General features: G+C 49.2%; 13 protein-coding genes and 1 pseudogene across 13 annotated transcripts; 12 read left to right on the top strand and 2 right to left on the bottom strand.

The window, feature by feature from the left end:
- Positions 1–51519: 51519 nt before the first annotated feature.
- Positions 51520–52570, bottom strand: LOC142302243 (high mobility group protein B1 pseudogene; annotated as a pseudogene).
- Positions 52571–53070: 500 nt separating this feature from the next.
- LOC142302242 (histone H1.5-like) lies at positions 53071–53676 on the top strand. The gene has a single exon (XM_075343320.1). The coding sequence runs from the start codon at positions 53071–53073 to the stop codon at positions 53674–53676; it is 606 nt and encodes a 201-aa protein (XP_075199435.1).
- Positions 53677–56987: 3311 nt separating this feature from the next.
- Positions 56988–57398, top strand: LOC142302241 (histone H3). The gene has a single exon (XM_075343319.1). It carries the CDS (start codon positions 56988–56990, stop codon positions 57396–57398), a length of 411 nt encoding a protein of 136 aa, XP_075199434.1.
- A 1425-nt stretch (positions 57399–58823) lies between these two features.
- LOC142301018 (histone H2B 1.1) lies at positions 58824–59204 on the top strand. Its single transcript, XM_075342039.1, has one exon. It carries the CDS (start codon positions 58824–58826, stop codon positions 59202–59204), a length of 381 nt encoding a protein of 126 aa, XP_075198154.1.
- Positions 59205–60325: 1121 nt separating this feature from the next.
- On the top strand, positions 60326–60686 carry LOC142301020 (histone H4). Its single transcript, XM_075342040.1, has one exon. The coding sequence runs from the start codon at positions 60335–60337 to the stop codon at positions 60644–60646; it is 312 nt and encodes a 103-aa protein (XP_075198155.1). The 5' UTR covers positions 60326–60334; the 3' UTR covers positions 60647–60686.
- Positions 60687–72785: 12099 nt separating this feature from the next.
- Positions 72786–73097, top strand: LOC142301021 (histone H4-like). The gene has a single exon (XM_075342041.1). It carries the CDS (start codon positions 72786–72788, stop codon positions 73095–73097), a length of 312 nt encoding a protein of 103 aa, XP_075198156.1.
- A 6673-nt stretch (positions 73098–79770) lies between these two features.
- Positions 79771–80415, top strand: LOC142301017 (histone H1.11R-like). The gene has a single exon (XM_075342038.1). It carries the CDS (start codon positions 79771–79773, stop codon positions 80413–80415), a length of 645 nt encoding a protein of 214 aa, XP_075198153.1.
- A 1256-nt stretch (positions 80416–81671) lies between these two features.
- Positions 81672–82082, top strand: LOC142302240 (histone H3). Its single transcript, XM_075343318.1, has one exon. The coding sequence runs from the start codon at positions 81672–81674 to the stop codon at positions 82080–82082; it is 411 nt and encodes a 136-aa protein (XP_075199433.1).
- A 1179-nt stretch (positions 82083–83261) lies between these two features.
- LOC142301016 (histone H2B 1.1) lies at positions 83262–83665 on the top strand. Its single transcript, XM_075342037.1, has one exon. The coding sequence runs from the start codon at positions 83285–83287 to the stop codon at positions 83663–83665; it is 381 nt and encodes a 126-aa protein (XP_075198152.1). The 5' UTR covers positions 83262–83284.
- A 21033-nt stretch (positions 83666–104698) lies between these two features.
- Positions 104699–105085, bottom strand: LOC142301015 (histone H2A type 1-like). Its single transcript, XM_075342036.1, has one exon. The coding sequence runs from the start codon at positions 105083–105085 to the stop codon at positions 104699–104701; it is 387 nt and encodes a 128-aa protein (XP_075198151.1).
- Positions 105086–107449: 2364 nt separating this feature from the next.
- On the top strand, positions 107450–107784 carry LOC142301014 (histone H4). Its single transcript, XM_075342035.1, has one exon. The coding sequence runs from the start codon at positions 107450–107452 to the stop codon at positions 107759–107761; it is 312 nt and encodes a 103-aa protein (XP_075198150.1). The 3' UTR covers positions 107762–107784.
- Positions 107785–113798: 6014 nt separating this feature from the next.
- On the top strand, positions 113799–114443 carry LOC142301013 (histone H1.01-like). The gene has a single exon (XM_075342034.1). The coding sequence runs from the start codon at positions 113799–113801 to the stop codon at positions 114441–114443; it is 645 nt and encodes a 214-aa protein (XP_075198149.1).
- Positions 114444–115470: 1027 nt separating this feature from the next.
- Positions 115471–115893, top strand: LOC142302238 (histone H3-like; the record flags this gene model as incomplete). The annotated part of the gene is made up of 1 exon (XM_075343317.1): positions 115471–115893. A coding segment is annotated over one exon (423 nt), but the record flags the coding sequence as incomplete, so codon positions are not given.
- A 1319-nt stretch (positions 115894–117212) lies between these two features.
- Positions 117213–117671, top strand: LOC142301012 (histone H2B 1.1). Its single transcript, XM_075342033.1, has one exon. The coding sequence runs from the start codon at positions 117213–117215 to the stop codon at positions 117591–117593; it is 381 nt and encodes a 126-aa protein (XP_075198148.1). The 3' UTR covers positions 117594–117671.
- The last annotated feature ends 25634 nt before the right edge of the window (positions 117672–143305 follow it).

Raw genomic sequence — 143305 nt, 5'->3', positions numbered from 1 at the left:
TGAAGCGTATCGCCACCTGCGCAATGTTGACTTGTACCAGGCACTTGACTCCAATCCCATAAACATGTTTCTGACTAAATTGTCGGCTATAATAGAACATGCCTTAACGGCCGGTACCATCTCCAAGAAAATTCATGACTGGCTCCTTCCAAAGTCACCAGTGATGCCCACCTTCTACCTGTTGCCAAAAATACACAACACTTGGGTTCCTCCAGGACGTCCGATTGTCTCTGGTAACGGAGGGTTATGTTATATGGTGTGCAAATTTATTAATTACGATCTGCAGCCGCTAGTAGAGACCTTGCCCTCCCAAGTCAGAGACACCTCGGACGTCTTGCGATGGTTGAATGGTATAACGGTTGAGGGTGATGCGTTACTGGTGACAATGGATGTTGAGACCCTGTATACTAACATTTGTCATGAACACGGCCTTCGGGCCGTGTCTTATTTCTTGGAGATGAGTAACTGGGATTCTTCACTGCGGCTTTTGATTTTAGAGTTGTTGGAGTTTATTTTGACACACATCTTCACCTTCAATGGGCGGTTCTTCAGCGGCGCGGCACTGCGATGGAGGCGGCATGCGTGCTGGCTTACGCTAACCTCTTCCTGGGCTACTAGGAAAGGGAGGTGTTTGGCGGCAGGGTGTGTGCAAGCTCCCATGCGCAGTGCTGGCTCCGCTGTATTGATGACATTTTTGTTATCTGGGGCGAGACCGCCGTGGAGCTTGAGGACATTGTACGTCACCTAAACTCCAATGACTATAATATTTTTTGGACGTATCGTTTTGACGCAGTAAGAATCGATTTTTTGGACTTGACTATATCCGTGGAAAACGGGGGTCGTCTAACTACCGACATTTTCAGGAAACCCTCGTCGGTGAATGCGTTATTACATGCCTCTTCTGGCCACCCTAAATCGACCTTTAATGCTGTCCCTACTGGACAGTTTATCCACCTTAAGCGGATCTGTTCAGAGGGACAGGTTTTTGAGGAGCGGGCCAAGGAGATGCGTGTACGCTTCACTAAAAGGGGATATAGTCAAGGGTCCATTAAAAAGGCATACCATCGAGCCAAACAGACCCCCCGTGATCGTCTACTGATGAGATATAATCCAGAAAAGACTCTGTCTGATGAGCCCAAGATTAAGATTTATTTCAACATTAAACCAACAATGGGGCTGTATCAGACAGATCTTGACTAGGCATTGGGCGGTCTTACAGACCGAACCCTCCTTGAAAAAGATGCTACCCCCCGCCCGTTAATGACTGCGTGACATGGGAAGAACCTCAGGGATACATTGGTGCACAGTCACTATGCCCCCTTCTCTGGATTACCATTTGACACAGGACGCCCTAAATGGGTCTGTTTTTCCTGCAGCTCCTTTGTTGCGTGCCGCCATAACAACATTATTAGAGCCACCTCATTTGATCCCTCGGACGGGTCCAGGAGTTTCCAGATTAGGCACTATATCTCCTGCAGCACCACGGGCGTGATATATTACGCCACGTGTGGCTATGGGTTGATATTTGTAAGTCTGACAAGTCGTAAGCTCTGGACCCGCACAAGCGAATATGTAAGAGACATCATGGCCTCTAAAAAGGCGAAACCGGAGGAAATTAGTACACTTAAAACTCTTCCATGCCACTTTTGGCTGAAGCACGAGTCAGACCCCTCGAGCCTTAAAGTAAGAGGGATCGATCGGGTTTGCCTTGGCTTGAGAGGGGGGGATATCCAGAAGGCACTGGCATGAACTGAGTACCGGTGGATCTCCCTCCTAGATACTGTGGTACCTAACTGGCTGAATGAGAGACAAAGTTTTGCTTCTTTTTTATGACCCGTATTCCTCCCGTTTCGACCAGGTATTAATTTGGCGTGCGGGGCAATTGATGCCCTGTGTGTCTTTGACCTTATCCTCTTTTCCCATGTAGAATCACCTTCGCCTCACCCTTCTGTTCAGCAGATAGGGAAAGTGGCTTTCTCACTTAAAGAGATCAAATAGATATTGATCCAACCCTGTGCTCTTATCACTTTTATCATGTTTTTAACATTTTTTTTTTGCACTTTTTATTAGAGAGTCTTCCCCTTCTTCCTGGAAACCTTTCATGCGCTGATGTGACTGCCCCACCATGCTGCAATATGGCTATATGGATCAGTAGGCATTGCAGCTATAAGTCCCCTTACAACTGACAGCCAGACTGGTTTGTCAGGTCTCCATAAGGAGAATAGTCTTCCCCCGTGGTCCCCACATAGCTTCTGATAAGCCAGATCCGATACTCACACTTTGCACTGACGAGGGGCAATCACCCCAAAACACCGTGTCTGCAAATTGGGATTCTGATCTGGCATATATCCTAGGTCATATGAAAAGGTTTGTTAAAAGGCCAATTTTGACTTTTAGGATTGCTACTTCCAATAGGTGGTGTGAGGAAATAGGGATATATTCTGATCTATTCAGCCATATTCCTATAGCCGCCATCTTGTCAAGGTACGACCATATCTCGTTGTGTGTGACTGGGCCTTAAGGCCTAAGGAGGCTTCAATCAGTATGCTAATTAACTTGAGGAAATTGTCTGTTAGCCAGTGGTTGTGACACAAGGCAAACGCCTTTGAAATGGAAATTAGATGACCTGGTTAGGCCTGAGAACAGTAAGGGAAAGGAAGACCCAGCAAATGTGAAACTCAAGGTGTCAAAATCCAATTAGGATAGCTCTTGAACCAGCACACCCCCTTCGGAGTGAATTGCCCTGCACAGGAGGTGGGAGGGGAGCCCCTGGTTTATAACCTAACTTCAAACGTCTCCTCCAGATGATTCGGAACCATCAGAAGAGTTCCGATATTGGAGGGTACATCGCCCACACAAACAAGGCAGGCATATTTTCATATTCCTGAGGGCCAGACGCACGTAACACATATTTCGGCAAAACTGTATGATGTGCGTAGCCCTCCATAATTAATAACTGGCCACAGGAAGCTCGCAGAACTCTCATATTCCCTATCAAAATGGAGATAAATTCACAATGACAAAAATGAGGGTCATATCGTCCATGTGAGTAGCTCAGGGACCGAGTTATGCTGGGAAATATAACGTTAGATTATTCTCAGCCAGCAGCAGGGGGAAGGAATTCCCAGCCAGGATGATGTCACGAAGGGGGCTATTAGAGCCCGAGACAGGTCAGATAAAAGTTAGGTGCAGGGGTCTGCGCATTGTTCTTCTTCGGGTGGTCTCGTGTGGTGCACGTGGAGGAAGATCCAGTAGCCACACAGCGCCCCCCTGTGTCCGCTAGGGAATAAGGTAATTGATACAACTGATATCTGCTTGTGATCCACATCTTATCTATAAATGTACTCTGACATATCTATATATATTCTGTAAATTCCATTCTGTATATATTGTATCTAGTGTGCCCTTATGACGATTAAAAATATATAATTTAATCTTGGGCTGTTCTGTTACCTCGATCCTGAATTCCACGTCTGCGGGCTCGGTTTAATAGTTATCGTAATCAATTGGTGGCAGCAAATTTATGCCAAGGATCATTGTGGGGCAACCAGTGAGATCAGGGGAGGTTTAGATATATTCCGCTCGCAGGAGTCGCGGGAATATATACCTTAACTCTCACTGGGAACCCTTCAATCATGGGCATGGTAGAATAGCGGTCTCCTGGCTTATTGTCGGTCAATTTTATAATTGGCCTGACTGTAAGAGGGGCGCTAGAGAGCGAGTCACGTGCTCTGTCGGTCGGGTGGAAAGGGGGGGCGTAACTTCCTCTTCCTACCCCTTTTCCTGACAGGTGGCGCTAGAGTTTGTCTCCTTTCCTGGAGAGACAATATGTGGATCAGCCAAGGGATCATATATCTACACCAGTACTGCAAGATGTTGCCCTTATTGGAAGTTAATGCATTTAATTAAATGAGTGTAATATGTATGCCTTGGATTTCACTTCCCTATATGGAGCGCTGTTGTGCATTTTGTTTCCCCATGCCATGTGCACGGAGATGTAAAACTAATGTTGCCCCTAGCGCTGACAGTCTCCAACATGGTGACAGTGGTGCGCACTTCCGGCTCCGTGGTTAGCGCATGCGCGGACGGCTAGGTCTCCTACTCTGTGCTCCATGGGCAAATGACGTCACTGGGAGTTTTCTCCTTAGCATATGGAGCGGCGGAGAGTCCGCGCCGCCCGTAGCATCACACCTGAGGACCCTGAGTGCGCCAGGTGCACTGCATCGGTGGATATATATATATATATATATATATATATATATATATATATATATTCGGTGAGCAGTTCTTCCTCCAGCGGCGCGGCACTGCGATGGGGGCGGCTTGCGCACCGTCGTACGCAAACCTCTTCCTAGGTTACTGGGAGAGGGAGGTTTTCGGCGACGGCGTGCCGGCTAGCTCTCATGTGCAGTGCTGGCTCCGCTTCATTGATGACATCTTTGTCATCTGGGGGGGGACCGCCCCGGAGCTTGAGGGCTTTGTGCGCCACTTGAACTCCAACCCATATAACATCTATCTCACCTGTCAGGCTGATCCGACTAGGGTCGATTTTTTGGATATTGGTATTTCTATCAATGATCAGGGTCTTTTGACTACTGATATTTATCGTAAACCCTCCTCTGTGAATGCCCTGTTACATGTATCTTCCAGCCATCCACAGCCCACCATTAATGCTATTCCTACTTGGCAATTTATCCGCCTTAAACGGATTTGCTCAGAGATGGACACATTTGAGGGTCGGGCTGATGAGATGCGTGACAGGTTCAGGGAAAGGGGTTATAGTACCAGATCCATAAAAAAAGGCCTATAGTTGTGCTAAAGCGGCTTCGAGAGACCAACTCCTTTTGCGTTTTAACCCTAATAAGACAAAGCTTGCTGAGCCTAAGGTTCGCTTTATTTCCTCGTTCAATCGCCAATGGGACCACAACCGTGGCATATTGACTAAGCACTGGCCTGTTTTACAAACAGAACCTGTGCTGAAAGATATGCTTCCTGACCGACCCCTCATGACGGCACGTCGGGCCCGGAGTCTATGTGATATGTTGGTCCACAGTCATTATGTGGCACAAAAGAAACCATCATTTATGACGGGACGTTCCATCTGTGGATCATATCCATGTGGCTCATGCCTTGCTTGTCGTCATGGTAACATCATCAGGGCAACATCCTTCGCCTCCTCCGACGGTTCCAAAACTTTTGAGATCCGACAATATATTTCTTGCAGCAGCACGGGCGTAATTTATTACGCCACGTGTGCCTGCGACTTAATATATGTCGGACTCACTAGCCGCGAATTACGGGTCCGGACGAGGGAACACACTAGGGATATCATCGCTGCTAAGCAAGCGAAACCCGAGGATATTTATACCCTTAAGACCATCCCCCGTCATTTTAAATTATATCACGGGTCGGACCCCTCAAGTTTTAAGGTGAGGGGGATTGACCGTGTGCACCTTGGACTGAGGGGTGGTAATATCCATAAGGCGTTGGCACGGGCGGAATGTCGATGGATTTTTCTCCTCGACACAGTGGTTCCCCGGGGATTGAACGAGAGGCAGACCTTTACCTCTTATTTATAAATCAGTGCATCTCTTCTGCGGTTGATTTCTACCCCTTATTGGTTGTTTTTTTCTTTGGCTGCAGGATCCCTGTATTGAATCTGCCTTTTATATAATGGTTTTTATTGATTTTTAACTGGACCTCTTTGTGTCCCTTTTCTCCACAGTTTTTTCACTTTTGTGCCTCTGTCGGAAATTTCCTATGTCACTATCTTGGTTGTTCTGCTGCATTGGAATAGGAGCTGGGAAGGAACATAACATACAGCAACCATCCATATATGATCACCAACTGGATTCAGTTTAATTGATTACTGTGTTGTTATACTTGACATTGTTTTATTGCATAAATATTGTAATACTCCTCAATGTACATCATTCTGGATGTTACCGTGATGTTATTATATGTATTCTTTCCCTCCTACAGTGCTCTGTACTTGTTGTAAATCATAATACGATTTGCCCTTTCTTCTGCCAGAAGTAGACATGGCATTTGCAGTCGTACTTCCTGATTGCGGTTCTGCGCATGCGCAGTGTGTGCGGCTCTCCTTGAAGCGTCTCCTGGGTAATACTGACGTCACCAAGGGGGTTTGCCCTAGCCCAGGTGACGCTGGAGTAGCCGCCCACGCTAGCTCGGCGCGTCCCAGCACTTTGGAACCGCGACAGGTGCTGCAAATGATGTGATATGCACTGGTGTATAAAACTTACCATTTTCCTTCTTTGTCCACGGTCCCCCGAGGAAGTCATCACGAAACACGTGTTGGGACTGTTCCCCATGTGTGTCTGCATGTGAGTGTCTATTTATGGTAAGCTCCCTGTTGGGCTATGTGCTGTGGCAATGTGCTTGTGGTTCTCTTATTGACTATAACCTTGCTTTAACATATTGAACCTTTGTCTTGCTAATTGTAAAACCACTTACACTGGCCCTACCAGGGAGCAAATATGCCTTTTTGCCTACCTCTTTATGTCCATGCAGCCCCACATGGGGATTTTTGTTTGCTACTCTGTGTCACTTAACCTTTCTACCTTCTACGATTTTTTTATATCCCATGTAATATTTATATGCCTGACCCAATAAAATAAAAAAGTTTTTTATGTGCAACTATGTGCTTCTGTATTGGTGGTTCTTGGGCCATGGGATATGGTATAATATGAGGCAAATCTAAAGACTTCATTTTCTGCTTTTCTGGATATATATATACCCTCACTTTCTGCTCAGTTTTCATGGTCCCCCGACGAAGCAACACGCGAAACACGTGTTGGGACTTGTCCCCCCACTTGTCTACATGTATTACTCTATTTGGTAAGCAGTTTGTACACTACCTATCTTTTGTACCTATTTGCCACTGTGTGTTTGTCCTATTTGGTAATGACTTGCTGTTTTGATTGTGCAGTATCTTACTAACACGGCAGCAGCAGGTTACTCAGTTAATTTTTTCTGGGAACACACCTATCCTTTGTATAGCGGCATTTAGATGGTTCAAATGATTGTGCTTTATATGTATAATGTGTGGGGGTCTTCTTTCATCCTCCTGTGTCTATGTGAACTTGGTTTTTATATCTATGTAAAATTTATGTCCCCTGTATTTGCTCAAAGAATTTTTGTACTAATAAAATGTTATTTTATATATATTTTGTTGCTATATTTAACTGAGCCAATTAAGATGTGTTTAAAGGGGTATCTATTTGGCAAAGTGAAAGACTTTCTTTATCCTTTGGTGTTCATTCATGCTTTATGAAGTCTTTGCCCTATAACTACATTATGAGATCTAGTTTTGTCTCTCAATTGTGTTTAATATTGATAATTGTAGTAGTCTTTTCAAAGGCCTCGACATACTTACTGACGGTCCAAGATTTACAGTGTTGAATTCCCGTGGGTTGTGATGTCACAAATCTGGCTGCACCCTGGCAAACTGTTGTTTTTTGCAAACACAGGTCTTTTGTCTTCAATGCTTTCAAGCCGTAAAACTCTTTGGCAGCACTTACCTTGCTTAAACAAAAAGAGTAAGGGCAGTGTGTGGAATCAATGCTATGCACTGGGCCGGTCGGAGATGAGGTCAAGCCTGTCGAGTAGAATCCGGAGGTGATAGAAGTGTGACACCTGTATTAGGAGCTATCTATAGAGTTCCACCCACATTCACATCTACAGATGCTGTTACTTTGGTTGAACTGCAGGAAACTACAATTCCCAAGGTACCTTGAAAATCTGGGGGAGGTGGAAACAGGACTGGGGGGTGGAGGGAGGTTCAGCCATCTTGGCAAGCTGAAGCTACCACTCCTTGTGAGAGGAGACTGAGTTCTACATCTCCAGGACATACTACAAATAGGAACTGCCGTCCTCCGGGACTCTCACTCAGACGAAGGATTTTGCCTGACATTCCCATTCGTTCCAAACAGTTGGATCCTGAAACTCCAGTGTGGAATAGTCTGAGAGAACAGACCGGCTGCAGTCAGAACTGAGTAGGACATTGCAGGCACTTGCAGTTCTACAAACTTCAACACTACCTCATGAAATGGGGTAAAAATGCTAAAGTGAGTGAAAAAATGCTAAATAGAAAAAAAAACAAACTTTTTTTGGATAAAACCCAAAACTTTGTTTATTTTAATCCACATATATTGTATCTATTCATTAAATAGAGGAGCATATCACAGAGGGACCGGAGATATGCCCAAATGAAAAAAGCTCAAAGGTATCCTATTTCATAGTTTTTAAGAGCTAAAAGAATATGTTCCAATGATGAGAATTTTCAGGTCCAATATATGTAGATTGCTCGAAGATTTGAAGAACGAGGCTATAGTCGTAGAAGTATAAGAAATGGTTACAGGAAGGCTCAAAAAGCCAGTAGAGATGATCTTCTTCTTGGAGCAAAATCTAGATGCAATAATTAGTCTTCAAACATGATAGCACAAGAACCATTCATTCACTCACCAAATAAAACTGACACTGGACACAGATATTGATTTGGTAAATATTGGCCGTGCTGCTTTATTAAGAGTAACCTAAATAAATCACCATATAATTCAAAATTTTATAATTTACAACTCCAAAAACATACAACATTCCAAAACTAAACCAAATCCACTCAGACATCTGAGCGATTTTCCCCCTCTAATAAGCAGCACGACGGAAAAACATCACAACATTTTATTACTTTATAAACAAAAAAGAGGGAGGGAGGGTGGGGAAGATTCTTCCTTCTCATCAGCTGGAATGACCAGCTGAGGGGAAACCAGGGGTTTATATAGCTACATTTCGCCTCAGCAACATAACTATAACCAACCATAACTATCAAAATAGGCGCGCAGACAGCTGATTGGTCCCCTAACAGCTGCTCGCGTTACTAGGCAGAAAAACCCTAACACCAGAGCTGTTAACTCATTCCTTGCTAACTGTATCATGAAATCAGGCTCTGTGCCATCATGAAATCCCTAAGCTATGCGCTAACGGGATTAATCATGATAGCACAAGAACCATTCATTCACTCACCAAATAAAACTGACACTGGACACAGATATTGATTTGGTAAATATTGGCCGTGCTGCTTTATTAAGAGTAACCTAAATAAATCACCATATAATTCAAAATTTTATAATTTACAACTCCAAAAACATACAACATTCCAAAACTAAACCAAATCCACTCAGACATCTGAGCGATTTTCCCCCACTAGGACACTAATGACCATTAGTGACCCCCCATACCACCGCACAGCCATTTCTCCACAATACCTTGCAAACCCAGATTAAAAATATCCATACCTATATCGGACAGGTGTACTCCGTCGTCTCTATAAAACCCACATAAAAAACCTTCCAAATCAATATGACGAAATGAAAAATCTCCCGTAACTCTAAGAAATTTTTCCATCACCCGATTAACCCTTTTTCTGATTTTTTCAAAAAACAAAAACCCAGTTGAAGTCCAAGCGATCCTAGGAATAATTTCCGAAAAAACAAAATTTGTCTCAGGCAAAAAATTTTTAATAAAAATAATATCTCGCTGCATCTGTGAAATAAGGTCCAGTGTTTTTACCTTACCAATATCGTTCCCACCTAAATGACATATAATTAAATCCGGAACGGGTGTAGAATACATCCTTCTCTTCAATTCAACGACTAACTGATCCCATTTCATTCCTCTGTGACCGAACCAATGAATAATAACATGTTCAGAGGAGAATGTCAAATTTTCACTATAAATGCGCATTGCGGCCCGCTTCTGGGCCCAATATATGTATGAATGCCCAACAATCCAAACGATCATGGGTTCTGAAAATTCAAGCAGTAATTAATTAAGTAAAAGCTCAGGACGAACATAAATCTTATATCGACCTGAATTCCATCTACCCAACTGCATTATTTTCCTTCCACTCAAACCCAATGAAGCGGCCGCAGTGGCCGCCCCAATCCGGAATGAATGAGAAGAAATTTTGCAATGACCCAAACCTAAATGAACTAAGCATTGTCTTAACAAAGAACCGAACTGAAAAATTGTAGCAGGTAAACCAGATAAATGAACAAAAAATGAACCTTGAACCGCAGGGCGCAAAGAAACCCAGCGCTGTAAATTCTGAACTGGACACACAGGGGAATCTTTTACACTGCATAGCTTAATCCAATGCCCCCTACCTTCCTGATCTGTTTTTGAAACAGCAATAAAAATTAAGCAATATGATTCAAATACTCTGATATCCTGAAACCTCAAACCACCAATTCTATTCTTACTAGGAGACATCAATTCACTGACCCTTAAAGCCGCAAAGAAAGCCAAAACAAACGCCGATCGGAATAGACTTGCTTCAAAAGCATCCTTACAAATAACCCCTAAAGCATGCCATAGCATTACCAACATATCAAAAGATATTGGACGTCTATCATCCGGACGATTATTAACCCTTTTCAAACCTTTGAGGATTTGCTTAACTGGAAAGAAGGAAGTCAAAGCCTCATTACCATATAACTTAAGAAAGAAAGAAATACCAGCCAGTGCCTTATGCAGCGCCGAATAACTAATATCCTTAGCTAACTCAAATTGTATATATTCCAACGCTGTTGCAGCTTCTGCCACATAACAATCAAAACCTTTTACTCTACAAAATTCTAACCATCTCTCCCAAGCCACCACATAAGCTTTCCAAGTACTAACAGCAATCGAATTCTTGATAAAATGCGGAATTAAATCCAAAGAATGTCCCATACTTCCTCTGGACAATGCCGTCTCACGATTCCTTCCACCTGAGACGCATTTCTGTCTTCCAATAGCTGCAAAAAAGAACAAGCAGATCCAGGGCTGTCATACACCAAGGACGCCTTCAACCAGATGTTGAACCTAAAGCAAAGTAAAACTATCTGCCTCAACACTTTCGCAGCCCAGATACATTTAGAGGATAAAGTATTAATGCAGAAAACAACCCCTTTATTAGCAAACTGAAACGCAATACGCCTATTCGCCAAATCCTCGCCCCATAAAAACAAAATCACAAAGACAGAGAATAGCTCAACCACTATTTCCCTTGCGTTCAACCCTAGCTGACACCATTTTGACGGCCATGGTTCTGCACACCAGCTTCCCATATAGCTAACCAAAAACCCATAAACCCTGTCAACATAAATTTTCACCTGCAATTCCTCAGCTGAGCAAAAAACTTCCTGGAAACAAGTAATACCATTAAATTCCACCAAAAATCTGCGCCATACTAACAAATCAGCTCTCATGTCCGCTGATACCCTAATGTGTGCATTAGCTGACTTCAAACCGATGATACTATCATACAACCTCCTGCAGAAAACCCGACCCATAGGGATGATCCTTAAAGCAAAATTCAAGGAGCCTAACAAAGACTGCATCTCCTTCACTGTCACCTTCTTCTTAAACACAACTGACTCAACCAGCCCCTGTAATTTAGCCAATTTACTGACCGGTAACTGACACTGCATGGCTACCGAATCAATAGAAATCCCTAAAAACTCCAAACTACGACAAGGGTGAACTGTCTTATCATCAGCTATTGGAACACCGAAAAACTCCATGAATAATAAAAACCTTTCCAACAAGACAAAACAAACATCTGAACTCCCTGAACCAACAAACAAAAAGTCGTCAAGATAATGCAAGATTCCGCCATTAGGCACAGAATCACGCACAACCCACTCTAAAAAAGAAGAAAAACATTCAAAATAAAAACATGACAAGGAAAAACCCATGGGTAGGCACCTATCGAAATAAAATTCACCCCTGAAACAAAAACCCAAGGAATTAAAACCGCTCGGATGAACGGGTAATAAACGAAACGCAGATTTTATGTCCGATTTTGCTAACAACGCTCCTTGTCCAAACTTTCTTAAAAGATCCACCGCCATATCAAACGTAGCATAGTGAACCGAAGCCGCAGCCTTGTCCACCTCGTCATTCAAAGATTGACCTTTAGGGTAAGACAAATGATGTATTACCCTAAAGGAACCAACATCTTTTTTAGGGACAATTCCTAACGGTGATATCCGAAAGCCTGGAAACGGAGGGGCAGCAAATGGACCTGCAAGCCTACCCAGGCTAATCTCTTTTTTGATGTGATCAAACAAAAAACCATCTTGAGATCTAGCCGAAATTAAATTAGGAATAATACTACAACCTATGCCCTTAAAACTGGGGACAGGAAAACCAAACTGAAAACCCTTACTAACTATGTTGGCTTTCTCCCTGTCGGGGTAGCGTTTTAACCATGGGAGCATTCTTTCCCATATCACTGGGGTCCGAGCTTTTAAGAAAAAACTCACGAGAATTATTAGCAGGTTGCTGACTCACTTGCAAACCCCGTTTAAAACATTTGAACAGAGGGTGGGAACCCCCACACCCTGAGCATTCATGTTTAAATCTGCAATTTGTCAACCATTTGCACGCTGATTCATTAAAGGCAAAACAAAAGCCTTTCTTCACAGGCGTATTAGCATTTTGTCTGACAAATCCAGATCTCTGAGGTAACATGAGGTTAAGCCAAAGCCCAACATCCTTATTACCCCATCGCATATTAGAATGCACTGCCATCTTCTGACGAAATGATTCATCATAAGACAACCAAGCAGTACCTCCAAAATTGCGGTAAGCCTCCAGCACTGAATCCACATGCTGAAAGAGCCCACTACAATTATCCTTATCCTTTTCACCCAAAACCGCAGCATAAATCGCAAAGGCCTGCAACCAATTGTGAAACGACTTAATCACCTTCTTCTTATCATCGCTTTCACCCTTGGTGTCAAGGCCTGAGCGATACTGCTCCTTACTAGGTAATAAAGAAAACAAATCTATATACTCCTTATTCCAAATCTTTTCTTTAACACTAACTGATAGGTGAAAGCCCAAAGGAGAGGGCTGACATATAATGGCTTCCTTAAAAAATGCTTGAGGAATACCATTATATCTAGGAGCTGTACCACTAGTGTGTGCACTAACATTTGTAGAACTACCCTCCCTATGTAGTAGCTCTGACACTATAATGCTAACTACCTCCCTCAAGGAATCCACATTGTGTACTAACTCACTATTACAATTACTTATAAATGATTTCTCACCGCTCCTGAAGCGTTCCTCAGTAACGAGCGGCGCCTCCATCCGATCCGCAATGTCGCCCTCCGCTCCTGCCGCCTGGTCCGCCGATCCTGTTGCCTCGCCGCTTTCCGATTCCCCCGACGACCAAGCTTGCAGGACCGCCGCCGCACCATGATAGCTCTTTTGCGGTAGCGGCGGCGGCACCCTGCTACTCGGCCGCCGGTCACCGGACACAGCTGAAATTGAACTTCCCGCTTCCAGCTGTAAACCGGAAGCTCCGCCCACCTCAGCATCACTTCCGGTCGCGACCTCCTGACGCGGCTGATGACATCCACGCGATGTCCGGGAACGGCTTCTTCTGGCGGCGACCCTCTCCAGCTCCGACACCGCCGCTGCAGCCTTCTTCGTTCCGCGACCCGAAGACCGGCCGCCCGACTTCCGACCGGCTCCAGATCTTCCAGCGACCGCCGGCGGTGAGTATGTTTCTCTAAATCTTCTGCTCCTCTTCGCTCTTTGCTCTCCCTCAGCGCCGGCGACACCTGGGCTGACATCCCGCTGCACCACCGATGATCCCGCCGCAGTTGAAACAGCGGCGGCCGCCGCACCAGCTCCGGCCAGGCACATCTTCATCCACTCCGCGCCGTCGGCTTCGCCCGCTCTCTTCAGCACTTGCTGGAGCAGCTCTTCCATCCTGAAGATTCTTCCTTCTCATCAGCTGGAATGACCAGCTGAGGGGAAACCAGGGGTTTATATAGCTACATTTCGCCTCAGCAACATAACTATAACCAACCATAACTATCAAAATAGGCGCGCAGACAGCTGATTGGTCCCCTAACAGCTGCTCGCGTTACTAGGCAGAAAAACCCTAACACCAGAGCTGTTAACTCATTCCTTGCTAACTGTATCATGAAATCAGGCTCTGTGCCATCATGAAATCCCTAAGCTATGCGCTAACGGGATTAAACATTACCAGAGTCATTAGAACTTATAATTCCCAATGGAAATAATTAAAACTAGATAGATAGAGAAGCACTGGGATATACTATTGACAGACCCCATTCTTAAGAGTTATTTGTCAGCAAAACCCTCTATTGTAGCTAAACGTTCATGCAATTTACGAGACATGCTTGTCCATAGTCATTATGGAGGCATACGGCCATCAAGGGAATCTATCCCTTCACTCTGGGGATTTTTCCCATATGTGTACAAAGTTGGGTCAAACAGGTCCCGGGAATATTATAGTTTAAAAGGATAAACAGAGTATTCCCAATATAAACAATTTATTATTATAAAATACACACCACAGTGTTAATCAAGCCTTAAGACCTAGGGGTCATATACACATAAAATGTCAATGACATAGACACAAAGAAAATCAGCGGTGGTTCACAATCATCGCTTTGGAGCATAGGACTTAACTTGTAGGCTGTATTTGTTCATCAAAGTTTTAATCGTGACAGTCCATACAGTCCAGATAATAATGCTCTTCAGATGTCCTTATAATAGGAGTGAACCATCAGCCTTGATAGAAATCCACTTCAGTTGCTCCACCTCGACGCGTTTCCCCACACATAGAGTGCGGTTCATCAGGAGGCTATGAGGCAAATATACCATATCACCATGGAGATACATACAGTTGCACAGTTTGAAGACACAATAGCATGCAAGGATAAAGTGAGAACACATATGCAGAGAGTACTTGCCCAGAATGATATGAGAATCAGGTGTGCAGGTCCATGGCGTCAGAAACAGGATCAACGTGGTTCAGTTCAATACTGTGTAGATGACCACCACAGTCCAAGTGATCGCCATGGATCTGCACCACCATATGCGGTATATATATACCATCTATCATTCGGTACACCTGAGGCCAATAGGGCGGATGCTAACAGAGCACCCTATGCGCATGCCCGATGTAGCGCGCGGCCAGCGCGCGCTCCAGATGGAAGCCTGTAAGGATCAAATCACTTACAGGCCGTCTCCCTTGCAGCTCCTGACTGCGCATGCCCAGTATCACACGCGCGCTTCGCGCGCGCTACACATGAGACCAGCACGTCAGACCTACTGGCATACAGGAAGGGGCTACCGCGCATGCGCGCGGTCTCCATAGATACAATCCTAGGCGTCATCGGGGTAAATAGCCACATGACCCGATGAAAAGGAGTATGGGCGCGCATGCGTGGTGCCGTTATTTTTACTTAGATAGATAATGCACCCACTGATACTATCGCTAACGCAGTGGTGCGATATAGCTCAATTAAGCACCATAATACCACGGGACATAATCCAAAATAACAATATGACATATAGTTAATACATCCTTTGATTTAGGTTAGATAAATGTAATATTTAAAGCAGATAAAGGCTCAAAGCGCATGATAAAATATACATAATGCAGTCTTTGATTTAGATTAGACATTATACAGTATTAAGACAATAAGCACAGCATGCATCATATTCACCACAGGAATCCCAGGGGCAAGTACATTCCACAGACAATATTAATGATAATCATATCCATCAATATAGATACATCCCCTTACGTAAAAGGGGATAATCTTTCAGAGTAGGGCATAATGGATTTTTTAAAAACAGTATATACCCTGTCTATACTAAGTGGGGAGAAAGCAGTTGAAAGAAAGCTGTTCATTAAGCCCCCTTGGTGTAAGGGAGCCCAGTCTGAATATCCATGCTGACTCCCTCTGTAGAAGAAGCCTGTCAAAGTCTCCACCTCTAGGGCTAGGTTTTACCAGCTCAATCACAGAAAAACGAACATGAGTTAAATCACCACAGTGGATTGTATTAATATGGCGGGAAATAGGTGTATCGCGTTTATTCCGAATGTCAGAAAGATGTTCCCCCACCCTCCTCCGGAGTTCTCTACGCGTCTTGCCAACATAGTCCATAGGACATGTGCAAGATGCCCTATAGACAACTCCGGAGGTCCTACAATTGCTGAAATCGCGCAGATAAAACATTCTCCCGGTAGCCGCACTCTTAAATCCCTTACATTGTTCCATTGACCCACAAAACTTACAGTTACCACAGCGAAACATACCAATAATTTTTCTGTCCAACCAAGTTCCTCAGACGTCCCCCTTTCCAATTATGATTATGCGGTTCTCTCCAAGGGTCTGGGATTTATTCCCTCAAACCGTTATGACTGCTTTAGCTGGGTTAAAGACCTGGAGTTATTTGGGAGAAAGCTGAAGTGGAAACTTTTCTTTGAACATAACACACGGGATCAGTGTAGGACTTTGGGAATTCAAGAGGAGGACTTTGAATGTTATCAGTCCCTCACTGATCTCCTTAAAGATAATGCTAAGGGAAGGGGAGACGGTCCCTTCACCTGCCTGAAGAGGCCGAGTAAAAAATCTCCACCGGTCAGTAACTGTACCAGTGTTGACATTTTTCTTAAACTTGTACAGGATGACTTGATGAAAATCCCTCAATCATCCCCTGGTTTCCATTCTAATCTAACAGAAGGGGAATCTTTGGCACTCGATCGGTTATCAAAGAATGATGGTTTGATTATAAAAAAGTCCGACAAGGGCGGGAATCTTGTGGTCCTAAGTCATTCAAAATATCTTGACATGTGTTACTCTCTATTGAAGGACAGGGGGACGTATGAAAGGCTACCCAGCGACCCCACAAGGACCTATGGGTGGGGGAACATCTTTCTGACATTCGGAATAAACGCGATACACCTATTTCCCGCCATATTAATACAATCCACTGTGGTGATTTAACTCATGTTCGTTTTTCTGTGATTGAGCTGGTAAAACCTAGCCCTAGAGGTGGAGACTTTGACAGGCTTCTTCTACAGAGGGAGTCAGCATGGATATTCAGACTGGGCTCCCTTACACCAAGGGGGCTTAATGAACAGCTTTCTTTCAACTGCTTTCTCCCCACTTAGTATAGACAGGGTATATACTGTTTTTAAAAAATCCATTATGCCCTACTCTGGAAGATTATCCCCTTTTACGTAAGGGGATGTATCTATATTGATGGATATGATTATCATTAATATTGTCTGTGGAATGTACTTGCCCCTGGGATTCCTGTGGTGAATATGATGCATGCTGTGCTTATTGTCTTAATACTGTATAATGTCTAATCTAAATCAAAGACTGCATTATGTATATTTTATCATGCGCTTTGAGCCTTTATCTGCTTTAAATATTACATTTATCTAACCTAAATCAAAGGATGTATTAACTATATGTCATATTGTTATTTTGGATTATGTCCCGTGGTATTATGGTGCTTAATTGAGCTATATCGCACCACTGCGTTAGCGATAGTATCAGTGGGTGCATTATCTATCTAAGTAAAAATAACGGCACCACGCATGCGCGCCCATACTCCTTTTCATCGGGTCATGTGGCTATTTACCCCGATGACGCCTAGGATTGTATCTATGGAGACCGCGCGCATGCGCGGTAGCCCCTTCCTGTATGCCAGTAGGTCTGACGTGCTGGTCTCATGTGTAGCGCGCGCGAAGCGCGCGTGTGATACTGGGCATGCGCAGTCAGGAGCTGCAAGGGAGACGGCCTGTAAGTGATTTGATCCTTACAGGCTTCCATCTGGAGCGCGCGCTGGCCGCGCGCTACATCGGGCATGCGCATAGGGTGCTCTGTTAGCATCCGCCCTATTGGCCTCAGGTGTACCGAATGATAGATGGTATATATATACCGCATATGGTGGTGCAGATCCATGGCGATCACTTGGACTGTGGTGGTCATCTACACAGTATTGAACTGAACCACGTTGATCCTGTTTCTGACGCCATGGACCTGCACACCTGATTCTCATATCATTCTGGGCAAGTACTCTCTGCATATGTGTTCTCACTTTATCCTTGCATGCTATTGTGTCTTCAAACTGTGCAACTGTATGTATCTCCATGGTGATATGGTATATTTGCCTCATAGCCTCCTGATGAACCGCACTCTATGTGTGGGGAAACGCGTCGAGGTGGAGCAACTGAAGTGGATTTCTATCAAGGCTGATGGTTCACTCCTATTATAAGGACATCTGAAGAGCATTATTATCTGGACTGTATGGACTGTCACGATTAAAACTTTGATGAACAAATACAGCCTACAAGTTAAGTCCTATGCTCCAAAGCGATGATTGTGAACCACCGCTGATTTTCTTTGTGTCTATGTCATTGACATTTTATGTGTATATGACCCCTAGGTCTTAAGGCTTGATTAACACTGTGGTGTGTATTTTATAATAATAAATTGTTTATATTGGGAATACTCTGTTTATCCTTTTGATTTTTCCCATATGGCCTTTGTAAGGCATGTGGCAATTGCACCAAGACCAAAAAATTCAAGAATCATGACGGATCTAGAACTTTCGATATCCGCAAAACCCTCACTTGTTCATCTGTTGGAATCATATATGTAGCTGAGCGCCCTTGTGCCAAAATATATGTAGCTCTCACTACACATGAGATGAAAGTGAGAGTATTAGAACATCTTAAGGATATTCGGAATGCCAAAACTATTGATGACTTGACATCATGGGAAAGTTTACCTAAACACTTTAAAACCTACCATCAATGCAATCCAAGAGGTTTAAAATTCAGGGCGATCCATCAGGTAAGCTTGGGCCAGAGAGGGGACAATTTGGGTAATGCATTGGCTAAAGTGGAATGCAAATGGAGAGTAATGGTTTTTGGTCCTTTCTAAATGATTAGATTTGGGTCTTGCACAATTTCTATAAGATATAGAACTAATTCCAGAAGTAGGCACTGCTTTTTCTAACAATAATCTTTTAATTGGTCTATTCTTAATATGTTTCAAAGAGTCATTTCAGGATGAGGTTTTTTATGGGTGGGTTTTTTTTTAGCTGTTGTTTTTAAGTTGCTAATGTATACAATTTTAATTTCAGACATTTCTATATGCGTTTCCTGCTGAAGCCCGGGCTATTGAAAATGGGTGTTATAGTTCAAAAATCCGTGTTGATTTGATGGACGTTTTTTATTCTTAAGAGGTCTTTTTATATCCATGACCTTGAAGACTATATGAAGAATAGGCATTAATAAGTTATACCTTAATTATGAATGCGCCTGATTGAATGTATTTCATTGCCATTTATTTATTGTGTTTATTTATATGCACGTATATTTGGCAATAACAAAATATATATATTTATATATAGTTTGATATCTCATAATTGTATGATGAATTCTTTACACCGGGCTACATTATGTAATAAGATTGACTATCTCGGTTATACTATACACGTGACAAAATGGATCATAGTACCAATAAAACTATTTAATTGAATTTAATATATCTATTTAGAGAAAAAACGTTTGAATATAAATTTTGATTATTTGATATAACATTCCGCTTGATATAGTTAGCATATCACGATGGTCGATTTGAAGTATAGAAGGTTTATTTGGGATTAATTGTAGTGTTTTTTTTCTAGTGCGTATATTAAATACTTAGTTTTGATAGCCCATATATACCAACAACAGGCGATGCGCATGCACCGATTCGCACTCTTTGATTTTCTGGCCACGTGCATTATGAGTCTGCATGCGTTTCACCCCTGTGGTTCAGCGCGCGCAGCCAGGTAGTCTTTTGAAAGAGGTAGGCAGTGATGACGTCATGCGCTACAGAGAAGCCTGATACACTTACGGTATTTATCTATTGGTCTATTTTGAGAACGGCCTTATTTTCTTGGTAGCAGGATAGTATATTGCAGACAGCGTCCTGCCACCCTGACACATCTCCTTTTGAAGAAGCGTTGCGAAACATACGTCGGGGTGGAGGGACGGTCAGCCGTAAGCCAAGGTATAGGTATCACACAAATAAATTCTCAAAAGTATTCGGCTAAAATATTATATACTTTATTACGCCAAGGTATAGTACCTTTTCGGATTTAGTTGTCCATTTAATTTTTATGAATTTTAGCTTGACAGGCACTTGTTTGTGCCAGAGCAGTAAAGCAGCAGGCCATATCTTATTTGTTTAATAGTATGGCTGTTGTCGGCATAGCGAACATTACTAACTGATGTAATTGACCCATGTGCGATTGACCCGTGTGCGCAGCTAGATGAAAGGTAATTTAACTTTGATACTCAACTACGCCGGCCACCTATAGAGCATATGTGGTATTATGCCTGTAAATTTTTTACATCTACACATGTTGCTATTTGGTTTATTTAAAACTTATTAATATTAAAATATATTGGTGGTGGCGGTAGTAGTAGGCAATATCGTACCTATATCTTGCGATCAGAGGCGGCATAGTTATTAACATTCTAGACAATTGACTGATTCCGGTATTTTTTTGGGGGGAAGACATAGTTACACTTTGTAATTGATTTTGATGTTCTATGGTGGACTATAAAATATTGTGTTTCTTATACTTATCCCTAAATGCCGGGTATCATCATAATTGTCTAGTAATGGGTATACCGGCAATTAAGTCTACATAGCTAGTATGCCATTAATTTGAATCATCCCTGCAGCTGCAAATTTTCTCTGCAAACATTTAGTTAGCTAGCTGTGTGCGGTATTATATTTACAATTTAGTCTATACATATTTGTCTGCCATTGTGCTTTGCCACTTTTTATAGCCTCATAATTATTGTGTTAACATCTTAATTTTTTTTATGCCATTAATCAGCCTCAATAACGGGCAGTTGCAATAGACGCTAAGCACTTTGATTAAGTGTAATATCCGTACCGCTTTACAATTTTTCTATATATTTTTCTACGTAGTCAGATATAATATACAAATTTTGACATATGGGAATATTTGATTGATGTTTATGCTCATGGTAGAAATTAATGGACAACTATGAAATAGCATACCTTTGAGTTTTTGTCATTTCGGCATATCTCCGGTCCCTCTGTGCTGTGCTCCTCTGTTTATTTTAATCCACATATATTGTATCTATTCATTAAATAAAATTGTGGGTTTTATGCAATAAAATGTTTATTGTTTTTTCTATTTAGCATGTTTTCACTCTTGTTACCTCATGACCATTTCATGGGATAGTGTTGAAGTTAATGGTTCTGAGTGATGCTCATGAATAAATTGTGGACAATTTTGTGTTAACTTGCAGTTATACCAGGGGTGGGGAACCTCCGGCCCGCGGGCCGTATGCGGCCCGCCATGACATTTAATGCGGCCCCCGGGCACATTCCAGGCTACCCCAGTGCTCGAGCGGCACTCGCGCTTTTACCAGCCGCCGGCCCTTTAAAATCCCAGTGCGTTCTGGGTAGATGCTAGAATGTACGGGCTATTTCCAGATCCTGATTGCAGCCCATACTAGAATGTACGGGCTCTTTTCGGGACCTGACTATAGCCCGTACATTCTAGACTGAACCCGGGACTGTGCTTGAGTGCTGAGGGTTTACCTTGAGGGCGGGGTAAGCAGCGTGCTGAGCTGCTCCAGTCACAGCAGAAGTGGTGCAGCAGATGCCTCCCTGCTGTACATGCCTCCCGGACCTGTGCTGTGTGACTCCTCCTCCCCTTGTACTGTCAGTATGCAACCCATTGCTGCCCCCCCCCATCCAGTGCTGTGTACCCCCTGATACTGTGTGTAGCCCCAAGTGCTGTGTACCCCCTGATACTGTGTGTAGCCCCAAGTGCTGTGTACCCCCTCAGTGCTGTGTACCCCCTAGTACTGTGTGTTGCCCCAAGTGCTGTGTACCCCCTAGTACTGTGTGTAACCCCTCAGTGTTGTGTAATCTGTGCAGCCTTCTAGTGCTGTCAGTGCTGCTACGTAGTGCTCTCCCTGCTGCCTCCTAATGCTCTCCGTGCTGCCTTCTAGTGCTGTCACTGTCCGTGCTCTTTGTGCTGCCACCTAGTGCTCTTTGTGCTGCCACCTAGAGCTCTCTGTGCTGTCACCTAGTGCTCTTTGTGCTGCCACCTAGAGCTCTCTGTGCTGCCACCTAGAGCTCTCTGTGCTGCCACCTAGAGCTATTTGTGCTGCCACCTAGAGCTCTCTGTGCTGCCAACTAGCGCTGTCTGTGCTGCCAACTAGCGCTGTCTGTGCTGCCAACTGGTGATCTCTGTGCTGCCAGCTAGTGCTCTCTGTGCTGCCAGCTAGTGCTGTCCGTTGTGCTGCCTAGTGCTGTCCGTTGTGCCGCCTAGTGCTGTCCGTTGTGCCGCCTAGTGCTGTTCGTGCTGCCACCTAGTGCTGTCTGTGCCCGCCACTAGTGCTGTCCATGCTCAGCATCTCCTGTGATGTATACACCCCTCCTGTGATCTATATGCTCCTCCTGTGATGTATACGCCCCAGCCTCTTCTGGGATTTGTATGCCCCAGCTTCTCCTGTGATGTGTATGCCCCAGCCTCTCCAGACCAAGACAAACCTGGAAAAGCAGTTGTGAGAAACAAAATGATCAAAATCACTGAACATCACAGCTGCTCCAGCCACCACATTAGGGGTGAGTTAATTAATTGTTTGACCAAATATAGCTGGGTAGTTTTCAAGTTGATAATTGGGTGCGGCCCCCGGAGGTTGGTAGAAAATTCCAAATGGCCCCCGGCAGAAAAAAGGTTCCCCACCCCTGAGTTATACAGTCTGAGAAGGGTGCTGGAGCAAATTACAAGGGCATTGCTGGGACTTGTAGTTGTACTGGAGAAGTGTACTGGAGCTATTCATAAGGGAGTGTACCTGGGACTTGTAGTTCTACAGTCTGAGAAGTGTGCTGAAGCTAATTACAAAGCCGTGCTAAAGGGGACTTTTGATTGCACTAATTGGGAGTTTGTATAGGACCAGCTGTGGGAGAATATTGCCTTCATTATCTTAAGTGCACCAATGTACAGCAAGTGCGCCAACATCCGCGGCAACTTGGGCCCCAAATTGAGACTGTGTCATTTGTGAGGCTGCAGCTGTTAGTTGGTAAATTGTAAGTAGTCAGCAGAGCGTGTGGTGTAGGTTAAAGAGGAAGCATTACCCCTAACTGTCACGAACCACCGGGGGGGTCACTCAGAAATCCCCCGCGCTGGCTACCAGTACGTCACAATCGGGGGGTAACAAGTGGGGGTCACCCCTCCTTTATACCTCCCGACCGACAGACAGAGCACGTGACGCGCTCTCTAGCGCCCCTCTTATAGTCAGGCCAATTATGGAATTGCCCGACAATAAGCAAGGAGGCCGCTATACTACGTATGCCGATTATTGAAGGGTCCCCAGTGAGAGTAGGGTATATATTCCCCCGACCTCCGCGGGCGGAATATATAAAACCTCCCCGAATCTCACTGGCCTCCCCACAATAATCCTTGGCACAACTCGCTGCCACCAACCGCTTCACGGTAACTATTAGCCGAACACACAGACGTGGGATTCAAGATCGAGATAACAGAACAGCCCAAGATTAATTATATAATTTAATCAGCCTAAAGCACACTAGAAACTACAATATATACAATAGGGAATCTACAGAATATACATATGTCAGAGTACAGTTACAGATAAAGCATGGTTTACAAACAGGTATGCAATTCAATCAGTTACCTTGTGCGTCTGGCCACAGGGGGGCGCTGTAGACCAGGTTTCTAGGAACTCCCACAGATGTTTCCTGCACGTGACCCCCAGCGAAAGAACACTGGAAAATGGCCGAAGTAGGGTTATCAACCTGGGCAAATCCAGGTCCCCTCCTACCTTAGTGACCTCAGAGGGAGCACTGCTCCACCCCTGGCTGGAGTTATGGACAAAATCCACAACATGGAATATGGCCATAACTTGGCCTGGGAGCGTCGTAGGCGGACGCCAACGCTCTCATTGTGACAGCTATGAATTTAGCTACAGAATGAGAGGACTCATGACTTGTCTACTAGTTCCCCATTGGCTGATATCACGCCTGGGGTATTTCCCCAGGTCCTGCTCCCATAAAAAGGGTGTGCCAGCATCGTCCGCATGCGGAGACACCATTTTTATGGTTGCCATATTTATCGGAAATATGGCTTGCGAGATATGAACCATTTTTTACTGGAGTTGTTCTGTCTGGATACTTCCATAGCCTTGCTAATTAGATAGCAGCCCCTACTACAGGGTCACGGCAGGGAGTCATCCTGTGTCCATTGTTCCCACATCACCTAATCTCCATATCACAGGAGATGGCTGGGATGTGACACCTTCACAGATGCTGGACATCTGAGAACAAGAAGGGAGGGGGCACTGCCAGGGAGTGATGAGAGCGATTATGACTTCCAGTCATAATTCCTCTTCATATCCCAGGATTTGCCTCACACCTCCCCCCCTTTTGAGGGCGCTAGGGGGCAGCACACTCCGGTGTTCCCCCGTGCGCCCGTCCGCGACCTCTCCTTGTCGGGACAGCCCGTCTGCGTTACCGTGGTCACGGCCCCTTTTGTGGCGAATGGTGAAGTTGTATTGCTGGAGCGCAAGGCTCCATCGCAACAATCGCCCATTCGTCCCAGAGACGGTGTGCAACCAGCTGAGGGGATTGTGGTCCGTCTCCACGATGAAGTGGCGCCCGTATAGATAGGGTTGCAGACGCTGCAGGGCCCACACTATGGCCAGGCACTCCTTCTCCATCGTGGAATAGGCCACTTCCCTTGGTAACAGCTTCCTGCTCAGGTACAAGACTGGGTGCTCTTGGCTCGCAGAGTCCACCTGGCTGAGCAGCGCACCGAGGCCGAAGTCACTGGCGTCGGTCTGTACTACAAACGGCCGCGTGAAGTCGGCTGCCTGTAGCACGGGCGGGCTGGACCGGGCGTCCTTTAGGGCCTGGAAGGCTGTCTCGCAGTCCATTGTCCAATCGACTGCAGAGGGCAGCTTCTTCTTGGTGAGGTCCGTCAAGGGCTTTGCCAGGCTACTATAGCGTGGAACAAACCTCCTATAGTACCCGGCGGTCCCCAAGAAGGACATCACCTGCTTCTTGGTCCTGGGGGTGGGCCAGGATGCGATGGCCTCCACTTTCTCAGGCTCGGGCTTCAGTGTTCTCCCGCCTACCCGGTGACCGAGGTACTGGACCTCGCTCATGGCCAGCTGACACTTTCCCGGCTTGATGGTCAAACCTGCCCGGTGGACCCGCCTGAGCACCTGTGCTAGATGCTCTAGGTGATCTTCCCAGGTGGGACTGAAGACGGCAATGTCATCCAGGTACGCGGCCGCGTACCCTTCAAGTCCCTTGAGCAGGGTGTTGACCATCCGCTGGAAAGTGGCAGGGGCATTCCTCATCCCGAATGGCATCACAGTGGACTCGTACAGTCCAAATGGGGTAATAAAGGCAGAGCGTTCCCTGGCCTTGCGAGTCAGGGGGATCTGCCAATATCCCCGGCTCAGATCCATGATGGTCAGGTACTGAGCCCCGGCCAACTGATCGAGCAGGTCATCGATGCGTGGCATTGGGTACGCATCGGCGACCGTGACAGCATTGAGCCCCCTGTAGTCCACGCAGAACCGCGTGGTTCGGTCCTTCTTAGGGACGAGGACTACAGGCGAGGCCCAAGCGCTGTTGGATGCCTGGATCACCCCCAGCTTCAGCATCTCGTCAATCTCCTGGCGCATGTGTTGCTGCACCTCCAGGGAGACCCGATATGCTGAACGCCGGATCGGGGGATGATCCCCAGTGTCCACGTGATGGACAGCCAAGTCAGTCCTTCCGGGCTGGTTGGTAAACAACCCCCGGAAGGGGAGGAGGGTGGCCCACAGCTGGGACCGTTGGTCCTCCAAGAGCTGGTGGCCAACCTCCACATCCTCAATGGATCCGCCGGCCCTAACCTGGGCTAGCATATCCAAGAGGGTTTCCGCTTCTCCCTCCTCGGGCAGGTTGCACACGGGGAGCGCACACGCCTCCCGCTCATGATGTGCCTTCATCATGTTCACATGGAAGGGCTTCCGCCTTCCACGGGCAGGGTCCAGGGTGACCAGGTACGTCACAGGGTTGAGCTGCTGGTACACGAGGTATGGGCCTTCCCAGGCTGCCTGAAGCTTGTCCTGTGGTACGGGGACCAGTACCCACACCTTTTGACCCACTTGGTAGGTCCTCTCACAAGCGTTCTGGTCGTACCAACGCTTCTGATCGGCCTGGGCTTGAGCCATATTGTCGTGTACCAGTTGCGTCAAGGCCTGCATTTTGTCCCGGAAGCGCACGACATACTCGATAACCGACACTCCAGGGGTGGCCAAATCCCCTTCCCAAGCCTCTTTCACCAGAGCCAGGGGGCCCCGCACACGTCGCCCGTACAGGAGCTCAAACGGTGAGAATCCTGTTGAGGCCTGTGGAACCTCCCGGTAAGCAAATAACAGGTGTGGGAGATACCGCTCCCAGTCACGCCCATGGGAGTCGACCAACATCTTAAGCATCTGCTTTAAGGTGCCATTAAACCGCTCGCACAGGCCATTAGTCTGTGGATGGTACGGGCTGGCCACCAGATGTCGCACCTGGACTTGCTTACAGAGGGCCTCCATCAGCTGGGACATGAATTGGGTCCCCCAGTCAGTGAGCATTTCCTGGGGAAAACCCACTCGGGAGAAAATCTCCAGCAATGCGGTGGCCACCTTGTCAGCCCGAATGGACGACAAGGCCACTGCTTCCGGGTACCGGGTGGCATAGTCCACTACCGTCAGTATGAAGCGTTTCCCGGAGCTGCTGGGGATGGCCAGCGGGCCGACCAGATCCACAGCCACCCTCCTGAAAGGCTCATCGATGATTGGCAGAGATACCAGTGGGGCTTTGGGGTGTGGCCCCGCCTTCCCCACTCTCTGACAGGTTTCACACGAACGGCAGTAGGCAACCACATCGGCCCCCATTTTTGGCCAGTAGAAATGCTGGTTTAACCTGGCCTTGGTCTTAGCGATCCCTAGGTGTCCGGCCATCGGAATCTCATGTGCGATCCGCAACAACTCCGTCCGGAACGGATAGGGTACCACTAACTGTCGGTCCCTGGGCCACGCCTCCGGTGAACCCTGCTGGACCGTGACCCGGTACAGCCGTCCTTGGTCCCAGACCACTCGCTCCGGGTCCGAGTCCGAGGGAGGCTGTGCCGCCTGCTCCTTTAGAGCTTTCAGGCTGTCGTCAGCTTCTAACGCTGCCTGAAACCCCTGACTAGATGTGGCCAGAATCGACGAGACTGTCACATCTTCGGTCAGTACCCCGGGACCTGTGTCCTGGCCTCCACCTGACTCGGCTGCCACTTGGTCAGAAGGGGAAGAGCTATCGGACCTCCGGGAGGCCCCTTGGCTTCCAGCACTCCCACTGCGGGTGACAGCGGCCACAGCCGCTGCGACCGTGGGTCGTGCCTGCTCCTCCTCCGTTCCTGACCAAGTCGCCGGTTCAGGCAGACCGACCTGGCTTCCTGACACCCCGGTTGTGGGGGAACCATGCACCGAGATCTTACCTGGGAGCACTTCCGCTCCTGGACCGGCCCCAATCTCACCTGCCTGTTCCCCTCCTGCAGCAACAGAACCCCGCTGTGAAATCTCTGGGGACCCCACATTTGCTGTGGTAGCCCCCACCCCACACACTGGTCCTCCCCCTGCAGCACCCTGCTCTCTGCTTATCCCTGCAGAGGGCAGCAGATCCCAGCTCACAGGCTGATTACTTGTAGAGGCATTGTCACACCTTTCTCTGACCCCCTCCCCTGTCACAGCTGCAGCTGTGTGTGTGTCTATGGTGTCTATGCAAGCAGAAATATCAGAGTTCACTCCCTCCTCCCTTACATCATTCATAGATAACACATTAACATTGTCCGGAGGCATGTCAGTACTGGCTGAAGGTTCAGCCCTTGGTTGGGGCCCAAACTGGGAGGTTATCTGCCCCAAATCTGTCCCAAGTAGCACGTTTGCGGGGATCCGATCAGTTACCCCCACCTCCCTCACCCCTCGCCCTGCGCCCCAGTCCACATAAATGTCAGCAACAGGCAGCGCCGGGTTAATGCCTCCAATCCCGGAGACAGCGAGGGTTTTTCCAGGGATCAAGTCTTGGGGGGACACCATCTCCGGCCGCACCAGAGTCACCTCCGAGGCGCTGTCTCGCAGTCCCATGGTCACAGACCGGCCGACGGTGACAGGTTGGAAGCTGTCCAGGGACCTACCACCACCCCCACCCACACAATACACCTTGGGCGGCCCTTGGGACGGGGACGGAGCCGGGGCCTTGGGACGCTGAGGGCACATGGCCTTGAAGTGTCCAGGTAGGTTGCACTGGTGGCACCGTCTTGGTTCTGCCACGGGCCTGGAGAGGGGAGTTGAGGGGGACACCCCCTGCAGTCTAGGGGCAGGTGGGGCAGTCGCAGAGTTCGTCTTACCCCCTCTCCAGGTGCTGCTGGTGGCTGCTCTCCTGGCCTCAGGAGCCCGATTGTTGGTGTAGTCATCGGCCAGGGCAGCTGTAGCCGTGGACCCCTTTGGCTTCTGGTCTCGGATGAACTGGCGGAGATCCTCAGGGCAGTTCCACAAGAGTTGCTCCGTGATGAACAAGTCCAGGATCTCCGGTCCGGTGGAAAGCTGCAGGCCTTGGGTCCAGTGGTCGGCAGCTCGGGCAAGTGCCCACCGGTGGTCAGCCCAGGAGTCCTTTGGTCCCTTCTGTAGGCTCCGGAACTTCTTGCGGTAGGACTCTGGAGTGAGGTTGTACTGTTGGATCAGGGCCCGCTTGATGGTGTCGTAGCCCTGATCTGCCTCAGCAGGCAAGTCCCCAAGGATATCCAGGGCCTTACCCCTTAAACGGGGGGTCAGGTATTTGGCCCACTGGTCCTTGTCCAGATGGTGCTGCAGGCAAGTCCGTTCAAAAGCAGTCAAGAAAGAGTCCAAGTCTCCATCCTTCTCCAGCACTGGGAAGTCCTCAACACGGACCTTTGGAAGTTTGGTGTCTTGAAGGTCACGTGTGGCTGATGAGGGCCGGAGCTGAGCTAGCTGCAGCTGGTAGTCACGCTCTGCCTGGCGCTCTTCACGTGCTGCTTGCCGCTCCGCAGCCTCACGCACTGCTTGCCGCTCCGCAGCCTCAGCGTCACGCGCTGCCTGTCGCTCACGCTCGGCCATGAGTATCTCGTAGGTATCCCGGTCTCCAGCCTGGAGAAGGGCCATAGCCATTTGAAGAAGGCTATCCGAGCCTCCCAGGCTCGGTGGAATGGCACGTGGTGATCTGTGGCCCGCTGCGGAGCCTGGTGCTTCACTGTCCATTGCAGAGCGGAGGGCTGGCATCTGGCTCGTTGAGGACCCTTGGGTGAGCTGCTCCTCATCTTGTCCATAATTGCCAGGTTGGGCGCTGTCCTCTGCAGAACGGTTTTCTGGCGTCGAGCTCCTGGAGGGCTCGTGGACAACCTCCTCATCGTCTCTGGCCTGAGCATCGGCCATTCCTTTGGCTTTGCTCCTGGTGCTCTCAGCCATTGTTGCAGACTTTGGTCACTGACACAGAACTGACACCTGATGCCTCCACACACCTTACAGTATCTGCACTCTGACACTCTAGTGTTGGTCTGGTCTGAAGACCCCAGCAGCCACAGCTGCTGCAGGCAGTCTTTAGTGTCTGGGAGTATGGGTCTCACACTCACACACACTATTATCTCGATCCCACCGCTTGCCACCAATATGTCACGAACCACCGGGGGGGTCACTCAGAAATCCCCCGCGCTGGCTACCAGTACGTCACAATCGGGGGGTAACAAGTGGGGGTCACCCCTCCTTTATACCTCCCGACCGACAGACAGAGCACGTGACGCGCTCTCTAGCGCCCCTCTTATAGTCAGGCCAATTATGGAATTGCCCGACAATAAGCAAGGAGGCCGCTATACTACTTATGCCGATTATTGAAGGGTCCCCAGTGAGAGTAGGGTATATATTCCCCCGACCTCCGCGGGCGGAATATATAAAACCTCCCCGAATCTCACTGGCCTCCCCACAATAATCCTTGGCACAACTCGCTGCCACCAACCGCTTCACGGTAACTATTAGCCGAACACACAGACGTGGGATTCAAGATCGAGATAACAGAACAGCCCAAGATTAATTATATAATTTAATCAGCCTAAAGCACACTAGAAACTACAATATATACAATAGGGAATCTACAGAATATACATATGTCAGAGTACAGTTACAGATAAAGCATGGTTTACAAACAGGTATGCAATTCAATCAGTTACCTTGTGCGTCTGGCCACAGGGGGGCGCTGTAGACCAGGTTTCTAGGAACTCCCACAGATGTTTCCTGCACGTGACCCCCAGCGAAAGAACACTGGAAAATGGCCGAAGTAGGGTTATCAACCTGGGCAAATCCAGGTCCCCTCCTACCTTAGTGACCTCAGAGGGAGCACTGCTCCACCCCTGGCTGGAGTTATGGACAAAATCCACAACATGGAATATGGCCATAACTTGGCCTGGGAGCGTCGTAGGCGGACGCCAACGCTCTCATTGTGACAGCTATGAATTTAGCTACAGAATGAGAGGACTCATGACTTGTCTACTAGTTCCCCATTGGCTGATATCACGCCTGGGGTATTTCCCCAGGTCCTGCTCCCATAAAAAGGGTGTGCCAGCATCGTCCGCATGCGGAGACACCATTTTTATGGTTGCCATATTTATCGGAAATATGGCTTGCGAGATATGAACCATTTTTTACTGGAGTCGTTCTGTCTGGATACTTCCATAGCCTTGCTAATTAGATAGCAGCCCCTACTACAGGGTCACGGCAGGGAGTCATCCTGTGTCCATTGTTCCCACATCACCTAATCTCCATATCACAGGAGATGGCTGGGATGTGACACCTTCACAGATGCTGGACATCTGAGAACAAGAAGGGAGGGGGCACTGCCAGGGAGTGATGAGAGCGATTATGACTTCCAGTCATAATTCCTCTTCATATCCCAGGATTTGCCTCACACTAACCTTCAGGTCTATTGCAAAGAGCCCCTCCTGCATTTTTTTAGAATTGTAGAATACTGCATAACATTACCTGTTGTTCACTGTTACTTGCTTTTCCCGTGCAATTGCAAGTTTGCATCCTCCTGCAAATAAACATGTTAAGATTTCTAACCTCAGTTATTGTGAGTGTGTACGGAGCGTGGGCAGGGGTTTCCCGAGTCGACCCCTAGCAGAAGACAAAGACCCTTCTACATTCCTCTAAAGCTCCTAGCAAGATTCGGGTGGAGGCACTGTGTCATATAAAGGTGAGAACTACTGAAAACCCTGTCCCAGTGGCAGATTAAAGGGGTGTTACAACTGAATACCTAATGCAAGGTCTGTAAAATTCGTCTGCCTTCTTCCGACGCGCGTTTCGTCGTCTGACTTCCTCAGGGAGAGATAGTGTAAGAATCAGGGCTGTGGAGTCGGTAAGCCAAACCTTCCACTCCGACTCCTCAGTTTCCCTTGCTCCGACTCCGACTCCACGACTCCGACTCCTACATATATTGCTTATAGTTAGGTGAAAAATTTATTGTAGTACATGAACATGTGTATGTGACAATCAGACATTTTAATAATTTTTATGATACAAAAATCAAGATATTTGGATAGAACATAAAATATATTTATTGGATACAACTTTAGAACAGAAAAAGCTGTAATAAATTGTAAATATGTAATGCACTAGATAATATACAGTAGATTACATATATATCTTGTGTGTGTGTATATATATACTGTGTGTGTGTATATATATATATATATATGTGTATATATATATATATATATATATATATATATATATATATATATATATGTATATATATATTACATATTTAAAATTTATTAGTTTTTTGTGTTCTAAAGGTGTATCCAATAAATATATTTTGTTCTCTCCAAATATCTTGATTATTGTATCATAAAAATGATTAAATGTCTGATGTTCACATTGTACTACAATACATTTTTCACTTAAATATAAGCATTATACTAAATGTTATTATTTAGTATGTTTTTGTTGACAACTGTTTTTTGCCACTTACATAGTGTTACATAGTGTTATATATAACACACAATATATATGTATATATATAACACTATGTAACACACTATGTAAGTGGCGAAAAACAGTTTTCAACAAAAACATAGTAAATAACATTTGTGCAGTCTATGAATTTGTTGTAAGGAATAGAATTGCCTCCATCAGATCCTCCTTCGCAGATGACCTCAAATCTGACCTAATAATTTTAAGGCTAGAGAACAACCTCTCTACAGTAACTTGGGTTGGAGGCAAAGCCGTAACCACATGGGCAACATCTCTAACAATTTCCGGGTATAAAGGAATTGCCTCATGCACAGTCAGTTTTGATGAACGGTTGAATTTTTCTATTTCTTTGAGAGCAAGTGAATAATTTTACTGATTTTAGTTCAAGCAATCTCTCAGTCATTAACCCCTTCACGACCGCGGGCAGTAAAATTACGTCCTATTTTAACGTGACTTAACGACCAGGGACGTAATTTTACTGCCTAAACTTCATTTGATTGCCGTGGCCATAGCAACGGCTTTCAAATGCTGTCCCCTGCTGTTTCTTACAGCAGGGGACCTTTGCTTGACCCCAGGGGGGGTGGCATCGCCACCCCCTATCGACGATCGATGTGATTGGCTGTTCAAATCGGAACCGCCAACCACATCGATCGCACTAATTTCGGCAAAAATAATGCCCGAATTAGTGCGATCCTGTGAGATCCAGCTATGAGATGCCGCAGCTGCTGCAGCATATCATAGGTGGACCTCAAACATGCCGCCCCCAGCCCCTGCAGCACTGATTGGAGCGATCGTGCTATGACGCGCAATCGCTCCAATCAGTGTGCAGTGGGGCGGTCTGATCTGCCGGTGGCCGCCCTCCCCAGGCCTGTACTGCTCTGGGGACCCTCCCCCAACATGGCTGCAGCGTGGAGTGGCTGGTACTTTTGGTACCACGCCACCGCAGCTGCCGCCGCAGACGCCCCCTCTGCTGTCACCGCGCCAGCTCCAAAGGTAAGTATTGCGCTCCGGCGATGGCCCCTGCGCGCTCCCGTGAAGGCCCCTGCGCGCTCCCGTGAAGGCCCCTGCCCGTGCCCCCCCAGATCTGCCCCCCTACGCCCCGATCTGCCCCCCTACGCCCCGATCTGCCCCCCGGCATCCCGATCTGCTCCCCACGCGCTCTGCCTGCCTCCTCTGTCATCTGCTTCCAAGGTTCCTTCCTTCTGCTTTTGCTTCTCCGCCCCCTCTGCTCTCCCTCTAACCCCCCCCATCTGCCCCCCCTCTGCCCCCCCTCTCCCCATCCCCCCCTGCCCCCCCCCCCCCGACGTCCTCTTACCTGCCTTCACGGGTCGTCCGAGGTCTTCACTGGCCCGATCACATCTGCCTCCATCGCTGGGTCCTTCTGCTGATCTGTCCAACGTCCTGCCTGCTGCTGGTGTAAAGCTGTCTATCTCACTGCCTTCTTGTTCCTCTGCAACTCTTCTGGTCAGTGATCCTCTTGGTACTGTGAGTATAACTTTTTTTTTTTTTTTTTTCTTGTATCCTGTCCATTTTTACACTTCATCTGTCCGTGCGTCCCGCCAAGCGCTGATCAGGGATGCAGATAACGGATCTGCATCCGTGGTCAGTTTTTGGCATGACTTTTTTCCGTATTCGCGACGCTTTTTGTATCGCGTCCGTCCGTGCGTCCCGCCGAGCGCTGATCAGGGATGCAGATAACGGATCGGCATCCCTGCTCAATTTTTGGCGTGACTTTTTTCCGTATTCGCGACGCTTTTTGTATCGCGTCCGACCGTGCGTCCCGCCGAGCGCTGATCAGGGATGCAGATAACGGATCGGCATCCCTGCTCAATTTTTGGCGTGACTTTTTTCCGTATTCGCGACGCTTTTTGTATCGCATCCGTCCGTGCGTCCCGCCGAGCGCTGATCAGGGATGCAGATAACGGATCTGCATCCGTGGTCAGTTTTTGGCATGACTTTTTTCCGTATTCGCGACGCTTTTTGTATCGCGTCCGTCCGTGCGTCCCGCCGAGCGCTGATCAGGGATGCAGATAACGGATCGGCATCCCTGCTCAATTTTTGGCGTGACTTTTTTCCGTATTCGCGACGCTTTTTGTATCGCGTCCGACCGTGCGTCCCGCCGAGCGCTGATCAGGGATGCAGATAACGGATCGGCATCCCTGCTCAATTTTTGGCGTGACTTTTTTCCGTATTCGCGACGCTTTTTGTATCGCATCCGTCCGTGCGTCCCGCCGAGCGCTGATCAGGGATGCAGATAACGGATCGGCATCCCTGCTCAATTTTTGGCGTGACTTTTTTCCGTATTCGCGACAATTTTTGTATGGCATCCGTCTGTGCGTCCCGCCGAGCGCTGATCAGGGATGCACATAGCGGATCGGCATCCATGGTCAATTTTTGGCGTGACTTTTTTTTTCCGTATCCCCGACGCTTTTTTTATCGCATCCGACCGTGCGTCCTGCAGCGGCCGATCAGTGCACTGCGTCTGTGCGTTTGAAAAGTCAAATGGCGCTCCTTCTCTTCTGAGCCCCGCCGTGCGCCCAAACAATTACTTTCCACCACATATGAGGTATCTGCGTACTCAGGAGAAAATGCACAATACATTTTATGGTGCATTTTTTCCTGTTACCCTTGTGAAAAAAAAAGCTACCTAATTGAAGCAACCGTTTTGTGGTAAAAAAAATTTTTTTTCTTTTCACGGCTCAACGCTATAAACTTCTGTGAAGCCCCCAGGTGTTCAAAGTGCTCATCAAACATCTAGAAAAAATATTTGAGGGCTCTAGTTTCCAAAATGGGGTCACTTGTGGGGGAGCTCCATTGTTTAGGCACCTCAGGGGGTCTTCAAACCTGACATGGCGTCCGCTCATGAGTGCAGCTAATTTTGCATTTAAATGGCGCTCCTTGCCTTCCGAGCACTGCCGTGTGTCCAAACATTTGATTTCCACCACATATGAGGTATCTGCGTACTCAGGAGAAAATGGACAATACATTTTATGTTGCATTTTTTCCCAATACCCTTGTGAAAAAAAAAGCTACCTAGTTGAAGCAACAGTTTTGTGGTAAAAAAAAAAAATTTTCTTTTCACGGCTCAACGTTATGAACTTCTGTGAAGCCCCCAGGTGTTCAAAGTGCTCATCAAACATCTAGAAAAAATATTTGAGGGCTCTAGTTTCCAAAATGGGGTCACTTGTGGGGGAGCTCCATTGTTTAGGCACCTCAGGGGGTCTTCAAACCCGACATGGCGTCCGCTAATTAGTGCAGCTAATTTTGCATTTAAATGGCGCTCCTTGCCTTCCGAGCACTGCCGTGTGTCCAAACAATTACTTTCCACCACATATGAGGTATCTGCGTACTCAGGAGAAAATGGACAATACATTTTATGTTGCATTTTTTCCCGATACCCTTGTGAAAAAAAAAGCTACCTAGTTGAAGCAACAGTTTTGTGGTAAAAAAAAAAATTTTTTCTTTTCACGGCTCAACGTTATAAACTTCTGTGAAGCCCCCAGGTGTTCAAAGTGCTCATCAAACATCTAGAAAAAATATTTGAGGGCTCTAGTTTCCAAAATGGGGTCACTTGTGGGGGAGCTCCATTGTTTAGGCACCTCAGGGGGTCTTCAAACCCGACATGGCGTCCGCTAATTAGTGCAGCTAATTTTGCGTTCAAAAATTCAAATGGCGCTCCTTGCATTCCGAGCACTGCCGTGTGTCCAAACATTTGATTTCCACCACATATGAGGTATCTGCGTACTCAGGAGAAAATGGACAATATATTTTATGTTGCATTTTTTCCCAATACCCTTGTGAAAAAAAAAGCTACCTAGTTGAAGCAACAGTTTTGTGGTAAAAAAAAAATTTTTTCTTTTCACGGCTCAACGTTATAAACTTCTGTGAAGCCCCCAGGTGTTCAAAGTGCTCATCAAACATCTAGAAAAAATATTTGAGGGCTCTAGTTTCCAAAATGGGGTCACTTGTGGGGGAGCTCCATTGTTTAGGCACCTCAGGGGGTCTTCAAACCCGACATGGCGTCCGCTAATGAGTGCAGCTAATTTTGCGTTCAAAAATTCAAATGGCGCTCCTTCCCTTCCGAGCTCCGCTGTGCACCCAAACAATTGATTTTTACCACATATGGGGTATCGGCGTACTCAGGAGAAAATGCACAATAAATTGTAGGGTGCACTTTCTCTTTTCTCCCTTGTGAAAATGAAAATTTTATGGCTAAAGTAACATTTTTGTGTTAAAAAGTAAAATTTTCATTTTTTCCTTCCACATTGCTTTGGTTCCTGTGAAGCACCTAAAGGGTTAATAAACTTTTTGGATGTGGTTTTGAGCAGAGTGAGGGGTGCAGTTTTTAGAATGGGGTCACTTTTGGGTATTTTCTGTCACCTCGGCCTCTCAAAGTCACCTCAAATGTGATGTGGTCCCTAAAAAAAATTATTTTCTAAATTTTGTTGGAAAAATGAGAAATTGCTGATGAACTTTGACCCCTTCTAACTTCCTAACGAAAAAAAAATTTGTTTCGAAAATTGCGCTGATGTAAAGTAGACAAGTGGGAAATGTTATTTAGTAACTATTTTGTGTGACATATTTCTCAGATTTATGGGCATACATTTTCAAAGTTTGAAAATTGCGAAATTTTCAAAATTTTCGCCAAATTTCCTAAATTTTCACAAATAAACGCAAAAAATATCGGCCTAAATTTACCACTGACATGAAGTACAATATGTCACGAAAAAACAATCTCAGAATTGCCAGGATCCGTTGAAGAGTCCCAGAGTTATAACCTGTCAAAGTGACACTGGTCAGAATTGCAAAAAATGGCCCGGTCATTAGGGTGTTTTAGTGGCCGGGGGTGAAGGGGTTAAATAAGTGCTGCCTCACCGACTGGCTTGATCAACAATTGCCCCTTTCCCAGCATGTCTCTTCAAAATTAAATCAATTTTAGGGGTTCTGGCGGCAATAACCAACTTCCTCATTTTTCCAATTAGATTTCCAGCATGTCCGCCCAGTTTCACACATCCGGCTTTTCGACGGTTTGGCAGATGTGGCGCACGCCAGTACAGTACGATACAGTACAGTGGCAGCGCCGCAACTTCTGGGTCACATGCTCCGGTCACATGACAGCATGTGACCGGCGTTTGTCGCGCTGCCATTGTACTGTATACATTGTACTGATGTGCGCCACATCCGCCAAACCGGCGAAAAGCCGGATGTGGGAAACCGGGGTCCCTCTTGCAGACTATCCCTTATTGCCGGCTGCAGCGTGTGCACAACACAGCGCATGTGATGAATAGGAAAGTGTTTTGAAGCAGCTTCAACAAGATCATCTAATTCTGAAGTATCATTTTGCTGTTCTTCTGTTGTAATATCTGTTTGTTCTTCAGTTACATGAGCAGCGCTGCGGCTCCATCTCACACATACTGAATCCTAAATGTTCTTCTAGCTGTTGTTCATTACTCTCATTCATCAGTGTAATTGTACTTATCAAGTTTGAAGCATTGTCCTTTACAATAGCAAGAACCTGCTCTTTTTTTAGTTAGTAATCTTGCAGAACTTTTTCCACTAATGCGGGCTTTACACGAGACGACGGATCGTGCGATGCATCGTCGGGGTCACGGTTTTCGCAACGCACATCCGGCATCGTTCACGACATCGTCTCGTGTGACACCTCTGAGTGACGCAGTATCGATCACAAATCGTGAGTCGTGTACTCGTCGCTTGGTTTTAAAATATTGTTTATTTTACATGGCGCTGGCTGTTCATCGTTCCCGAGGTAGCACACGTCGCTCCGTGTGACACCACGGGAACGATGAACAGCAGCTTACCTGCGTCCCGCGGCACCCGCCGGCAATGCGGAAGGAAGGAGGTGGGCGGGATGTTTACCTCCTGCTCATCTCTGCCCCTCCGCTTCTATTGGCCGGCGGCTGTGTGACGTTGCTGTGACGCCGAACTTCCCTCCCCCTTCAGGAAGTGGACGTTCGCCGCTCGCAGCGAGGTCGCACAGCAGGTAAGTACGTGTGACGGCGCTTTAACGACTTTGTGCGACACGGGCAGCGATTTGCCCGTGACGCACAAATGACGGGGGCGGGTACGATCGATCGTGAAATCGCACGATAGATCGTACCGTGTAAAGCCCACATAAGGCCTGGAGACACTGGCCGGTGTGATGAGCTTTGTATCTGTTACTGCCAGTGTCTTGCTAACAATTTCTTTATTGTTACAAACATATCAAACATTGATGGCAAAATAATTCAGTGAAATGCAGTGACTCTGGCATCCAGCAAAGGCAATGGGTGAGAAGATAGGACATTCAGACACAGCGTTCTGTGAGGATCCTCACAAAGAATGAGCAGTCAGTTTGTGGTGTTTTTCTAATCTGCTTTTGCTATTGAAAGCATTATTTATGAGCTCAAAACCTTTCAGGTGATGCAGTTTTTTTTAAAGGGAACCTGTCATCAGAAATTTAGCTATAAAGCTAAAAGTTCCCCCCTCTGCAGCTCGTGGGCTGCATTCTAGGAAGCTTCCTATAGTTTTTGTGGCCCCTTTTATTCCAAAATAAATACTTTACAAACTTGTACCTTTTCGTATGCAAATTTCTTAAATCTTCCATGGGGGCGGGCTGCCTGATGTACGTTGCTGTCCTCCTGCCGATTTACGCCGCCCCCGAACGCTGAATTTCAAACCTCAGGACGCCGCCCCTGGGCGCCCGTGGTCCCGCGCATGCGCTGTGCTACTGTAGCGGTGCCGTGCACTGTGTGCACGTGTGACCGCTAGTGACACTTTGCGCGGGCACGAGGTTATGGGCGGCGCTGTGAGTGTCATCAGCAAGTGCCGCCCATAACCTCGTGACCGCACTTTCCCCTCTTCATCCAGCGTTCTGCGCAAACGCTCGCTGGCCAGATGACCGGACGTCACCTCCTTCCCATCCTGCTCAGCAGCAGGAAATAGATGGGAGGAGCAGACGGAGCAGTCGGTGCCCGCGCAAAAGCGTCACCAGTGGTCACACGTGCACGCAGTGCACGGCACCGCTACAGTAGCTCAGCGCATGCGCGGGACCACGGGCGCCCAGAAGCGGCGTCCTGAGGTTTGAAATTCAGTGTTCGGGGGCGGCGTAAATCGGCAGGAGGACAGCAACGTACATCAGGCAGCCCGCCCTACATGGAAGATTTAAGAACTTTGCATACGAAAAGGTACAAGTTTGTAAAGTATTTATTTTGGAATAAAAAGGGCCACAAAAACTATAGGAAGCTTCCTAGAATGCAGCCCACGAGCTGCAGAGGGGGGAACTTTTAGCTTTATAGCTAAATTTCTGATGACAGGTTTACTTTAAAAAAAGCTGATCTGCTTATGCAGCTAAAAAACGTATCCTCAAAAAATGCAGCAAAAACTGTGTGTGAATGTAGCCTTAGATCAGGAATAGAACAGCTATTTATAGGACATTTCATAACTTTCCCAAATTCCTATGAAAAAATATTCAGCACATTCTGCATTGAACTCCTGTACCCAATTTATTATATATTTCAGGAGTCGGAGTCGGTGCATTTTATACCAACTCCACCAAAATGAGCTCCGACTCCGACTCCACAGCCCTGGTAAGAATGATATATACGTCATATATGGAGACAATACAGCGCTATATGGGAATATACAGCAGTGTATGGTGTTTGCTGGAATGAAGGTTGTGACTATTTAACATCATCGCTGTATTTTGAATGGAATCAGAGGTCATTATAAAGTAACTAACAGCTCCAGGGATGTAACTCCTTTACATTGCCTTAAACGGACGTATATGGTGGTATACAGGACTGTATTGTGGGTGATCAGGTGATCAAGGACGCTGCGACATCCGAAACGCGTCTTTTTGTATGGTTGACACCGCGCCATATTGAAGGCTATTTTAATGGAAATCCAATAAAAGAAAGAATATTTTTTTATTATCTGGACTGGATGCTGGAGATTTTCTTCACTACCGTAGGATCTAGGATTGGCCTCCCTTCCGTGCACTGTCCGTGAGTTTCTCCACTGGGTGAGCTGGTATTCCTGTGTTTATGAGCAAACTAAAGATGTATACAGCACTTTATGGGGCAGAGCAATATAGGAAGTATAGTGCACAATATGGATGAAGATTATACAGCACAATATGGCGGTATGCAACAGTATTTGGAGATATACAGCATTATATGGGGACTATACAATACTATATGGGGATATAGATCAATATGTTGTATGTATATGGCTCTTTAAGCAGGTATACAGCACCATATGGAACTTGATGACACTATATGGGATTTATATAACAGTATATGGAGATATTCAGAATAAAATTGGAATATACAGCACTATATGGGGTTTACTTATTGAATGTTGTATCTGTACATCACATAATCACGGTAGAAGCGAGAGAAAAAGCGGACAATGAGCGGGAAATTCAAAATAACTAACAGTTCTGCACTCAGCCAATCAGCAGAGGAGGGGCGGAGCTCATATTTTAAAGTGCCGCCCCGGAAACGCATCATCTCTCCTGTTCTCTTTCTGGTCCTCTCTCGCTCTATATAAGGCTACTTTCACACTTGTGAGCGCTCTCTCATGCCGGAGGCCGGGCACTCAGCTGAGCGCTCTCAGATGCCGGCGGCCGGGCGCTCAGCTGAGCGCTCTCACATGCCGGCGGCCGGTGTTACGGGGGGACCGGCAGATTAGGACCAGGGGGTATATATCCCAATCGCCAGTCGGGGCCCACCGTGCTCCAGATGGTAATGGAGCTGCTGGCACCCAGTGGGTTAGGCGGAGACTATAGAGCTGGCTGGCTCTGAGATAACCCAGGGAACCGGTCACGTGTGTAGTGACACGTCAGACCGGACGACAACCCAGTTAGCGTTTCGGTGGAGCGGACGCTACTCCGACCACGTGTATAGGAAACACGTCAGGCCGGATGGTAACCAGTTAGCGTTGACCGAGAAGACCGCTGCGACAGCGCCCTGTCAGCCATGTATGTAAGACACGTCAGGCCGAGCGGTCTTCCGATTAGCGTTTCTGGTCATTACTCGACTGGCCACATGTGTGAAGGACACTTTAGACCAGGTAGTCACACCAGTACCATTTGACTGGGAAGCCAAGGAGGGAAATAGGGTTCACACACCCAATCCAGGAACACCCTGTTAACTTCACAGGGGTTCTGGGATACGCTGTCCGTTCGCGTAGAGGGCACAACCGGACAGGTGGTGCAGCAGGTACGCTGTCCGTGTGCGCAGAGGGCCCTCGCGGACAGGTGACGCAGCAGGTATGCTGTCCGTGTGCGTAGAAGACACAACCAGACAAGTAACGCCGCAGCCCTGTTAACACCACTGGACTGCTATAGCACAACTGGAATGGCAGCAAGGAAGCACAGCGCCTGACCCTGATGTGCTGAGCCACGAATCTTGGCGTGACAGGCACCGTTCGCCTAGCCCTACCTACCGCTTCCAACAAAGCTTATGCCACCATGAATTCTAAGTGAAGACTGCACACCTCCATGTTGTCTCCAGCCCCTTTTATAACTTGGGTCCACCCCAAACCCAGGGTGGAACCACCAAGGTCCAACTGCAGAGTGCCATGTCATCAGCGACGTCACCAGCGGCCTATCCGGAACCGCCACGTCATTCATGACCTCATGGCAGCCACGCCCCAATCACTTCACCAGTCATTGTCTGACAACCAATGGTGAGGTGCCAGATCATAGGGGCGGGCCTTTGCGAGCCAGTCCGGAGTTGCCACGTCATCAGGATGAGGCGCCCTGGACTAGCCAGGTCGTCACAGGTAAGACACCAACACACCCCACATCCCAAGACAGGTCCATTAGCCAGACACAAACCCTTGTTGCCTCCCTCCAGGGGCTGATGTCCACACCAGGTGGGGTGGAACCAAGCGGTTGGACCCACCCACTGAGGAGTTCACAGTCCTGCAGGCAGGAACAGTAGAAAGAACAGTTCAAGAGTTGAAAGTGAGAGGAGCTACTGAGGTGTCTGGGTCAGAACCCAGGCACTGACCGCAAGATTGGCAGACGGTGGTGGCCGTCTGCAGGAGAGGTGGACCGTCGTGACACCATAGGACCGGGGTCGGGCGGTGGCCCGCCGGTACCGAACCGTGGAACGAAGTGAAGCCAGCACACACAGGCAGTGCCATCGGTCCCCGACTAGGCTTGGAGTCGCTGAAATTAGTCAAAACCCGATAGTGACCGGAACCCCAAGGGTCCCCTAACTACCAAAGTCCCGTTAGAAGGCAACCGTCCGCACCGTGAGGATAAACAGCTACCGCCAGAGGCTAATCCGAGGGGCCAGCGCCTGCGGGCAAACGGGCTCCTTTGGCACCAACAAGCCAGGAAGCGGACCACCGCTGGGAATCCAGCGTGGTCGAACAGTAGAACAGGGTGCAGGGAAAGACAGCCGCCATCACCTGTCCGGGGAGAGGAACACTGCAGACGGCTGCGGGACCCGTCCATCCAGCCGCTTGGTTTACCGGAGACTCTGTCGTGACTGCCTGAGTGAGTACACCAGTGCCATCCGGCACCGCGCCGCCCCTGCAACCCTGCACCCCAGTCATCCTGCCTCCCCGACACCACACCGGGCCCCGGGACCACCAACCCCCTACCCACGGAGGGGGGAAATAACACCTCGGCTGCTCCCTACCATCGCTCCCGGGATCCCCGTCACCAGCAGCGGTGGTGCCCACCTTCACCACACACCGTGGGTGGCATCACGGACTCAAATCCCCAAACAAACTACCCCTTTTCACTCACGGGCGAGGAGGGACACTCGAGTCCCCGGATCTGGCCCACCGCTTGAGCCATCGAGCAGCAGCATCAGCGCCGGACCCGAGCATGAGGGAGCGTAGCGCCCTGCCGCCCGTGACAACTTGGCGTCACAAACAGGATCTTACCGTTCTACCGGCTGATAGAAGTGCGCCTTGTAGCCCCACCGGCGGTGTCCGGCCGAAAAATTTCAGAATCCGCCATCTTGGGTGCGAAGGTTTTCCCGCTCGAGCGTCTTCCCGAGCAGTGGAGGCGCGAAACCCTGTGTGGTCTGTACAGCGCTATATAGAGGCGGCTGTGCTCCTGTGTGGTCTGTACAGCGCTATATAGAGGCGGCTGTGCTCCTGTGTGGTCTGTACAGCTCTATATAGAGGCGGCTGTGCTCTGTACAGCGCTATATAGAGGCGGCTGTGCTCTGTACAGCGCTATATAGAGGCGGCCGTGCTCTGTACAGCGCTATATAGAGGCGGCTGTGCTCCTGTGTGGTCTGTACAGCTCTATATAGAGGCGGCCGTGCTCTGTACAGCGCTATATAGAGGCGGCTGTGCTCCTGTGTGGTCTTTACAGCTCTATATAGAGGCGGCTGTGCTTCTGTGTGGTCTGTACAGCGCTATATAGAGGCGGCTGTGCTCCTGTGTGGTCTGTACAGCGCTATATAGAGGCGGCTGTGCTTCTGTGTGCTCTGTACAGCGCTATATAGAGGCGGCCGTGCTCCTGTGTGCTCTGTACAGCTCTATATAGAGACGGCTGTGCTCCTGTGTGGTCTGTACAGCGCTATATAGAGGCGGCTGTGCTCTTGTGTGGTCTGTACAGCGCTATATAGAGGCGGCTGTGCTCCTGTGTGGTCTGTACAGCGCTATATAGAGGCGGCTGTGCTCCTGTGTGGTCTGTACAGCGCTATATAGAGGCGGCTGTGCTTCTGTGTGGTCTGTACAGCGCTATATAGAGGCGGCTGTGCTCCTGTGTGGTCTGTACAGCGCTATATAGAGGCGGCTGTGCTCCTGTGTGGTCTGCAGAGCGCTATATAGAGGCGGCTGTGCTCCTGTGTGCTCTGTACAGCGCTATATAGAGGCGGCTGTGCTCCTGTGTGGTCTGTACAGCGCTATATAGAGGCGGCTGTGCTCCTGTGTGGTCTGTACAGCTCTATATAGAGGCGGCCGTGCTATGTACAGCTCTATATAGAGGCGGCCGTGCTCTGTACAGCGCTATATAGAGGCGGCCGTGCTCTGTACAGCGCTATATAGAGGCGGCTGTGCTCCTGTGTGCTCTGTACAGCGCTATATAGAGGCGGCCGTGCTCTGTACAGCGCTATATAGAGGCGGCTGGTCTCCTGTGTGGTCTGTACAGCGCTATATAGAGGTGGCTGTGCTCCTGTGTGGTCTGTACAGCTCTATATAGAGGCGGCCGTGCTCTGTGTGGTCTGTACAGCTCTATATAGAGGCGGCTGTGCTTCTGTGTGGTCTGTACAGCTCTATACAGAGGCGGCTGTGCTCCTGTGTGGTCTGTACAGCGCTATATAGAGGCGGCCGTGCTCTGTGTGGTCTGTACAGCTCTATACAGAGGCGGCTGTGCTCCTGTGTGGTCTGTACAGCGCTATATAGAGGCGGCTGTGCTCCTGTGTGCTCTGTACAGCTCTATACAGAGGCGGCTGTGCTCCTGTGTGCTCTGTACAGCTCTATATAGAGGCGGCTGTGCTTCTGTGTGGTCTGTACAGCGCTATATAGAGGCGGCTGTGCTCTGTACAGCGCTATATAGAGGCGGCCGTGCTCTGTACAGCGCTATATAGAGGCGGCTGTGCTCCTGTGTGGTCTGTACAGCGCTATATAGAGGCGGCTGTGCTCCTGTGTGGTCTGTACAGCGCTATATAGAGGCGGCTGTGCTCCTGTGTGCTCTGTACAGCTCTATACAGAGGCGGCTGTGCTCCTGTGTGCTCTGTACAGCTCTATATAGAGGCGGCTGTGCTTCTGTGTGGTCTGTACAGCGCTATATAGAGGCGGCTGTGCTCTGTACAGCGCTATATAGAGGCGGCCGTGCTCTGTACAGCGCTATATAGAGGCGGCTGTGCTCCTGTGTGCTCTGTACAGCGCTATATAGAGGCGGCCGTGCTCTGTACAGCGCTATATAGAGGCGGCTGTGCTCCTGTGTGGTCTGTACAGCGCTATATAGAGGTGGCTGTGCTCCTGTGTGGTCTGTACAGCTCTATATAGAGGCGGCTGTGCTCTGTACAGCGCTATATAGAGGCGGCTGTGCTCCTGTGTGCTCTGTACAGCGCTATATAGAGGCGGCTGTGCTCTGTGTGGTCTGTACAGCTCTATATAGAGGCGGCTGTGCTCTGTGTGGTCTGTACAGCGCTACATAGAGGCGGTTGTGCTCCTGTGTGGTCTGTACAGCGCTGTATAGAGGCGGCTGTACTCTGTGTGGTCTGTACAGCGCTATATAGAGGCGGCTGTGCTCCTGTGTGGTCTGTACAGCTCTATACAGAGGCGGCTGTGCTCCTGTGTGGTCTGTACAGCGCTATATAGAGGCGGCTGTGCTCTGTGTGGTCTGTACAGCGCTATATAGAGGCGGCTGTGCTCCTGTGTGGTCTGTACAGCGCTATATAGAGGCGGCTGTGCTCCAGTGTGGTCTGTACAGCGCTATATAGAGGCGGCTGTGCTCTGTGTGGTCTGTACAGCGCTATATAGAGGCGGCTGTGCTCCTGTGTGGTCTGTACAGCGCTATATAGAGGCGGCTGTGCTCCTGTGTGGTCTGTACAGCGCTATATAGAGGCGGCTGTGCTTCTGTGTGGTCTGTACAGCGCTATATAGATGCGGCTGTGCTTCTGTGTGGTCTGTACAGCTCTATATAGAGGCGGCTGTGCTCCTGTGTGGTCTGTACAGCGCTATATAGAACTCGGCTGTGCTCCTGTGTGGTCTGTACAGCGCTATATAGAGGCGGCTGTCCTCCTGTGTGGTCTGTACAGCGCTATATAGAGGCGGCTGTGCTCCTGTGTGGTCTGCAGAGCGCTATATAGAGGCGGCTGTGCTCCTGTGTGCTCTGTACAGCGCTATATAGAGGCGGCTGTGCTCCTGTGTGGTCTGTACAGCGCTATATAGAGGCGGCTGTGCTCCTGTGTGGTCTGTACAGCTCTATATAGAGGCGGCCGTGCTCTGTACAGCGCTATATAGAGGCGGCCGTGCTCTGTACAGCGCTATATAGAGGCGGCTGTGCTCCTGTGTGCTCTGTACAGCGCTATATAGAGGCGGCCGTGCTCCTGTGTGGTCTGTACAGCGCTATATAGAGGTGGCTGTGCTCCTGTGTGGTCTGTACAGCTCTATATAGAGGCGGCTGTGCTCTGTACAGCGCTATATAGAGGCGGCCGTGCTCTGTGTGGTCTGTACAGCTCTATACAGAGGCGGCTGTGCTCCTGTGTGGTCTGTACAGCGCTATATAGAGGCGGCTGTGCTCCTGTGTGGTCTGTACAGCGCTATATAGAGGCGGCTGTGCTCCTGTGTGCTCTGTACAGCTCTATATAGAGGCGGCTGTGCTTCTGTGTGGTCTGTACAGCGCTATATAGAGGCGGCTGTGCTCTGTACAGCGCTATATAGAGGCGGCCGTGCTCCTGTGTAGCCTGTAGAGCTCTATATAGAGGCGGCCGTGCTATGTACAGCTCTATATAGAGGCGGCCGTGCTCTGTACAGCGCTATATAGAGGCGGCCGTGCTCTGTACAGCGCTATATAGAGGCGGCTGTGCTCCTGTGTGCTCTGTACAGCGCTATATAGAGGCGGCCGTGCTCTGTACAGCGCTATATAGAGGCGGCTGTGCTCCTGTGTGGTCTGTACAGCGCTATATAGAGGTGGCTGTGCTCCTGTGTGGTCTGTACAGATCTATATAGAGGCGGCTGTGCTCTGTGTGGTATGTACAGATCTATATAGAGGCGGCTGTGCTCTGTGTGGTCTGTACAGCTCTATATAGAGGCGGCTGTGCTTCTGTGTGCTCTGTACAGCTCTATATAGAGGCGGCTGTGCTCCTGTGTGGTCTGTACAGCGCTATATAGAGGCGGCTGTGCTCCTGTGTGGTCTGTACAGCTCTATATAGAGGCGGCTGTGCTCCTGTGTGGTCTGTACAGCGCTATATAGAGGCGGCTGTGCTCCTGTGTGGTCTGTACAGCTCTATATAGAGGCGGCTGTGCTCCTGTGTGCTCTGTACAGCGCTATATAGAGGCGGCTGTGCTCCTGTGTGGTCTGTACAGCGCTGTATAGAGGCGGCTGTACTCTGTGTGGTCTGTACAGCGCTATATAGAGGCGGCTGTGCTCCTGTGTGGTCTGTACAGCTCTATACAGAGGCGGCTGTGCTCCTGTGTGGTCTGTACAGCGCTATATAGAGGCGGCTGTGCTCTGTGTGGTCTGTACAGCGCTATATAGAGGCGGCTGTGCTCCTGTGTGGTCTGTACAGCGCTATATAGAGGCGGCTGTGCTCCTGTGTGGTCTGTACAGCGCTATATAGAGGCGGCTGTGCTTCTGTGTGGTCTGTACAGCGCTATATAGATGCAGCTGTGCTTCTGTGTGGTCTGTACAGCTCTATATAGAGGCGGCTGTGCTCCTGTGTGGTCTGTACAGCGCTATATAGAGGCGGCTGTGCTCCTGTGTGGTCTGTACAGCGCTATATAGAGGCGGCTGTCCTCCTGTGTTGTCTGTACAGCGCTATATAGAGGCGGCTGTGCTCCTGTGTGGTCTGTACAGCGCTATATAGAGGCGGCTGTGCTTCTGTGTGGTCTGTACAGCTCTATATAGAGGCGGCTGTGCTCCTGTGTGGTCTGTACAGCGCTATATAGAGGCGGCTGTGCTCCTGTGTGGTCTGTACAGCGCTATATAGAGGCGGCTGTGCTCCTGTGTGGTCTGTACAGCGCTATATAGAGGCTGCTGTGCTTCTGTGTGGTCTGTACAGCTCTATATAGAGGCGGCTGTGCTCCTGTGTGGTCTGTACAGCGCTATATAGAGGCGGCTGTGCTCCTGTGTGGTCTGTACAGCGCTATATAGAGGCGGCTGTGCTCCTGTGTGGTCTGCAGAGCGCTATATAGAGGCGGCTGTGCTCCTGTGTGCTCTGTACAGCGCTATATAGAGGCGGCTGTGCTCCTGTGTGGTCTGTACAGCGCTATATAGAGGCGGCCGTGCTCCTGTGTGGTCTGTACAGCGCTATATAGAGGCGGCTGTGCTCCTGTGTGGTCTGTACAGCGCTATATAGAGGCGGCTGTCCTCCTGTGTGGTCTGTACAGCGCTATATAGAGGCGGCTGTGCTCCTGTGTGGTCTGTACAGCGCTATATAGAGGCGGCTGTGCTCCTGTGTGGTCTGTACAGCTCTATATAGAGGCGGCTGTGCTCCTGTGTGGTCTGTACAGCGCTATATAGAGGCGGCTGTGCTCCTGTGTGCTCTGTACAGCGCTATATAGAGGCGGCTGTGCTCCTGTGTGGTCTGTACAGCGCTATATAGAGGCGGCTGTGCTCCTGTGTGGTCTGTACAGCGCTATATAGAGGCTGCTGTGCTTCTGTGTGGTCTGTACAGCTCTATATAGAGGCGGCTGTGCTCCTGTGTGGTCTGTACAGCGCTATATAGAGGCGGCTGTGCTCCTGTGTGGTCTGTACAGCGCTATATAGAGGCGGCTGTGCTCCTGTGTGGTCTGCAGAGCGCTATATAGAGGCGGCTGTGCTCCTGTGTGCTCTGTACAGCGCTATATAGAGGCGGCTGTGCTCCTGTGTGGTCTGTACAGCGCTATATAGAGGCGGCCGTGCTCCTGTGTGGTCTGTACAGCGCTATATAGAGGCGGCTGTGCTCCTGTGTGGTCTGTACAGCTCTATATAGAGGCGGCCGTGCTATGTACAGCTCTATATAGAGGCGGCCGTGCTCTGTACAGCGCTATATAGAGGCGGCCGTGCTCTGTACAGCGCTATATAGAGGCGGCTGTGCTCCTGTGTGCTCTGTACAGCGCTATATAGAGGCGGCCGTGCTCTGTACAGCGCTATATAGAGGCGGCTGTGCTCCTGTGTGGTCTGTACAGCGCTATATAGAGGTGGCTGTGCTCCTGTGTGGTCTGTACAGCTCTATATAGAGGCGGCCGTGCTCCTGTGTGGTCTGTACAGCGCTTTATAGAGGCGGCTGTGCTCCTGTGTGGTCTGTACAGCGCTATATAGAGGCGGCTGTGCTCCTGTGTGGTCTGTACAGCGCTATATAGAGGCGGCCGTGCTCTGTGTGGTCTGTACAGCTCTATACAGAGGCGGCTGTGCTCCTGTGTGGTCTGTACAGCGCTATATAGAGGCGGCCGTGCTCTGTACAGCTCTATACAGAGGCGGCTGTGCTCCTTTGTGCTCTGTACAGCTCTATATAGAGGCTGCTGTGCTCCTGTGTAGCCTGTAGAGCTCTATACAGAGGCGGCTGTGCTCCTGTGTGGTCTGTACAGCGCTATATAGAGGCGGCTGTGCTCCTGTGTGCTCTGTACAGCGCTATATAGAGGCGGCCGTGCTCCTGTGTAGCCTGTAGAGCTCTATATAGAGGCGGCCGTGCTCTGTACAGCGCTATATAGAGGCGGCTGTGCTCCTGTGTGCTCTGTACAGCGCTATATAGAGGCGGCCGTGCTCTGTACAGCGCTATATAGAGGCGGCTGTGCTCCTGTGTGGTCTGTACAGCGCTATATAGAGGCGGCTGTGCTCCTGTGTGGTCTGTACAGCGCTATATAGAGGCGGCTGTGCTCCTGTGTGGTCTGTACAGCGCTATATAGAGGCGGCTGTGCTCCTGTGTGGTCTGTACAGCGCTATATAGAGGCGGCCGTGCTCTGTGTGGTCTGTACAGCTCTATACAGAGGCGGCTGTGCTCCTGTGTGGTCTGTACAGCGCTATATAGAGGCGGCCGTGCTCTGTACAGCTCTATACAGAGGCGGCTGTGCTCCTTTGTGCTCTGTACAGCTCTATATAGAGGCGGCTGTGCTCTGTGTAGCCTGTAGAGCTCTATACAGAGGCGGCTGTGCTCCTGTGTGGTCTGTACAGCGCTATATAGAGGCGGCTGTGCTCCTGTGTGCTCTGTACAGCGCTATATAGAGGCGGCTGTGCTCCTGTGTAGCCTGTAGAGCTCTATACAGAGGCGGCTGTGCTCCTGTGTGGTCTGTACAGCGCTATATAGAGGCGGCTGTGCTCCTGTGTGCTCTGTACAGCGCTATATAGAGGCGGCCGTGCTCCTGTGTAGCCTGTAGAGCTCTATATAGAGGCGGCCGTGCTCTGTACAGCGCTATATAGAGGCGGCCATGCTCTGTACAGCGCTATATAGAGGCGGCTGTGCTCCTGTGTGCTCTGTACAGCGCTATATAGAGGCGGCCGTGCTCTGTACAGCGCTATATAGAGGCGGCTGTGCTCCTGTGTGGTCTGTACAGCGCTATATAGAGGCGGCTGTGCTCCTGTGTGGTCTGTACAGCGCTATATAGAGGCGGCTGTGCTCCTGTGTGGTCTGTACAGCGCTTTATAGAGGCGCGATACTTGGTTCGATATGGGGTATAACACTGGAGAAACAGGGATGATATATTGCCCCTCACCTATAGAAGTGAATGGGCTTTGTGTTATACGATTTAGGCCGGTCTCTTGTGAATTTATAGTAAATGCTGATGTTAGTGACTGCTGGTGATAAATATAATGTAATTATTATCGTCACTTACTGCTGCAGATTCTTACATTGCACTGCATGGGGTCTGTGTCCGCATAAGTAATGACTGGGAGCGACATCCATTGCCTATTGGTCGCTGGTGCTGCTTTTAGCAGCGTTATTGGCTGTGTTCGGCCGTGGTTACTGTTTCCCCGTTGCTCCGCTTTGGTAGCCAGCAGTGTCCGTCATGTCATGGATCGGAGGCTGATTGGTGGACTGAAGGGAGGAAGCAGGAGCCGCTCCCCGCTGTAGCGATCATGCCCTGTAATATTGTTACCTGCATCATATGTAACATCATGTAACTAGACAAGCTGCCACATACCCCTGATGAATCTGGGCAGCAATCAACAATTCAGATAAAACGCGTAGAGCGCGTACAGGATAGAGAGCACAGGCACTAGAGATACAATGATCTACCGCTCAGTACATTGCACAGGGCTTATTAGCAGTAGAGCTGCGGGGAATTGTCACCGTTCATCTCCCAGCAGGTCCACGTGGTCTGATATCACTGCCTGAGTTTAGTAGAAATGTTCACTCTTGTGGCTGGAGAGAATGGGATGTATAGCCTGTTTTTTTGCGACTGGTATCATTAGTCTACTCAGTCACTGACTAGAATGGTGTAATAATCACTTGAGCATGTCATAGATAAGATAATTGACTAACCATTGTTCCCGCTCAGATCTTTTGATCTATCAGCATTATATGATCTGTTCAATTATCACTCTCCTATAATAGAGGAATCAGCGCCTTATGCATTCAGTCTGCTCTAGTGGTAAATAATGGCAGATAATAAAGCCTTTGCATTATGTATAGTGGATGAGTAGATTATATTTAGGCAGCAGTTTGCACTTCACATTTTTTTATCTTAGTGATTTCCATAATTGGACATAATAGGAATTTATTTTAAATGATCAAATAAAGGTTAATTTTTAACTCCAAAATAATAATAAATATAATAATAATAATAATAATAATAAATCTGTGAAATAATTAAATTATTTTTGGAGGACACATTTATTAAACGTTCAGTGAATGGGAAGTACAGGGGGTTAAAGATATATAGACAAATGAAAACAGACTGAGGGAGATTGCTCATTCATCCTCTTCTTCGTCTTCATCATCCTCTCTCTTGCACTTTTCAGGCTCAGCAGGGACTTCTTTTGCTCTATCTAGTTTGCCTTTGTACAGATACAGCGCCATATCCTTGCACGTCTTCAGTTTGGATGTTTTCTTCTCTTAAGGCTCCTTGTTCTCTGATAAAATGTTATTCCACATCTCTCCTAATTTCTTTGCCTCGTCCCCAATGGTCAGACCTGGCTGCTGCCCTCTGATTTCAGGACGGAAGTTGGAGCAAAACAAAAAGAAAACAGAGGGAGCATTTGGGTCATTTTTCTTTACTGTTTCTCCTCTGGTGGCATGTAAGCTTTCATTTCACTTTCATAACGACATTTTCCCTGCTTTGGAGCAGACAAAGTTTTCCCCTGTTCCCAGCACTGACTGGAGAATTTTACATGTTCAGACTTGCATCTGGATGATTTTCCTTCTGCTCTTCTCTGCAAGTCTGTACAAAGTAGACATAGGAGGACACTATATTGTAAACACTGCTGTATATACTGTACACTCTGCAATATTATTATGGACACTTACAAGGCTATTAATCAGTGCTGAATATATTGTACATACTTCTGTATACATTATACACTGTATACATTGCACACCATGTTCAGTTATATACACTACACAGTACTGTACATATTGTATACACTGTATACCTTAATCTATTATTATGGACACTTATAATGCTGTTGATTGGTGGTGATTGTGCAGCATGTACAGCGGTGCTCTGTGTGTGGATTCTGCATTTTGTGTCTCCGCTTCTTTTGAAGCCATCGCCCGATCACAGCTCTTCCCTCCATTACAGGACTCAGAGATTAAAGCTTCACAGAGGATAAGACACAATCTTGTGCCGGAGATCGCACTCATCCTCCTCCGGGTGTGATCCACTAATGTGGGACGTGTCCTCCCCCCAATACTCTGCACACACGGGATAGATTTATATTCCAGCTCCGGGAGGTGCAGGCAGCGGAGGCCATCGCCTGTGTTACCCTTCTGGGCTGTCAGCAGCTCCAGGTCGCCCCCACATCGTACAATCCGCTTTCTGCACGATATATATTGTAGTGAAGATCCCTGTGGTGGTGACAAGAGCCGGGAATAGGAGGACGAGCTCCCGCAGCAGGTTTATCTTCCCGGACACTCAGTGATGAGCAGATCGGGAGGACGGCGGCGCTGATCCCGGGATCCTCTCCGCTCTTTCCCGGCATCTCTGGCAGTGACGGCCACACACGCTCCGCGGAGATGATGGCGGAGGAGAAGTGATGGCGGAAGCCCCTCACCCGTCCGGCTGTAGCCGATAATATAGAGCTTTTATCCCGGGCAGGGAAGCACAAGGGGAGAGCGGAGCTTCACTGGGCTCAGCCGGGAGAAGGCGGGGCCTGTGCTGAGTGTCAGCCAATAGAAGCTCAGAACGGTGCAGCTCAGCAGCCAATCAGTGCGCAGTAAGACTGTATATATAACAGGCGCCTCCAGCTCTGGCCTCAGTATTTTCCTCTCAGGAGATTTTTGTGCTTATTTCCCGCTCACACGATGGCAGAGACCGCACCGGCCGCCGCTCCTCCTCCCGCCGAACCGGCCGCCAAATCTAAGAAGGCGCCGAAGAAATCCGGGGCCGCCAAGAAAAGCAGCAAATCCTCCGGTCCCAGCGCCTCCGAGCTGCTCATGAAAGCCGTGTCCGCCTCCAAGGAGCGCAGTGGGGTGTCTCTGGCCGCCCTGAAGAAGCTTCTGTCTGCCGGAGGATACGATGTGGAGAGGAATAACAGCCGCCTGAAGCTGGCCATCAAGGCTCTGGTCAACAAGGGCTCCCTGCTCCAGGTGAAGGGCAGCGGCGCCTCCGGGTCCTTCAAGCTGAACAAGAAGCAGGAGACGAAGGACAAAGCGGCCAAGAAGAAGCCAGCAGCTGCGGCCAAGCCTAAGAAGCCGGCAGCCAAGAAAGCGGCCAAATCTCCGAAGAAGCCCAAGAAGGTTCCGGCCGCGGCCAAGAAAAGCCCGAAAAAGACCAAGAAGCCCGCAGCACCCGCCAAGAAAGCGGCAAAGAGCCCCAAGAAGCCGAAGACTGCTCCAAAGCCCAAGAAGGTGACGAAGAGTCCGGCTAAGAAGGCGACTAAAGCCAAGAAGCCCGCGGCCAAGAAATAAGCGGGAGCCGGTCTGTCCTCCTACCACAAAGGCTCTTCTCAGAGCCACCACCTTGTCCTGCAGAGCTGTATGATCAGTGCCACCACCTTGTCCTGCAGAGCTGTATGATCAGTGCCACCACCTTGTCCTGCAGAGCTGTATGATCAGTGCCACCACCTTGTCCTGCAGAGCTGTACGATCAGTGCCACCACCTTGTCCTGCAGAGCTGTACGATCAGTGTCACCACCTTGTCCTGCAGAGCTGTATGATCAGTGTCACCACCTTGTCCTGCAGAGCTGTATGATCAGTGTCACCACCTTGTCCTGCAGAGCTGTATGATCAGAGCCACCACCTTGTCCTGCAGAACTGTATGATCAGTGCCACCACCTTGTCCTGCAGAGCTGTATGATCAGTGCCACCACCTTGTCCTGCAGAGCTGTATGATCAGTGTCACCACCTTGTCCTGCAGAGCTGTACGATCAGTGTCACCACCTTGTTCTGCAGAGCTGTATGATCAGTGCCACCACCTTGTCCTGCAGAGCTGTATGATCAGAGCCACCACCTTGTCCTGCAGAACTGTATGATCAGTGTCACCACCTTGTCCTGCAGAGCTGTATGATCAGTGTCATTCTTGTCCTGCAGAGCTGTATGATCAGAGCCACCACCTTGTCCTGCAGAGCTGTATGATCAGTGTCACTACCTTGTCCTGCAGAGCTGTATGATCAGTGTCACCACCTTGTCCTGCAGAACTGTATAATCAGTGCCGCCACCTTGTCCTGCAGAGCTGTATGATCAGTGCCACACCTTGTCCTGCAGAGCTGTATGATCAGTGCCACCACCTTGTCCTGCAGAGCTGTATGATCAGTGTCACCACCTTGTTCTGCAGAGCTGTACGATCAGTGTCACCACCTTGTTCTGCAGAGCTGTATGATCAGTGCCACCACCTTGTCCTGCAGAGCTGTATGATCAGAGCCACCACCTTGTCCTGCAGAGCTGTATGATCAGTGCCACCACCTTGTCCTGCAGAACTGTATGATCAGTGTCACCACCTTGTCCTGCAGAGCTGTATGATCAGTGTCATTCTTGTCCTGCAGAGCTGTATGATCAGAGCCACCACCTTGTCCTGCAGAGCTGTATGATCAGTGTCACCACCTTGTCCTGCAGAGCTGTATGATCAGTGTCACCACCTTGTCCTGCAGAACTGTATAATCAGTGCCGCCACCTTGTCCTGCAGAGCTGTATGATCAGTGCCACCACCTTGTCCTGCAGAGCTGTATGATCAGTGCCACCACCTTGTCCTGCAGAGCTGTATGATCAGTGCCACCACCTTGTCCTGCAGAGCTGTATGATCAGAGCCACCACCTTGTCCTGCAGAGCTGTATGATCAGTGTCACCACCTTATCCTGCAGAGCTGTATGATCAGTGTCACCACCTTATCCTGCAGAGCTGTGTGATCAGTGTCACCACCTTATCCCGCAGAGCTGTATGATCAGTGCCACCACCTTGTCCTGCAGAGCTGTATGATCAGTGTCACCAGCTTGTCCTGCAGAGCTGTATGATCAGTCACCACCTTGTCCTGCAGAGCTGTATGATCAGTGCCACCACCTTGTCCTGCAGAGCTGTATGATCAGTGCCACCACCTTGTCCTGCAGAGCTGTATGATCAGTGTCACCACCTTGTTCTGCAGAGCTGTACGATCAGTGCCACCACCTTGTCCTGCAGAGCTGTATGATCAGTGTCACCAGCTTGTCCTGCAGAGCTGTATGATCAGTCACCACCTTGTCCTGCAGAGCTGTATGATCAGTGCCACCACCTTGTCCTGCAGAGCTGTATGATCAGTGCCACCACCTTGTCCTGCAGAGCTGTATGATCAGTGCCACCACCTTGTCCTGCAGAGCTGTATGATCAGAGCCACCACCTTGTCCTGCAGAGCTGTATGATCAGTGTCACCACCTTATCCTGCAGAGCTGTATGATCAGTGTCACCACCTTATCCTGCAGAGCTGTGTGATCAGTGTCACCACCTTATCCCGCAGAGCTGTATGATCAGTGCCACCACCTTGTCCTGCAGAGCTGTATGATCAGTCACCACCTTGTCCTGCAGAGCTGTATGATCAGTGTCACCACCTTATCCTGCAGAGCTGTATGATCAGTGCCACCACCTTATCCTGCAGAGCTGTATGATCAGTGTCACCACCTTATCCTGCAGAGCTGTGTGATCAGTGTCACCACCTTATCCCGCAGAGCTGTATGATCAGTGCCACCACCTTGTCCTGCAGAGCTGTATGATCAGTGTCACCACCTTGTCCTGCAGAGCTGTATGATCAGTGTCACCACCTTGTCCTGCAGAGCTGTATGATCAGTGTCACCACCTTGTCCTGCAGAGCTGTATGATCAGTGCCACCACCTTGTCCTGCAGAGCTGTATGATCAGTGACACCACCTTGTCCTGCAGAGCTGTATGATCAGTGCCACCACCTTGTCCTGCAGAGCTGTATGATCAGTGACACCACCTTGTCCTGCAGAGCTGTATGATTAGTGCCACCACCTTGTCCTGCAGAGCTGTATGATCAGTGCCACCACCTTGTCCTGCAGAGCTGTATGATCAGTGCCACCACCTTGTCCTGCAGAGCTGTATGATTAGTGCCATTCTTGTCCTGCAGAGCTGTATGATCAGTGTCACCACCTTGTCCTGCAGAGCTGTATGATTAGTGCCATTCTTGTCCTGCAGAGCTGTATGATCAGTGTCACCACCTTGTCCTGCAGAGCTGTATGATTAGTGCCATTCTTGTCCTGCAGAGCTGTGTGATCAGTGCTACTTCTTGTCCCCCTATGATCAGTGTTGTATTTCTCGCTATGTAGATCTCCGCGGTGATCTCGTGTACAGGGGACAGTAGATGGTTGTTGCCGGGGGATGTAGTGATTATGCGGGAGCTGCACTGTACAGCGCTGTGTGCGGGGAGATGGAGCTGCAGTTACATCCTGAGCCGCGAGTAGCCGGGATGTGACATCTGTGTATGAGCGGCGGTAAATGTGAGCTGCTGAGCGCATCATGGGAGGTGACAGGTGCAGGAGTGCTGAGGGGGAGGGACACAGGCAGGGTTACAACAGGGGCGGGGTTACCGAGGGCTATTCTGAAGGGCGGAGCTTCTTCTGAAGAATGATTAGTCAGAGACATAGGATAATTATTGGCTGTATAACTTTCTTTTGTGTGACGTAACCAATAGGTTGTAGGGGGCGTGTTTCTCACAGACCAATGAGGACGCGCACAGGAGGATAAATACTCTGCTCCCGGTACGGCTCTCATCATATCTGTTCTCCTTTGCACAGAATTATGGCCAGAACTAAGCAGACCGCCCGTAAATCCACCGGAGGGAAAGCTCCCCGCAAGCAGCTGGCCACTAAGGCCGCCAGGAAGAGCGCTCCCGCCACCGGCGGAGTGAAGAAGCCGCATCGCTACCGGCCGGGGACAGTCGCTCTCCGGGAGATCCGCCGCTACCAGAAATCCACCGAGCTGCTGATCCGGAAGCTTCCCTTCCAGCGCCTGGTGAGAGAGATCGCCCAGGACTTCAAGACCGATCTGCGCTTCCAGAGCTCGGCCGTCATGGCCCTGCAGGAGGCCAGCGAGGCTTATCTGGTGGGGCTGTTCGAGGACACCAACCTGTGCGCCATCCACGCCAAGAGGGTCACCATCATGCCCAAAGACATCCAGCTGGCCCGCCGCATCCGCGGGGAGAGGGCGTAGATCTGTCCCGCACCCCCGAGCACAACACAAAGGCTCTTTTCAGAGCCACCAAATCCTCCCTCAGACGAGCTGATTCCCGGCCTCTGATTCTGCCTCAAGCGCGGTCTCTGCTGAGTTTCCTGTTGCTTATTTTCTCTGCTCTGTCAGCACAAGCCGCAGTGTCCGCCTGGATCTGGATTATCGCACCGGTGGTTTTTTTTTACTATCTGTCCTCTTACTTGGAGCGGCTCATTGTGTGGCGCCCCCTTATTGTGAGGGGTGTTGGAGCTTTATTTCATGCCCATAGGCTCCATTGTTCTTATCCTCTAGATCGATCTATTGTTACACTGGTTCTTCTCAGGCGCCACTGATCCTGGAGACGCTACAATTCCTGCTGTGTCGGGTGCAGTGATCGGATTGTGTGACGCTGGAGCAGGAGATGCTGTGGTTACTTCTTGCGGCTCCGGTCCCGTCAGGATCACAGCGATCAGTGACGGACGGAGGAAGGTTCCGCTGCTATGTTCATGCGCCTTGTGATGCGGTTATTGGGATCCGGTGTCTGATGTCGCCGGTGTCTGATGTCGGGGGCTGTGAGATCTGAAGATGTCGCAGGGGGATCCTCACTCCAGGGCGCTGTTCTGTTTGGAGAATATCTGCAGGTTGTGCGGAGATTGTATCGGGCTGTGATTTCGCTCTGCTCAAATAGTGCCGTGTTTGTAATTAGTTAAGACTCGTGAGAAAGATAAAGAACAAACTTCATCCTCTGCAGATCGCACAGATCTGTGTCGGGTGCTGGAAATCTGCGGATTGTAGAAATCTCAGCAGAACGTCCCCCCTGAGGCCGCGTGTTACACGATGGAGACAAAGAGCGGGAGGAGCTATCGGGCACTGAGCGGGAACTTCAAAATTCGGTTTTCAGCCAATCATCACTTTGCAGCAAGTTTCTTGCCCCGCCCACAGGCTGCTCCGAGTTACATGCACCACGTGGTCTGTCTTATTAACCCTTCAGTGCCCGGTGTTTCTCGCCATCGTTTTCAGTTACCACAATCATTTCCTATTTCCTCAGAAGTGAGAACTGATCCGAGACTCCGCTCCTGCAGTCACTGCTTCCCCCATGTTATACGGGGCATTACCGGTCACTGCAGAGCGGGGGCAGAGTGACGGGGCCCCGGGTGCACAGCGCCGTGTAGACTGCGGGGTTTATAGCACTGTATGGAGATCTGTAGTATGGGGGAGATACAGAGGAGAAAAGCTGCTGATATGATGGCAGAGAGAAGGCAACCAATGAGCTGCAGGGGGCGGAGTTGGTTCCGTTTCCCTTAGTCACCCAGTAGAACAGCGATGTGCCAGCAGTGTGATTTGCATGGCCGGGCTATAAATACGGCCGCTCTGGGAGGAGCAGGATCATTATTCTCTCTCCAGTGACGAGATCTCTCTGCTCTCATCATGCCTGATCCCGCCAAGTCCGCCCCAGCGCCCAAGAAGGGCTCCAAGAAAGCCGTGACCAAGACTCAGAAGAAGGACGGCAAGAAGCGGAGGAAGAGCCGGAAGGAGAGCTATGCCATCTACGTGTACAAGGTGCTGAAGCAGGTGCACCCCGACACCGGCATCTCCTCCAAGGCCATGGGCATCATGAACTGCTTCGTCGGTGACATCTTCGAGCGCATCGCAGGGGAAGCCTCCCGCCTGGCGCACTACAACAAGCGCCACACCATCACCTCCCGGGAGATCCAGACCGCCGTGCGCCTGCTGCTGCCCGGAGAGCTGGCCAAGCACGCCGTGTCCGAGGGCACCAAGGCCGTCACCAAGTACACCAGCGCCAAGTGATCACCACCGCTGCTCCGCACCACAAAGGCTCTTCTAAGAGCCGCCACATTGTCTAATCTGAGCTTTATACTGGATGGTCTCTGTTTCTGGCTGTGGCAATGATTGGAGCAGATCCTCTGCGCTGCGATGGTCGCTACAGATGAGGTTTGTGGCTGGAGGATTTCGGTGAGGATCGTGTATATGGGGGGATGGAGCTGCCCGGGGATAGTGTTACTGCCGGCACTAAATGCAAGCAATTGTCACTAACAGCTCATGTTGATTTCACTAGCTAAGGGTATATATTTAGCAGTATTTAAGTGTGTACAGGGAATATACAGCACGATATGATCGGATGCATCGTTGTATGGAGACTACAGCGCTATATGGGAATATACAGCAGTGTATGGTGTTTGCTGGATTGAAGGTTGTGACTAACATCATCGCTGTATTTTGAATGGAGTCAGAGGTCATTATAAATAGTCACTTACTGAGCTCAAGGGATCTCATTCATTTACATTGCATCAAACATAAGTATATGGTGGTATACAGGACTGTATTGTGGGTTTACAGCAATATATGGAGATGTACAGAGCTATATGAGGTTCAGTTTATTATATTGGGTATACAGCCCTGTATGGGACAACACAATAAAGGAAGCATAGTGCAATAAGTGGATGACGATCATACAGTACAATATGGCGGTATACAGCATCATATGGGACTATACACTACTATATGGGGTATAGATCAATATGTTGTATCTATATGGCACTTTATACAGGTATACAGCAGCATATGGGAGTGCACACCACTAATATGTGGCTTTATGGGGTTTACAAAACAGTATATGAAGATATTCAGAATGATATTGGAATATACAGCACTATATGGGGTTTACTGGAGTGAAGGTTATGTCTATACTTAACATAATCGCGGTAGAAGCGGGAAAATAACCGGACAATGAGCGGGAAATTCAAAATCCCTAACTGTTCTGCGCTCAGCCAATCAGCAGAGGAGGAGCGAAACCGATAAATAGATTCCCCGCCCCGGGAACGCTTCTTGTCTCTTGTTCTCTTCCTGGTCCTCCCTCGCTCTATATAAAGGAGGACTGTGCGCTCGTCAGTCATAGGTTTCTGCTGAGTACGTGGAAGATGTCTGGACGCGGCAAAGGAGGGAAAGGTCTGGGGAAGGGCGGCGCCAAGCGGCACAGGAAGGTTCTCCGGGACAACATCCAGGGCATCACCAAGCCCGCCATCCGCCGTCTCGCCCGCAGAGGAGGCGTCAAGCGCATCTCTGGCCTCATCTATGAGGAGACTCGCGGTGTCCTGAAAGTCTTCCTGGAGAACGTGATCCGTGACGCCGTCACCTACACCGAGCACGCCAAGAGGAAGACCGTCACCGCCATGGACGTGGTGTACGCGCTCAAGCGCCAGGGCCGCACTCTCTACGGCTTCGGGGGTTAATACTTCTGCTCATAAAAAAACCCAAATAAATAAACCACAAAGGCTCTTCTCAGAGTCACCCACATCTTCCGAGAAGAAGCTACAGCTCCTGCTGCGGGGGAAGGGGGGAGCGATTATCTAATGTATATAGAGTGAATTCCGCACTATATGGCGGTATACTGCATTGTTTGAGTGGTGTATTTGAAGGGTTATTGCACTGTATATAGAATACAGCATACGAGTATTACACAGCGCTATATGGAGGGTGTACGAGACTATTTGGTTGGAAAGCAACATTGTGCATATAAAGCTCTATATGGGGATTAACCCCTTCACCCCCGGCCACTAAAACACCCTAATGACCGGGCCATTTTTTGCAATTCTGACCAGTGTCACTTTGACAGGTTATAACTCTGGAACGCTTCAACGGATCCCGGCGATTCTGAGATTGTTTTTTCGTGACATATTGTACTTCATGTCAGTGGTAAATTTAGGCCGATATTTTTTGCGTTTATTTGTGAAAATTTAGGAAATTTGGCGAAAATTTTGAAAATTTCGCAATTTTCAAACTTTGAAAATTTATGCCCATAAATCTGAGAAATATGTCACACAAAATAGTTACTAAATAACATTTCCCACTTGTGTACTTTACATCAGCGCAATTTTCGAAACAAATTTTTTTCCGTTAGGAAGTTAGAAGGGGTCAAAGGTCATCAGCAAATTCTCATTTTTCCAACAAAATTTACAAAATAATTTTTTTTAGGGACCACATCACATTTGAGGTGACTTTGAGAGGCCGAGGTGACAGAAAATACCCAAAAGTGACCCCATTCTAAAAACTACACCCCTCACTCTGCTCAAAACCACATCCAATAAGTTTATTAACCCTTTAGGTGCTTCACAGGAACCAAAGAAATGTGGAAGGAAAAAATGAAAATTTTACTTTTTAACACAAAAATGTTACTTTAGCCATAAAATTTTCATTTTTACAAGGGAGAAAAGAGAAAGTACACAATACAATTTATTGTGCATGTTCTCCTGAGTACGCTGATACCCCATATGTGGTAAAAATCAATTGTTTGGGCGCACGGCAGAGCTCGGAAGGGAAGGAGCGCCATTTGAATTTTTGAACGCAAAATTAACTGCACTCATTAGCGGACGCCATGTCGGGTTTGAAGACCCCCTGAGGTGCCTAACCAATGGAGCTCCCCCACAAGTGACCCCATTTTGGAAACTAGAGCCCTCAAATAATTTTTCTAGATGTTTGGTGAGCACTTTGAACCCCTGGGGGCTTCACAGAAGTTTATAGCGTTCAGCCGTGAAAAGAAAAATTTTTTTTTACCACAAAACGGTTGCTTCAACTAGGTAGCTTTTTTTTTCACAAGGGTAACAGGAAAAAATGCACCATAAAATGTATTGTGCATTTTCTCCTGAATACGCAGATACCTCATATGTGGTGGAAATCAAATCTTTGGACACACGGCAGTGCTCGGAAGGCAAGGAGCGCCATTTGAATTTTTGAGTGCAAAATTAGCTGCACTCATTAGCGGACGCCATGTGGGGTATGAAGACCCCCTGAGGTGCCTAAACAATGGAGCTCCCCCACAAGTGACCCCATTTTGGAAACTAGAGCCCTCAAATAATTTTTCTAGATGTTTGGTGAGCACTTTGAACACCTGGGGGCTTCACAGAAGTTTATAGCGTTGAGCCGTGAAAAGAAAAAAAAATTTTTTTACCACAAAACGTTTGCTTCAACTAGGTAGCTTTTTTTTCACAAGGCTATCAGGAAAAAATGCACCATAAAATGTATTGTGCATTTTCTCCTGAGTACACAGATACCTCATATGTGGTGGAAAGTAATTGTTTGGGCGCATGGCGGGGTTCAGAAGAGAAGGAGCGCCATTTGACAGCAAAATTGGTTGGAATCATTAGCGGACGCCATGTCACGTTTGGAGACCCCCTATGGTGCCTAAACAGTGGAGCTCCCCCACAAGTGACACCATTTTGGAAACTAGAGCCCTCAAATAATTTTTCTAGATGTTTGGTGAGCACTTTGAACACCTGGGGGCTTCACAGAAGTTTATAGCGTTGAGCCTTGAAAAGAATTTTTTTTTTTTTTACCACAAAACGGTTGCTTCAACTAGGTAGCTTTTTTTTTCACAAGGGTAACAGGAAAAAATGCACCATAAAACGTATTGTGCAATTTCTCCTGAGTACGCAGATACCTCATATGTGGTGGAAAGTAATTGTTTGAGCGCATGGCGGGGCTCAGAAGAGAAGGAGCGCCATTTGACTTTTCAAACGCACAGACGCGGTGCACTGATCGGCCGCTGCAGGACGCATGGTCGGATGCGATAAAAAAAAGCGTCGGGGATACGTAAAAAAGTCACGCCAAAAATTGACCATGGATGCCGATCCGTTATCTGCATCCCTGATCAGCGCTTGGCGGGACGCACGGACGGATGCGATACAAAAAGCGTCGGGGATACGGAAAAAAGTCACGCCAAAAATTGACCATGGATGCCGATCCGTTATCTGCATCCCTGATCAGCGCTTGGCGGGACGCACGGATGGATGCGATACAAAAAGCGTCGGGGATACGGAAAAAAAAGTCACGCCAAAAATTGAGCAGGGATGCCGATCCGTTATCTGCATCCCTGATCAGCGCTTGGCGGGACGCACGGACGGATGAGGTGTAAAAATGGACAGGGGATACGGAAAAAAAAAAAAAAAGTTATACTCACAGTACCCAGAGGACTAGCAGGAGGATCACTGACCAGAAGAGCTGCAGAGCAACAGATGGCAGAGAGATGGACAGCTTTACAGGAGCAGCAGGCAGATCAGCAGAATGCCCAGGAAGGACCCAGCGATGGACGCAGATGTGATCAGGCCGGTGAAGACAGGTAAGAGGACGTCGGGGGAGAGCAGAGGGGGAGAGGGGGGGGTGAGAGCAGAGGGGGGGTTGAGAGCAGAGGGGGGGTTGAGAGCAGAGGGGGTTGAGAGCAGAGGGGGAGGGGGGAGAGCAGAGGGGGAGACCGGAGAGGGAGCTGCAGAAGCAGAATCAGAATAAAGATAATGGGGGAGGCAGTCAGATCGCGGGGGGAGCAGATCGGGATGTCGGGGGGAGGGGGGTTGGGGGGAGCAGATCGCGGGGGGGGCACGGCAGGGGCTATCACGGCAGCGCGCAGGGGCACCACGGGAGCGCGCACGGGCTGCAAAGTGAGCACAGTACTCACGTGCAGCAGCAGTAGCGGTGACCTTAGCGGCGGCGGCGGCAGCAGCAGCGGTGGCGTGGTACCACAAGTACCAGCCACTGCACGCTGCAGCCATGTTGGGGGAGGGCTCGCAGGCCAGCACAGGCCTGGGGAGGGCGACCACCGGCAGATCAGACCGCCCCACTGCACACTGATTGGAGCGATTGCGCGTCATAGCACGATCGCTCCAATCAGTGCTGCAGGGGCTGGGGGCGGCATGTTTGAGGTCCACCTATGATATGCTGCAGCAGCTGCGGCATCTCATAGCTGGATCTCACAGGATCGCACTAATTCGGGCATTATTTTTGCCGAAATTAGTGCGATCGATGTGGTTGGCGGTTCAGATTTGAACAGCCAATCACATCGATCGTCGATAGGGGGTGGCGATGCCGCCCCCCCTGGGGTCAAGCAAAGGTCCCCTGCTGTAAGAAACAGCAGGGGACATCATTTGAAAGCCGTTGCTATGGCCACGGCAATCAAATGAAGTTTAGGCCGTAAAATTACGTCCCTTTTCGTTAAGTCACGTTAAAATAGGACGTAATTTTACGGCCCACGGTCGTGAAGGGGTTAAAAGGCTGAAGGGTGTGCAGTGCTCTATGGGGGCATGCAACAATGTGGGACTTCATAGCAGTGTATGGGGGTATAAGGCTCGATAATTGAAGCTCTATATTAGGGTTACACGTAGCTATAGAGCGTACAGCACTGTAGATATATAGCAATGTAGAGAGCATATAAGAGTTTACAGCACTATATGGAGAGATACCGCCCTATATGGGGAGTAAACTGCACTAACTACCAGTATATGGAGTAGTGATGGGTAGTTCGTGAGTGAGTAGTTCAAAATGAACTAATCTTCAGAGTGACCTAGTTCATCTATCACCTCCTGACAGAGATTAGTTCATTATGAACTAAACAGGAGTGGGAGGAGACAGTGATCCCTCTACAGCTCCAGGGGGCTCCTGATCTCACACTGGCTGTTTATAGTGTAACGAGGCGAGCAGCTCTGGCTAGTTTCACACTTGCGCTATTTTGACGCAAACGGAATCCGTCACTAATGTAGTACAGTTCATTTATTTACAGTGGACGTGCGTTACTATGGCGCGTGTGTGTCATGCAGTACCCGCTTGTGTCCACACGATGTCGCGCTTCCACTGTAAATAAATGAACTGTACTACATTAATGACGGATTCCGTTTGCGTCAAAATAGCGCAAGTGTGAGTGGGCCCACTGACTGTTTTGTGATTGAAAAGGACATGGAGACTGACATTGCACAGGATGGTGCTGCCACCTTGTGGACAAGTGCTGAAATTGCTTGAGAAGCGAATACTGTAAAATCTGATCCCCTCCCACAGGGAGTGGTTGTACAGAAAAAGTGCGGGAAAGAAGGTCACTGAGCTTCTGGAGTTGGACCTGAACAGATCTGCCTCGGACTGCCCTCATCGCTGAAGTGTGAGGGGTTGCCAGAACTGCTGCAGACGTGATACTGGACTCAAGGGACCTCTGGACCGTCTCCTTCCTCCGTACCAAGAGACTGTAAGCTAGTCCTCTGTTGAGAGGGCTGAAGATCTTCCCATCTCTCTCCCTTGGAGTCGCCGCTGTTTACCCGGAGTCCAGGCCTGCTACGTGGGAGCCCTCCCTCCTTGTGTTTTGGACTGGTAATATAACCCATAGGGCAAGTCAGGGACAGAATTCTTGTTTATCATTGCTGGTTTTTTTGTGTTCTGCGCCGTGTGTCCGAAGTTAGAGACCCGGATAGCAAACTCTGGTTATGTGTGCTGCTAAGCCAGCTGCGTGTGTCATTGAGATGTTTACCAGTAAAGAAATGTACCCTTGCATAAAATCTGAGCGTGGGGATTTTGTTGGCGCAGATTATGGGAACTCAGCCGCGGTCAGACCTGCGGCCACTTCATCTGGCGTAGTCGGCAGGATCTGTGACCAGCAAAATCCCCTCCCGGTGGTAGCTTATTGTCAGACAGCTCCTCCGGCGTCTATTGTAAATCAAGTGAGGAAGTTTAATGGACGGAATTACCCTGTACCTGAATGGGCGGAACAACTTAGGATAGTGGGGGAAATGTATAATGCTGACCCTAAGACCTTAGCGGAAATGGCTATGCTGATGTTAGAGGGGGAGGCATGGACGACAGTCAGACTGGAGACGGTTAGGGGCCAGCGTACATTAGATGACTTGGTGCGGGTGCTAGAGAACACCTATGGGCCGACCAGATACCTGGGAACACTGCGCTACATGTTCTTCCAGCGTACACAGCTCAAGTGGGAGGACATTCCCCGAAATGCGAACGCCCTCCAAGTACTGCTGGAACAAGCCTGCAAAAATGGAGAAAATCTAGCTGATACATCCTCCCGCGACCTGGTGCTGAGGGACCAATTCGTAATAGGACTGAGAGATCCGTATCTCAACCGCTCATTGCAGGACTTACTCCGGATGAATCCAGCCCTTACGTTTGCTGAGGTTAAACAAGAAGCCATAGAACGTTCTAGGGGACCTGTTACAGGAACAGAGACTTATACCGCTACTTGCAGATCCATGTACAGTACAAATACTCCGAACAGCGACACGGAGGAACTGAAGCAGATGGTGGCGGACTTACAGAAGCAGGTGCTGCAGCTCGCACTAGACCGACAAGCAGATGGGCAAGTGAGACGGCAAACTAGCCGGCCTATGGGAAAGTGCTGGACATGTGGTGACCCCCGTCACAGAGCAAACCGTTGCCCCCAGAACTCCTTCCAACCCGACCCGCAGCCGTTCCATCGAATGGACTCTCAAACACCCCAGCAAGCGGAGTTTCACTCGAAACAGCGGGTGGAGCCCCAGGCCTATTCACTAGAACCGCCAAGCCGTGCCTCTCAACAGCAGCCACCTTTAAACTAGACACCCCGGCTGAGGAGGCTCACTCGACCGGGAAGGCCAAAGAAAAAAGGAGCCAACAAAGGAGCAAGCTTGCATCAAACAGCCCTACACTAAAAGTAATGCTAGAGGGGGTTGCCGTGCAAAGACTAATGGATACTGGATCCCAGGTGTCCACCATCTCAGAGCAGTTTTACGAGAAATATCTACAACCACGGGCTGCCTATGACCCGAATAACGTCATCAAGATCAAAGCGGCCAATAATCTACCCATTCCAGTAACGGGAGTAGCTTGGATGAACACCGAAATGTGTGGACAGGACCTCGGGAAGAGGGGGATAATCGTGGTCAAAGAAGGCTTCGGTTCGGAAACGCCCATGATTATTGGAATGAACATCCTGAAAGACCTGGACCTGGTATTGTTTACCAAGCGGGCACCCAAGTACTGGCAGGAAGTTACCACACACGGGGCCACCCGCCGAGCATTCCGAAGAGTGGTTCGGGCCTACAGCAAATGGCAGAGGAACAACGGCCCATAGCCACTATTACCATGCATCGCCACACTAGGATCACCTTACCGGCTGAAAAGGAGACAATTATCTCGCTACCCCTTAGCACCACAAGACCGCTTGAAGGCGTGGAGGTACTGATTGAGGCGCAAACCCCGAGGGAGGGAAAACTGAACCCATTAGTCACTCACACTCTGGCTGTCGTGAGGAGGGGAAGGATCCCTGTCCGTCTGAGCAATACGGCTAGTGTAGGCGTCGACCTAGAAGCGGGGACGCAGCTCGCCAGAGTCTACGCCCTACCTACAGAGGTGAATCCCAAGGGCCCCCTCCAGTTTGCCCCATCGACAGAGGGAGACTGGACAGTGACTGTCTCCACCATGGCCACCGCCACAGATGACAATGAAGCTGGAAAGGAGCTGCTAGAGAAGTGTCAGCTGGATACATCCCAATACTCTAAGCAGGAAGTTTCCCAGGTGGAAAAACTACTACAGGAACACCAGGCGTCCTTTGCCCGGCATGACACCGACTTTGGATGCACCACCAGTATCCAACACGAGATCCCTACAGGTAACCCTAATCCTATCCGTGAGAGATACCGGCAGATACCACCCCAGCGATACCAAGAAGTGAAAAGCTTCCTGAACTCCATGCCGGAGTGGTACGAGAGAGCCAGAGCCCCTGGGCTTCACCGGTGGTAATAGTTAAAAAGAAAGACGGATCCCTGAGGTTCTGTGTGGACTACCGCCGCCTGAATGCTTGCACCGCCCGGGACTCATACCCTTTGCCGAGGATCGAAGAATCCCTGACGGCTCTGAAGAAAGCCAAGTACTTTTCCTCCCTGGATCTGGCCAGCGGAAAGGACAGAGAAAAGACCGCTTTCATCCTATCCATGGGCCTGTACGAGTTTGACAGGATGCCCTTCGGCCTGAACAACGCGCCGGGAGACTTTCCAGAGGCTGATGGAGCGCTGCTTGGGAGACTTCAATTTCGAATTCACCCTCATCTACCTTGATGACATTGTGGTCTATTCAGCCACGTTCAAAGAACATCTACAGAAGCTGGGCCGCGTGTTCGTTCCATATTCTTCGTTCCAGAGGTTAAGGGAACATGGCTTGAAGTTGAAACCCAGCAAGTGCTGTCTTCTACAGCAGGAGATCGATTACCTGGGCCACAGGATCTCGACCGAAGGTGTGCAACCATCGACGAAGAAAATAGCCGCCGTACGGGACTGGCTCCAACCCACAACTGTCAAGGAGGTCAGGGCATTCCTGGGACTGGAAGGCTACTACTGCCGGTTTGTCAAGAACTTCGCCCGGCTTGCCACACCACTGCACGACCTGCTTCGAGGAACAACCAACAGTCCCAGAGGACACCTCATCAATTGGGGACCTACCCAAGAAGAGTCCTTCCAAGCTCTAAAAGGTGCCTTGACGTCTCCCCCCCCCCCCCGTAGTGCTGTATATCCTCCATATACTGCTGTATAAGCTGGTGTAGCGCTGTATATCCTCCATATACTGCTGTATAGGCTGCTGTAGTACTGTATATCCTCCATATACTGCTGTATAGGGGGCTGTAGTGCTGCATATCCTCCAAAAACTGCTGTATAGGCTGCTGTAGTCCTGCATATCCCCCATATACTGCTGTATAGGCTGCTGTAGCGCTGAATATCCTCCATATACTGCTGTATAGGCTGCTGTAGCGCTGAATATCCTCCATATACTGCTGTATAGGCTGCTGTAGCGCTGTATATCCTCCATATACTGCTGTATAGGCTGCTGTAGCGCTGAATATCCTCCATATACTGCTGTATAGGCTGCTGTAATGCTGTATATCCTCCATATACTGCTGTATAGGCTGCTGTAGCGCTGTATATCCTCCATATACTGCTGTATAGGCTGCTGTAGCGCTGTATATCCTCCATATACTGCTGTATAGGCTGCTGTAGTGGTGAATATACTGCTGTATAGGCTGCTGTAGTGCTGTATATCCCCCTATACTTCCTATAGAGCTGTATGGGTCCATATGCTGCTGTTAGTGATGGGGGATTTTCTTGTTTTGCTGCACAGACTCCATATAACGCTGAATAGAACACACTGCTCTCACACTGTTTTGTGTATTTTTTTACATTGCCCCTCCACTATTTTCCATGTATGATCTTTATTCCTTGAATGATGATTGTGTGATGTTACCACCGGGGGGTTTCCCATTTCCATACTGTGTTTATACTTTGGATTAACACATGTTATTTAATAATTATTATTTATTATTTTTTCAATTTATCTTTATACTATGTAGGAGACTATATGGGTGATTCAACCTCCCAGTGTTTGTTTTGTGGTATAAGCGCAGCATATGAATGGAGTGATATACCTTTCGATTTACGCTATTCAATGGAATGTACTAGCATCTCAATCCATGTCATATAGGCACTATTTTGTGCGCATGCGTTTGTCACACACAACACTTACTCTATCTGCCGCCGCTTCCTATCACGGGATCGCGCATATCATTGCTGCGGTCCCGCGGCCGGAAGTGACGACAGACACCGCACGGCCGTGCATGTGGTGCCTCCGGATGCCATACATTCTTTAAAAAGGCACCTTATTCCACACATACTTACGTTTCCCTTGATAAAGACGGCGAAACGCGTGTTGGGAAGCCCCCCAGTGGTCCCCTGCTTGTAAGTAAACCTACTGATCGATACATGATGCATTTATATGAATCAAACATTCCATAGAAGGCATAGAAAAAAATGAGAACCTGGTGGAGGAGCCACCCCAGGTTCACAGCAGCTCAAAGAGCATTTCAAAAAAAGGGAGAACACGAGCAAAATTGCTGAAAACAGTTCATAAGTTTTATTGCATAGAAATTTCAAAGTGCAAGTGCAAAAAAAAATAACATAATATACATTTGAGGGAGGAGGGGAGAAACAGATGGTAAAAAACAGAACATTGGCCTGGTGCGGACAACAGGAAATTGGCAGCATTCACAAATAGATTATATTAATATAGCCTAAATCACTGGCAAATAAGCAAAAAGATGGGTAAAGAATGTTATATCTCTGATAGGGATACAATGTCTCTAAATCACCGGCATGTAAGCATCAAATCTCGAATAAGAGACATGGGCATTCTGACCATAATAGGGAAAAGACTTAATCCCGAGTCTGCATTGGCCAGATGCAGACAAAGAGGAAAAGAAAAATTCACCAAAAAACGGTACAGATCCCAGGCTTATATAAATAATTCCCCCATGATGAAGCGGCAAGCGACTTTCTCTTAAAGCCGCGAAACGTACGTCGGGCCTCCTCTCACCATCGGACCCAGGTATAATGCGTTCCTCTACTAGGGCTTAATTCATTAACCCCCGCCACTAAAACACCCTAATGACCGGGCCATTTTTTGCAATTCTGACCAGTGTCACTTTGACAGGCTATAACTCTGGAACGCTTCAACGGATCCTGGCTATTCTGACATTGTTTTTTCGTGACATATTGTACTTCATGTCAGTTGTAAATTTAGGCCGATACTTTTTGTGTTTATTTGTGAAAATTTAGGAAATTGTGCGAAAATTTGGAAAATTTCGCAATTTTCAAACTTTGAAAATTTATGCCCATAAATCTGAGAGATATGCCACACAAAATAGTTACTAAATAACATTTCCCACTTGTCTACTTTACATCAGCGCAATTTTCGAAAGAATTTTTTTTTTCGTTAGGAAGTTAGAAGGGGTCAAAGGTCATCAGCAAATTCTAATTTTTCCAACAAAATTTACAAAATATTTTTTTTAGGGACCACATCACATTTGAAGTGACTTTTAGAGGCCGAGGTGGCAGAAAATACCCAAAAGTGACCCCATTCTAAAAACTGCACCCCTCACTCTGCTCAAAACCACATCCAAGAAGTTTATTAACCCTTTAGGTGCTTCACAGGAACCAAAGCAATGTGGAAGGAAAAAATGAAAATTTTACTTTATAACACAAAAATGTTACTTTAGCCATAAAATTTTCATTTTTACAAGGGAGAAAAGAGAAAGTGCACCCTACAATTTATTGTGCATGTTCTCCTGAGTACGCTGATACCCCATATGGGGTAAAAATCAATTGTTTGGGTGCACGGCATAGGTCGAAAGGCAAGGAGCGCCATTTGAATTTTTGAACACAAAATTAGCTGCACTCATTAGCGGACGCCATGTCGGGTTTGAAGACCCCCTGAGGTGCCTAAACAATGGAGCTCCCCCACAAGTGACCCCATTTTGGAAACTAGAGCCCTCAAATATTTTTTCTAGATGTTTGATGAGCACTTTGAACACCTGGGGGCTTCACAGAAGTTTATAACGTTGAGCAAAGAAAAGAAAAAAAAATGTTTTTTACCACAAAACTGTTGCTTTAAATAGGTAGCTTTTTTTTTTCTTCACAAGGGTATCGGGAAAAAATGCACCATAAAACATATTGTCCATTTTCTCCTGAGTACGCAGATACCTCATATGTGGTGGAAAGTAATTGTTGGGCGCATGGCGGGGCTCAGAAGAGAAGGGCACCATTTGACAGCAAAATTGATTGGAATCATTAGCGGACGCCATGTCACGTTTTTAGACACCCCCCTCCCCCCCCCATGGTGCCTAAACAGTGGAGCTCCCCCACAAATTACCCCATTTTGGAACTAGACCCCTCAAGGAATTTATCTAGATGTTTAGTGAGCCCCTTGTACCCCCAGGGGCTCCACTGAAAGTTGATAACGTTGAACCGTGAAAATTATTTATTTTTTTTTAATTTTTTTTTTAAATTTTTGCAGCAACAAGGTAGCTTTTTTTTTTTTCTTTTTACAACGGTATCAGGAAAAAATGCACCATAAAACGTATTGTGCAATTTTTCCCGAGTACGCAGATACCTCACATGTGGTGGAAATCAATTGTAACATGTAACTTGCGGAGAAGCCTGTGCACACGACCGACCGGGAACTGCAGTCCTGCCCGGGATGAGCGGGTCTTGGCCTTAGCACGAGTCTTCCCGCCTTGTTTACCGCGTCCAGCCATCGCTGCTTTGAAATATTGGCAGATATAGAAGTAAATGACGAGTGTGCCGGCTCCGGCGTATTTTATAAGCTGCTGCTCCGCCCTCCTCTTCTGTCATTGGCTGAATCTGAAGTCAGAAATGGAAATGAGACTCGTGGATCCACCAATGAGCTGCAGGGGGCGGTAATCATGACGTTAACACTGGTCACATGCCTCTGTCACCCAATAGAACAGCGATGTGACAGCAGTGCTCATTTGCATGGCCGGGCTATAATAATATAATAATAATAATAACTATAATATAATAATTATAAATAACCGGACAATGAGCGGGAAATTCAAAATCTCCAACAGTTCTGCGCTCAGCCAATCAGCAGAGGAGGGGCGGAGCAAAACAAGTAACATTTTCCGCCCCGTATTCGCGTCATCTCCCCTGTTTTCTTTCTGGTCCTCTCTCGCTGGATATAACCGAGGACTGTGCGCTCCTCAGTCATAGTTTTCTGCTGACTACGTGGAAGATGTCTGGACGCGGCAAAGGAGGGAAAGGTCTGGGGAAGGGCGGCGCCAAGCGGCACAGGAAGGGTCTCCGGGACAACATCCAGGGCATCACCAAGCCCGCCATCGGCCGTCTCGCCCGCAGAGGAGGCGTCAAGCGCATCTCCGGCCTCATCTATGAGGAGACTCGCGGCGTCCTGAAAGTCTTCCTGGAGAACGTGATCCGTGACGCCGTCACCTACACCGAGCACGCCAAGAGGAAGACCGTCACCGCCATGGACGTGGTGTACGCGCTCAAGCGCCAGGGCCGCACACTCTACGGCTTCGGGGGTTAATACTTCTGCTCCAAACCTAAAACAAAAACACAAAGGCTCTTCTCAGAGCCGCCCACATCTTCCAAGGAGAGGCTACAGCTCCTGCTGCGGGGGGAGGGGCGGGAGGTCGGCGCTGCACTCGATCATTACATCTGTTCTTTGGGCGTCTGGGATAACCGCCGTCACTGATCACTAAAGGGTTAAAAAAGCTGCTGGGAATAAACCTGTGGCTGAGGACTGAGTATGAATTCCCGCACAATGGCTGCTAATTTCTCCTTTGCGTGTGGCTGGGGGTGAATGTCTGATGTATATAGAGTATATTCAGCACTATGTGGCGGTATAATGTATTTTTTATGGGTATCCAGTGTTGTGTGGTGGGTGAACATTGTATTGTTTGGATGTTTACTGCATTTTGTGTGGGATACGCATACAAGTTTTACACAGCACTATATGAAGGGTATACAAGACTAGAAAGCACATGTTGCATATAAAGCTCTATATGGCAGTAAGGATGAAAGATATTCAGCGCCATGTGGTGACATAAAACATTATGGCGTTTATAGCAGTGTATGTTGGTATACAGCTCGAGTAAGGGCGTTATATGGAGATTGGTGGCTCAGTGGTGAGCACTGCAGTCTTGTGGTGCCTTAGTGGTTAGCACTGCAGTGTTGTGGTGGCTCGGTGGTTAGCACTGCAGTCTTGTGGTGCCTCAGTGGTTAGCACTGCAGTGTTGTGGTGGCTCGGTGGTTAGCACTGCAGTCTTGTGGTGCCTCAGTGGTTAGCACTGCAGTGTTGTGGTGGCTCGGTGGTTAGCACCGTAGTCTTGCAGCTCTGAGTTCCTGTTTTCAAATCCCACAAAGGACAACATCTGCATGGAGTGTGTAATTTTCCCCGTGTTTCTGTGCGTTTCCTCGGTTCTTCCCACACTACAATAACTGATGGGGAATTTAGATTGAGCCCCACTAGTGGCAGTGATGGTCACATCTCTAAATCTTTGACACTAAAAGCGCTATATAAGGCCTCCGACACACATCCATGCCGTCGGTACGTGTTTGGTACGTTTTTGCACGTATCGGTGGCATGGAGACACGTACATTAATGTTACCCTATGGTAACAGCCGCACACACACGTAAAACCACACAGAACGTGTGTCCGTGTCGTTTGTATGTGTGTGCATTTTTACACACTCTCAACATGTCCGTTTTTCTTCGGCATCACGCAGGCACGGACCGCTAAAGTGAATGGGTCCGTGTCTGCACGTATGTGACACGTAGCATGTCCGTGTTCTACCCGTCCGTGTGCGTTTTTTTTGGTGAATTCTGGATGCGATGTCGGTCAATCTCCCTCTGTCGGTCGGTTTCTTTCGCTGTCAGATGGTCACTCTGTCTTTCCCTCTCTGTCCGTCGGTCGGTCTCTCCCCCTCTCGCATACTCACGGATCCCCGATCAGGGGCGCGGCGCTGCACAGCTGTGAAAAACCTCCAGTGGCTTTTTCTTTTTTGAAAATGCCGGCCGCTCATTATTCAATCTCGTATTCACTGCTTCCTCAGCCCAGGCGCCTATGATTGATTGTAGTCGGACACGCCCCCAAGCTGAGTGACCGCTGTCTCACTGCAACCAATCACAGTCGCCGGCGGATCTATATTATGCAGTAAAATAAATACGTAAATGAACAAAATTGACGTGCGGTCCCCCCCAAATTTGATACGTCAGGGTAAAGCCACACGGCGTAAGGCTGGTATTCTCAGGATGGGGGGGCACCACGTTATGGGGAGCCACCCAGCCAAACAAGAACAGCCAGCAGCCGCCCAGAATTGCCGCATCCATTAGATGCGACATTTCCGGGACTCTACCCAGCTCATCCCTAAGTGGCCTGGTGCGGTGGCAATCGAGGTAATAATGGGTTAATCATGGCAGGTGTCTCCCCGAGATACCTTCCATGATTAACCTGTAAGTTAAAGAAAATAAACACACACATCAAAAAAATCCTTTATTTGGAATAATACACAAAAACAAACACCCTCTTTCACCACTTTATTAAGCCACAAATACCCATCCAGGTCCGGCGTAATCCACGGAAGTCCCACGACGCTCTTAGCTCTGCTACATGAAGGCGACAGGAGCGGCCACATAACATGACCGCTCTCAGTCAGCTCCAGCAGCAACTGAGGTGAGCAGCGCGATCAGCGATGACGTCACTCAGGTCACTTGCGGCCACCACTGGATCCTCCAACTGTGAGAGCAAATCGCCAAAGTGACAGAAGTGAGCTGAGCGATCTGCAAAAAAAGTCACAGGTGAGTTGCGTCTCAGGTGGAGGACTCCAGCTAGCTGCAAGTAACCTGAGTGACGGCAGCGATAATCACGCCGCTAACTTAAGTCACTCAGGGGTTTATCGGTCACCGGTGAGTCCTTCACAGGTGACCACTAATCAGGACGCTACACACAGACAGAGCCCTGGTATGACAATGAAGTCGGGTAAAGTTCATCCGAGTTCATTCTCATCGCATGTCTCTGTCTGTGTCGGCTGTCAGCGGGTATGTAGCAACGACATTTTGCCACACACACGGATCATTTCAAACGGACACCACACGGACATTACATGTACGTATCTCACACATACATGGACATTCCACACGCACACACGGCGAGCATACGCCATCACACGGATGTCACACGTACTGGAGAAACGCCCATAAAAAACGGAACACGCACCCGAAAAACGGAACTTAAGACACTTTTTTTATGCGGAAATGTGGCAGAGGCCTAAGTGACTAAAATATGCTGCATAATGGATTTACAGCACTTTGTAGAAATACAGCAGAGTACAGCGGCTACACAGGGGGCGAGGAACACAAGAGTGTATACAGCACAGAATATAAGGAGCACCAGAGAGTAATCTGCGCCATCTGGAGAGTATATTGTGCTGTATACCTGTACATTGTATTCCACAGCATTGAGTGGGGACATGCGCAGACATCACTAAGTGACACCATCAGGTACAGGAGGAGCGAGGATCCTATAAGGAGATGGGGTCACAATAGACAGAACGTGCTGTATAATGAGGGTCCGGCCATCATTGTCATAAACATCCTCCTTCCACCCAGTAGCTCCTGATAAGAGCAATTAAATCCAGGCTGATGACGGCTCCTGCAGCATTATAAGATAATTCCTATAAAATAGGAGGACGTGGAGACATGAAAAGAAAAGAGCAGAATGTGAGGAAAGATTAGAGGGAACAGAGAAGAGTGTCAGTAAAGTGATGAGATAGGCCGAATCATATGGGGGTAGATATTGAACTGATCGTCCAGCATAGTGCATTCCAGAAAACTGGCTCATCACAAGAGAAGTCCTGAAGACAGAGGTTCACATTATGGAGGATGGGAGTCTCACATCAGACGTCTGTGTCTGGCAATCTGGCAGGCAGGTCACCGGAGCTCACACTCAGGGCTCCTCACTGCCCTCAAAGCTGAAACCTCTGCCGGATTTCCGTGCGGCCGTGTCACGTAATCCGGCAGTCTGGCAGCGGGTGTCAATACATGGAGGACTTTATGCCATTTTTTCAATTATTTATTTGCTTTTACTCTCCAGTTCGGGGACCCAGACATCTCGTGTTAGGGCAGCAACCATAGAAGCCGGCACAGAGGGAGATCTAATGCGCGGACCTGGAAGCAGTGAGACAGCCACTGGAGTCTCAGTAAGGCCAGAGCCACACGTGATAATGACTCGGAGGCTCGGCATCACCCGGCACGGCCGCACACTCTCCGGACAGGAGCGGTCGGCTTTATGTGTTTCTATGTTGCTCAGATGCTCCTGTCCAGAGAGTGTGTGGCCGTGCCGGGTGATGCCGATGCGAGACTCGCCGTTATTAATGTCATCTGTGAATGTATTGCTGTAAAGAAAATATATGTAATAATTGTAATATAATCCTATACATGGCTATTATGCTCTGCTGCATAATCCCTGCGAGTCTGAGCATTGCATTTGCTGAGTAGAGCTGTTCTGTGTCTGATATTGGGATAATCGGGATTGCTGCGATGGCGGCTGCAGTGTAGATACAATAATGCCGCTATGTATCAGCTCTGTGTTTAGCTCCTCATTGTCATCTGCCTTGCTTGTATTGCAGGTAATTCATCTGATCTAATGTTACAGCTAATAATAAACACATCATTATCCCCGCGACTGATATATCGCCGTTCACCTATAGAAGTGAATGGGCTTTATGTTATACAGATTTAGGCCGGTCTCTTATGAATTTATAGTAAATGCTGATGTTACTGACTGCTGGTGATAAATATAATATAATTATTATCGTCACTTACTGCTGCGGATTCTTACATTGCACTACATGGCGTCTGTGTCTGCATAAGTGATGATTGGGACCGACATCCATTGCCTATTGGTCGCTGGTGCTGCTTTGAGCAGCGCTATTGGCTGTGTTCGGCCGTGGTTACTGTTTCCCCGTTGCTCCGCTTTGATAGGCATCAGTGTCCGTCATCTCATGGATCGGAAGCTGATTGCAGGACTGAAGGGAGGAAGCAGGAGTCGCTCCCCGCTGTAGCGATCATGTCGCCTACTATTGTTACATGCATCATATGTAACATCATGTAACTAGACAAGCTGCCACATACCCCTGATGAATCTGTGCAGGAATCAGAAATTCAGATAAAACGCGTAGGGCGCGTACACGATAGAGAGCACAAGCACTAGCGATACAATGATCTACCGCTCAGTTTTATTAATCTACTCAGTCACTGACTTTAATGTTGTAATGGTCACTTGAGAATTTAATACATAATATAATTGACTATGTCTGATAGGGTTGCCATTAGTGAAAAATTATAATAATAATTTGTCCCCTCTCAGACCTATTGATCTATCAGCATTATATGATCTGTTCAGTGACTTGTCTCCTATAATAGAGGAATCAACGCCATATGCATTCAGTCTGCTCTGTAAATAATGGCAGAAGGAATGCTTGCTAAAAAGCCCATGTAATATGTATTGTGGATGGGTAGATCATATTTAGGCAGCAGTTTGCACCTTACTTTTTTCATATTCGTGATTTCCATAATTGAACATTATATGAATGGATTTTAAATGATCAAATAAAGGTCAATTTTTATCTCCAAATTAAGGAAAACTGTGAAATGTTTTTTTAAGACATCTATTACACGTTTAGTGAAAGGGACGTACAGAGGGGTTAAATGCTAAATACACAAATAATTACAGGCTAGTGGAGATTGCTCATTCATCATCTTTTTCCTCTTATTCTTCATCATCCTCCTCTCTTGAACTTTTCAGGCTCAGCAGGGACCTTTTTTGGCTCTAATTCGCCTTTGTACAGATACAGCGCCATGTCCTTGTACGTCTTCAGTTTGGATGTTTCTTCTCGTAAGGCGCCTTGTTTCCTGATGAAATGCAATTCCACATCTCTCCTAATTTCTTTGCAGCGTCCCCAATGGTCAGACCTGGCTGCTGCCCCCTTATTTCAGGATGGAACTTTTCCTTCTCTGTAGCAGACATTGTCTTCCCCTGTTCCCAGCACTTACTGGAGAATAATGCAAAGTTCACAGACGCATCAGGATGATTTTCCTTCTGCTCTTCTCTGCAAGTGTGTACAAAGTAGACATAGGAGGACTCTATATTGTATACTCTGCTGTATATATTGTACACAGTGCTAAATATACTGTACATACTTCTGTATACACTATATACTGTACTCTGTGCTCTATTATTATGGATACTTATAAAAGCCTGTTGTGCTGTGCAGTATATACAACGGCGCTCTGTGTGTGGATTCTGTATATTGTGTCTCCGCTTTTTCCTCCGTATTTCACCTTTTGCACAATAGTTGGTGTCAGATGCGTGAATTAATATTTCTGTGATCACACGGATTTTTTCTGCTTTCTGATGAGGGAGTGAGTCGCATTGTGAAGCCATCGCCCGATCACAGCTCTTCCCTCCATTACAGGCCTCAGAGATAAAAGCTTCACAGAGGATAAGACACAATCTTGTGCCGGAGATCGCACTCATCCTCCTCCGGGTGTGATCCACTAATGTGGGACGTGTCCTCCCCCCAATACTCTGCACACACGGGATAGATTTATATTCCAGCTCCGGGAGGTGCAGGCAGCGGAGGCCATCGCCTGTGTTACCCTTCTGGGCTGTCAGCAGCTCCAGGTCGCCCCCACATCGTACAATCCGCTTCCTGCACGATGGATATTGTAGTGAAGATCCCTGTGGTGGTGACAAGAGCCGGGAATAGGAGGACGAGCTCCCGCAGCAGGTTTATCTTCCCGGACACTCAGTGATGAGCAGATCGGGAGGACGGCGGCGCTGATCCCGGGATCCTCTGCGCTCTTTCCCGGCATCTCTGGCAGTGACGGCCACACACGCTCCGCGGAGATGATGGCGGAGGACAAGTGATGGCGGAAGCTCCTCACCCGTCCGGCTGTAGCCGATAATATAGAGCTTTTATCCCGGGCAGGGAAGCACAAGGAGAGAGCGGAGCTTCACTGGGCTCAGCCGGGAGAAGGCGGGGCCTGTGCTGAGTGGCAGCCAATAGAAGCTCAAGACGGTGCAGCTCAGCAGCCAATCAGTGCGCAGTAAGACTGTATATATAACAGGCGCCTCCCGCTCCGGCCTCAGTATTTTCCTCTCAGGAGATTTTTGTGCTTATTTCCCGCTCACACGATGGCAGAGACCGCACCGGCCGCCGCTCCTCCTCCCGCCGAACCGGCCGCCAAATCTAAGAAGGCGCCGAAGAAATCCGGGGCCGCCAAGAAAAGCAGCAAATCCTCCGGTCCCAGCGCCTCCGAGCTGATCATGAAAGCCGTGTCCGCCTCCAAGGAGCGCAGTGGGGTGTCTCTGGCCGCCCTGAAGAAGCTTCTGTCTGCCGGAGGATACGATGTGGAGAGGAATAACAGCCGCCTGAAGCTGGCCATCAAGGCTCTGGTCAACAAGGGCTCCCTGCTCCAGGTGAAGGGCAGCGGCGCCTCCGGGTCCTTCAAGCTGAACAAGAAGCAGGAGACGAAGGACAAAGCGGCCAAGAAGAAGCCAGCAGCTGCGGCCAAGCCTAAGAAGCCGGCAGCCAAGAAAGCGGCCAAATCTCCGAAGAAGCCCAAGAAGGCTCCGGCCGCGGCCAAGAAAAGCCCGAAAAAGGCCAAGAAGCCCGCAGCAGCCGCCAAGAAAGCGGCAAAGAGCCCCAAGAAGCCGAAGGCCGCTCCAAAGCCCAGGAAGGTGACGAAGAGTCCGGCTAAGAAGGCGGCAAAACCCAAAGCTGCCAAGAGTCCGGCTAAGAAGGCGACTAAAGCCAAGAAGCCCGCGGCCAAGAAATAAGCGGGAGCCGCTCTGTCCTCCTACCACAAAGGCTCTTCTCAGAGCCACCACCTTGTCCTGCAGAGCTGTATGATCAGTGTCACCACCTTGTCCTGCAGAGCTGTATGATCAGTGTCACCACCTTGTCCTGCAGAGCTGTATGATCAGTGTCACCACCTTGTCCTGCAGAGCTGTATGATCAGTGCCACCACCTTGTCCTGCAGAGCTGTATGATCAGTGCCACCACCTTGTCCTGCAGAGCTGTATGATCAGTGCCACCACCTTGTCCTGCAGAGCTGTATGATCAGTGCCACCACCTTGTCCTGCAGAGCTGTATGATCAGTGTCACACCTTGTCCTGCAGAGCTGTATGATCAGTGTCACGACCTTGTCCTGCAGAGCTGTATGATCAGAGCCACCACCTAATCCTGCAGAACTGTATGATCAGTGTCACCACCTTGTCCTGCAGAGCTGTATGATCAGTGCCACCACCTTGTCCTGCATAGCTGTATGATCAGTGTCACCACCTTGTCCTGCAGAGCTGTATGATCAGTGTCACCACCTTGTCCTGCAGAGCTGTATGATCAGTGTCACCACCTTGTCCTGCAGAGCTGTATGATCAGTGCCACCACCTTGTCCTGCATAGCTGTATGATCAGTGTCACCACTTTGTCCTGCAGAGCTGTATGATCAGTGCCACCACCTTGTCCTGCAGAGCTGTATGATCAGTGCCACCACCTTGTCCTGCAGAGCTGTTTCTGTGCCACCACCTTGTCCTGCAGAGCTGTTTCTGTGCCACCACCTTGTCCTGCAGAGCTGTTTCTGTGCCACCACCTTGCCCCCTCTGTATGATCAGTGTCACAACCTTGTCCCCTGTGCATACACTTTATCGCTTCCCTTTGATCAGTGCTTGTCTATTGATTCGCGCGGTGATGTCATATACAAGGGGCGGTAGATGCCGGGAGCAGTTCTCGGGGATGTAGTGATAATGCGGGAGCTGCACTGTTCAGCGCTGTGTGCGGGGAGATGGAGCTGCAGTTACATCGATGTCGTTTGCTCCAAATCTGCGTGTAGCCTGGAGGGGATAAGAGCGGGGTTAGTGGGGGGTGGAGCTTCTAAAAATGATTGGTCACAGACATTGGATGATTTTCTTTTGTGGTAGTAGTCAATAGCGTGCAGGGGGCGTGTTTCTCACAGACCAATGAGGACGCGCATAGGAGGATAAATACTCTGCTCCCGCCGCTCCTCTCATCACTCCTGTTCTCTTCAATATAGAGCTATGGCCAGAACTAAGCAGACCGCCCGTAAATCCACCGGAGGGAAAGCTCCCCGCAAGCAGCTGGCCACTAAGGCCGCCAGGAAGAGCGCTCCCGCCACCGGCGGAGTGAAGAAGCCGCATCGGTACCGGCCGGGGACAGTCGCTCTCCGGGAGATCCGCCGCTACCAGAAATCCACCGAGCTGCTGATCCGGAAGCTTCCCTTCCAGCGCCTGGTGAGAGAGATCGCCCAGGACTTCAAGACCGATCTGCGCTTCCAGAGCTCGGCCGTCATGGCCCTGCAGGAGGCCAGCGAGGCTTATCTGGTGGGGCTGTTCGAGGACACCAACCTGTGCGCCATCCACGCCAAGAGGGTCACCATCATGCCCAAAGACATCCAGCTGGCCCGCCGCATCCGCGGGGAGAGGGCGTAGATCTGTCCCGCACCCCCGAGCACAACACAAAGGCTCTTTTCAGAGCCACCACATCCTCCCTCAGACGAGCTGATTCCTGGCCTCTGATTCTCCTCATTCCCCGCAGTGTCCGGGGCGCGGTCTCTACATGTGACGGGCGGCGCTGCGGAGGCTCCTCTTCTGTTCATACTTTCCGCAGCTCTGCCTGTATCTGTAGTATCGCGCCCGCGGTTTATTTCAGTTTCTCCTCGTATTGAGAGCGGCTCATTGTGCGGTGTCTCCGGGGTCTGATTGCGACTCCGGATCTCATTCACTCAGGAGTGATCTCGGGCTTTCTGAATGGAGCTTTCTGCACTAAACTGACCCCCTCGAACCCCCCCCCCCCCCGACTTTATTATCCCTCTTGTCCTCCAGATGTCAGAAGCTGTGGGATCTGGAGATCTCGCAGGGGATCCCCTCTCTCACTCCAGGTCGTATTCTGTCTGGAGAATATCTGCAGGTTGGGCGCAGATTGTATCGGGCTGTGATACGGTTATTGGGATGCTGTGTCTGATGTCGGAAGCTGTGGGATCTGGAGATCTCGCAGGGGGATCCTCTCACTCCAGGTCGCTTTTCTGTCCGGAGAATGTCTGCAGATTGTATCGGGCTGTGATGTCGCTCTGCACATTCTTATAGTGACGCGTTTGTTATTAGTTCAGATTCTTAGACTCGTTTTTAATGAGGAGATGAATAAAAACCAACTTCAGCGTCTGCAGATCTGTGTCGGATTGTAGAGATCTCAGCAGAACGTCCGCCCTGAGGCCGCGTGTTACACGACGGAGACAAAGAGCGGGAGGAGCTATCAGCCACTGAGCGGGAAGTTCAAATTAGGGATTCAGCCAATCAGCACTCTGCATAAAAACTATGGCCCCGCCCACAAGCCCCTCACGTTACAGGCACCACGTGGTTTCTGTGCTGGAGCTTCCCCGCAGGCATCGGGGCGGACCGCACAGAGGACTGCGGCTGATGACTCTTCAGCTCCGCCTTTTCCTCTAATTCTCGTTTTCCAATCTCCGTTGTTGTTTTTGCAGCTTCTAACGTGAAATATCTGAATGTAGAAGTAAAAGTCGCTGTCAGGAGAGTGAACCGCGGCCGCTCAGCACCGAGACTCCGCTCCTGCAGTCACTGCTTCCTCCATGTTATTGTTATTCTCTCTCCAGTGAAGAGATCTTTCTGCTCTCATCATGCCTGATCCCGCCAAGTCCGCCCCAGCGCCCAAGAAGGGCTCCAAGAAAGCCGTGACCAAGACTCAGAAGAAGGACGGCAAGAAGCGGAGGAAGAGCCGGAAGGAGAGCTATGCCATCTACGTGTACAAGGTGCTGAAGCAGGTGCACCCCGACACCGGCATCTCCTCCAAGGCCATGGGCATCATGAACTGCTTCGTCGGTGACATCTTCGAGCGCATCGCAGGGGAAGCCTCCCGCCTGGCGCACTACAACAAGCGCCACACCATCACCTCCCGGGAGATCCAGACCGCCGTGCGCCTGCTGCTGCCCGGAGAGCTGGCCAAGCACGCCGTGTCCGAGGGCACCAAGGCCGTCACCAAGTACACCAGCGCCAAGTGATCCCCACCGCTGCTCCGCACCACAAAGGCTCTTCTAAGAGCCACCACATGGTCTACAGCAGGGCTTTATACTGCGCTGCATGGGGTATTGCGGTCTCCAGTGCGCTCCTATCTGTGGCTCCTGTAACCGCTTTTCTCAATAGGTTTTATTGCAGTCGGAGCCGCCGCTGAGAGGACGGAGCACAATATGGAGGGAGTGAAGTATGAATACACTAGTATGGGGATGTTCCCGGATGTGGGTGAATGTCAGTTTCTTATACAGCTCTATGTGGTGAGTGCAGAGCAGTGTATGGTGGTGGTAGATGCAGGATGTACAGCACTATATGGCAGTGGTTTTTGGGAAGCACGTTGTGGGAAGTATAGAGCACTATAAAAGGCTAAACATTAAAATACGGTGGTGTACAGCACTATATGGGGGTTATATAGCGGTATATGGAGATATTCAGCACGATATTGGAGTACACAGCAGTATATGGAGATTTGTCTATTAAACAGCGAGAAAAAATAACCGGGAAATTCAAAATCACCAAATGTTCTGCGCTCAGCCAATCAGCAAAAGAGGGGCGGAGCTGAAAATGGAAAGTAACTTATATCCCCGCCCCCTGCGTCACCTCCTGTTCTTCTCCAGTGCCGCTCTATATACGGGCATTGTGCATCAGTCTCTATAGTGGAAATAGATTGTTTCTGACTATGTTAAGATGAGCGGCGCTGCGCTCGATCACTGCAGTCTGTGCTGCTCTAGGGTCAGCTGGGAATATCGCGGGCACAAAGGTGTTAACACTGAGCGCTTGTGGGTGGAGCCAGGGCCGTACTGAGTGCTGATTGGCTGAGCGCTGAATGTGAAATTCCCGCACAATGGCTGAGTTTCACGCGCTCTTTGTTCCCTGTGATCCGCGGTTTCAGGCGGGAGCGGCTGCTGCGGGTGACGTCACATGCGCTGTTAGAGGTGTCCGGCCCCTTCTGTGTCCAGTTAGTGCAGTGTAACCCTTGTAGTGCTGGAGACACGTTATCCATACTGCTATACACCCCCATATAGTGCAGTAACCTCCCCTCATGGTGCTGGATATCGCCATACACTGCTGTGTGCACCGCCTTATTGTGCTGTATAGTTTCCATCCACAAAGTTCTGTTCTTGCAGCATCTGGAGACATTTCGAGCACTAAAGGGTTAACACACTGTTCCTGTAGGCGGAGCTAAATTCATACTCTACTGATTGACTGAGCCTGTAACGGGGTGCCGGGGGTGCCTCGGGGGTTGTAGTCGTGGCCCCTTCCTGTATCAGGCTAACCCCCAGCGCAGCCGTCACTTTTGGGACAGGGGATTGTTTCGTGGGGCAGAGTGTGGATGAAGAGAGCACGCTGACGGACATTACATTCCTCCCCTCTTTTTGCCTTAGCCTCCCGGCAAGATTCGCATCTGAAAAACAAAATCTTAACCAGCAGGGCAATCTCTTATTAAAACTTTTAAACCTTCATGTAAAACACAATCAACAGCCGCACAAGTCAAGTGCCCGGAGTGCCTCCCAGGGAGCTCCCGGTCTTTGCAGCAGGTTTGCCCGGAGGCCTTCAACAGGCGCTCCCGGTCTTGGCTGGTCTTCTGCCCGGAGACTTTCACAGCACTCCCGGTCTTTGTAGGCAGGGAGCACAGACAATAAAAGTCTCCGTCAACATCACAGAGGGAGTCCTTGCACAGTCCGGCATCAGGCTTCTTCCGGGCTCGGTAACTTGAACGTTGTTACAACTATAAATCTTCACCGGTTCTTTCAACAATACCGGTTCTTAGCACAGATATGTCCACCACTTCCTGTCGCTATGATTCACACGGGGTGGTAAGCTCGTAGCCATTTGGCCCGCTGGGCCCTCACGTAATCGGAGAGGGACTGGCCTGGCAAGTGGCGCAGCCTCCGGAACGGTTCATAGTTAACCGGTGTCTCCGATTCCTCTGTCTCCGGTTTTGGCCCCTCGACTCCCGGCGGAGGTGACGGGGTAGCTGGACGGGACGGCTGTGGGCTCCCAACAACGACCACCGGGTGCGTCACCATACTCTGGCGAATCGCCAATACCGCCGGCGTTCCCTTTTCCGGCTCAGCTACCGGTTCTGTAATCACTCCTGGCGACACCGCCAGCGTATTTCTTGGCCAACAAGTCTCAGCCAGTACCGGTCTCTGCTGCATACGTCTCCGGCACTGACATTCCTCCCACTCGATCTCTTGTTGCCACTGTGCGGCCTCCTGGGCAGTGGGCATCCGGGTCACTCCCACGGCAAATAGGCCCCGGCATCCTACTTCTCTCCGGAACTTCACTTTCTCCCCCGGGTACAGTGTATGGAGTCGTTGAGGTAACCCTTCAATGTCCGGATTCACCCGGTTATAAAAAAAATGATCACCGGTCTCATCGTCTTCTATGAACCCGTATCCCTCGCTCTGGTTGAACTTGACCACGGTGCCAAGGCTACACTGCCGATCAAATTCTTCACTAAGGGGACCGGCCATCATCTCCCGGGCCACGGTCTCGGCCAGCAGCCTTTCTCGCACTGGGTCTACCTCTGTTACGGGGGGACCAGCAGATTAGGACCAGGGGGTATATATCCTAATCGCCAGTCGGGGCCCACCATGCTCCAGATGAGAAAGGAGCTGCTGGCACCTGAGGGTTAGGCGGAGACTATAGAGCTGGATGGCTCTGAGATAACCCAGGAACTCCGGGAACCGGTCACGTGTGTTGGGACACGTCAGACCGGACGACAACCCGAATAGCGTTTTGGTGCACCTAGCGCTACACCAACCACGTGTGCAGGAAACACGTCAGGCCGGGTGGTAACCAGGTAGCGTTGACCGGAAGACCGCCACAAAAGCGCCCTGTCGGCCACGTGTGTAGGACACGTCAGGCCGAGCGGTCCTCCGATTAGCGTTTCTGGCCACCTCTCGACTGGCCACGTGTGTGTAGGACACGTCAGGCCAGATGGGTACACCAGTAGCGTTGACCGGGAAGCCGAGGAGGATAAGAAACACCCTGTTAACTCCACAGGGGTCCTGGGGTACGCTGTCCGTGCACGTAGGGGGCACAACCGGACAGGTGGTGCAGCAGGTGCGTTGTCAGTGTGCGTAGGGGGCACAATCGGACAGGTGGCGCAGCAGGTGCGTTGTCCGTGTGCGTAGGGGACACAATCGGACAGGTGGCGCAGCAGGTGCGTTGTCCGTGTGCGTAGAGAGCACAATCGGAAAGGAAGCACAGCAGCCGCAGCCCAGTTAACGCCACTGGGCTGCTATAGCAAGACTGGAACGGCAGGAGGGAAGCACGGCGCCTGACCCTGATGTGCCGAGCCACGAATCTTGGCGTGACAGGCACCGTTCGCCTAACCCTACCTACCGCTTCCCAACATAGGCTTATGCCGCAATAAGGCTCTAACATGGAGGTGTGCTCTGACTGAGCAAAAGTGAAGACTGCACACCTCCATGTTGTCTCCAGCCCCTTTTATAACCTGGGTCCACCCCAAACCCAGGGTGGAACCACCAAGGTCCAATAGCAGAGTGCCATGTCATCAGTGACGTCACATGTGACCTATCCGGAACCGCCACGTCGTTGATGACCTCATGGCAGCCACGCCCCAAACACTTCACCAGTCATCGTCAGACGACCAATACTGAGGTGCCAGATCATAGGGGCGGGCCTCTGCGAGCCAGTCCGGAGTTGCCACGTCATCAGGACACCTGACACCCTCTGCCCTATCAGGGTCTGCCACCTCACGGACATGCTCAGTGAGGTCCTTACCGGACATAGCCTCTGATGCACTAAGTGCCTGAGCCATAGGCTTAGAAAGCAGACTATCAGTTTGAGCATGCTCAGTAGGCACATCCCAGAACTTAGACACAGCATGAAGTCCAAGTACCTGTGCAAATAGGCTGTTAGGGTTAATTGTGGGAGCATGCTCAGTAGCCTGAACTGAGGACTTAGTCTCAGACATAACACAAACAGGCTGAGCATGCTCACTAGGCAAAACACCGGGCTTAAACTCTGGCTGGGGTAAATCGGCGCACGCATGCGCACTAGCCGCCTCTCCACACTTAGACGTGGTGGAAGGAACAGCCAACTGGACGACCCGAGGCACGGCCAAGAACGGCAGCCGGCGCCTGGACGCAACAGGAACTGCAGCAGTCTGCTTGCGGCTATGGCGGCGCCGGTTCGTAACAGTACCCCCCCTCTAGCGGCCCTCCCACTCGAATGGTCTATAGTCACCACAGATACCACTGAGCGACTGGTGGAAGATGGAGACATGCAGTGGGAGATACAAGACTCGCTCCACCGCGTAATCACCCCCAGACGACCAGTCGATATGTGGGGAATGCCGCTTCAACCAAGGAATACCCAGCAGAATATCATCTGCACCCTTAGGGAGAACCAGAAATTAAATGGTCTCCCTATGCCCAGATGACATGGCAAGGGTAATGGGCACTGTCCGCTGGTGAATTACCTTGGGCAACAAGGACCCATCCACCACACGGACTCTCACTGGCCTTGGCATTTGCACCAGCGGGATGGCATGCCGCCGGGCAAAAGAGGAGGAGATGAACCTATCCCCAGCACCTGTGTCCACACTTGCCCTTGTGGACCATGTTGACCCCTTAAAGGAAATGGACGCGGGAAACGTCACCCTAATGGATGACGCAGAGTCCAGTCTACCTCCAGCTATGGTCACCAATCGTGGTCGCTTATCCTGACGCTTTGGGCAACGGTTGGCATAATGACCATACTGCCCACAAGCGAAACAGGAAATGCCCTTGCGACTCGAAGACCTAGCAACACCAACCCTAGAGATGTCCATAGGGACAGAGATGTCCTCTAAGGGAGGTGCAGTAGGAGAGACCACTACAGTGGCTGAATGACCCTCTGACCTGCGCTCCAGCTGACGTTCGGAGGTCCGCAGGTCAATGCGGGTAGCCAGAGTCATGAGGCCCTCAAGGGTAGTTGGTACCTCACGTGACGCAAATGCGTCCTTCACGTGCGAGGCTAATCCCCTCCAAAACAGTGGAATGAGAGTCCTCTCTGACCACCCCAGTTCTGCAGCAAGTGTCCGGAAACTCACAGCATATTGACTTGAGGAGGTACGCCCCTGCTCCAAAGTCAGTAGCTGTAGGGCCGAGTCGTGACTGACCTGAGGCCCCAGGAACACTTGTCGCAAGGACTCCAACAACTCCTTAGATTCCTGTACTACGGGGTCATTCCTCTCCCACAATGGTGTAGCCCACTCCAGTGCTCTATCAGAGAGCAAGGAGATGATAAACCCCACCTTCGACCTCTCTGTAGGAAACCGTGCAGCCAACAGCTCTAGATGGACTGAGCACTGGTTCACGAATCCCCTACATGCCTTGCTGTTCCCCGTAAACTTGTTGGGCAGCGAGAGGTGAGGGAGGGTTGGAGTAGGCTTGGTAACTGACACCATTGCAGCCGCTTGAGCCACCACATCATCCATATCAGCAGCAAGAGCAGACTTCTCCAGAGACCTCACTCTGGCATCAAGCTGCAGCATGAACTGACGTAGCTGCTCCATCTCCGCCATGCCAGCCAGACCCTGGCGCAGTCTAAGGGTATGTGCGCACGTTGCTTTTTACCTGCTTTTTACCTGCTTTTTTGCTGCTTTTTCTTCTGCGCTGTTTAATGCCAAAATGGATGTGTTCTTCTATTCAAGCAAAGTCTATGGGAATTTGGGTTTCTTGTTCACACTATGTTGTTCAAAATGCTGCCTTTTTGTGGCAGAACTTTGGTCAAAAACTCAGCTTTGCAGTGCAAAACCCAAAAGGCAAAAACAATTGACATGTTGCTTCTTTGAAAAGCTGAGTTTTTGACCAAAGTTCTGCCTCAAAAAGGCAGCATTTTGAACAACATAGTGTGAACAAGAAACCCAAATTCCCATAGACTTTGCTTGAATAGAAGAACACATCCATTTTGGCATTAAACAGCGCAGAAGAAAAAGCAGCAAAAAAGCAGGTAAAAAGCAGGTAAAAAGCAACGTGCGCACATACCCTTACTGTTACGGGGGGACTGGCAGATTAGGACCAGGGGGTATATATCCTAATCGCCAGTCGGGGCCCACCGTGCTCCAGATGACAAAGGAGCTGCTGGCACCTGAGGGTTAGGCGGAGACTATAGAGCTGGATGGCTCTGAGATAACCCAGGAACTCCGGGAACCGGTCACGTGTGTTGGGACACGTCAGACCGGACGACAACCCGATTAGCGTTTTGGTGCACCTAGCGCTACACCAACCACGTGTGCAGGAAACACATCAGGCCGGGTGGTAACCAGGTAGCGTTGAACGGAAGACCGCCACAAAAGCGCCCTGTCGGCCACGTGTGTAGGACACGTCAGGCCGAGCGGTCCTCCGATTAGCGTTTCTAGCCACCTCTCGACTGGCCACGTGTGTGTAGGACACGTCAGGCCAGATGGGTACACCAGTAGCGTTGACTGGGAAGCCGAGGAGGATAAGGAACACCCTGTTAACTCCACAGGGGTCCTGGGGTACGCTGTCCGTGCACGTAGGGGGCACAACCGGACAGGTGGCGCAGCAGGTGCGTTGTCCGTGTGCATAGGGGGCACAATCGGACAGGTGGCGCAGCAGGTGCGTTGTCCGTGTGCGTAGGGGACACAATCGGACAGGTGGCGCAGCAGGTGCGTTGTCCGTGTGCGTAGGGAGCACAATCGGAAAGGAAGCACAGCAGCCGCAGCCCAGTTAACGCCACTGGGCTGCTATAGCAAGACTGGAACGGCAGGAGGGAAGCACGGCGCCTGACCCTGATGTGCCGAGCCACGAATCTTGGTGTGACAGGCACCGTTCGCCTAACCCTACCTACCGCTTCCCAACATAGGCTTATGCCGCAATGAGGCTCTAACATGTAGGTGTGCTCTGACTGAGCAAAAGTGAAGACTGCGCACCTCCATGTTGTCTCCAGCCCCTTTTATAACCTGGGTCCGCCCCAAACCCAGGGTGGAACCACCAAGGTCCAATAGCAGAGTGCCATGTCATCAGTGACCTCACATGCGACCTATCCGGAACCGCCACGTCATTGATGACCTCATGGCAGCCACGCCCCAAACACTTCACCAGTCATCGTCTGACGACCAATACTGAGGTGCCAGATCATAGGGGCGGGCCTCTGCGAGCCAGTCCGGAGTTGCCACGTCATCAGGACACCTGACACCCTCTGCCCTATCAGGGCCTGCCACCTCATGGACATGCTCAGTGAGGTCCTTACCGGACCTAGCCTCTGATGCACTAAGTGCCTGAGCATGCTCAGTAGCCTGAGCCATAGGCTTAGAAAGCAGACTATCAGTTTGAGCATGCTCAGTAGGCAAATCCCAGAACTTAGACACAGCATGAAGTCCAAGTACCTGTGCAAAGAGGCTGTTAGGGTTAATTGTGGGAGCATGCTCAGTAGCCTGAACTGAGGACTTAGTCTCAGACATAACACAAACAGGCTGAACATGCTCACTAGGCAAAACACCGGGCTTAAACTCTGGCTGGGATAAATCCGCGCACGCATGCGCACTAGCCGCCTCTCCACACTTAGACATGGTGGAAGGAACAGCCAACTGGACGACCCGAGGCACGGCCAAGAACGGCAGCCGCCGCCTGGGCGCAACAGGAACCGCAGCAGGCTGCTTGCGGCTATGGCGGCGCCGGTTCGTAACAACCTCAGGCGGCGGGGACTGTCGTCGGGTTAGGGGCGCCGGCTTCACCGGCTCCCAGAAAAATCCCCACTCGTCTTCTTCAAACTCCAGGACATGTTGCTCTCCCGGGGCCAGAACTTCTGTGGGGACTGGAGGTCCTACCTTGACCGGCGTCACCACCTCCGGACTCTGGAGGGGTATTCCCATTGTCTCGCTTTTCGGCTGCAGTTGCGTCTTGTAGGTGGCCCGGACTTCAGTGGATGTTTCACCGGTCACGGCATCCCACGAAGTGACCCATGTAACTTTTGCGGGCCGCTCTGGACCTCCTGGCACAGCCGGTAGCTTAATGGTAAGTGCCTCCTTGGCTACACTCTGCCTCGGGCGTCCTCTTCCCAGGCTGGTTGCCACCAGTGCGCCCGCTGCAGCTCGCTGCTTTGTCTGGGTCTCCATCTCACTTAGTCAGTTGCTGAGTTGGCGTCTCTTGCAGCTCTTCCTGTAATGGCGCCGGGAACGGTGGAGATGCTGGGGAAGATGGAGGCGGGCCTTCTTTTCCCGCTCTTGCGTACACTCCACCCCCAGTCTCGCACACCAAATCGACCCAGCATAGGCGACACTTCTTTTTTTCTGTAACGCCGCCCTCTTCACATGTCTTCAGCAGCATCTTGGGGCCAGCACCTCCCCTCTTTGGGCGGCGCACTCTGTACTTCTTTTTCTTCGCCGGCCAGCTCAGGGTTCTTCGCTTGGCGCCAATTCTTTGCGTGCTCGCTGTATTCGTGAAGACGGCGGCCATCTTAGCGCCATCTTGTGCCTGGTCCAACGCCTTAGGCACCACTTGGTCTTCTAATAATGAATGAACGAAAAAAGTCTTCAGCTCACCTGCTGCCCGGACTGCTCAGCCTTGCGGGTGCCAGGATCCCACGGTCTATCCTGACCGGTAGCAGAGATGTGGGAAGGAGAGGGAGAGGGAGTGATCCAGCACAATTCCTCCTTAGTTTAAAACATTTAGGATCTTTATTGAAACTTCTTTAAAAACATGGTGAAGACCGAAAATAAACTTGCATAGTAAAGGCGCAATTCATGAGGGCTTTACGCGTTTCGGACTGAAAATAAAACCAACTAGTCCTTAGTCATAAGTGTCTCATGAATCCAAAGAAGCTACTGAAATAGACTTACTCATTAAGTGAGGAAAAGGGAGGGGTGGAAAAATGTGTGGAAAAGTGTGTTAATTACCACAGGAAAAAGAAAAAAAAAAAAAAAAAAAAAAAAAAGGGGAGAGAAAAATATGAAGAAAGTTGGAGAAGGAAAGGCAGATAAATAACAGGAAATTCTTAAGCTCTATACGATTGAAACTGCTGTTCCAGGTTATAATAAACATATAAACGATGAATCACACTATATTCAGTAAATACATATTCAATTAATTATAAACGCAAAAAACCCCTAAAAATCCAGACAACTAATTAGAAAACCGTGCAAATAAATACAATAGTGTATAAACTTATACAGGGAGAATGTATGATATATAGAATGAAAAATGCCAAATCTTTGGCTAGTGTTATGCAGGGAGGTGGGGTGGGAGAAGGAAGGGGGGGGGGGGGGACGGATGGGATGGGGGAGGGGGGGGGGGAGGAAGGGGGGGGGGAGAAGTCGAGGGATAATTCCATAATTACGGAATTATGAATTCGCCAGCTGAACCCTGGATATCGTTCATTTTATTATTTCTACTTATTTTTTATTCTTTATTTTTTATTTTTTATAATTTATTTGATCATTGGCTGCAAATTAACACATCTCTATGTGGATAACATTCATAGGGGATGTACAAGGTTGGAGGTTAAAAGCCCGAATTATTTCCCATTTATTATATTAAGGCTGTATTTTGGCATAAGGTTAGTATATTGGGGATCGCGATGATGGATATAATTAAATTATTCTCCTGCCTATTAGATATAGATTAAATATTATAATCTTTTCGTGAATATATTTTTTATTTTTTATTTTTTATTGTTGTCCCTCACATCCATAGCACTGATTCTATAACCGTCGATTTTGTAATGGTTACTCCCAAATTAGATATCAAGAGATGGATGAATGAATGAGAGGCTGACTGTTTGTTTTGTTTGTTTTTTGTTTTTTGTTTTTTTTTGTTGTTGTTTGTTTTTTTTTTTGTTTTGTTTTGTTTTGTTTTTGTTTTTTTTTTTTTTTTGTTTTTTTTTCTTTTTTCTCGTCAGCCTCTCATTCATTCATCCATCTCTTGATATCTAATTTGGGAGTAACCATTACAAAATCGACGGTTATAGAATCAGTGCTATGGATGTGAGGGACAACAATAAAAAATAAAAAATATATTCACGAAAAGATTATAATATTTAATCTATATCTAATAGGCAGGAGAATAATTTAATTATATCCATCATCGCGATCCCCAATATACTAACCTTATGCCAAAATACAGCCTTAATATAATAAATGGGAAATAATTCGGGCTTTTAACCTCCAACCTTGTACATCCCCTATGAATGTTATCCACATAGAGATGTGTTAATTTGCAGCCAATGATCAAATAAATTATAAAAAATAAAAAATAAAGAATAAAAAATAAGTAGAAATAATAAAATGAACGATATCCAGGGTTCAGCTGGCGAATTCATAATTCCGTAATTATGGAATTATCCCTCGCCTTCTCCCCCCCCCCCCCTTCCTCCCCCCCCCCCCCCCTCCCCCATCCCATCCGCCCCCCCCCCCCCCCCCTTCCTTCTCCCACCCCACCTCCCTGCATAACACTAGCCAAAGATTTGGCATTTTTCATTCTATATATCATACATTCTCCCTGTATAAGTTTATACACTATTGTATTTATTTGCACGGTTTTCTAATTAGTTGTCTGGATTTTTAGGGTTTTTTTTGCGTTTATAATTGAATATGTATTTACTGAATATAGTGTGATTCATCGTTTATATGTTTATTATAACCTGGAACAGCAGTTTCAATCGTATAGAGCTTAAGAATTTCCTGTTATTTATCTGCCTTTCCTTCTCCAACTTTCTTCATATTTTTCTCTCCCCTTTTTTTTTTTTTTTTTTTTTTTTTTTTTTTTTTTTTCTTTTTCCTGTGGTAATTAACACACTTTTCCACACATTTTTCCACCCCTCCCTTTTCCTCACTTAATGAGTAAGTCTATTTCAGTAGCTTCTTTGGATTCATGAGACACTTATGACTAAGGACTAGTTGGTTTTATTTTCAGTCCGAAACGCGTAAAGCCCTCATGAATTGCGCCTTTACTATGCAAGTTTATTTTCGGTCTTCACCATGTTTTTAAAGAAGTTTCAATAAAGATCCTAAATGTTTTAAACTAAGGAGGAATTGTGCTGGATCACTCCCTCTCCCTCTCCTTCCCACATCACCACTTGGTCTTCACCTTCAGGGATCGGGTCCCCCCGCAGATAGTCCGAATCCTGCCGACTACGTAACACCCCACATGTAACGGGGTTCCGGGGGTGCCTCGGGGGTTGTAGTCGTGGCCCCTTCCTGTATCAGGCTAACCCCCAGCGCAGCCGTCACTTTTGGGACAGGGGATTGTTTCGTGGGGCAGAGTGTGGATGAAGAGAGCACGCTGACGGACGCAGGAAGATTCTGCAGGCGGAGATCAGTTGAACCAAACGGCATTTTATTGCACATAGTTTCACAACAGGCTCAATGCACGAATCTTGTAACAAGCAATCACAATTCCTGCCAGGGAAAAACTGTTCCTGTCTTCTCTTCTCAGGGAACCTTGCCCGGCTACTCTAGTTTTCTTCACCTGGGCTCCCGCTCCGGCTACCGCAGATTTGACCCACACAACTCTGTTTCACCGACTAGGACACTTTCTTCTCCTTTCTTTTGCTAGCTATATAGCGGTTATATAGTGGTATATGGAGATATTCAGCACAATATTGGAGTACACAGCAGTATATGGAGATTTGTCTATTAAACAACGAGAAAAAATAACCGGGAAATTCAAAATCACCAAATGTACTGCGCTCAGCCAATCAGCAAAAGAGGGGCGGAGCTGAAAATGGAAAGTAACTTATATCCCCGCCCTATGCGTCATCTCCTGTTCTTCTCCAGTGCCGCTCTATATACGGGGGATTGTGCATCAGTCTCTATAGTGGTAATAGATTGTTTCTGACTATGTTAAGATGAGCGGCGCTGCGCTCGATCACTGCAGTCTGTGCTGCTCTAGGGTCAGCTGGGAATATTGCGGGCACAAAGGTGTTAACACTGAGCGCTTGTGGGTGTAGCCAGGGCCGTACTGAGTGCTGATTGGCTGAGCGCTGAATGTGAAATTCCCGCGCAATGGCAGAGTTTCACGCGCTCTTTGTTCCCTGTGATCCGCGGTTTCAGGCGGGAGCGGCTCTGCTGCGGGTGACGTCACATGCGCTGTTAGAGGTGTCCGGCCCCTTCTGTGTCCAGTTAGTGCAGTGTAACCCTTGTAGTGCTGGAGACACGTTATCCATACTGCTATACACCCCCATATAGTGCAGTAACCTCCCCTCATGGTGCTGGATATCGCCATACACTGCTGTGTGCACCGCCTTATTGTGCTGTATAGTTTCCATCCACAAAGTTCTGTTCTTGCAGCATCTGGAGACATTTTGAGCACTAAAGGGTTAACACACTGTTCCTGTAGGCGGAGCTAAATTCATACTCTACTGATTGACTGAGCCTGTAACGGGGTGCCGGGGGTGCCTCGGGGGTTGTAGTCGTGGCCCCTTCCTGTATCAGGCTAACCCCCAGCGCAGCTGTCACTTTTGGGACAGGGGATTGTTTCGTGGGGCAGAGTGTGGATGAAGAGAGCACGCTGACGGACATTACATTCCTCCCCTCTTTTTGCCTTAGCCTCCCGGCAAGATTCGCATCTGAAAAACAAAATCTTAACCAGCAGGGCAATCGCTTATTAAAACTTTAAAACCTTCATGTAAAACACAATCAACAGCCGCACAAGTCAAGTGCCCGGAGTGCCTCCCAGGGAGCTGCCGGTCTTTGCAGCAGGTTTGCGATCTGCCCCCCGCCATCCCGATCTGCCCCCCCCGACATCCCGATCTGCCCCCCCACATCCCGATCTGCCCTCCGACATCCCGATCTGCCCCCCCCCGACATCCCGATCTGCCCCCAGACATCCGATCTGCCCCCAGACATCCCGATCTGCCCCCAGACATCCCGATCTGCCCCCAGACATCCCGGTCTGCCCCCAGACATCCTGGTCTGCCCCCAGACATCCCGGTCTGCCCCCCGACATCCCGGTCTGCCCCCCGACATCCCAGTCTGCCCCCCGACATCCCAATCTGCCGGCCTCCCCCGTGATCTCTATTCTGCAGCTCCTCCGGTATCTCCCTCCTCTGCTCTCCCCCTCTGCTCTCCCCCTCCCCCTCTGCTGTCCCCGTCCCCCTCTGCTGTCCCCCCGACGTCCTCTTACCTGTCTTCACCGGCCGATCACATCTGCCTCCATCGCTGGGTCCTTCTTCCTGGGTCTTATGCTGAGCTGTCCAACTTCCTGCCTGCTGGCTGCTGCTGTAAAGCTGTTCCTTGCCTTCTGTTCCTCCTGCTAATCCTCTGGGTACTGTGAGTATAACTTTTTTTTTTTTTTCTTTTTTTTCCTCTATCCCCTTTCTATTTTTACACCTCGTGTGTCCCGCCGAGCGCTGATCAGGGATGCAGATAACGTATCTGCATCCGTGGTCAGTTTTCGGCGGGACTTTTTTTCCCGTATTCCCGACCCTTTTTGTATCGCATCTGTTCGTGCGTCCCGCCGAGCGCTGATCAGGGATCCACATAGCGGATCGGCATCCCTGCTCAATTTTTGGCTTGACAAAAAGCATCGGGGATACAGAAAAAAAAGTCACGCCAAAAATTGAGCAGGGATGCCGATCCGTTATGTGCATCCCTGATCAGCGCTCGGCGGGACGCACGGACTGATGCGATACAAAAAGCGTCGGGGATACGGAAAAAAAAGTATCGCATCTGTCCGTGCGTCCCGCTGAGCGCGGATCAACATCCCTGCTCAATTTTTGGCGTGACTTTTTTTTTTTTCCGTATCCCCAGCGCTTTTTGTATCTCATCCGACCGTGCCTCCTGCAGCGGCCGATCAGTGCACTGCGTCTGTGCGTTTGAGAAGTCAAATGGCGTTCCTTGTCTTCTGAGCCCCGCCATGCGCCCAAACAATTGATTTCCACCACACGTGAGGTATCTGCGTACTCGGGAAAAATTGCACAATACGTTTTATGGTGCATTTTTTCCTGATACCGTTGTAAAAAGAAAAAAAAAAAGCTACCTTGTTGCTGCAAAAATTTAAAAAAAAAAATTTAAAAATAATAAATAATTTTCACGGTTCAACGTTATCAACTTTCAGTGGAGCCCCTGGGGGTACAAGGGGCTCACTAAACATCTAGATAAATTCCTTGAGGGGTCTAGTTCCAAAATGGGGTAATTTGTGGGGGACCTCCACTGTTTAGGTACCATGGGGGGGGTCTAAAAACGTGACATGGCGTCCGCTAATGATTCCAATCAATTTTGCTGTCAAATGGTGCCCTTCTCTTCTGAGCCCCGCCATGCGCCCAACAATTACTTTCCACCACATGTGAGGTATCTGCGTACTCAGGAGAAAATGGACAATACATTTTATGTTGCATTTTTTCCCGATACCCTTGTGAAAAAAAGCTACCTAGTTGATGCAACAGTTTTGTGGTAAATTTTTTTTTTTTTCTTTTCACGGCTCAACGTTATAAACTTCTGTGAAGCCCCCAGGTGTTCAAAGTGCTCATCAAACATCTAGAAAAAATATTTGAGGGCTCTAGTTTCCAAAATGGGGTCACTTGTGGGGGAGCTCCATTGTTTAGGCATCTCAGGGGGTCTTCAAACCCGACATAGCGTCCGCTAATTAGTGCAGCTAATTTTGCGTTCAAAAATTCAAATGGCGCTCCTTGCCTTCCGAGCACTGCCGTGTGTCCAAACATTTGATTTCCACCACATATGAGGTATCTGCGTACTCAGGAGAAAATGGACAATACATTTTATGTTGCATTTTTTCCCGATACCCTTGTGAAAAAAAAGCTACCTAGTTGAAGCAACAGTTTTGTGGTAAAAATTTTTTTTTTTCTTTTCACGGCTCAACGTTATAAACTTCTGTGAAGCCCCCAGGTGTTCAAAGTGCTCATCAAACATCTAGAGATAATATTTGAGGGCTCTAGCTTCCAAAATGGGGTCACTTGTGGGGGAGCTCCATTGTTTAGGCACCTCAGGGGGTCTTCAAACCCGACATGGCGTCCGCTAATGAGTGCAGCTAATTTTGTGTTCAAAAATTCAAATGGCGCTCCTTGCCTTTCGACCTCTGCCGTGCACCCAAACAATTGATTTTTACCCCATATGGGGTATCAGCGTACTCAGGAGAAAAAGCACAATAAACTGTAGGGTGCACTTTCTCTTTTCTCCCTTGTAAAAATGAAAATTTTATGGCTAAATTAACATTTTTGTGTTAAAAAGTAAAATTTTCATTTCTTCCTTCCACATTGCTTTGGTTCCTGTGACGCACCTAAAGGGTTAACAAACTTCTTGGATGTGGTTTTGAGCAGTGTGAGGGGTGCAGTTTTTAGAATGGGGTCACTTTTGGGTATTTTCTGTCACCTAGGCCTCTCAAAGTCACTTCAAATGTGATGTGGTCTCTAAAAAAAATATTTTGTAAATTTTGTTGGAAAAATTAGAAATTGCTGATGAACTTTGACCCCTTCTAACTTCCTAACGAAAAAAAAATTTCTTTCGAAAATTGCGCTGATGTAAAGTTGACAAGTGGGAAATGTTATTTAGTAACTATTTTGTGTGACATATTTCTCAGATTTATGGGCATAAATTTTCAAAGTTTGAAAATTGCGAAATTTTCCAAATTTTCGCACAATTTCCTAAATTTTCACAAATAAACGTAAAAAGTATCGGCCTAAATTTACCACTGACATGAAGTACAATATGTCACGAAAAAACAATCTCAGAATCGCCAGGATCCGTTGAAGCGTTCCAGAGTTATAACCTGTCAAAGTGACACTGGTCAGAATTGCAAAAAATGGCCCGGTCATTAGGGTGTTTTAGTGGCCGGGGGTGAAGGGGTTAATACTTGGTTGCACAACCTTTAGCCAAACTCACTGCGCACAACCGCTTCCGGTAACCATCAATGAGTTTCTTACAATGCTCTGCTGGAATTTTAGACCATTCTTCTTTGGCAAACTGCTCCAGGTCCCTGAGATTTGAAGGGGGCCTTCTCCAAACTGCCATTGTGAGATCTCTCCACAGGTCTTCTATGGGGTTCAGTATGGGGAGATAAGGTATGCACACCAGTGACTATGTAAGGGGAATACATGAAATAGCGGAAACTGCTGTGTGAATACTGACTTGAAAAATCCAATAGCTATATGTAAGAGTGAAAATGTGAAAAATGGAATCTGCATTACTGCCATGAACATATGAATCAAGAGAAATTTAGCTACTGAATTGATCAATGCAATAGAGCCCCAACACTACGCCAAAGTATTTCTCTACGTTGGGGTCCCTAGCTTGTGTGTGTCCTCTCATGCAGTTAAAAAACTTACCGTGTATGGGAAGCTGAGACCCAGGCTATTTATGTGTATGATATGGATTGGCAAAAGGTGTGGTTGGGGAGGGTTCACAAACAAAAAACTACTAACAATAAGGAATAACGTTTGGAACACCATTCTAAGTCTGAACTGGGTGCAAAAACCTAAAAAAAATCACTATGGGGAGATAAGGTATGCACACCAGTGACTATGTAAGGGGAATACATGAAATAGCGGAAACTGCTGTGTGAATACTGACTTGAAAAATCCAATAGCTATATGTAAGAGTGGAAATGTGAAAAATGGAATCTGCTATACTGCCATGAACATATGAATCAAGAGAAATTTAGCTACTGAATTGTTTTTTTAGGTTTTTGCACCCAGTTCAGACTTAGAATGGTGTTCCAAACGTTATTCCTTATTGTTAGTTGTTTTTCGTTTGTGAACCCTTCCCAACCACACCTTTTGCCAATCCATATCATACGCATAAATAGCCTGGGTCTCAGCTTCCCATACACGGTAAGTTTTTTACCTGCATGAGAGGACACACACAAGCTAGGGACCCCAACGTAGAGAAATACTTTGGCGTAGTGTTGGGGCTCTATTGCGTTGATCAATTCAGTAGCTAAATTTCTCTTGATTCATATGTTCATGGCAGTAATGCAGATTCCATTTTTCACATTTTAACTCCTACATTAAGCTATTAGATTTTTCAAGTCAGTATTCACACAGCAGTTTCCGCTATTTCATGTATTCCCCTTACATAGTCACTGGTGTGCATACCTTATCTCCCCATAGTGATTTTTTTTAGGTTTTTGCACCCAGTTCAGACTTAGAATGGTGTTCCAAACGTTATTCCTTATTATTCTATGGGGTTCAGGTCTGGACTCATTGCTGGCCACTTTAGTAGTCTCCAGTGCTTTCTATCAAACCATTATCTAGTGCTTTTTGAAGTGTGTTTTGGGTCATTGTCCTGCTGGAAGACCCATGACCTCTGAGGGAGACCCAGCTTTCTCACACTGGGCCCTACATTATGCTGCAAAGTTTGTTGGTAGTCTTCAGACTTCATAATGCCATGCACACGGTCAAGCAGTCCAGTGCCAGAGGTAGCAAAGCAACCCCAAAATATCAGGGAACCTCCACCATGTTTGACTGTATGGACCGTGTTCTTTTCTTTGAATGCCTCTTTTTTTCCTGTAAACTCTATGTTGATGGCTTTTCCCAAAAAGCTCTACTTTTGTCTCATCTACCAGAGAACATTCTTCCAAAACGTTTTAGGCTTTCTCAGGTAAGTTTTGGCAAACTCCAGCCTGGCTTTTTTATGTCTCGGGGTAAGAAGTGGGGTCGTCCTGGGTATCCTACCATACAGTCCCTTTTCATTCAGACGCCGACGGATAGTACGGGTGACACTGTTGTACCCTCGGACTGCAGGGCAGCTTGAACTTGTTTGGATGTTAGTCGAAGTTCTTTATCCACCATCTGCACAATCTTGCGTTGAAATCTCTCCTCAATTTTTCTTTTCCTTCCACATCTAGGGAGGTTACCACAGTGCCATGGGCTTTACACTTCTTGATGACACTGCCCACTGTAGACACAGAAACTTTCAGGTCTTTGGAGATGGACTTGTAGCCTTGAGATTGCTCATGCTTCCTCACAATTTGGATTCTCAAGTCCTCAGACAGTTCTTTGGCCTTCTTTCTTTTCTCCATGCTCAATGTGGTGCACACAAGGACACAGGACAGAGGTTGAGGCAACTTTAATCCATGTCACCGGCTGCAAGTGTGATTAGTTATTGCCAACACCTGTTAGGTGCCACAGGTAAGTTACAGGGGCTGTTATTACACAAATTACAGAAGCATCTCAGGATTTTTCAAACAGTGCCAAAACTTTTGTCCACCCCCTTTTTTATGTTTGGTGTGGAATTATATCCAATTTGGCTTTTTGGCATTTCTTTTTTTTTTGAACATTGAAGACAAATTAACCCCTTCACGACCTTTGACGGATCTATCCATCATGGATCGTGCGACGTTAAGCCCGCCCCCTGCTGCGGGCAGGATGCGGTGATCCGCACACATATCAGCTGTTTTCAACAGCTGACATGTGTGCCTGCATGTTACAAGTGGAATCGCATTCCACCCGTAAAATTAACCCCTTACATCTCGCTGCCAAAGTCTGGCAGCGAGATGTATATACACGCTGTCATGATTTTCACTTACCGCCGCCCCCACCGGAAGTCACGTGAGTGGTGATCACGTGACTTTCGGTGGTTGTCATGATAGCACAGGGTCATGAGATGACGCCTGCAGCTATGACGAGTCACTTTCGTTGTCACTCGGCCCGGAGCCGAATGAATCAGGAAGTGAGCACATCTGCTGTTTACAGCTGTATAGCTGTGATCAGCAGATAAGGCAGAGCGATCGGATTGCTGATCGCTATAACCCTCTAGTGGGACTAGTAAAATAAAAAAATAAAAAAAAGTTTTAAAACATAAAAAAAAACGAAAAGTTCAAATCCCCCCCTTTCACCCCACTAAAAATTAAAGGGTTAAAAAAAAATATACACATTTGGTATCGCTGCGTTCAGAAATGTCCGATCTATCAAAATATAAAATCAATTAATATGATTGGAATTTTTATGCCCTACGCCGTTTACCAAACGCCAAAATTACGTTTTTTTGGTTGCCACAACTGTTGCGCAAAATGCACTAACAGGCGATCAAAACGTAGCATCTGCGCAAAAATGGTACCATTAGAAACGTCAGCTCGAGACGCAAAAAATAAGCCCTCACTGAGCCACAGATCCTGAAAAATGAGAACACTACGGATTTCGGAAAATGGCGCAAAACGTACGTCACTTTTATTGGACAAGCTTGAGAATTTTTTTTAACCCCTTAGATACAAGTAAACCTATACATGTTTGATGTCTAGAAACTCGCACCGACCTCAGGCATCACATAGATACATCAGTTTTACCATATAGTAAACACTATAAAATATATTTTACCATATAGTGAACACGGTGAATAAAACATCCCAAAAACTATTGTGTCATCACACTTTTTTGCAGTTTTTCCACACTTTTTTTGCTGCTTTCCAGTACACCGTATGGTAAAACTTATGGTTTCATTTAAAAGTACAACTCGTCCCGCAAAAATCAAGCCCTCATATGGCAAGATTGACGGAAAAATAAAAAAATGACGGCTCTCGGAAGAAGGGGAGCAAAAAACAAAAAAAAAAAGTGCCCGGGGGCTGAAGGGGTTAAATGAAGATAATACCAAATAATTCGTGATTGCAATCATTCTCAGGAAGAAACTGAGTATTATCTGACAGAATTGCAGGGGTGCCAATACTTTTGGCCAGCACTGTATATAGGAACTCAGTGGTGGCCGCAGATTGTAGGGAATAAATCTGGCTTCTTTTCGGTTCTATCAACACAAAGGCTCTTCTCAGCCGCCCACATCTTCTGAGGAGAAGCTACAGCTGCTGCGGGGGAGGGGCGGGAGATCGGCGCTGCGCTCGATCACTGCAGTCTGTGCTGCTCTAGGGGCGGCTGGGAACATCGCGGGGACTAAGGAGTTAACACTGTGGGCGGAGCCAGAGACCTACTGAGTGCTGATTGGCTGAGCTGTGAATGTGAAATTCCCGCACAATGGCTGAGGGTTTCCCGCTCTGTGTGATCCGCGGGGTCAGGCGGAGGTCTCTGCTGTGCGGGAAGATCTGATCGTACATTACACCGCCACATACAGTATACTCAGCGCTGTGCAGAGGTATACAGCGCTATATGGAGGGTGAGCGGCGCTCTGGGGTAATACAGCCATGAGGATTATACAGAATATTATATTCACAAGGATCGGACCAAGTCCCTCAGTAAAATACGAAATCCCGGGAGCAACAGGAAAAATACTAGAAATTCCCGCAATTCCCGGCTCCTCTGATCTCAGGTCCAAGGATCAACCGAGAACAGAAAAGCTGAACCCTGTGGATGCGGCCGGAGCGACTGTCTGCAGCGCCGGGAGCGACTGTCTGCAGCGGCCGATGGCGAATACAGGCGAGAAACGGATGTAACACAAGTGCTGTATACTGACAGGTCAGGGGTATATAGCGCTATATGGGAGGCGGGGATCGGGTATAAGCGGAGCAGTGAGAGCGAGTCACAACCCAGATCATAAATAAGTGCAACTTATACCCACTGAGCCAACCTAATACACAGCACTAAATCCACTGCCGGGTGCGGCTCATCCACATCCCCCCTATTATAGAGACTCAACAAAGTAACATCTGCAGAGATCACAACAGAGAAGAGCGGCGCCAGCTCCTGTGAGGACGGGGTCAGCTCCTGTGAGGACGGGGCCAGCTCCTGTGAGGACGGGGCCAGCTCCTGTGAGGACGGGGCCAGCTCCTGTGAGGACGGGGCCAGCTCCTGTGAGGACGGGGCCAGCTCCTGTGAGGACGGGGCCAGCTCCTGTGAGGACGGGGCCAGCTCCTGTGAGGACGGGGCCAGCTCCTGTGAGGACGGGGCCAGCTCCTGTGAGGACGGGGCCAGCTCCTGTGAGGACGGGGCCAGCTCCTGTGAGGACGGGGCCAGCTCCTGTGAGGACGGGGCCAGCTCCTGTGAGGACGGGGCCAGCTCCTGTGAGGACGGGGCCAGCTCCTGTGAGGACGGGGCCAGCTCCTGTGAGGACGGGGCCAGCTCCTGTGAGGACGGGGCCAGCTCCTGTGAGGACGGGGTGATGGCTCTTAGAAGAGCCTTTGTGTTGTGGAGGATGCGGGTCAGCGGCGTCACTTGCCCTTCTTGCTGCTCTCCGTCTTCTTGGGCAGCAGCACGGCCTGGATGTTGGGCAGGACGCCTCCCTGGGCGATGGTCACCCCACCCAGCAGCCTGTTCAGCTCCTCGTCATTGCGCACGGCCAGCTGCAGGTGCCGGGGGATGATGCGGGTCTTCTTGTTGTCCCGGGCGGCATTGCCGGCCAATTCCAGGATCTCAGCGGTCAGATACTCCAGCACAGCGGCCAGATAGACCGGAGCGCCGGCGCCCACCCTCTCGGCGTAGTTGCCCTTGCGGAGAAGCCTGTGCACACGACCGACCGGGAACTGCAGTCCTGCCCGGGATGAGCGGGTCTTGGCCTTAGCTCGGGTCTTCCCTCCTTGTTTGCCGTGTCCAGACATCGCTGTGGTTTCAAAGATAAGCAGATAAAGAAGAGTAATGTGAGGACTGTGGCGGCTCCGGAGTATTTTATAAGCTGCTGCTCCGCCCTCCTCTCCTGTCATTGACTGAATCTGAAGTCATCCATGGAAATGAGACTTGTGGATCCACCAATGAGCTGCAGGGGGCAGAGACTATGACGTTTACACTGGTCACATGACTTTGTCACCCAATAGAGCAGTGATGTGCCAGCAGTGTCATTTGCATGGCCGGGCTATAAATACGGCCGCTCTGGGAGGAGCAGGATCATTATTCTCTCTCCAGTGAAGAGATCTCTCTGCTCTCATCATGCCTGATCCCGCCAAGTCCGCCCCAGCGCCCAAGAAGGGCTCCAAGAAAGCCGTGACCAAGACTCAGAAGAAGGACGGCAAGAAGCGGAGGAAGAGCCGGAAGCAGAGCTATGCCATCTACGTGTACAAGGTGCTGAAGCAGGTGCACCCCGACACCGGCATCTCCTCCAAGGCCATGGGCATCATGAACTGCTTCGTCGGTGACATCTTCGAGCGCATCGCAGGGGAAGCCTCCCGCCTGGCGCACTACAACAAGCGCCACACCATCACCTCCCGGGAGATCCAGACCGCCGTGCGCCTGCTGCTGCCCGGAGAGCTGGCCAAGCACGCCGTGTCCGAGGGCACCAAGGCCGTCACCAAGTACACCAGCGCCAAGTGATCACCATTCACCACCACCGCTGCTCCGCACCACAAAGGCTCTTCTAAGAGCCACCACATTGTCTAATCTGAGCTTTATACTGGACGGTCTCTGTTTCTGTCTGTGGCAGTGATTGGAGCAGATCCTCTGCGCTGCGATGGTCGCTACACATGAGGTTTGTGGCTGGAGGATTTCGGTGAGGATCGTGTATATGGGGGGATGGAGCTGCCCGGGGACTTGTTACCTCCAGCGGCCTCCGCTCTGTAGTGACCGGGAAAGGATATGGAGGTATATACTGCACTGGGGATATATAGCAATGTACGGGAGGATACAGCGCTATATGGAGCTATGTGGTATCTGCCCGCAAAGGAGATACGTACATATCTAATGCAGCACATGGGGAGTGCGGGGGGATGAGGCTGCTCCGTGCAGTGACATAATCTATTACTGGTTTATTTGGGGCTGTGATTTGCAGTCACTGATCTGATATCGGCTCCTACACGGTAGTATGGAAATATAAAGCGCTATATGGAGGTACACTGCAGTATATCAGTATTATAGAGCACTATATGGGGAGATACAGCCCTAAATGGCGGAATACAACAGACTAATAAAGGGGCATGGCACAATGTTATCAGGCGGTGAGGAACCAAAGTCCAGCTCCCAGTAATGCCTGAGTGCAGCCATGTGCGGAGCACGGATAGTTACTGCCGACACTAACTGCAAAGAGGAGAATATTTATTGATGCATAAAAAGAAAACCTCCATCCATATCGGCAATGTCTACACTGATGCGTTTCTGGTGCATCAATCAGATTTAGTTATGATATTTAAAATGGCATCAGATGTCAATATAAATAGTCACTAACTGAGCTCCAGTGATCTCATGTAGATCAACCCAAAGAGGAGTATATGGCGGTATACAGCACACATCACTAGATGAGGGTATATAGTAGTAAAGTGTGTATGGGGAATATACAGCACGATATGATGGTATACATCAGTATGTGGAGACAATGCAGCGCTATATGCGAATATACAGCAGTGTATGGTGATTACTGGAATGAAGATCAGAGTTCAGTATAAATAATGACTAACAGCTCCAGGGATCTTATTCCTATAGATTGCCTCAAACAGAGGTATTTTAGGTATACAGCGATATATGGCGGTATACAGATCTAGATTACTGTAGTATATTGGGTACACAGCACTTTATGGGGCAGCACAATATAGGAAATATAGTGCACTATATGGATGACGATTATACAGCACAATATGGTGACATCCAGCATTATACGGGACTATACAATACTATATGGGAGTGTACAGCACTAATATGGGGCTTTATGGCACTATATGGTGGTTTTATCGCAGTATATGGAGATATTCACAATATTAGAATATACAGAGCTATAGAGAGTTTATTGGAATAAAGGTTGTGTCTATATTTAGCATTAACACTGTAGAAGTGGGAAAATAACCGGACAATGAGCGGGAAATTCAAAATCTCCAACAGTTCTGCGCTCAGCCAATCAGCAGAGGAGGGGCGGAGCAAAACAAGTAACATTTTCCGCCCCGTATTCGCGTCATCTCCCCTGTTTTCTTTCTGGTCCTCTCTCGCTCTATATAAAGGAGGACTGTGCACTCGTCAGTCATAGTTTTCTGCTGACTACGTGGAAGATGTCTGGACGCGGCAAAGGAGGGAAAGGTCTGGGGAAGGGCGGTGCCAAGCGGCACAGGAAGGTTCTCCGGGACAACATCCAGGGCATCACCAAGCCCGCCATCCGCCGTCTCGCCCGCAGAGGAGGCGTCAAGCGCATCTCCGGCCTCATCTATGAGGAGACTCGCGGCGTCCTGAAAGTCTTCCTGGAGAACGTGATCCGTGACGCCGTCACCTACACCGAGCACGCCAAGAGGAAGACCGTCACCGCCATGGACGTGGTGTACGCGCTCAAGCGCCAGGGCCGCACTCTCTACGGCTTCGGGGGTTAATGCTTCTGCTCCAAGCATAAAACAAAGAAACACAAAGGCTCTTCTCAGAGCCGCCAACATCTTCCAATGAGAGGCTACAGCTCCTGCTGCGGGGGGAGGAGCGGGAGATCGGCGCTGCGCTCGATCATTACATCTGTTCTTTGGGCGTCTGGGAACACCGCCATCACTGATCACTAAAGGGTTAAAAAAGCTGCTGGGAATAAACCTGTGGCTGAGGACGGAGTATGAATTCCCGCACAATGGCTGCTAATTTCTCCTTTGCGTGTGGCTGGGGGTGAATGTCTGATGTATATAGAGTATATTCAGCACTATGTGGCGGTATAATGTATTTTTTATGAGTATCCAGTGTTGTGTGGTGGGTGAACATTGTATTGTTTGGATGTTTACTGCATTTTGTGTGGGATACGCATACAAGTATTACACAGCACTATATGAAGGGTATACAAGACTAGAAAGCACATGGTGCATCTATTTGGCAGTAAGGATGAAAGATATTCAGCGCCATGTGGTGACATACAACATTACCGCGTTTATAGCAGTGTATGTTGGTATACAGCTCGAGTAAGGGCGTTATGTGGAGCTTGGTGCCTCAGTGGTTAGCACTGCAGTCGTGTGGTGCCTCAGTGGTTAGCACTGCAGTCGTGTGGGGGCTTGGTGGTTACCACTGCAGTCTTGTGGTGCCTTAGTGGTTAGCACTGCAGTGTTGTGGTGACTCGGTTGTTAGCACCGTAGTCTTGCAGCTCTGAGTTCCGGTTTTCAAATCCCACAAAGGACAACATCTGCATGGAGTGTGTAATTTTTCCCTGTGTTTCTGTGCGTTTCCTTGGTTCTTCCCACACTACAATAACTGATGGGGAATTTAGATTGAGCCCCACTAGTGGCAGTGATGGTCACATCTCTAAATCTTTGACACTAAAAGCGCTATATAAGGCCTCCGACACACATCCATGCCGTCGGTACGTGTTTGGTACGTTTTTGCACGTATCGGTGGCATGGAGACACGTACACCAATGTTACCCTATGGTAACAGCTGCACACACACGTAAAACCACACAGAACGTGTGTCCGTGTCGTTTGTATGTGTGTGCATTTTTACACACTCTCAACATGTTCGTTTTTCTTAGGCATCACGCAGGCACGGACCCGCTAAAGTGAATGGGTCCGTGTCTGCACGTATGTGACACGTAGCATGTCCGTGTTCTACCCGTCCGTGTCCGGTTTTTTTTGGTGAATTCTGGATGCGATGTCGGTCAATCTCCCTCTGTCGGTCGGTTTCTTTCGCTGTCAGATGGTCACTCGGTCTGTCCGTCGGTCGGTCTCTCCCCCTCTCGCATACTCACGGATCCCCGATCAGGGGCGCGGCGCTGCACAGCTGTGAAAAACCTCCAGTGGCTTTTTCTTTTTTGAAAATGCCAGCCGCTCATCATTCAATCTCGTATTCACTGCTTCCTCAGCCCAGGCGCCTATGATTGATTGTAGTCGGACACGCCCCCAAGCTGAGTGACCGCTGTCTCACTGCAACCAATCACAGTTGCCGGCGGATCCATATTATGCAGTAAAATAAATACGTAAATGAACAAAATTGACGTGCGGTCCCCCCCAAATTTGATACGTCAGGGTAAAGCCACACGGCGTAAGGCTGGTATTCTCAGGATGGGGGGGCACCACGTTATGGGGAGCCACCCAGCCAAACAAGAACAGCCAGCAGCCGCCCAGAATTGCCGCATCCATTAGATGCGACATTTCCGGAACTCTACCCAGCTCATCCCGAATTGGCCTGGTGCGGTGGCAATCGAGGTAATAATGGGTTAATCATGGCAGGCGTCTCCCCGAGATACCTTCCATGATTAACATGTAAGTTAAAGAAAATAAACACTCACACATCAAAATAATAATACACAAAAACAAACACCCTCTTTCACCACTTTATTAAGCCACAAATACCCATCCAGGTCCGGCGTAATCCACGGAGGTCCCACGACGCTCTTAGCTCTGCTACATGAAGGCGACAGGAGCCTCAGTCAGCTCCAGCAGCAACTGAGGTGAGCAGCGCGATCAGGGATGACATCACTCAGGTCACTTGCGGCCACCACTGGATCCTCCAACTGTGAGAGCAAATCGCCAAAGTGACAGAAGTGAGCTGAGCGATCTGCAAAAAAAGTCACAGGTGAGTTGCGTCTCAGGTGGAGCACTCCAGCTAGCTGCAAGTAACCTGAGTGACGGCAGCGATAATCACGCCGCTAACTTCAGTTACTCAGGGGTTTATCGGTCACCGGTGAGTCCTTCACAGGTGACCACTAATCAGGACGCCACACACAGACAGAGCCCTGGTATGACAATGAAGTCAGGTGAAGTTCATCCGAGTTCATTCTCATCGCATGTCTCTGTCTGTGTCGGCTGTCAGCGGGTATGTAGCAACGACTTTTGCCACACACACGGATCATTTCAAACGGAAACCACACGGACATTACATGTACGTATCTCACACATACACGGAAATTCCACAAGCACACACGGCGAGCATACGCCATCACACGGATGTCACACGTACTGGAGAAACACCCATAAAAAACGGAACACGCACCCGAAAAACGGAACTTAAGACACTTTTTTTTATGCGGAAATGTGGCAGAGGCGTAAGTGAGTAAAATATGCTGCATAATGGATTTACAGCACTTTGTAGAAATACAGCAGAGTACGGCGGCTACACAGGGGGCGAGGAACACAAGAGTGTATACAGCACAGAATATAAGGAGCACCAGAGAGTAATCTGCGCCATCTGGAGAGTATATTGTGCTGTATACCTGTACACTGTATTCCTCAGCATTGAGTGGGGACATGCGCAGACATCACTAAGTGACACCATCAGGTACAGAAGGAGCGAGGATCCTATAAGGAGATGGTGTCACAATAGACAGAACGTGCTGTATAATGAGGGTCCGGCCATCATTGTCATAAACATCCTCCTTCCACCCAGTAGCTCCTGATAAGAGCAATTAAATCCCGGCTGATGACGGCTCCTGCAGCTTTATAAGATAATTCCTATAAAATAGGAGAACGTGGAGACATGAAAAGAAGAGAGCAGAATGTGAGGAAAGATTAGAGGGAACAGAGAAGAGTATCAGTAAAGTGATGAGATAGGTCGAATCATATGGGGGTAGATATTGAACTGATCGTCCAGCATAGTGCATTCCAGAAAACTGGCTCATCACAAGAGAAGTCCTGAAGACAGAGGTTCACATTATGGAGGATGGGAGTCTCACATCAGACGTCTGTGTCTGGCAAGCTGGCAGGCAGGTCACCGGAGCTCACACTCAGGGCTCCCCACTGCCCTCAAAGCTGAAACCTCTGCCGGATTTCCGTGCGGCCGTGTCACGTAATCCGGCAGTCTGGCAGCGGGTGTCAATACATGGAGGACTTTATGCCATTTTTTCAATTATTTATTTGCTTTTACTCTCCAGTTCGGGGACCCAGGCATCTAGTGTTAGGGCAGCAACCATAGAAGCCGGCACAGAGGGAGATCTAATGCGCGGACCTGGAAGTAGTGAGACAGCCACTGGAGTCTCAGTAAGGCCAGAGCCACACGTGATAATGACTCGGGGACTCGGCATCACCCGGCACGGCCGCACACTCTCCGTACAGGAGCGGTCGGCTTTATGTGTTTCTATGTTGCTCAGATGCTCCTGTCCAGAGAGTGTGTGGCCGTGCCGGGTGATGCCGATGCGAGACTCGCCGTTATTAATGCCATCTGTGAATGTATTGCTGTAAAGAAAATATATGTAATAATTGTAATATAATCCTATACATGGCTATTATGCTCTGCTGCATAATCCCTGCGAGTCTGAGCATTGCATTTGCTGAGTAGAGCTGTTCTGTGTCTGATGTTGGAATAATCGGGATTGCTGCGATGGCGGCTGCAGTGTAGATACAATAATTCCGCTATGTATCAGCCCCGTGTTTAGCTCCTCATTGTCATCTGCTTTGCTTGTATTGCAGGTAATTCATCTGATCTAATGCTAATGTTACAGCTAATAATAAACACATCATTATCCCCGCGGCTGATATATTGCCGTGCACCTATAGAAGTGAATGGGCTTTGTGTTATACAGATTTAGGCCGGTCTCTTCTGAATATATAGTAAATGCTGATGTTAGTGACTGCTGGTGATAAATATAATGTGATTATTATCGTCACTTACTGCTGCGGATTCTTACATTGCACTACATGGGGTCTATGTCGGCATAAGTGATGATTGGTACCGACATCCATTGCCTATTGGTCGCTGGTGCTGCTTTGAGCAGCGCTATTGGCTGTGTTCGGCCGTGGTTACTGTTTCCCCGTTGCTCCGCTTTGATAGGCATCAGTGTCCGTCATGTCATGGATCGGAAGCTGATTGCAGGACTGAAGGGAGGAAGCAGGAGTCGCTCCCCGCTGTAGCGATCATGTCGCTTACTATTGTTACATGCATCATATGTAACATCATGTAACTAGACAAGCTGCCACATACCCCTGATGAATCTGAGCAGGAATCAGAAATTCAGATAAAACGCGTAGGGCGCGTACACAATAGAGAGCACAAGCAGTAGAGATACAATGATCTACCGCTCAGTTTTATTAATCTACTCAGTCACTGACTTTAATTTTGTAATGGTCATTTGAGAATTTTATACATAATATAATTGACTATCTCTGATAGGGTTGCCATTAGTGAAAAATTATAATAATAATTTGTCCCCTCTCAGACTTATTGATCTATCAGCATTATATGATCTGTTCAGTGACTTGTCTCCTATAATAGAGGAATCAACGCCATATGCATTCAGTCTGCTCTGTAAATAATGGCAGAATGAATGCTTGCTAAAAAGCCCATGTAATATGTATTGTGGATGGGTAGATCATATTTAGGCAGCAGTTTGCACCTTACTTTTTTCATATTCGTGATTTCCATAATTGAACATTATAGGAATGGATTTTAAATGATCAAATAAAGGTCAATTTTTATCTCCAAATTAAGGAAAACTGTGAAATATGTTTTTTTTTAAGACATCTATTACACGTTTAGTGAAAGGGACGTACAGAGGGGTTAAATGCTAAATACACAAATAATTACAGGCTAGTGGAGATTGCTCATTCATCATCTTCTTCCTCTTATTCTTCATCATCCTCCTCTCTTGAACTTTTCAGGCTCAGCGGGGACCTTTTTTTGGCTCTAATTCGCCTTTGTACAGATACAGCGCCATGTCCTTGTACGTCTTCAGTTTGGATGTTTCTTCTCGTAAGGCGCCTTGTTTCCTGATGAAATGCAATTCCACATCTCTCCTAATTTCTTTGCAGCGTCCCCAATGGTCAGACCTGGCTGCTGCCCCCTTATTTCAGGATGGAACTTTTCCTTCTCTGTAGCAGACATTGTCTTCCCCTGTTCCCAGCACTTACTGGAGAATAATGCAAAGTTCACAGACGCATCAGGATGATTTTCCTTCTGCTCTTCTCTGCAAGTCTGTACAAAGTAGACATAGGAGGATACTATATTGTATACACTGCTGTATATATTGTACACAGTGCTAAATATACTGTACATACTTCTGTATACACTATATACTGTACTCTGTGCTCTATTATTATGGATACTTATAAAAGCCTGTTGTGCTGTGCAGTATGTACAGCGGTGCTCTGTGTGTGGATTCTGTATATTGTGTCTCCGCTCTTTCCCGGCATCTCTGGCAGTGACGGCCACACACGCTCCGCGGAGATGATGGCGGAGGAGAAGTGATGGCGGAAGCTCCTCGCCCGTCCGGCTGTAGCGGAAAATATAGAGCTTTTATCCCGGGCAGGGAAGCACAAGGGGAGAGCGGAGCTTCACTGGGCTCAGCCGGGAGAAGGCGGGGCCTGTGCTGAGTGTCAGCCAATAGAAGCTCAGGAGGGTTCACCTCAGCAGCCAATCAGTGCGCAGTAATACTGTATATATAACAGGCGCCTCCAGCTCCGGCCTCAGTGTTTTCCTCTCAGGAGATTTTTGTGCTTATTTCCCGCTCACACGATGGCAGAGACCGCACCGGCCGCCGCTCCTCCTCCCGCCGAACCGGCCGCCAAAGCTAAGAAGGCGCCGAAGAAATCCGGGGCCGCCAAGAAAAGCAGCAAATCCTCCGGTCCCAGCGCCTCCGAGCTGATCATGAAAGCCGTGTCCGCCTCCAAGGAGCGCAGTGGGGTGTCTCTGGCCGCCCTGAAGAAGCTTCTGTCTGCCGGAGGATACGATGTGGAGAAGAATAACAGCCGCCTGAAGCTGGCCATCAAGGCTCTGGTCAACAAGGGCTCCCTGCTCCAGGTGAAGGGCAGCGGCGCCTCCGGGTCCTTCAAGCTGAACAAGAAGCAGGAGACGAAGGACAAAGCGGCCAAGAAGAAGCCAGCAGCTGTGGCCAAGCCTAAGAAGCCGGCAGCCAAGAAGGCGGCCAAATCTCCGAAGAAGCCCAAGAAGGCTCCGGCCGCGGCCAAGAAAAGCCCGAAAAAGTCTAAGAAGCCCGCAGCAGCCGCCAAGAAAGCGGCAAAGAGCCCTAAGAAGCCGAAGGCCGCTCCAAAGCCCAAGAAGGTGACGAAGAGTCCGGCTAAGAAGGCGGCAAAACCCAAAGCTGCCAAGAGTCCGGCTAAGAAAGCGACTAAAGCCAAGAAGCCCGCGGCCAAGAAATAAGCGGGAGCCGCTCTGTCCTCCTACCACAAAGGCTCTTCTCAGAGCCACCACCTTGTCCTGCAGAGCTGTATGATCAGTGCCACCACCTTGTCCTGCAGAGCTGTATGATCAGTGCCACCACCTTGTCCTGCAGAGCTGTATGATCAGTGCCACCACCTTGTCCTGCAGAGCTGTATGATCAGTGCCACCACCTTGTCCTGCAGAGCTGTATGATCAGTGCCACCACCTTGTCCTGCAGAGCTGTATGATCAGTGCCACCACCTTGTCCTGCAGAGCTGTATGATCAGTGCCACCACCTTGTCCTGCAGAGCTGTATGATCAGAGCCACCACCTTGTCCTGCAGAGCTGTATGATCAAAGCCACCACCTTGTCCTGCAGAGCTGTATGATCAGTGCCACCACCTTGTCCTGCAGAGCTGTATGATCAGTGCCACCACCTTGTCCTGCAGAGCTGTATGATCAGTGCCACCACCTTGTCCTGCAGAGCTGTATGATCCGAGCCACCACCTTGTCCTGCAGAGCTGTATGATCAGCGCCACCACCTTGTCCTGCAGAGCTGTTTCTGTGCCACCACCTTGTCCCCTCTGTATGATCAGTGTCACGACCTTGTCCCCTGTGCATACATTTTGTCGCTTCCCTTTGATCAGTGCTTGTCTATTGATTCGCGCGGTGATGTCATATACAAGGGGCGGTAGATGCCGGGAGCAGAGTTCTCGGGGATGTAGTGATAATGCGGGAGCTGCACTGTACAGCGCTGTGTGCGGGGAGATGGAGCTGCAGTTACATCGATGTCGTATGCTCCAGATCTGCGTGTAGCCTGGAGGGGATAAGAGCGGGGTTAGTGGGGGGGGGGTGGAGCTTCTAAAAATGATTGGTCACAGACATTGGATGATTATTGGCTACATGATTTTCTTTTGTGGTAGTAATCAATAGCGTGCAGGGGGCGTGTTTCTCACAGACCAATGAGGACGCGCATACGAGGATAAATACTCTGCTCCCGCCGCTCCTCTCATCACTCCTGTTCTCTTCTCTACAGAGCTATGGCCAGAACTAAGCAGACCGCCCGTAAATCCACCGGAGGGAAAGCTCCCCGCAAGCAGCTGGCCACTAAGGCCGCCAGGAAGAGCGCTCCCGCCACCGGCGGAGTGAAGAAGCCGCATCGGTACCGGCCGGGGACAGTCGCTCTCCGGGAGATCCGCCGCTACCAGAAATCCACCGAGCTGCTGATCCGGAAGCTTCCCTTCCAGCGCCTGGTGAGAGAGATCGCCCAGGATTTCAAGACCGATCTGCGCTTCCAGAGCTCGGCCGTCATGGCCCTGCAGGAGGCCAGCGAGGCTTATCTGGTGGGGCTGTTCGAGGACACCAACCTGTGCGCCATCCACGCCAAGAGGGTCACCATCATGCCCAAAGACATTCAGCTGGCCCGCCGCATCCGCGGGGAGAGGGCGTAGATCTGTCCCGCACCCCCGAGCACAACACAAAGGCTCTTTTCAGAGCCACCAAATCCTCCCTCAGACGAGCTGACTCCTGGCATCTGATTCTCCTCATTCCCCGCAGTGTCCGGGGCGCGGTCTCTACATGTGACGGGCGGCGCTGCGGAGTCTCCTGTTCTTACTTTCCGCAGCTCTGCCTGTATCTGTAGTATCGCGCCCGCGGTTTATTTCAGTTTCTCCTCGTATTGAGAGCGGCTCATTGTGCGGTGTCTCCGGAGTCTGATTGCGACTCCGCATCTCATTCACTCAGGAGTAATCTCGGGCTTTCTGAATGGAGCTTTCTGCACTAAACTGACCCCCTCGAACCCTCCCCCCCCCCCGACTTTATTATCCCTCTTGTCCTCCAGATGTCAGAAGCTGTGGGATCTGGAGATCTCGCAGGGGATCCCCTCTCTCACTCCAGGTCGCTATTCTGTCTGGAGAATGTCTGCAGATTGTATCGGGCTGTGATGTCGCTCTGCACATTCTTATAGTGACGCGTTTGTTATTAGTTCAGATTCTTAGACTCGTTTTTAATGAGGAGATGAATAAAAACCAACTTCAGCGTCTGCAGATCTGTGTCGGATTGTAGAGATCTCAGCAGAACGTCCGCCCTGAGGCCGCGTGTTACACGACGGAGACAAAGAGCGGGAGGAGCTATCGGCCACTGAGCGGGAAGTTCGAATTAGGGATTCAGCCAATCAGCACTCTGCATAAAGGCTATGGCCCCGCCCACAAGCCCCTCACGTTACAGGCACCACGTGGTTTCTGTGCTGGAGCTTCCCCGCAGTCATCGGGGCGGACCGCACAGAGGACTGCGGCTGATGACGCTTCAGCTCCGCCTCTTCCTCTAAATCTCGTTTTCCAATCTCCGTTGTTGTTTTTGCAGCTTCTAATGTGAAATATCTGAATGTAGAAGTAAAAGCCGCTCAGCACCGAGACTCCGCTCCTGCAGTCACTGCTTCCCCCATGTTATACGGGGCATTACCGGCCACTGCAGAGCGGGGGCAGAGTAACGGGGCCCGGGTGCACAGCGCCGTGTACACTGCGGGGTTTATAGCGCTGTATGGAGATCTGTAGTATGGGGATACAGAGGAGAGAAGCTGCTGATGTGACGGCAGAGAGGAGGCAACCAATGAGCTGCAGGGGGCGGAGCTGGTTCAGTTCCCCTTTGTCACCCAATACAACAGCGATGTGACAGCAGTGCTCATTTGCATGGCCGGGCTATAAATACGGCCGCTCTGGGAGGAGCAGGAGCATTATTCTCTCTCCAGTGAAGACATCTTTCTGCTCTCATCATGCCTGATCCCGCCAAGTCCGCCCCAGCGCCCAAGAAGGGCTCCAAGAAAGCCGTGACCAAGACTCAGAAGAAGGACGGCAAGAAGCGGAGGAAGAGCCGGAAGGAGAGCTATGCCATCTACGTGTACAAGGTGCTGAAGCAGGTGCACCCCGACACCGGCATCTCCTCCAAGGCCATGGGCATCATGAACTGCTTCGTCGGTGACATCTTCGAGCGCATCGCAGGGGAAGCCTCCCGCCTGGCGCACTACAACAAGCGCCACACCATCACCTCCCGGGAGATCCAGACCGCCGTGCGCCTGCTGCTGCCCGGAGAGCTGGCCAAGCACGCCGTGTCCGAGGGCACCAAGGCCGTCACCAAGTACACCAGCGCCAAGTGATCACCACCGCTGCTCCGCACCACAAAGGCTCTTCTAAGAGCCACCACATTGTCTAATCTGAGCTCTATACTGCGCTGTATGGGGTATTGCGGTCTCCAGTGCGCTCCTATCTGTGGCTCCTGTAACCGCCTTTCTCAATAGGTTTTATTGCAGTCGGAGCCGCCGCTGAGAGGACGGAGCACAATATGGAGGGAGTGAAGTATGAATACACTAGTATGGGGATGTTCCCGGATGTGGGTGAATGTCAGTTTCTTATACAGCTCTATGTGGTGAGTGCAGAGCAGTGTATGGTGGTGGTAGATGCAGGATATACAGCACTATATGGCAGTGGTTTTTGGGAAGCACGTTGTGGGAAGTATAGAGCACTATAAAAGGCTATACATTAGAATACGGTGGTGTACAGCACTATATGGGGGTTATATAGCGGTATATGGAGATATTCAGCACGATATTGGAGTACACAGCAGTATATGGAGATTTGTCTATTAAACAGCGAGAAAAAATAACCGGGAAATTCAAAATCATCAAATGTTCTGCGCTCAGCCAATCAGCAAAAGAGGGGCGGAGCTGAAAATGGAAAGTAACTTATATCTCCGCCCCCCTGTGTCACCTCCTGTTCTTCTCCAGTGCCGCTCTATATACGGGGATTGTGCATCAGTCTCTATAGTGGTAATAGATTGTTTCTGACTATGTTAAGATGAGCGGCGCTGCGCTCGATCACTGCAGTCTGTGCTGCTCTAGGGTCAGCTGGGAATATCGCGGGCACAAAGGTGTTAACCCTGAGCGCTTGTGGGTGGAGCCAGGGCCGTACTGAGTGCTGATTGGCTGAGCGCTGAATGTGAAATTCCCGCGCAATGGCTGAGTTTCACGCGCTCTTTGTTCCCTGTGATCCGCGGTGTCAGGCGGGAGCGGCTGCTGCGGGTGACGTCACATGCGCTGTTAGAGGGGTCCGGCCCCTTCTGTGTCCAGTTAGTGCAGTGTAACCCTTGTAGTGCTGGAGACACGTTTTCCATACTGCTATACACCCCCATATAGTGCAGTAACCTCCCCTTATGGTGCTGGATATCGCCGTACACTGCTGTGTGCACCGCCTTATTGTGCTGTATAGTTTCCATCCACAAAGTTCTGTTCTTGCAGCATCTGGAGACATTTCGAGCACTAAAGGGTTAACACACTGTTCCTGTAGGTGGAGCTAAATTCATACTCTACTGATTGACTGAGCCTGTAACGGGGTGCCGGGGGTGCCTCGGGGGTTGTAGTCGTGGCCCCTTCCTGTATCAGGCTAACCCCCAGCGCAGCCGTCACTTTTGGGACAGGGGATTGTTTCGTGGGGCAGAGTGTGAATGAAGAGAACACGCTGACGGACATTACATTCCTCCCCTCTTTTTGCCTTAGCCTCCCGGCAAGGCTCGCATCTAAAAAACAAAATCTTAACCAGCAGGGCAATCTCTTATTAAAACTTTAAAACCTTCATGTAAAACACAATCAACAGCCGCACAAGTCAATGCCCGGAGTGCCTCCCAGGGAGCTCCCGGTCTTTGCAGCAGGTTTGCCCGGAGGCCTTCAACAGGCGCTCCCGGTCTTGGCTGGTCTTCTGCCCGGAGGCTTTCACAGCACTCCCGGTCTTTGTAGGCAGGGAGCACAGACAATAAAAGTCTCCGTCAACATCACAGAGGGAGTCCTTGCACAGTCCGGCATCAGGCTCCTTCCGGGCTCGGTAACTTGAACATTGTTACAACTATAAATCTTCACCGGTTCTTTCAACAATACCGGGTCTTAGCACAGATATGTCCACCACCTCCGGTCGCTATGATTCACACGGGGTGGTAAGCTTGTAGCCATTCGGCCCGCTGGGCCCTCACGTAATCGGAGAGCGACTGGCCTGGTAAGCGGCGCAGCCTCCGGAACGGTTCATAGTTAACCGGTGTCTCCGATTCCTCTGTCTCCGGTTTTGGCCCCTCGACTCCCGGCAGAGGTGACGGGGTAGCTGGACGGGACGGCTGTGGGCTCCCAACAATGACCACCGGGTGCGTCACCATACTCTGGCGAATCGCCAATACCACCGGCGTTCCCTTTTCCGGCTCAGCTACCGGTTCTGTAATCACTCCTGGCGACACCGCCAGCGTATTTCTTGGCCGACAAGTCTCAGCCAGTACCGGTCTCTGCTGCGTACGTCTCCGGCACTGACATTCCTCCCACTCGATCTCTTGTTGCCACTGTGCGGCCTCCTGGGCAGTGGGCATCCGGGTCACTCCCACGGCAAATAGGCCCCGGCATCCTACTTCTCTCCGGAACTTCACTTTCTCCCCCGGGTACAGTGTATGGAGGCATTGAGATAACCCTTCAATGTCCAGATTGACCCGGTTATAAAAAAAATGATCACCGGTCTCATCGTCTTCTATGAACCCGTATCCCTCGCTCTGGTTGAACTTGACCACGGTGCCAAGGCTACACTGCCGATGAAATTCTTCACTAAGGGGACCGGCCATCATCTCCTGGGCCACGGTCTCGGCCAGCAGCCTTTCTCGCACCGGGTCTACCTCAGGCGGCGGGGACTGTCGTCGGGTTAGGGGCGCCGGCTTCACCGGCTCCCAGAAAAATCCCCACTTGTCTTCTTCAAACTCCAGAGCATGTTGCTCTCCCGGGGCCAGAACTTCTGTGGGGACTGGAGGTCCTACCTTGACCGGCGTCACCACCTCCGGACTCTGGAGGGGTATTCCCAGTGTCTCGCTTCCCGGCTGCAGTTGCGTCTTGTAGGTAGCCCGAACTTCAGTGGATGTTTCACCGGTCACGGCATCCCACGAAGTGACCCATGTAACTTTTGCGGGCCGCTCCGGACCTCCTGGCACAGCCGGTAGCTTAATGGTATGTGCCTCCTCGGCTACACTCTGCCTCGGGCGTCCTCTTCCCAGGCTGGTTGCCACCAGCGCGCCCGCTGCAGCTCGCTGCTTTGTCTGGGTCTCCATCTCACTTAGAGTCAGTTGCTGAGTTGGCGTCTCTTGCAGCTCTTCCTGTAATGGCGCCGGGAACGGTGGAGATGCTGGGGAAGATGGAGGCGGGCCTTCTTTTCCCGCTCTTGCGTACACTCCACCCCCAGTCTCGCACACCAAATCGACCCAGCATAGGCGACACTTCATTTTCTGTAACGCCACCCTCTTCACATGTCTTCAGCAGCATCTTGGGACCAGCACCTCCCCTCTTTGGGCGGCGCACTCTGTACTTCTTTTTCTTCGCCGGCCAGCTCAGGGTTCTTCGCTTGGCGCCAATTCTTCACGCGCTCGCTGTATTCGTGAAGACGGCGGCCATCTTAGCGCCATCTTGTGCCTGGTCCAACGCCTTAGGCACCACTTGGTCTTCACCTTTAGGGATCGGGTCCCCCCGCAGATAGTCCGAATCCTGCCGACTACGTAACACCCCACATGTAACGGGGTGCCGGGGGTGCCTCGGGGGTTGCAGTCGTGGCCCCTTCCTGTATCAGGCTAACCCCCAGTGCAGCCGTCACTTTAGGGACAGGGGATTGTTTCGTGGGGCAGAGTGTGGATGAAGAGAGCACGCTGATGGACGCAGTAATATTCTGCAGGCGGAGATCAGTTGAACCAAACGGCATTTTATTGCACATAGTTTCACAACAGGCTCAATGCACGAATCTTGTAACAAGCAATCACAATTCCTGCCGGGGAAAAACTGTTCCTGTCTTCTCTTCTCAGGGGACCTTGCCCGGCTACTCTAGTTTTCTTCACCTGGGCTCCCGCTCCGGCTACCACAGATTTGACCCACACAACTCTGTTTCACCGACTAGGACACTTTCTTCTCCTTTCTTTTGCTAGCTGCCACCATAGCTCCCACAGTCTGCCCCCGTTGCTCTTTCTCCCCCCGTCCCAGAATCAACTGAACTCACTAACCTCTCACCCTTCCCCCTAAGCTGCCGGCTCCTCCTCTCTCCTGCACTGTTTCTATGGGGACAGCCATCCCACCCGGGCTCTAGGGGGGGGAAAACACATAAACACAGTAAAACACAATTACAAGTTTTTAACAACCCCAGAGTGGGGTGTCTTCAGGGGGGAAAAACTGCACCTCCTGGTAAGGGGTCCGTCCACCCCTTATAAGCCCTCAATTTGAAATTCCCGCCAATCGCTGAGTCTCCCGCCCTCTGTATAACGCGCAGGGTCAGAGGCTGAGAGCGAGAACCTGATAGAGATAAATATACTGTATATATTATGTGTGTGGCGGTGTAATGTAGGGTTTGGGGGTATACAGCCCTATAGGTAAGGTATATAGCAGGTCACGTGATCGCATACAGTTCTATATGGAGGTAATCTGCAGTGTTAGGGGGAGTTCAGCATGTGAGGAATATACAGCGGTATATGGAGGTATACAGCAATATATGGGGCGTATATAGCATTATATGAGGTAATACAGAATGTAGCGATTACCCCAGGATCACCAGTGACTGTATGATTAGCCCCGGAGCCTCTGGCCGCACACACCGCTCCTCTCCACACACCGCTCCTCTCCACACTCCGCACACACCGCTCCTCTCCACACACCGCTCCTCTCCGCACACCGCTCCTCTCCACACTCCGCACACACCGCTCCTCTCCACACTCCGCACACACTGCTCCTCTCCACACACACCGCTCCTCTCCGCACTCCGCACACACCGCTCCTCTCCACACTCCGCACACACCGCTCCTCTCCACACACACCGCTCCTCTCCACACTCCGCACACACCGCTCCTCTCCACACTCCGCATACACCGCTCCTCCCCACACTCCGCACACACCGCTCCTCTCCACACTCTGCTCCTCTCCACACTCCGCACGCACCGCTCCTCTCTGCACTCCGCTCCTCTCCACACTCTGCACACACCGCTCCTCTCCACACTCCGCACACACCGCTCCTCCCCACACTCCGCACACACCGCTCCTCTCCACACTCCGCTCCTCTCCACACTCCGCACACACCGCTCCTCTCCACACTCCGCATACACCGCTCCTCTCCACACTCCGCACACACCGCTCCTCTCCACACTCCGCATACACCGCTCCTCCCCACACTCCGCACACACCGCTCCTCTCCACACACACCGCTCCTCTCCACACTCCGCACGCACCGCTCCTCTCCACACTCCGCACGCACCGCTCCTCTCCACACTCCGCACGCACCGCTCCTCTCCACACTCCGCACTCTCCTCTCCTCTATGAGGGTTATTCCGCTGTGAAGACACAAGGTTCATTTCCCTCCTGATCTGCAGCTTCTCGGGTATTTCTGCTGATCTTACATTTGACCCTGTCGCTCCCGAGGCCGATGGAGGCGCCTGATTCATTATTAATATGATAAGAAAAAGATTTATTTCCAGGTGTGAATCTCACATTGTCAGTAATGGAGAATTCAGCAAAGTATTTATCCATCAGAAGGAGGAGGAGGAACATCACATCAGGAGAGGAAAACTCCACATCACCAACAGTTATCACTAAGGTCTATGCATCCGGATTTGCATTTCTGGCCTCGTGGGGCCCCCTTTCACCAATACTTTATGCATAATCAATATGTATTGATATAATCATTTAATCTTTGCTTATTAAAGTGTCCCTGTTTATAATGTTGCACCATCTTTTGTGAACCCAATTGCTGTTGTTTTTATAGTGTTTTTAATCTTGTTTCATGCTAATTTACTAATTTTCTTCTTTTTTGTGTATGATCTTTATATAGGCACCTCCATTTCTATTTATTTGTGGCTATCACATTTTCCATGATCCTTTAACTACTACTCCTTCCCCATCGGTGGATTCCTTGAAAACCTGCAAAGATTGGATTTACATATGTCTGTTTTATAGCCATTATGTTATTGTATTATGCATCTCTCTATTTCTGTGTCTGTGCCTTCATGTCCTTGCCATCTACACACCGCTTGGTACACTATACATACCTTGTGGATTTGCACGTCTGCCGGTTGGCTGATCTCTGGAGGGTGTTTGCATGACGCTGCCCACTCTGGGTGCATGCGCGGGAGCTATGGAGACGTTCGCTCTCCCGCGCATGCGCCCTGCTATGCAGTGGTCTTCTGTCTGTTTCGTCCTCTGGTCTCTGCCCCCGACGCATGCGCATTAGCGGCCACCGTAATACCATGATTCACTACACCTGCGCTGACTCCTTATATTCTGTCAGCGCTTTCAAACAGATTACCTTCTTGAAAAAGCGCCTAAGCGAAACGGACGTTGGAGCCCTCCCTCCACTTCCCCGCTCTGCCACCCCACCAGGTAATCTCTGGCCCTTTGATTGTCGCATCAGCAATGCCCTTGGCATCCATTTACATTGCTCTCAGCTGACACGGTCCTTTACCTCATATCTGCCTGCAGTACATTCTTCTTTTTCATACTCTTTCCTGCCCCTCACTTCCCTTTACCTGTTGGATGATCCGGTTTGCGGGTGTGCCGCTGTCCACCACAGCAGCATAGTTTGCTTTCCTGTCTACCCTTTGGCATTCCCTGTTTTATACAGGTTTATGTATCTGGGCTGTACACAATTAATTTACTATTTTTTCTGCTGTGGTCGGCACCGGTACCTCTGCTTACCTCACCATCCCTCCTACTTTCTCCTTTCTTCTTCTTTTGGATTTCCATTCCTATATATACTATTTCAGTGTTGATATTATTTGCACATATCCCATGTGGTCTGGTCATGATATAAGGGGGCTGCACAGTTTACGTTGGTACTTTTTGGCCAAACCCGTTATTTACAATTGGCCTCTACTTACATTGATTCATACCTTATTTGAGCCAACTTTTTCTTTGCAACCTGACCTCTGTGACCCACGGCTATTCTTAACATACTATAACCACAGGGTTTGTTTTTGATCATTGGTGGGCTGCATATGTAGTGATTTCTGGCCTTGCAAATCCCGGGGCCTCGAGCGGCGCTCCTCGCCTGTGAGTGAAAAGGAGGAATTTGTTTTGGGGATTTGATTGTCCGTGACGCCACCCACGGTTGTGGTGAGGTTGTGACACCACCGCTGCTCTGGACGGGGATCCCGGGAGCGATGACTGGGAGCAGCTTGGATGTTGGTTCTCCCCTCCGTGGGTAGGGGGTTGGTTGTCCCGGGGCCCGGTGAGGGTTAGGGATGGCAGGCGGTTTACGGGGCCTTGTGGGGTGCAGGGTCGCGGGGGCAGCGCGGGCACAGTAGTACTCACTCAGCCAATCACGAAGACAAAGTCCTTGGTAAAACACACGGCTGCATGGACGGGGCCCACTGACGGCTGCGGTGGTTTCTGTTCCCGGCAGGTTGATGGTGACTGCCTTTCTCTGCACCTGTGTTGTGTTACGGTTCTAATGGCTTCCCACCGGTAACCCCCTCCCCAGCTTGGATATATGCCGAGGGAGCCCCTTTTTCCCGCAGGCTCTGGCCCTGGGAACTGTAGCCTTGGCGGTGACTGTGTTTCCCTTCACGGTTTGAGCTGTCGCCTTCAATCGGGACTTGACTGCTGGGAAACCCCGGAGGTTCCCTTTGCTAACGGATTTGACAAATTTGACGGCGACTCCTAGCCTTGTCGGGGTCCGTAAGCCCTGCCGGATGGTGCTGGCTTCTCTTTGCTCGCCGGTCCGGTACCGTCGGGCCACCGCCCGTTCACGATCCTTACGGTTCGCTCCAATAGCCTCTCCTGCAGACGGTCACCACCGTCTGCCAACCTTGCTGTACCGTCCGGGCCACACACCCGGACGCCGTCAGACAGTTACTCCACACCCGGACGCCGTCAGACAGTTACTCTCCTGCCACTTCACTCCTCACTTCTCCAACTCCTGAACTAATCTGCCCTTTTTCCCGCCTCCGGGACTGTGAACTCCTCGGTGGGCGGGACCAACCGCCTGGCCCACCCCCTGGTGTGGACATCAGCCCCTGGAGGAAGGCAACAAGGATTTTGTGTTTGACTTCGGTGTGCCTAGCCGGGGTGTGGGGTGTGTTGGTGTAGTTCTTTGACGACCTGGCTTGTCCAGGGCGCCACATATACTTCTCATGTGGTCTGTTCTTGATATAAAGGGGTTGTCTAGTCTAAGATGGTATTTTTTTGGCCAACCCCCTTTTATTCACGATTAGCCCCTAATCACATTGATTCATACTGTATTCGAGGTCATTTTTTATCTCTCTTTTTTTGCAGCCTTACCTCTGTGACCCACGGCTATCTTCACACCTTATAAACCACAGGGTCTGTTTTTGACCTTTGGTGGGCTGCATATACAGTGATTTTTGGCCTTATCCTCGTGACCCAAGAATACTTTGTAGCCATCTAAGTTCAACACTCTGTCCGGGGTCATTTCAACCTCCTACATCTCTGCAGCCTTACCTCTGTGACTCATGACTATCTCATTGTACTTTATTGGCTACCTCCACACGACTATAGGGGCTTTTTTCGGCCCTCGGCCCTTATTGTGGCACCCTCCCCTTTTACTGCAGCCTTCTATAGAGCCGCCTACCTGGTTCTTTTTCAACTTTTATGTGGCAGGGTTAACAGGGGTGGTGTTTTGGTTTTATTACAATTGTGTTCTTCATTGTATCCATCATTGTCATCCATCCACACCTCTTTGACCTCGATTTTACCATTTTTCTTGCAAACTTTTTGATTGTTTTGATACTAAAGATTAAATATTTTTATATTAATATTCTCTAATAAACATTATTTTCTTTGCATAATTCAAGTGTCATTTCCTTCTTTGCCCTCCTTGTATAACAAAGTATGTATCCAGCAGCAGAAGGAGGAGACCAGGAACATCAGAAGAGGGAAACTCCACATCACTAACAGTTATCACTAACGTCTCATCATGTGTCATATCATGTCGTCCTGTGTCCTCATCACCTCCATCATGTTCCCCTGTGTCCTCATCACCTCCATCATGTCCCCCTGTGTCCTCATCACCTCCATCATGTCCCCCTGTGTCCTCATCACCTCCATCATGTTCCCCTGTGTCCTCCTCACCTCCATCATGTTCCCCTGTGTCCTCCTCACCTCCATCATGTTCCCCTGTGTCCTCATCACCTCCATCATGTCCCCCTGTGTTCTCATCACCTCCATCATGTCCCCCTGTGTCCTCCTCACCTCCATCATGTCGCCCTGTGTTCTCCTCACCCCCATCATGTCCCCCCGGGTCCTCATCACCTCCATCATGTCCCCCTGTGTCCTCATCACCTCCATCATGTTCCCCTGTGTCCTCCTCACCTCCATCATGTCGCCCTGTGTTCTCCTCACCCCCATCATGTCCCCCCGGGTCCTCATCACCTCCATCATGTCCCTCTGTGTCCTCATCACCTCCATCATGTCCCCCCAGGTCCTCATCACCTCCCTCATGTTCCCCTGTGTCCTCATCACTTCCATCATGTTCCCCTGTGTCCACCTCACCTCCATCATGTCGTCCTGTGTCCTCCTTACCTCCATCATGCCCCCATGTCCTCAGTCTCCTTCTGTCTCCATCACCTACATCAGGTCCTCCTGTGTTCTCGTCACCTCCATAATGTCCCATATATAACCAAACTAATGTTACCAAACTAAACATAATGAGTATATGTTAAATCTATATCAAATTTGGAGAGAAAAGGGTTAATAAACCGCGCTGCCGTAGAAAGGAAGATCCATGTGGAAGGAATGATTTTATTTGTCTACGTGTTTCTCAGGTTCATGGCTTCTTCCTCAGGACACATCATGTACCAATTAGAATCATTCCTTCTACATGGATCCTCCTTTCTACGGCAGCGCAGTTTATTAGCCATTTTCTCTCCAAAATTGAACTGCGTCTCCACGTGGGTTCTGCTGCAGCCATATTACAGTGGTTGTGACTCTCACATCCACACCAGGTGAGTCTACCCTTACAGCACCATCACTGACAGTGTTTTAGGATAAGACCCTATTTACGTTTACTGTCTCTTCCAGAACTTTTAACAACTATATGTTACATTTAACATACACAATGACTGAATATGTCAATTGCGAAATTAACTGGCGAAACCCAGGAACCACTGAATCGCTTTCACTCCATCCAGACAAGGTCACTTATGGACCGCCGACACCTTCCCCAGATCTATCTTCTAGCTGCTGTCGGGGATTATGTAGCCCAGAAGGGAAGGGATTTCTGTTGCACATTGGTATTGTTGGATCCTGAAGAAGGAGCACGCTAGCTCCGAAACGCATAGAATTATGAACAATACAATCTGCTGATCATTTCAATTCCTCTCCTGAATCCATTTGGCAGTGCAGCATGACAACCCATTACTTTCTACTCCAAAAAATAATAAACATGACATTATTACCAGAAGAAAAGATAAATTATGAATCTGTGAACACTTTCTCAGCATTTGACATTTTAGTGCATCCAATGTTGAGTTTTTCTGCTTCATGCAAAGCTCAAGAACTGAAAATAATCCAAGATTGTAGATGTGCCTGGATGTGAAGGATCAGGTGGAGAATCACCCCAACACAATACAAAGGTTTTCCAAATTGTGTTATATATTACATCTGTTGCAAAAAAAGACAGTTTATTATTATTTATTATTATTATTATTTATTATTGTGCCATCAATTCCATGGCGCTTTACATGTGAAAGGGGTATACATAATAGGGCAAGTACAATAATCAGACAATTCAAGGCACAGACAGATACAGGAGGAGAGAGGACCCTGCCCGCGAGGGCTCAGTCTACAGGGGATAGGTGAGGATACAGTAGGTGAGGGTAGAACTGATTGTGCGGCGCTGCATCAGACTGAGGGTTACGGCAGGTTGTAGGCTTGTCGGAAGAGGTGGGTCTTCAGGTACCTTTTGAAGCTTGGCAAGGTAGGCGAGAGTCTGATGTGTTGTGGCAGAGCATTCCAGAGTATGGGGAAAGCACGTGAGAAATCTTGGATGCGATGATGGGAGGAGGAGATGAGAGGGGAGCAGAGAAGGAGATCTTGTGAGGATTGAAAGTTACGTGCAGGTAAGTACCGGGAGACTAGGTCACAGATGTAAGGAGTAGACAGGTTGTGGATGGCTTTGTATGTCATGGTTAGTGTTTTGAACTGGAGTTGTTGGGCAATGGGAAACCAGTGAAGGAATTGGCAGAGAGGAGAGGTAGGGAAGTAGCGGGGGGTCAGGTGGATTAGCTGGGCAGCATAGTTTAGAATAGATGGTAGGGGTGCGAGACTGTTAGAAGGGAGGCCACAGAGCAGGAGGTTGCAATAATCCAGGTGGGAGATAATAAGGGCATGTACTAGGGTTTTTGCAGCTTCTTGGGAAAGGAATGTACGGATCCGGGGAAATATTTTTGAGTTGTAATCGGCATGAGGTGAAAAGGGCTTGGATGTGTGGCTTGAAAGAGACATCATATTCTAGAGTTCCTCCCAGGCAGCGAGCATGTGGCACTGGGGAAAGTGAGCAGCCATTGACATTGATGGATATATCAGGTGGGGGGGGGTTGAGTGAGGAGGAGGAAAGACAATGACTTCTGTTTTGTCCATGTTCAGTTTTATGAATCGAGCAGAGAAAAAGGATGAAATAGCAGACAGACATTGTGGGATTCTGGTTAGTAGGGAGGTGTTACGGGGGGCTGTCTGATAATAACTTAAAGGAGTATCAGACAGTCAGGGTCCACCGTGCAAAGACTCTGCTGCAGACTATGGCAGAGTGCAATACCTCTGTTAACTCACAGAAGGATATAATAAGTAAGTAAAGCAATTCCTCCCTTACTTGGAGGGTGTGTGGAATGATCTCTGTTAATAATCACAGAGACAAAGGCAATGTGTGCGAAATGGCACCTACCTAGGTCCGCTCTTCTAGTGGTGCAAAAGAGACGAACAGCAGCGTAAGCCGCACAAAGCTCCTACCTGCGTTCGCTCCACTAGTGTGCGAGGACACGAACCACTAGATATGGCACCTGCCTAGGTCCGCTCTTCTAGTGGTGCAAAAGAGACGAACAGCAGCGTAAGCCGCACAAAGCTCCTACCTCTGTTCGCTCCCCTAGTGTGCGAGGATACGAACAACTGCCAGACGCAGTATAAGGAACGTTACCCTAGCGGCAACGTCCACCTACGAGTCGAACCACAAGGCCCAGCCAGACCATGTGCCTCAGGCACCTGCCTATGTCCGCTCCCCTAAGAGGTAAGGATACGGACAGCAGCCGAAGCTGTAAGGTATAAGAACGCTACCCTGCCGGTAGCGCTCACCTAGCATAGACAGAGGAATGCCTAGAGGAACGCGCACAGAGCGTCTACTCTTATGCATGAACCAAGAGGACTGAGCGCCATGCGGCGTGTGTCAGGGTCTTATATAGACTCTGTGCCTCATCCAAGATGGAGGACACCAGAGCCAATCCGCTGCCAGAACGACAGGAGTGACGTCATGCTGGCCTATCACTGAGCAAGGCATCATAAGCACATGACCAGCGACCAATCGGCATAGAAGGTGTCAGAGACATGTGACCTCGTGTCAGCGATGATGTCACCCGCACATGTGCAATGGCTCCAAGATAGGACTTAGTCTCCGGCGTTCGCACATGTGCAGTAGCAAGAAATCTGGACTTAGTCTCCAGCGCTCGCACATGTGCAGTAGCAAGAAATCTGGACTTAGTCTCCAGCGCTCGCACATGTGCAGTAGCAAGAAATCTGGACATAGTCTCCAGTGCTCGCAGCAACCGTAACAGGAGGTGATGTCAGGTCCAGAGAGGTAGATCTGCGTATCATCAGCATAGAGATGATACTGAAAGCCGTGGGACTCTATGAGCTGTCCCAGGCCGAAGGTGTATATGGAGAACAGCAGGGGTCCAAGAACTGAACCTTGGGGGACCCCGACAGATAGGGGGCGAGATGAGGAAGTGGTGTGAGAGTGGGGGACGTTGAAAGTTCGGTTGGTTAAATATGAGGAGATCCAAGATAGCGTCAAGTCTGTATTGCCCAGAGACAAGAGAATTTGTAATAGAAGGGAGTGGTCTACTGTGTCAAAGGCAGAGGACAGGTCCAGGAGGAGGAGGACAGAGTAGTGTCGCTTGGCTTTTGCGGTTAGTAGGTCGTTAATGACTTTGGTCAGGGCAGTTTCAGTGGAATGATGCAGTCGGAAGCTAGATTGTAACCGATCAAAGAGAGAGCAGGAAGAGAGGTGTGAGGACAGTTCAAGATGGACATGCTGTTCCAGTAGTTTTGAGGCATAAGGGAGAAGTGATATGGGGCGATAGTTTGACACAGAGGATGGGACAACGGAGGGCTTTTTGAGGATGGGTGTAATTGAGGCATGTTTAAAGCATGAAGGAATACACCAGTTGTTAGTGATAGGTTGAAGAGATGGGTTAGGGCTGGGATGAGGACTGCGGTGATGTTGGGGATGAGATGGGATGGGAGCGGGTCTAGTGCACAGGTGGTTAGATGTGATCTTGAGAGTAGAGTGGAAAGATGATCTTCTGTCATGGTGGAGAAGCTGGATTTTGAGGAAGAAGGCTGAGTTGTTGTGAGGAGTGGCTGTGGTGATTGTGGGCCAAAGCTTGCTCTGATGTTGTCAACCTTCTGCTTGAAGAAAGAGGCAAAGTCTTCAGCTGAGATGAGAGGAGAGGGAGGTGGTGCCAGGGGACGGAGGAGAGAGTTGAAAGTGTTGAATAGCTGTTTAGGGTTTTGGGATAGAGAGAAGATATGAGGGATGAGAAGTAGGTTTGTTTTGCAGCAGTGAGTGCAGACTTGAAAGTGGTGAGAGCTTGTTTGTATGTAACAAAGTGCTCAGTGGAATGAGACCTCTTCCATCTGCGCTCAGCAGTTCTGGAAGCCCGTCTCAATTCTTTATTCTGACTCGTGTGCCAGGGTTGCCTGTTGATTGTGCGGGTTTTGGTGTGTGTGAGGGGGACAGCTGATTCGAGAACTGCAGAGATGGTGGTGTTGTATAAAATGGCAGCAGCATCTGCATCGTGTGAAGAAGCAATGTCTGCAAGAGGGAAAAGAGACTGCGAAAGTGAGTGTAAGTCAAGGTGATTGAGATTTCTGCGAGGGTGTGAAGGTTTGTGGAGGGGGGGTTGTGTACTTGGAGAAGAGAGGAAATAGAATGTGAGTAGGTTGTGGTCAGACAGGGGGAGAGGTGAGTTAGAGAGGTTAGATAGGGAACATAGACGAGTGAAGATGAGGTCCAGCGTGTGGCCATCTTTGTGAGTAGCTGCAGAGGACCACTGAGTGAGGCCGAAGAAGGAAGTGAGTGTTAGAAGTTTAGAGACAGATGAGTGAGAAGTGTCAATTGGGATGTTAAAGTCACCCATGATGATGGTGGGGATGTCGGTGGAAAGGAAATGTAGTAGCCAGGTGGTGAAATGGTCAAAAAAGGCAGTGGCTGACCCTGGGGAGCGATAAATAACAGCCAGTTGGAGGTTGGAAGGGGAGTAGATGCGTATGGAGTGCACCTCAAAAGAGGGGAGAGTAACCGAGGGTTGTAGTGGAATTGGGGTAAAGGAGCATTGGTTGGACAGGAGCAAACCCACTCCTCCACCATGCTTGTTACTGGGGCGGGGGGTGTGAGCGAGTTGGAGACCGCCATAAGAAAGTGCAGCAGAAGAGGCAGTGTCAGAGGGGGTGAGCCGGGAGAGGCCGTGTCTGAGGGGGGGAGCCAGGAGAAGCAGTGTCAGAGGGGGTGAGCCGGGAGAGGCAGTGTCTGAGGGGGGGAGCCAGGAGAAGCAGTGTCAGAGGGGGTGAGCCGGGAGAGGCAGTGTCAGAGGGGGTGAGCCAGGAGAGGCAGTGTCAGAGGGGGTGAGCCAGGAGAGGCAGGGTCAGAGGAGGTGAGCCAAGTTTCTGTGATGCCAAGAATGGAAAGTTTATTAGTGATGAAAAGATCATGAATGTAGGAAAGTTTATTGCAGACAGAGCGAGCGTTCCATAGAGCTCCTGTTAGTGGGACTGGGGGAGCGGGGGCTGGGTGAATATGTATAAGTTTAGAGAGGTTGCGGAAATTGGTGTTAGAGTGTGGATGGCAGTTAGATGTGACAATGGGGATGTGGTGAGGAGGGCCGGTGATTTGGAGCAATATCCCCAGCAGTGAGGAGAAGCAGTGAGAGTGTTAGTAGGTGGGAGCAGGAGAGGCCATAAGATGGTCGTGTGTGTCTGGAGACAGAGTGTGTAAAGTGGAGGAACAGATCTGAGGAGAGGGTGAGATGGGTGGGGAGGATGGAGGGAGAGACGAAAAGCTCATTACTGGGTGTAGGGATTATAGGGGAAGATAGAAAGTGAAGTATTATAAGTTTGCACTCTGATAATGCTAAAGTATGGAAATCATGAATGTGTGAACATGAACCTGCATTACTGCTAAGGAGAATCTAAGAAAAATGAGATATTTAGCATATATAAATGGCCATTTGTAAATCTGCCCAGTTGCCCCTTCATGGCATATCTCGTAACTGGGTACCTAACGCTCTGCTGAAGCCTCTCTCTGGGTTTGCCACAGGTAATCTCATCATATATAGCAGGTTCCTACGTGCCCATACACAGGAGGTTTTTAACCCAGAGAGAGGCTTCAGCAGAGCGTCAGGGACCCAGTTACGAGATATGCCGTGAAGGGGCAACTGGGCAGATTTACAAATGGCCATTTATATATGCTAAATATCTCATTTTTCTTAGATTTTCCTTACCAGTAATGCAGGTCCATGTTCACACATTCATGATTTCCATACGTTAGCATTATCAGAGCGCAAACTGTCTTTTTTTTGCATTTTATGTCATGTTCAGTTATGCACCTGTTCACACGTCAGGTCGACGAGTGTAGTCAGTCTTTTTTGTATATATTACATCTGTGACTTTCTACTTTGTTGAGTAAGGATATCAGCCTGAGAGATCCTATGGATGTGAGAATTTGGCTTCCAGAGTCCATGCTGTCAGAGTTAAAGGTGGGTCACTGCTGAAGAAGATCCTCGGCTATTAGAAGAATAAATGGCTGTTCTACCTTTATCTTGTTCGGAAATATAAACTATTTTGTTTTTGGGCCAGAGCAGTGCAATTAGAATTGACAACTAGTGGGGGGCAATACCAGACCCTGTAAAATTTGGAATATGTACAGGATACTTAGTATCTATGCACTGAATCCGAACATGACGTTCTAAGGGATTTCCATGTAAGTTTTTGGGTTCGGCCACTCAGATAAGGAAAAATAAAGAAACTAGGGAATAAAGTAGGAGCGTTATACTTACTGAGTCTCTGTGCTGCACTAACACTATTTCCAGGGCTGCTCATTACCCTCATACATATTCGCTGCTTCCCCTCCCCATTGGCAGTATAAGCATCTGATTGGTTACAGTCAGACCGTGCCCCCATTTGGTATGAAAGCATGTGTGATAGGTTGGAATCAGACGTTATCTGTGTCTCTATAGAAGTGTAAAAATAAATAAAATATTTGGCTTAAGGTCCTTCCATATTGTGATATCTAGCACAGATAAAGGCCACGGCTACAGGCTGCAGCTACAAAGCCCAATCATAATCACAGATGAGGATTCTTTACTGTACGAGCAGTGAGACTATGGAGCTCTCTGCCGTATGATGTTGTAATGAGGGATTCACTAGTAAAATTTAAGCAGAGCCTGAATGCATTTCTTGAAAAATATAATATTACCAGTTATGTATATTAGATTTTATGACAGGGTGTTGATCCAGGGAACTAGTCTGATTGCCGTATGTGGAGTCAGGAAGGAATGTTTTCCCCATTGGAGCTTATTTGACACATTGGGGTTTTTTTGCCTTTCTCTGGATCAACATGTTAGGCTACGGGTTGAACTAAATGGACTTAGAGTCTCCCTTCAACCTTAAAAACTATGAAACTATGAAACTATGTGCTGATCTTGGCTGTATGTTAAAATAAAAGGGACCCTATGAGTTGTTCTTTTATTTTTCTTAATTTTTTAAATAAATAATAAAAAAAACCCTCTGTCATCCCCAAATTCTACACCCAGCAATGATAAAGCCGTCAGCTGCGGGCTGATATTCTCAGGCAGAGAAAGCCCATGTTTACTGGGCATCCCCAGTCTAAAAATAGCAACCTGCAGCCACCCAGATATGTTACATCCATTAGATGTAACAATCCCAGCACTTTACCCGACTCAGCCCGATTTCCTTGGCACAGTAAAAATCGTGGTAATACAAGTGGTTAATGACAGCTTACTGCTGCCACTAAGCCCTAGATAAGTAATGGGATACTTTTTTCAGACCCATCCTCATTACTAATGCTATAAGTGAAAAGATATTAACCAACAGAGAAAAAATACTTTATTTGAAATAAAATACAAAAAATCCCCACCCTATTTTTTAACCCCAACCACCCACTTGTGATGTAATCCACACTAGGCCCCACAACAATCTTGGATCTACTATATATTGAGGTCACAGTGGGCAGCCACAGAACATGACCGCACCCAATTGCGTCAGGCATAGTCTAACTGAGCCACAGCTGTGACATCACTCAGTTTATCTACGGTCACACCTGAAGGTTCCACGGTACCCCACCTGTGACCTGCAGGTAACCTGACCAAAGGTGACCTCATTGAACTCAGTGACCTCACCTCAGGTGAACAGAGTTTGCAGATATGCATCTTCTGGCAGAAAACTGTTTTTCTTTTCTTTGTGGGGGTGTTGACAAGAGATGCAGATTTAGTGCTGAAATTTATACACCATATTCCTGCACTGAATCTGCATCTTCTAGCAAAAAAGCATCAAAATGCAATGCGGCATTTATGCATTTTTTATGTTGGGGGTGGGGTAGTAGATGCAAGAATATGGTATATAAATTTCAGCACCAAATCTGCATCAGTAGATGCAGAAATCTGGTGCAGACGTTTCAGCACCAAATTTGTATCTTCTGGCAGAAAACCGCACCGAAACAGAGTCAAAACTATTTTTGTGTAGTTGTTTTGGAGGGATTGCTAAGAGATGCAGATCTGGTGCTGAAATTTTTACACCATATCCTGCACCGAATCTGCATCTCCTACCCCCCACCTTCAAAAAAAACCAAAAAACAACAACAACCAGGGATGTGACTTACAGCCTAACATTAATTTGATTGCCATAGTAGCGGCTTTCAAATGTTGCCCTCTGCTGTTTCTTACGGCAGGGGACCTTTGCTTGACCTTGGGGTTTGATCGCTATGACTAAACCACTAAATACAGCGATCGGACTGTTTTGGGCTAAAAAAAATGCCCAAACCGTGCGATCCGGTATGATCCAGCAATGATTTGCTTCAACAGCATCAGATCATAGGATGGAGACCAGCAAACAGGGCATCATGGGGGTGTGTGGGGATATGCTGCAGAGCGCAGGATAAGAAAGAATCTACAGAGACAAGCTGCGGATGTGAAAAGTTATAAAGGCCTCTAGACAAGATGGAGATTAAAAGAAACATGACTCAGAGAAGATGTACCTGGATGTCACCGCTCACTGCATAGAGAGCGGCAGTTTTAACTGCACCTCTGTCACTGATTGACAGCCGTCCTTAATGATGACTTCCAAATGTGGCGCCCCTGAGGCTTCAGGCACCACAGGGTACTGCACCCCCGTTAGGGTGTAGGCTTAAGGGTACGTCTCACATAGCGAGATCGCTAGCGAGGTCGCTGCTGAGTCACAGGTTTTGTGATGCACCAGTGACCTCATTAGCGATCTCGCTGTGTGTGACACTAAGCAGCGACCTGGCCCCTGCTGTGAGATCGCTGCTCGTTACACACTGCTTTGGTTCATTTTTTGGTCCTCGGGCTCTCGCAGGTCAGCGCACATCGCTGTGTTTGACGCTGTGTGACAGTGTCCCAATGACCGCTGAGATCGTTATACAGGTCGCTTCTGCGACCTCTATTTTTAATGCGTCGGTGGTAAGGTCTGACTGTGTGACATCTCACCAGTGACCTTCCAGTGACTTACCAGTGATCCCTATCAGGTCGTATCCAGGATCCAGGGAAGATTGGTACTGGTTCCCACCTGCACAAACATACAGTCAGTGGGTTGCTCTCAGCAATGGGGACTGGACTAGGGTCGGATCACAGTAGGGGGTCAATACAGCGGTGGGTTTATAGGACGTCACCACACCAGGGGCTCCCCAGATCCACGGGACTGGAGACTCAGAGTCAGGGAGAAGCAACCACCAGGGTGAGTCAGCAGCACGCAGTGGGAAGAGCAGGTTGACCTAGTGAGAGTAGTGAACCAGCCGGTGGCAGCAGCTGGGGGCAACAGCTCAGAACACACAACACTACAGAAGGAGAACAGCTCCAGACACAGACAGAGCGGACGTGCCATGAGCAGATCTGTGGGTCAAGGCATTCAACATAGTCGCTGGGGAGAAGCATTCGCACCGGTGCTTTTGGGATACAAAATACTAGGACAGGAATACGTCACGTTGTCTACCAACTCTGCAAGGGTCACAGGGAACAGCTACAGTCACCAGACCCGTCCCACGAGTCTGTAGCAAGTAGCACATAGTATCCGGGGTTTAGTGTTTAGCGTGTGCTCCAGCATGTAAATGACTGGAATTGTCATGCTGATAATGGCATTGTCAGCGCTAAACATATTCGTCGCCAGGGCCGGCTCCAGGTTTTTGTGGGCCCCGGGCGGAAGAGTCCCAGTGGGCCCCATCCACACGCAGACACACATACGTACACATACATATACATATTTAACGACAAACTCACAAAAATACATATAGAACTGACACATCTATACAGTCATATACACTGACATACATAGATACACATCATACATGCATACAGACAGACACACACAGCTCTGCTGGATACATACATACAGACACAGCGCTGCTACATACATACACACATAGCTCTGCCACATACACACATAGCTCTGCCACATACATACACACATAGCTCTGCCATATACATACAGACATAGCTCTGCTATATACATACAGACACAGCGCTGCTACATACATACACACATAGCTCTGCCACATACATACACACATAGCTCTGCCACATACATACACACATAGCTCTGCCACATACATACACACATAGCTCTGCTATATACATACACACATAGCTCTGCTATATACATACACACATAGCTCTGCTATATACATACACACATAGCTCTGCTATATACATACACACATAGCTCTGCCACATACATACACACATAGCTCTGCCACATACATACACACATAGCTCTGCCACATACATACACACATAGCTCTGCCACATACATACACACATAGCTCTGCTATATACATACACACATAGCTCTGCTATATACATACACACATAGCTCTGCTATATACATACACACATAGCTCTGCTATATACATGCACACATAGCTCTGCTATATACATGCACACATAGCTCTGCTATATACATACACACCTAGCTCTGCTATATACATACACACATAGCTCTGCTATATACATACACACATAGCTCTGCTATATACATACACACATAGCTCTGCTATATACATACACACATAGCTCTGCTATATACATACACACATAGCTCTGCTATATACATACACACATAGCTCTGCTATATACATACACACCTAGCTCTGCTATATACATACACACATAGCTCTGCTATATACATACACACCTAGCTCTGCTATATACATACACACCTAGCTCTGCTATATACATACACACCTAGCTCTGCTACATACATACACACATAGCTCTGCTATATACATACACACATAGCTCTGCTATATACATACACACCTAGCTCTGCTATATACATACACACCTAGCTCTGCTATATACATACACACCTAGCTCTGCTATATACATACACACCTAGCTCTGCTACATACAGACAGAGACAGACACGCGCGGCTCCGGGGGGGGGGGCATAAATCGGGGTTGGGGAGGGCACATACCACTCAGGTCACGGTGGAGAGGGGGCCCACACAGCGCCGGAGGGACACGCTGTGCTGGGGGTCGCTGGCTGGCACTGCAACTCTCATCTGTGGGACTGAGCAGGATGCCGGTCTGTAGCTCCGCCCACAGATGAAGTTCAAACCAGGAAGTCTGCGCGCCTTAAAGAGACGGCGCCGCAGATTCCTGCCGAGGACTGCGGTCCCCGGAACTCGGCCCGGGGACCGCAGAACTAAGGAGAGTGGGCCCCGGCCAAGGTGCACCAGAGCTGACGAGGCCGAGTGGGCCCCCCCGGCTCTCCAGGGCCCCGGCATTTGCCCGGGTATGCCGGGTGCTGACGCCGGCCCTGTTCGTCGCCATGTCGAAACTGTGCAGAAGGGTGCGTAGGTCCTTGATCTGAGACCACTCCATCAGGGTGATCTGCCCCACCTCTGCATCTCGTTGGCCCAGGCTATACGTCATGACGTATTGCACCAGGGCTCGGCGGTGCTGCCACAGTCGCTGTAACATGTGGAGAGTTGAATTCCAGCGTGTCGCCACATCGCATTTCAGGCGATGAACCGGCAGGCCGAAAGACTTCTGGAGCGATACAAGTCGCTCAGCTGCGGCGGTTGAAAGGCGGAAGTGAGCAGACAGTTTTCGTGCCCTGTGCAGAAGGCCATCTAGGCCGGGATAGTGTGTTAAAAATTGCTGGACAACAAGGTTCAATACGTGAGCGATACAAGGCACGTGTGTCACCTTGCCCAGGCGAAGGGCCGCACCCAGGTTTGCAGCATTGTCGCACACGGCCTTACCAGGCTGCAGGTTGAGTGGAGACAACCATTTACCAAACTCAGTCTCTAGAGCTGCCCACAACTCAGCCGCTGTGTGACTCTTATTTCCAAGACATTTCAAGATAAAGACCGCCTGATGCCGTTGCGCTCTCCTGCCAGCATAGTAATGAGGGGTGCGTGATTCCTTGTGCGCAGTTACAACGCTGGTGGCCTGACCAGGCAGGCTTGGGGCGGAGGTGCAGGACCCAGACGAGGTTGAGGAGGCAGAAGCAGTGGAGGAACTTGGACAGACAGAGGATTGATGCCCAAGTCGTGGGGACGGCAAGACTTGTGCAGCAGACCCTTCACCATCTATCACCATAGTTACCCAGTGCCCAGTCAGCGACATGTAACGCCCCTGTCCATGCTTACTGGTCCAAATATCGGTGGTGAAATGCACCCGTTCACACACAGAGTTTCTCAAGGAAGCGGTGGTGTTGTGTGCGACATGCTGGTGTAGCGCAGGCACACCTTTCTTAGAGAAGTAGTGGCGACTGAGCATCTGGTACTGGAGCACAGCGACAGACATAAGGTCTCGAAAATCCTGTGTGTCCACCAGGCGGAAAGGCAGCATTTCGGTAGCCAAGAGCTTACAGAGGGATAAAGTCAACCTCTTAGCTTTGTCATGGGTCGCAGGAAATGGCCTTTTATTTGTCCACATCTGAGGGACAGAGATCTGGCTGCTGTTTGTAGATGGTGGTGAGTAGGGCATCCCTGGAAAAATGCAGGTTTGTGAGGAAAGTGCAAGCGTAGACATGATGTTGCCTTCATCCAACATTGGTGCTATCGATGTCTGAGAGAGCTGTACACATGCACTTGTTTCCCCTTCCAAACCAACTGACGACCTACCAAGAGTTTTTAAAGTGCAAAACAGTACAAATTTTTATTTAGACAAGGTGAGGGTAAACATCCAAAATATCATTAAAAACACATTAAAAGATTAATGACAGATTAGTCCCATATAAAATAGTGACATTGGCAACGGTGTACACGTAAAAAACACATGAAAGCAGCACTATCGGTTTTACAGGAAGGACACGTGGGCATTAGGTGTCAGTGAGCTGTTTCTCTAGATACCAAACAGCCCATAAGCATTACAGTATAAAGTTGTATCTAGCCCAGATAGGGCAAATAGCCCCACTGCAACCCCTGCACCGATAGGCATGAATAGTGCCTATTAAAGAAGAAAACATCAATACTCAGCCGAAGAAGGTGGAGATAAGGGGGACACCGTCAGGAACGAGCCTCAAGATAACCTACGTACGTTTCGATTTTAACTAATGGTAATCTTCATCAGGGAGAGGCATCTCGTACCGCTCACTCCTGATGGCAGGCTTTAAATGTATGGTAGTAATCGCCACGGACCCGGAAGTCTCGCTAACGGCGGTCGCACCAGTACGCCGGGCGAAGTCGCGTGAGACGCTGGCTGTCACGTCACACTCGCGTATGCGCGGGAGCGGGGACGCGTCTCCAAGGCTCCCGCGCATCAGATGACGGATCATACGATTAGTTTCTATGTCCTGTGGTGCTCTCCTGTGACAAATACGGACATGAAGTCCTCAGACAACTTCGTGACAGGAGCACCTATAAGAGACTCCCCTCCAACCCCCTGGTTGTGTTTTCCACCGACCTCACCGCGATATTACATAGGGCTCTGGATACCGGCCTCATCAATAAAAAGATGTTTGACGGATTATGTAAAAAACATCCCAGAGTGCCCACATTTTATATACTGCCCAAGATCCACAAAGATGCTGTCAATCCGCCTGGACGTCCAATTGTGTCCGGCATAGGGGGTTTATGTGATCCAATTTGCAAATTTATAGATTACCATTTAAAACCTTTGGTTGAGACATTACCCTCTTATGTCCGGGACACTACGGACGTCCTTAGGCCCATTGACAGCATTTTTCTGGAGGATGACATGATCCTTGTGACAGCCGACATTGAGAGCCTCTACACGTGTATATCTCACACAGATGGAATACGAGCGGCCCGTTTCTTTCTTGAAGTGTCCGGTCGGGGTGGCGAGTTGAGTGAGCTGATAATCGAGCTGCTTGAGTTTGCCCTGTCACACAACTTTTTTGTATTCAAGGATGTCTACTATTTACAGCAGCGCGGCACTGCCATGGGCGCGGCTTGTGCGCCCTCGTACGCGGGCCTCTTCCTGGGCTACTGGGAGAGGTTGGTTTTTGCTGACGAGGGCTCCGGGCTTAGTGCCCATGTGCAGTGCTGGCTAAGATACATTGACGACATTTTGTTTGTGTGGCAGGGCACGACTGAGCAGCTCGATCAGTTCATGGGACAGTTAAACATCAATAACTTTAATATCAAGCTCACTTATAAGAGTAGCAGATGTAGGATTGAATTCCTTGATATCTCGATTGAGGTGGATCAGAAGGGATCGATCCAGACGAATGTTTTCCGTAAGGAGACATTCCTCAACGCATTACTACATGCTTCATCTGCTCACAACCCCTCAACAATACGCGCCATCCCGACCGGTGAGTATTTAAGAATGAGACGGATTTACTCTTCCAATAGTAGTTTTGAGGCTCAGTCGGCTGATCTCAGGGACCGATTCCGTGAAAGAGGTTACAGTGGCAGAAGTATCAGGGCAGGCTATAATCGGGCCAAGAGGACCTCCCGGCTACAGCTGCTCACGGATACCTCAAATAAACAGGCACAACGTGATGTCGCGGTGAGATTCATTGGAACATACAACCAGGAGTGGGAGACTATGCGTCACATCCTGAATAAGCACTGGCCGGTCCTAATGACAGACCCGGCCTTAACAGAAATACTTGCCCCGAACCCCTCAATGACCTCTAGGAGAGCAAGAAATTTGAAGGACCTTTTGGTCCAGAGCCACTACGTTCCACCTCGAGTGAATCCATTTGGGTCTCGGGGACCTCCACATGGATGCTTTCCATGTGGTCACTGTATGGCCTGCAGTAATGTCCTTCGGAATAACACATTCAGTTCATCAGATGGACAGAAACAATTTAACATCAAACAATATATTACATGTGGAACTACATATGTAGTGTATTTTGCCACATGCACGTGCCCCCTGACCTACGTGGGACTCACCTCTCGGGAGCTCCGCGTTAGGGTCAGGGAGCACATGAGGGACATTGCTGCGGCCAAAACGGAGGAAGATCCGACGATACTTAAAACACTGCCCAGGCACTTCAGATCACACCACTCGTGTGATCCCTCGAAATTAAAGATTAGGGGAATTGATGAAGTAACGGGGGGAATCAGGGGTGGTGACCTTAAGAAACGCCTGGCGCAGTGTGAGACTAAATGGATAGTGACTCTGGACACATTAATTCCCAAGGGCCTTAATGAATCGGTGAGCTATGTTCCTTTTTTAAAAATATAAGATGACACCGATCGTATGTATGTATATTTGTATATATGCATGTGTATGTGTGTGTATATGTATATATATATGTATATGCTTGCTGTGAGGCAAACCCTGGGATATGAAGATGAATTATGACTTCCAGTCATAATCGCTCTCATCACTCCATGGCAGTGCCCCCTCCCTTCTTGTTCTCAATGTCCACCATCTGGGAAGGTGTCACATCCCACTTACACCTCCAACAGCCATCTCCTGTGATATGGAGATTAGGTGATGTGGGAACAATGGACACAGGATGACTCCCTGCCGTGACCCTGTAGTAGGGGCTGCTATCTAATTAGCAAGGCTATGGAAGTATCCAGACAGAACGACTCCAGTAAAAAATGGTTCATATCTCGCAAGCCATATTTCCGATAAATATGGCAACCATAAAAATGGTGTCTCCGCATGCGGACGATGCTGGCACACCCTTTTTATGGGAGCAGGACCTGGGGAAATACCCCAGGCGTGATATCAGCCAATGTGGAACTAGTAGACAAGTCACGAGTCCTCTCGTTCTGTAGCTAAATTCATAGCTGTCACAATGAGAGCGTTGGCGTCCGCCTACGACGCTCCCAGGCAAAGTTATGGCCCATATTCCATGTTGGGATATTGTCCATAACTCAAGCCAGGGGTGGAGCAGTGCTCCCTCTGAGGTCACGAAGG

The sequence above is a fragment of the Anomaloglossus baeobatrachus genome, chromosome 4 (genome assembly GCF_048569485.1).
Source record: "Anomaloglossus baeobatrachus isolate aAnoBae1 chromosome 4, aAnoBae1.hap1, whole genome shotgun sequence".
NCBI classification, from domain to species: Eukaryota; Metazoa; Chordata; class Amphibia; order Anura; family Aromobatidae; genus Anomaloglossus; species Anomaloglossus baeobatrachus.
This window is presented reverse-complemented; position numbering and strand designations above follow the sequence as displayed.

Coding starts and splice junctions, on each gene's coding strand:
- LOC142301016 (XM_075342037.1), top strand. CDS start 83,285: ATGCCTGATCCCGCCAAGTCCGCCCCAGCGCCCAAGAAGGGCTCCAAG.
- LOC142301018 (XM_075342039.1), top strand. CDS start 58,824: ATGCCTGATCCCGCCAAGTCCGCCCCAGCGCCCAAGAAGGGCTCCAAG.
- LOC142301020 (XM_075342040.1), top strand. CDS start 60,335: ATGTCTGGACGCGGCAAAGGAGGGAAAGGTCTGGGGAAGGGCGGCGCC.
- LOC142301012 (XM_075342033.1), top strand. CDS start 117,213: ATGCCTGATCCCGCCAAGTCCGCCCCAGCGCCCAAGAAGGGCTCCAAG.
- LOC142302240 (XM_075343318.1), top strand. CDS start 81,672: ATGGCCAGAACTAAGCAGACCGCCCGTAAATCCACCGGAGGGAAAGCT.
- LOC142301013 (XM_075342034.1), top strand. CDS start 113,799: ATGGCAGAGACCGCACCGGCCGCCGCTCCTCCTCCCGCCGAACCGGCC.
- LOC142301021 (XM_075342041.1), top strand. CDS start 72,786: ATGTCTGGACGCGGCAAAGGAGGGAAAGGTCTGGGGAAGGGCGGCGCC.
- LOC142302242 (XM_075343320.1), top strand. CDS start 53,071: ATGGCAGAGACCGCACCGGCCGCCGCTCCTCCTCCCGCCGAACCGGCC.
- LOC142301014 (XM_075342035.1), top strand. CDS start 107,450: ATGTCTGGACGCGGCAAAGGAGGGAAAGGTCTGGGGAAGGGCGGTGCC.
- LOC142301015 (XM_075342036.1), bottom strand. CDS start 105,085: ATGTCTGGACACGGCAAACAAGGAGGGAAGACCCGAGCTAAGGCCAAG.
- LOC142301017 (XM_075342038.1), top strand. CDS start 79,771: ATGGCAGAGACCGCACCGGCCGCCGCTCCTCCTCCCGCCGAACCGGCC.
- LOC142302241 (XM_075343319.1), top strand. CDS start 56,988: ATGGCCAGAACTAAGCAGACCGCCCGTAAATCCACCGGAGGGAAAGCT.